The sequence below is a fragment of the Alligator mississippiensis genome, chromosome 1 (genome assembly GCF_030867095.1).
Source record: "Alligator mississippiensis isolate rAllMis1 chromosome 1, rAllMis1, whole genome shotgun sequence".
Lineage (NCBI taxonomy): Eukaryota > Metazoa > Chordata > Crocodylia > Alligatoridae > Alligator > Alligator mississippiensis.
This window is the reverse complement of record NC_081824.1, coordinates 35,687,369-35,831,547: the sequence shown is the minus strand read 5'-3', so window position 1 is coordinate 35,831,547 and position 144,179 is coordinate 35,687,369. Positions and strand designations below refer to the sequence as shown.

The 144,179-nt window shown below is 44.9% G+C and overlaps 1 long non-coding RNA gene across 3 annotated transcripts; it reads left to right on the top strand.

Annotated features, from left to right (window-relative positions):
• Positions 1-51,784: 51,784 nt before the first annotated feature.
• LOC106738870 (uncharacterized) lies at positions 51,785-129,552 on the top strand. 3 transcript variants are annotated; one of them, XR_002091850.2, is made up of 7 exons: positions 51,785-52,954; positions 62,026-62,153; positions 66,425-66,524; positions 85,783-85,914; positions 117,002-117,072; positions 124,242-124,340; positions 125,337-129,552. It is a non-coding gene; the product is annotated as an uncharacterized LOC106738870 (long non-coding RNA). The 3 variants fall into 3 exon arrangements; XR_009463030.1 differs by having other exon boundaries at positions 117,002-124,340; XR_009463031.1 differs by lacking the exon at positions 85,783-85,914 and having other exon boundaries at positions 117,002-124,340.
• Positions 129,553-144,179: the final 14,627 nt, after the last annotated feature.

Sequence of the window (144,179 nt, the reverse complement as noted above, 5' to 3'; positions counted from 1 at the left end):
TACTTATGTGAACAATGACTTTATGATCCATGCAGTTCAGAACTCCAGTAACTATCTGATCTAATATACTAGAAATATATATTATCTAGATACCTAAGATGTGCTCCATGACTTTCCTCCCTTAAACTATGGCTTGGATAAAATGATTCTTATTCCTAGTATTTTGAAACAGCTCCTAACAGATGAGGGAAGCCCTGATCTCAGAGAAGACCTTTGTGTGCTACTGTTAATACTAGCCAATTGCCCATCAAGAATGATGGGGGCAGGGAGGAGGGGGCTGGGATGGAGTGCTGCCACCTAACGCCCCGTGCTGCCGCTGTTCTGCCTCTTGCAGGGAGCGGGGCAGGGGAGAGGAGACCAGCGCTGCTGGCCTCAGCTCCCCCACCCTCTGTCTTGTCCTCTGGCTTTAGAATCATGGCAGCGCTCTCCCATGCTTGGAGCACTCTGATTGGCTGTTTCCGTCAGCCCATCAGAGTGGGAATAAAGCATTACAGACAGACAGATAGACATAGGCATATATAATATTAGAATATAATAATACTTCATGACTTTTATCTAGGTGTTGTTTTTAGTGTTACCCAGACCCACACTTACAATTTCTCATTATGAGGCAATACATAAAATAATTTCATTCCTTTTTCCGCAGTGGTACCTGCCTTGATGAGACTCTGAGCTGTACACATTCTTCAAAGGTATCACAAGTTCCCTTGATCAGCAGAATTTTGCTTTGGGCCTAAACATAATTAGTGACATAATCTACCATTTAAATAAATTCATTGCAGAACCTCTTGAAGCCAATCTACTCAGTACTGGTTGTGTCTAATGCACAGTAAAATAGGCTACTGCCCATTAAGCGTCACTTTAAAAACATGCACTTTTGGTACTGTGCATTAGGGCAGCCTAATGTGCATTTATTTAGTACCTCATATTGGAGGTACTAAATTTAATGCACATTAGGAAACATGCTTTAATGCACATGTGGAGCACCCTCTGTGTTTAATTTCATTTGGGCTTTAACTTCACCCTCTGTTTCCTTAAGTCCCGCAGAGGCATCCAGCTACATCTGATTTCCATTGGACAAACAGAAATTCTAGGAAGGTAGGAACTACAATGTTGGGTCAGACTAGAGTTCCAGTATCCTATTTCCAACAGCGGTTAGTGCAAGAAAATTTTCGAGGCAGTTTCTTGCCTGTTTGTCATTGGTTAGTTTATGTTCTGAAGCATGAGGTCTTACCTTTATTTTATCTGATATAACTGTAGATCCTTTTAAACATCTAATCCTTTTATGAATATCTCTAGTATATTGGATGTATCACTGTATCCCACAGGCAAATAATGTCTTGTGTGAAACAATACCTTTACTACTTACAAGTTTCTTGTCTTTCAGTGTCATTGATTTCCCTTTAGTCTTGTATTATGAAGCCTTGATTTATTTCTCTAAACTATTCATTATGTATTCCTCTCTATATTCCCTTCTTATTCATCTCCTATTTAATCTACACGTTTCTGGATCCTGATTTTTCCACTAACTTTCACCTTGGGCAATAATTTACACCTGTGCATAATGTGTGTGAAGTGTTGCTATTCTGATTTGATAGCATTTCACAGTTACTGTGAGCATGGTTAAGTGCTGCTTTTATAAAGACTCCTCCTATGGAAGTTTTGGCTTCTGTAATAATTTTTGTTGTCCATCTCGACCCTATTTCTGCTATATCTAATGAAATGATATGACCAGAACGGAACACATTATTCAAGGTGAGGAAGTACAATCAATTTGTATAATAGCACTGTGATATCTAATTTCATTAGCTGCATATTCAGCATGATAAAAGTCCCATTCTATGAATTTTGTCATGTGGTTAGCTTAATAATATCAGATAGAGAGAAACCTGAGGGAAATGATAGAACAGTACTATGGATTATAAATTATACATAACAGTATTTTTATTAGGGGCCCAACCGTTTTGTGGTGTTTTTCCATTTTGTTTTTCCAAATTCTTCAAAGGCTAAAACTAGTGTGGGCTCAGCTCTATTAAGCCTCCTATTTGAGACTGATTTTAAGGATGCTTTTAAAAAGATTCTTTTCATGTGATAAAGGTTTCATTATTGCAATTTCAGTGAGGCAATGTATCTCACTCCTACATTTTCTCTTGTTTTTGTCCTCTCAGATGGAGTTTTATGGCATGGCATGCTCTGTTATACATTGAGGAAATGCAATTAACAGCATCAAGTAGGAATGCAGTGCCTATAAGCAAACTCTAAGAACTGGCTAAAGAAGAAAGGGCAAATGGCTGAGGAAAGAATATTAATGGGAAAAGGTAGTTTTCTGTAAGAAAATATACAAATGAAAAGGCTAATCTGTGCTGAGTTAAGTGTTTTATATAGCAGGTATTATAATAAAACCCCATTAAACAAAACAGCCAACAAACAAACTAATTATTATGGGGAGGAATGGCAGAGGCAATTCCCTTGTACTTACTGTCCGCTTATGATGAGTATTGTTTACCATTGGACATTGATTTAAATTGCCAGATTTAAATTGATGCTTTAATTTGAAGAATTTTAAATCGAGAGATGGAGCCAAGCCCACAGTTTGATTCTAGATCTGAGTTTTCCCAGAGAGGAGGGGTAGGGCGCTGGAATGAGGGGAGTCTGGAGTTTTATTTAAGTCAGTCTGTGGGTGAAGCACTATCAAAGGACTTACATTTTTATTATTTTGATGGACTATGCAAACTATTGTAAAATTTAAATATGTTTACATATTTTAAGATACTTTGAGGATGTATTGGGTGTATTGTACAACCAGGGAAAAACTTGAGAGGTTAACTGATACAGCCACTGGATGTCACTATTTCTCCATAGACACACTGCTAAAAAGAACATTCACCTGTATACAAAGTGTAGCTTATATATCTGTCTCATATCAAGCAAGTCCTCTTATCATTTAACCAATAAGAAAAGACTAAATATGATAAGTTACTTGCAGAACCTTTTTTTTTTTTAATTTGGAAGCATGCAGGAGATTTAGATCTTTTGCTGGACAGTGCCACCACAATTTAAATTTGAAACAGAAAATGATTCAGGATTTCATTTTTTCTTTAAAATGTAAAACAGTTCATAAAGCCAGGACATCTGTTTGCACAGTATTATGCCATAATATGCCATCAAAATTTGTTAACCTCTGTACAGATGTTTGGTTAATTTAAACTTTCTTACGTTAGAAGAGATGAGAAATGAGATGAAGTTCATAGTTTATCTGTAAGTGCAGCAGATCTTGATAAAAGAAATTGAAGATTGCAGCATCAAATTTCAAGCAGTCAGTCAAAGGTAAACTTATATTGCTTATAACAGCCCATTTCAGCCATGGTTATAAACTCACTGAAGAAATTCACTCTGACAAGACATAGATGTTAACTCTTCTCCCAACTGGTTCTAAATTTTCTGCAGTGAATGAGAAAAACATTATTACAACTACTAAGTTTAACTCAAGAAAGCTACTCTTCACATGATTTCCCAGAAGGTTAGGGCTATTGCTTCCCAAAGATTGATTAATGCAGCAAATGTGTATCACCTGGAAAAACAAAGCTTCCAATCCCTCATGAGGTATGCTGCATTTTATAGCATTTATCTTATGGGGCAGGGAAGTTGTGGGCAGGGAAAGTGGAGGCAGAGGCCACCACTGAATTGCAGGGTATGGAGCCCCACTCGGGATGCCTCTCAATTGCGGCAGCTGCTTTAACCACTCTGGCTCCTTGAGACAACACAGTGGCTCAAGCATCTGTGGCCAGGTGCTGAGGTGGGCCCAGTTCAGCCTAGAAGGTGCTCTATGGCCTGGATCTGGTGCAGGGGGCAAATGATTTTGACACCCCTACTATAAGAATATGTTTATGCTTATGGTAGCAGAGTACTGTGCCAGGCCTGTGGTCACCTATAGCTTCATGTTTGTCACTGTGCTGAACACTATAGTTGCTTGAAAAGTCACAGTGACCATGATTTTCAGATGTCCAACTCCACAGTTGATGAGGTTGAGATTCGGTCCAGTGGAGATAAATGGCATTTATGGACCAGCCTGTTAACAGTACTGAATGGAAGGGAGGGTCACAATTCAGAGTGTGTATCTATGAAAATGGAGAGCTGAAATTGGAAAAATCCATACGGTCCATTTCAGAGTGAGAATTCTGGCAGAATCTTATTACTGTGTTTGTAGCCTTTTATATTGTAGTTCCACTGCCAACGACAGTTTTGCATGCTTTATACTGGTCACCATAAAGAAATATTCATCCGACTATTGCATAATGGGCATGGAAATCAATTGTGTAACTAAGGCTGGATGAATAGGGAACCATCTCTGGATGCTGATTTAAAGGGGGTGCCAGAATGGTACCCCTATGGGAGCCTGCACCACTGCAGCCAGAGCCAGGCAGGAAACATGGAGCTTATCCCAGCAGCAGCCACTGCCACCACTGCTAGGGTTAGGTAAGACCCTCCAGCACTTGCCACAACACCTGGCCTCTCCCTTCGTTGCCCAGGGTTGCCTCTGGTAGCTGAAGTCTGTAGTACTGAAACTTAAGCATGGTGCCTAGGTTACTATCATAGATTTGAGAACACATTTCAAATTTGGAGCAAAAGGATTAGAGTAAAACAAAATGTTGTAAACGTTTTTATTTTAATAATATTTTCAGGTTTCAAATTTAATTAAGGTTTCCCAAATTATTGTAAGTGCCAAAGACAGCATCACTGATCAATTCATAAACACTTTTCTCATAATAGGATATTGTAAAACAAAAAAAAATCTTTAAAATCCAAGTTAAAATGATAAATAAATACCAGTAAGAAGGTGAATTTTACAGGAATATTGTAGTGCTTAAATCTGTACCAAAACTCAAATACTGGTGAGTCTGGGAAATCTAAATTAAGGTTAAGCTATTAAGAATATTCTCTAAAGTATTTCCCTCCCTGACCTTACTTTTTCTCCTGTAGGGCAGATACCACAGCTCTCCACATTGGAGTCATCTTCATGTGGCTTTTCTCTTACAGTCTATTTTAGAAGCCTTATTGATTTTTCTCACTTATTATTTGCTCTATTATTTTACTAGAAATAGAATTTAGACTCAAGGGATAGGAATTGCCAGGAACATCCTCTCTTCCTTTTTTAGAAACTTGGTACTAGAATCACATTTTTCCAGTCTTCTTTTCCCCTTTTGATATTGGAGTTCATCATTAACAAATTCCTTTCATGCTTCATTCATCCAGAATGGTCAGTCTGTACATATCCAACTTCTTGGACGCAGACAGAAGTGACAATTTTTGCCTGATCTAGCCACAGAAAGTGGTCTATAGCTGTGACCAGACACAAGTGCATGACAGCAGACAGCTTAAAAAATGGCTAATTGGGTGAGACTTTGACCCCTCATTGCATGATATGTCATCCCAGTTGCATAAAGTGCTATTTATAACCATTCCATGTTTACAGAGTGTTAACTGGTTTTGCTAGTTAGGTATTGCCTGATTTCATTTCAGTCAAATTTCTTCAACATATCTTGTGTGGCTCTGAGCTGAGTGCTTTGCTGCGGTTGCAACCCCAACATAATATTTTTATTGCAAGTCCTTTCAGCCTCAGATATAATAATTGTAATTTTAAAGGCTATTGGCTTTCTCTGGTGTCATTATATTAAAGGTATTTAATCTCTATAATGCTATTTTCGCCAAAGATCCCTGTGATGTGGGGTAAGGGCATTTTAGGTAAAGGGTTACCAGGTTCCTGCTAATCACATGGCACATCTGGATAGCATATATAAAGACTGAGGAAAGTGCAGGGAAAGAAGCTGTCATAGGGGAAGTATGTGGCCTCCCTTTTCTTAAGTAGCCATTGAAGGTCTCAGGTGGTTAGTACCCAGTTTTCTGAGTTGATTTGTGTTTCCTGGTTTTTGAGTTTGCAACTTCAGTAAAGTGTTTGAAAAGTGCTGTGCTTGGGATTTTATTTTCCTATCCCCAGTGGATGGGTCTGTGTACTTCCTTACTAATGTGATCTTGTAATAAATGTTCCTACTTTCTTTAAGTTTAACTTCCTTCACTGGGCCTATGTAGGTTTTGGGTCTACCCTGCTGGATCTCACTGGTGAAAAATATTTTCACCAATATTTTTTCTGTTATTTGAACTGAAATAATAGGTTTGCTATATATTAATCAAACCCAAAGGAGCCAAATTGCACACAGCTGGATACAATTGTTAACAATTAATATGACATGGGTTAGTTACCTCTGAAGCCCAGGTGAGAGAGATCAGGAGTGGGGCTTTGAAGATACTACACTGGCTTTGTACCATGCTGATGACCCATATGGAGATCCTTATTTCCAAGAGATGCAGTGGATTTACCACAGTCTGAAATCTGTAAAGTAAAACTAGATGCTTTTCTGAAAGGGATTTTAACTCCAGTTTTTAAGCTTGAATCCTGGTTGACACTCTATGACCTGAGTTATCAGGAGGTTGAAATAGTCATGAGCTGATTTTGGCCTCAATCCTAAGAATAAGCCTTCTGTTCCAAAACTCGGAAGTACAGAGCCAGATCAACAGGCTGCAATGTTCTACAGCACAAAATCCTTCTCTCATCCCTTTCAGTATTCCTGGTTGCCAAGTCTAGATGCCTTGTCTAGAGGGCGAGGCACGCTTTGAGGAAGTGGACCCTTGTCTGGTCCAGAGCTCCCAGGCCCCATCCCACTTTTACTTTAGCTGAGTCCTCTAGCTCGGGGCCCAATGTCCAGGGTTGCTAGGTCATGGCTAAGCTTTGGTCATGCTTCATGACCCCAGGCTCCAGTATTCATAATATTGACCACGTTGACTACTAGTGGTCCCAGAACTCTGTCTGCTTGGCTTAGCTTCAAGTTCAGGGTGTCCTCCAGCCTTCTCCTTCTGTGGTCCCACCTCTCCTTCACTCACAATGTGGTCCTCTGGGGAACAAAATGAAGAGCACACTATGCCAGCACCTGCTCCAGTATGCAGCAATATACTGAAGGGGTTCAACCTTGGTTGGTGAGCTCCATGTTGGGGAAAAAAAAACCAAACCAAAACAAAACATGCACTGGGTACTTGGTTCACTTTCAGTGCAGGTCCACAGACACCCTTCACTCAGAGCATCTTTCTAAGTCCTCCTGCTGCAGTCAAGGCTTCGGTCTTTGCATTTCTGAGGATGGGTTCCACCCCAGGTGGCTCCCCCAGTCCTCTCCCTCCTTTGGTTTCTGGTATGGCTTATACAGCCTGCTCTGGATCACCTAACCCTTCACTTCCAGCTCTTGGATCATCAGGCTCTTGTCTTCACCTGGACCTGCTGGCCATCTTGTTTACAGCCCCAGCCTGTGCACAAACCATGGCAACACCCAGAAGCCAATTAACCCAAACCATGCGATAAAGGAAAAGGAAAGGAGCAGGTATATAGGGGGAGAGTGTGGAGGGGGTGGGGAAGAAAGGAGGATGAGAGGGTACTGCTCTAGGGAACCAAATTGGAAAGGCTGTTTCTGCATCAGCCAGAGTGAATGTGGAAAGAGAAAGTAAAAGGGGAGAATGGGGTAGTAGTGAGACCAAACCCTAAACCCTCCCAACCTTCCTAGTAATGGAATAGGGGCCCTGTTACATGTACTTGCCTATACTCCCTTACAACCACTGTTACTGATACACTTGGCGGTTACACCACTGTCTGTGTCATCCCTGAAGCTGGTTCATAGGCTTTAGTTTATAATGCCTTTCTTTCTTCTGTCTCTGTTCAGTTGTGTAACTATTGTTACCTTACCCAGCAGTATGCTAAACTTGCATTGAAGGTTTTAAAGTGAGGGCAAATCCTTAGCCAGAAGGCCCATGTGCTGACTGGCACACTAAAGATACATATACAAAATCCTTCTATCTCAAAGTAGAATTTGTGCATATACTTTCCAGATCTTATATTGAAACCTTGCTCTAGAAAACTTACATGCCTACTTTTTAGGTCAGTGTTTGTGCAGGAAACTTAAAGGCAAGTTAATTTATCAAAATAAATATATATTAATTTTCTGTCCAGTTTCTCTGATCCTAGTTGCAGCTTCCTTCCAGAAAACAGGTTTACAGTACTCTCTTATACCTTGCACTGTAGTGAATTATTTAGTTGTATTTCAAATAATTTGGGGGGAAGCTGAAAGGATTAATAGAGGAATCAGTTTTTCCTAGTTCATGGAGAAACATGTAGCCAGATGCCTGTAAGGCAGCCTGTCTTCAGTTGCTGTGTGTGAAAAGTGAAACATTGTAAAGATGCTGTTAAATAAGAGATGTTGGAAGTAGATATGGATTTCATTGTGTGCAGCCAAAGTTAGAAAGGGGTCAAGATTGTATCATCCAGCTGTTTCCTGTTACATAGCTACTGGGAAACCAACATATCCTGTGCAGGCAGCTCCTTACTTCTCTAGGTATAGACATTCCCAAAAAGGAAGGTGTGAAAGCTAAAATAATCAAAACAACTGCTGCTCCATTAGTCTGCATGCTATTCATTTTGCATAACAGACTGCATGATTATGCAGTGCAAATCTAAGCTTTGTACTGTATTAGCCACATAGGGCCCAATTGTCTGTTTGTGATCTGAGCAAGGGAAGCATGGCATTCTGCCTGTTGTGGAAGAAGAACTTGTGAAAGGCCACACTGTGCTTCCTGATATGCTGATTTAAGCTATGTTGTTGGATGTGTTTGGGGTGGCCAGTTCCAATGCCTGCTCCTTGCTGAAGCACAGGATAGTTTAAGACTTGGCCCTTGCATAAGAAGTAATAGTACCTAAGCTTGCTCACTTTATTCTATCAAACTCTAGGAAATGAGTCCTGACAGAGACTGAACATCTGGGACTTGATCCCATTGGGAGCCTTTAACCTGAATCCTATTGCTCACAGGTTCAATGACTGCAAGCATTAATACAAAGATTCACACAAATGGCCAACTTGTTGCAAGAAGTCAGCAACTCTTAGGATGGAGATCAGAGGAAGCTTTGTTCCAGGTACAGCTGAGTAATGGCTTCAAGAATTAACAGCTCAATGCTACAGTGGGGCAGATTCCTTCCAGAGAGGTTTTCAGCACCCTCAGCTACCCATTGTCCTTGACATTGTAGAGGACTTGGTAGCTCTGATGATCAGGTCATCCAAAGATAAATGCAAAACAGCAGCTAGTCACTACCCTATACTTTTCCTGCTTTGGTAATGACAAATAGGTTGCTATTAAAGCTCATCTGATCTCTACAGAATGTATGGCATCCTTTTATAAGATACCCTTGACTAGGCAAATATTGCCAACAATATCTTGGAATTTCTTAAGAGACAGAGTGGCAACTGTAATAGAGTTTAGGAATCATATCATAGCATTAAATTTACATCTTATTTATGCGTGGATGATTGTAGGTTTCATTGTTATAGCATGTGACTGGTTCAACAGAAAAAAATCAATTTTCAAGTACCCATGTCCCTCAGTTCTTTCAGGTTCAACTGTGAGTGGCAATGCTGTAAACTTTTTTCTTTTTAACTAAATCTGCAAAAACTATCCTCATTCATAGATCATTGATACTAAACTAGGAAATGCAACTTTGGAAGACTGCCAGAAGAAAAAATACTAAAGGAAAAATCAAAACCAGAAAACAAACGAGGATAAAGAGATTATGTATTCAATTTTTTTTGTTTGTCTTAGCAAATTAAAACTTGGATAACTTCAGATGTTGGCAGAAAGAGTTATTTAGAGATATTTTAGGGTTTGAGTGTTATTGTAGACATGCTAGTCCAGGAAATACATGAAAAGTAAGTGGGTTTTTTTGTTTGGTAATCTCTTCAACTGGACTGACTGTATACTTAGGAGAGATGTTAAGATGAGCTTTCAGGCACAGAATGCCCTTCCTCAGATTACTTGCCCAGGCAAGTGCTGAATAAAAGCTGAATACCAGCTGTATAACCTTGCTTAGAGATGTTTGCACTCAGTCATTCCTCAGGAAAGAAGCAGCTTATCCACTGGCACCAGGGTCACAGTCTTAATTTGTCTATTAATTAATTGCTCACTGTTTTTTGTCTTCCCCCTGTTTACTCAAGAGTGAGAGAGCAGATATACTATTGTAAAGAGACAAATTGCAGACTCAGCTACAGTGTTGCTAGGAACATATTTCTGAAGGGGAACTTAATACCCCTGGGTTCATTTACGTGTGTTTACTGAGTAGACTAATTAGCTTCGCAGTACAGTGTCACCGCCCACACATGCACCTAGATTAAAGTGCAGTAAATTAATTAACTCTGTTATAAAATAGTAATTCTGCTGAAATGCATATGTAGATGATGACGGGCTGGCTGGGGCATGATGGTGCTAAAGTGTGGGGGCTGCCTGCTGCCTAGCCTACAGCTGTGCACTGTAGCACCCTTCTGCCCCAGTCAACTCCTCTGCCACTTAATACCACTACCTGGAACCTGGGGCTGACCCCCATACTGGGGCTGCTCTGCCCTGGCTCAATTGCTGTTGTCTCAGGCACACATGTTGCTGTGCCTGGAAGCAGCTGACTCTGGCTCCAACAGCTCTGCAGTTTGTTGCATTGCCTTAATTGCATGTGTAGATGCACCCCTGACTAGTAGTCTGATTTCCTGTTTTTTAATCTCCTTTTCAGGTTCTATGTTACAGTTGCCTGTCTTTTGGTGAACTATTGGGTACAACTCCCTCGGAGCCCATTTCTCATGGGATTGACATAAGAAATGTCTTTGTTGACCCAAATGATAATTTTTCTGCCTTTGTAGCATGCTTGTATCTTGCTGGGCAATGCAGGTGGCTCAGAACTTTAAATTAGGCTTTAGTTTTTTACATAGCAATACGAACACTACTCTTGGCTACTGCATGTAGGCACATGACTGCATCCTTTAATATGGTCTGAGGTAGTCAGGGCTTCATCTTCATTACACTGTCTGCCATGATAAAGAAACCATTTGAATGTAACAAAATGGTTGTTCCTGTAGTGCAGATACGTTCACTAGATAAAAAGCCTGTTTCAAAACTGTGCTAAAAGTGCTTCCTAGTGGATAATGTGTTAGGCTAGTATCTCAGCTAATGCAAAGAGCTGCAGCTTGATGGCATCTCTTTACACCCACAGAGATGACACAAAGTGTAGATGGGGCTTTGGAGTAAAGATACATTTATTCGCAAGGAAAGAGGGATGTCTACGCTGCCTCTTCTCATGTAAATGGTGTGCAGTTTTATTGGAACTGATTCACTGAAGCTTTCTCTTGGAAAATAAATGAATAATCTGGACACAGATGAGACCTTTGACTGCAATCACAGTAAATACCTGTGGTTTCTGCCCCTGGAGCTATAACCAGCCACATCTGCTATTTGCAGATGAGACTGCAGGAGCAATTATGCACTAGCCGTCCATGTAATGCTCAATCTAATGACCACTCACAGGGAACATTACGACTTTACCCTGTGACACTACATTTCAAAATGGGGCAGGAAACATTCACTTTATGTTTGCTGTTATGTTTAATGATTTGTGAAATCAACAGCCACAGAAATCACCCCTTTTTGCCAGGTATCAAGTTAAGATTATTCCTTTTTATATGTATTGCTTGCCCTTTTATCTGCTCCATTTGAGACTTTTCAGAAATGCACTTGGGTCTAATACCCTAACACTCTTAAAGAAAACGGCTTTAACCAATGCTCATGGCAGAGCTGGGGAGCCTTTTAGAGCTCTAAATGCCATAAAGCAACAACACACAGACTTTAGTTCAAAGGTGGTGGGGGGGGCAGCCTCAGAGAACTCCTGTTGGCAGTCATTTAGCTTTTGGTTAATATGTATTAGGGACAGGGTGGCAGTGCTCATGTTATTGGTCAGTAGAGTCCTATTCCAAATGCAAATAGGGACCTGCAAAGCTTGGATCTGGATTTTGATCCAGGCTCCTCTTCTATAGTTCAGGAACATTCAGATCCACAGTAGTCTCTGTCCTAAACCAAGCAGGGTTCTCAAGTAACGAGACACAAGGATATTTCAGATGATCATGTCATAACTTGGCCCAATATTAAGCTCTAAAAGACTTTTTTGTTTGTTTGCTTCCTCCCCCGCATTAATTAAAAATGCTTAGCTATTATGTAGGAGTTTCATCCTTCTACCTCTCAACAGTTTACAAAGTAGGTAAGCATCAGAACTCCTATGTGCTTCAGTTGACCCATCGGTATAATTGGGATAATGTGCTTTGTTTGAGGTTATATAGTAGATCAAACCTTGTTTGAGGTTATATAGTAGTGGCAGAGTTGGAAAAAGGATGCCTATACACATGTGGGGTGCTTTAATTACAGCGTGTCAGAGCAGACGTGATGAATGCTTTCTGAAAAAGGCATTAATTGAATCTGCTGGAGCATACTAATAAATGTACTTCAGCTAGCTTCTATGTCTCATGCATCATTGTCTCCGCACTTCAAAGTGGTGGCAGGGGTGCTTTAACTAAATCTAATTTGATGAGCTTTAGTTATAGCACACCCACCACCATTTTGAAAAGTGGGAACACTGATACACGAGATGCTGCAGGCGCTTTAATTAGAGTAGCTCTTGGAGACGCTCTAATTAAAGAACCCCACCAGCAGAGCATGTGTAGCACCCAAAGTTTAAGCCTTTTGATGCCTTACTTGGTACTGTATCTTCCTTTCTATTTTTATCACTAGGATTGGCTTTGTGTGGTGCTTTGCGATCATATGGCATGTACTATTTTTGGCTCTCAGGTTCTGTTGTAATGGGGTATAATTGCTGATGCTTTTTTTATCTGTCTAATGCACTTCCTTTCTTCTTGCAACTTAACTCCTTGCTGATGCCAGACTTCTGTCTTTTCAGAAAGCATTATATAGAATTCAACCTCAGAGCTGTCATACATACATACCTGATAAAAAAGTCTTAGTATTCCTGGTCCACTTTAAAGAAATGACCATAGAATTTCTTAGGGAAACATCAAATACATCATACACAGGAAATGTTGCAAATAATATAAAACATTGTAGATGGTATTTGAGGTACTATGAATAACTTTGTTGCTGTTACCTATATTTAAATATAGCATTCCAACATAATAATTGCACTTCTTTTATACTTATTTGACCAGGCTTAGTCAAATACACATTCTCTTTTGATCTTTTTTTCAGAAATGATTTCTTAGGGTGTGACAGACAAACAATTACATACCACTTTAAGTGCTTCCTGCCCTTATTGTCCAGGACTTTGAGTTACAAAAGCTGAACTGTAATAGCTACTTTCTTTGTCTACTCTTATTCCTCAGTAAGTGAAGATAAGCCACAATAATTTGCCTCTGAATCCAGCAAGTGGTAAGTTTATTATAATTTAGCTTAAATTTATTATAGGTTTAAGTAGATAGATGGAACAGTTACAGTGAATTTAACTGAACCATGGCTAGTTAGTCCTGCACCCCATTTAAAGCTGTAGAACTGTTTTGTCTGTACATACCCAAAAGGATGGTAGTGTAGTTTTTGTCACCTGGGCTTTGCAGAGTTTGAGAAGAGCATCATCTTCTCAAGGTATTGGGACTCAGCACTCACAGCCAAACATCTGGCCAGTTAGTCCCTGAGTCCAAGTCTCATTTCCTTAGTTCTCAGATGGTGATAATTAGGCAAGACTTCTTTATCACAAGTAAACTTTCCTGTTCAGCTTAAGAAATGTGTCTAATCATTGATGTGTTTCATCCCGGGAGGCTACTAGGCCTTTCTAGCTGAGCTGTCCTGCTCTGATCTCTGTGTGGGTGCAGAGTATTCTAGCTAAACTCCTCTCCCTTCCACCCACTCTTCTTTCTTGGGTCAAAGAAAAGTCCTGTAGTGGATTATCCTATGGTCCTGTGCTTAACCTAGGACAAGTGTCCTCTCTTTACCTTTTTCTTTTGTCCATGTCCTTTGTATTTATATAGGGGAAGGAGTGCTCTCAGAAATGCCCAGTAGAGCCCAGATAACAGATTTTGCCTCAGATAGTGGGATAAGTGTTTTGGGAGAACACCACTTCAGTCTTTATTTGATTAAACACTCCTCTGGGCTTGTTATGTTGAACCAGAAACTGCACAGGCAATTCTTGCTGGGTTGGAGGTTGGATTCTGAGTGTACAGGAGATCTACAACTGCACATGTATGAACTATCCTTTCCTTCCTTCCTGGAATCCCTGCATGGAATTGTATTTGATGGAAAGTGGCCAGGAATGTGGACTCTCATGTGACTTGTATAGATTCATAGACACCAGGGCTGGAAGGGACCTTGGAAGACTGAGTCCAGCCCCCTCCCCAGGGGCATGAAGTCAGCAGGGATCATAGGATCCCAGCAAGATAAACATCCAAATGTCTCTTGAAGGTGTTCAAAGTAGGTGCTTGAACCACTCTGGCAGCAGTCTATTCCAAACCTTGGGGGCTCGGACAGTAAAGAAGTTCTTTCTTATGGCCAGCCTGAAACGGTCATGGAGGAGTTCATGACGGTTTGACCTTGTCATCCCTTGGGGTGCTCTGGTGAACAGACGTTCCCACTGATCCTGGTGAGCACCCCTGATAAACTTATAGGTGGTCACCAGATCACCCCTGAGCCTGTGCTTTTCCATGCTGAAGAGTCCCATAGCTTTCAGCCTCTCATTGTAAGGTCTGTTTTCCTGACTTCTGATCATGCACATGGCTCTCCTCTGCACTCTCTCAAGCTTCTCCACGTCCTTTTTGAAGTGTGGAGCCCAAAACTGGACACAGTACTCCAGCTGCGGCCTCACTGAGTGCAATGGGACAATGACATTCTGGGATTTGCTTGAGAAGCATCTGTGGATGTGAGCCAGCATTTTGTTCACTTTACTAGCTGCAGCATCACATTGAAGGCTCATGTTCATCTTGTGGTCAATCATGACCCCAAAGTCCCTTTTGTCCATAGTGCTAGCCAGCATAGCACTGCCAAGCCTATAAGCATGCTGCAGGTTTTTCCTCCCAAGGTGAAGAACCTTGCATTTTTCGGTGTTAAACACCAGGTTCTCGTCCGCCCATTTCCTGAGCCTGTCAAGATCTGCCTGGATCACCCCCCGGTCCTCAGGTATGGAAGCTTTACCCCAGAGTTTGGTGTCATTGGTGAACTTGGCCAGTCAGCTTCTGACACCAATGTCTACATTATTAATGAAGATGCTAAATAGTATAGGCCCTAGGACAGAGCCTTGAGGGACTCCACTGGTCACAGGGCACCCTGACAATTGACTTCTGTCAACCCCCACCCTCTGGGTCCTACTGTGGAGCCAATTCCCTAGCTAATGGATCATGGTGAGGCCATGGCTGCAGTTAGCCAGTTTTGCTAAGAGGTGATCATGGGATACTAGTTCAAAGGCTTTTTTGAAGTCAAGATATATGACATCACTCTCTTTTCCCTTGTCCAGGTGATAGGTCACCTGGTCGTAAAAGGAAATAAGATTGGTCAAGCAAGACTGACCAACAACAAACCCGTGCTGGCTATCCCTCAGGATGTTGCCATCAGCCAGTCTGTTGAGAATGGCCTCTTTGATGATCTTTTCTAAGACCTTCCCTGGGATAGAGGTCAGGCTGATGGGCCTGTAGCTTGCCAGATCCACTTTCCTCCCTTTCTTGAAGGCACCACATTGGCCTTCTTCCAATCTCTGGGCACTTCACCAGAGCACCAGGAGTTCTTGAAGATCCATGCCAGGGGCTGAGCTATGATGCTAGCCAGCTCCTTGAGTACCCTGGGGTGTAAACTGTCAGGGCCGGCTGACTTGAAGGTATCCAGTCTCTCAAGGTGTTCCTTCATGAGGTCAGCATTGATGGAGGGTAAGAAATCTCCCTCACCTGGGCCTCCCTGTCCCATAATGAGCAGGGGTATCCCATGGGACTGGTGAAAAACTGATGCAAAGTACCCATTTAGCAAGTTGGCTTTTTCCTGGGCGTTGGTTCTCAGGTGTCGCATCTGGTTCAGCAGGGGTCCAGTGTTGCTCTTGCTTTTCCTCTGGCTCCCCACATATCTAAAAAAGGACTATTATTGTCCTTGATATTTGTAGCTAGCTACAGTTCCATTGCAGCCTTGGCTTTCCTGGCTCGCTCCCTGCAGGTCTGGACCAGTGCAGAGTATTCCTCCTTGGAGGTGGATCCAGTCCTTTGTAGGTCTTTCTTTTTAGATGCAGGAGGTCCATTAGTTCCTTGGAGAGCCAAGGGGGCTGCTGTGCCCCTTTGCTGCCTTTCCTCTGAGACAGGATAGACTTTGTTTGCATATCCAGGATTGCTCCCTTGAGGAGCAACCACTTGTCCTGAGTTCCCCTCCTCTTTGGGTTGTGGCCCTTTAGGGCCTCACTGACAAGCCTCCTGAGCTTGTCAAAGTCAGCTTTCCTGAAGTTGAGGACTTATGTGTTGCTGACTGACTTGCCAGCTTTACAGCAGATGGTGAAGGTGATCAGCTTGTGGTCACTGTCACCCAGCTTCCCTTAGATCGTTAGGTCACTGATTAGGTCATTCCCCATTGCCAGTACCAGGTTGAGCAGCACTTTACCTCTTATTGGCCTGTAGACTTCTTGCATCATATAGAGCTCGTGCATGCATGAGAGAGAGCTTTGTGACCGCTTGGATTTGGCCAAGCGCTCTTCCCATGAGATGTCTGGGTAGTTGAAGTCTCCCATGACAACCATGCACCGGGAGCATGCAGCCTCAGCCAATTCCCTGGAGAACTCCTGGTCAAGCTCTTGATCCTGGGCAGGGGGTCTGTAGTAGACTCCCACCACTGTGTCCCCTGTACCGTGTTCCCCATAGATTTTAACCCAAAGGGTCTCCAGTCATCCACCCTGGGTGCCAATGTCAGCTTGAAGGGACGTGTAGCTTTCCTTGACATAGAGAGCTACACCCCTACCCCTTTTGTCCACTCGATCTCTCCTGTACAGCGTATACCCATCTATACCTGTAGCCCAGTCATGAGTGGAGTTCCACCAGGTCTCCATTATCTCTATGACATTGTAATTATTTGTGTTTAGCAGGTTGACAAGTTCTTCCTGTTTATTCCTCAAACTCCTGGCATTTGTGTACAGGCACGCAAGTGTCCCTTTGGGGGCCCTTGCCTTGCCTACAGATTGTTCCAGGGCTGGGGCAGGGGTGGGATCCCTTAAGTGCCTTGGCTTGCTGGCTTTGCAAGGGTTGCTCAGTGGGCAAGCGGTGGCAGTAGTCCCCCCATTCCCTAGCAGGCTTAGTTTAAAGCCTGGTGGAGCAGGTCAGCCAGTCTGGCTGAGAAGAGCCTCTTCCCCAGCGGAGAGAGGTGGAGGCCATCCCTTCCCAGCAGTTCATTGCCTTTCTCACCAAAGAGAGGACTTTGGTCATGGAAGCCAAAGCCTTCCCTATGACACCAGCGCCTCAGTCTTTGGTTCACTACCTTGATCCTCCTCTCCCTCCTCAGCCCATAGCCTGAAACTGGGAGGATCAATGAAAACACCTCCTGCACCCCCAACCTCTTAAGCCCCACTCCCAAATCCCTGTAGCACTTCATGATCCAGCTGGGAGTGCTCCAAGCCATGCCATTTTTGCTCACATGGATAAGGAGTATAGGGTAGTGGTCAGTGGGCTGGAGGAGCTCAGGGATCTTCTCTGCAATGTCTCGGATTCAGGCTCCCAGGAAGCAGCAGACTTCCTGGGCTAAGGGGTCGGGGCAGCAGATTGCCCCCTCAGTCCCCCTCAGGATGGAGTCTCCCATGACAAACACTTTGCGTTTTGTCTTAGGGAGAGCGGGGGCAGCAGCTACCGTTGAATCTGTGTTGCCTGCAGGAGCTGGCAGGTTGGCAGGCTCTGCTGGGGCTGCAACAGGTTCATACCTGTTGCAAAGCTTCAGTGGGGCAGGGAACTTGGTGCAGCGGGCCTTGGGACCCTTGACTACCTTGGTCCAACCCCTTAGCTGGACAGGATTCATAGATTCATAGATGTTAGGGTCGGAAGGGACCTCAATAGATCATCAAGTCCGACCCCCTGCATAAGCAGGAAAGAGTGCTGGGTCTAGATGACCCCAGCTAGATACTCGTCTAACCTCCTCTTGAAGACCCCCAGGGTAGGGGAGAGAACCACCTCCCTTGGGAGCCCGTTCCAGAACTTGGCCACTCGAACTGTGAAGAAGTTCTTCCTAATGTCCAGTCTAAATCTGCTCTCTGCTAGCTTGTGGCCATTGTTTCTTGTAACCCCCGGGGGTGCCTTGGTAAATAAATCCTCACCAATTCCCTTCTGTGCCCCCGTGATGAACTTATAGGCAGCCACAAGGTCGCCTCTCAACCTTCTCTTGCGGAGGCTGAAAAGGTCCAGTTTCTCTAGTCTCTCCTCGTAGGGCTTGGTCTGCAGGCCCTTGACCATACGAGTGGCCCTTCTCTGTACCCTCTCCAGGTTATCCACATCCTTCCTGAAGTGTGGCGCCCAGAATTGCACGCAGTACTCCAACTGCAGTCTGACCAGCGCCCTATAGAGGGGCTGGGATGGGAGGTCCTCGAGTCCTCCCTTGTCCTGGAAGGTGTCTGTGGTCTACCCTCCACCTCCAGGGGGAGAAGGGCCTGGCAGTAGGAGTCTATCTCCTGCTCACCATCCCTGATGGCACAGTCTCTGGACTGTGACCTGCAGCTCCTCCAGCTGGCACGCCAGAGACTCTAAAAGGGAGCAGGACCTCACAAGGGGAGGTGGCCATACTTCCGGACCCCAGAGCCTGAGAAAGTGTCAGGCAGCCCCCACAGCTGAGAGCCAGATGCTCCATCTCTGTGGAGCCTGGAACCATCGGCTCCGTCTGGGTGGTGGTCTCTGAGGTGCCAGAGGGGGAGGTTGCCTACCCTGAGGGGACCCTCAGGGTGTGGCGCATGCACATCCACATCATGCCGCTGGTAAGCTGGCTGTAGCTAGGACGGTCTACCCTAGGAGGCTCACAGGCAGGGCCATGGGCCCTGCCGCTCACCCTCCTGTGCAAACTCCAGTGCTAACTCAAGTGCTGGGCCCTGGAGCATGCCTGTTTGCGCAGCCTGTTTTCAAGCCTCCAGTCATGTGTCTCCTTGGGTGGCTGGGTAAAGTAGCAACTGAGGAAGGGCGTGACCTTCATCGCCCCACTTAGCCACCTCCCAGCTGCCTACGTCCCTCCACCACGGGCCCCTGCTTACCTGCGGGCAAGCTGGGGATTGTTGGGGGCCCTGGGGTCTCTCTTGGGGGCCCTGGGCTCACGGGGGAGCAGTGGACTTTCACCCATGCATCTCTCTCCAGAGCTGAGACCCAAATGCAGCTTCTGCCATTGCTGGGCCCTTTTTAAAGTGCGCGCATGTGCAGAAGGGCCGGCTGGTGCCAAGCTGCTCTCGGGGGGGGGGGCTAAAGGGAGTCCCTCCCCCCCCACTGAAGGAGGGAACAGGTACATACCTCCCCCCAACCTGGCTCATGTGCCGGCAGTCGAGTCGCATAGCTTCCTGGGGGGCTGGGCCAAGTAGGAGCTGGGGGGCGTGACCCTCCTCGGCCCACTCAGCCACCTCCCAGCTGTCTACATGTCTGCCACCATGGCCCCCTGCTTACCTGTGGGTAGTCCAGGGCTTGTTGGGGGTCCTGGGGTCTCTTCTGGTGTCCCTGTGCTTGTGGGGGTGCAGCGGGCTTTCACCCGTGCATCTCTCTCCAGAGCTGGGACCCATATGATTGGTGAGAATGGATGTTAGTGTCAATATGATTTCAAGAATTAGATCTGGGATAAAAAGTATTTCAAGATCTCCAGGAACAAGTAAATAAGCCTTTGTTTATTCACTACACAATAGGGCAGGGAAGAGAAATTACTTTTAGGGAAGTGGTGGGAAAAGTTGGCAGCAAAATTAACAGTACCCCAAAACCAGTACAACAGAACACAAGTGAATGTAAGTACCTTGGCAGAAGACCAGAAGCAAAATCCTGACCTCATGATCTTCTCATTAAACAAATTAAAGCATAAGACATTGTCTCCCTAGAAGTGAAATTATAGAGAACCTTAGCTACTGGTGAAAAAATGAGAAGGGGAGGAGGAATAGGGTCAGTCTGTGAGGCATTTAGTAGATCTTCTGTGAGAAGAGCACCTGTTTCTCCATACTGCTGCTCAGAAAGGTTGGCAGAGATCATTCTGTGGTAGACCAGAAAAGTTCTATAAACCTTGAAGCCAGTTGATGGTTGATTTCAGTGGAGCTTCACTGATTTACACCAGCTGAGAAACTGGTTTATTGTTTTGTATACAGACTTAAACTCCTCACAGACCTTCAGTTAATTCTTGACCAGTCATTAATAGAGATTGTCAATCCATGTACAGTTAGAGAGAACTATATCCCTCATGTTATGAAACATAACTGCTTACATGCTTCCCTGACTGGTCTGCCATTTGAACATGCTTGCTTCGTCTGTCATGCTGTGTGGCATCTGGAGCCTACAAGGAACTGTCTCTCCCCCTCTTGGTCAGCTGCAGGAGACTGTTACATCTTACAGATGGAAAAGTTCTGTTATAAGTCATCTTTTCTACCCCATCCCTCATGTAGAGATGTTTCATATAATATGTTCTATACAGATTTTGGCAGTCCTATCTTAGTTAACTTGACACGTGGGGCTCCCGTCTCACCCTCCAGAGATCACTCAGTAATCTGGTAGGACTTTTCCTGACCTTTGGTCTGAAATGTTACTTTTCTTTAATTTGGTCCTCATTGGGCATGTCTACACATGCATTTGATCCAAACTAAGTTTACTCTGGTATAAGCCCTTTTCAGGCAGGCATCTATACATGCGGGGATTGGGGAGCAGATTTGCTGTTCTTTGCACCAAGTTTCCGGCACCTGAAAATGTTATAAGATGTTATCAGAAATGGGCATATTTGTTCATAGGTTTAAATTATATTATGTTGTGACTGATTTTATTTTGGGAGGGAAGTGAGCTGAAAACCATGACTGAGACTGGTTCTGTATGAGAGAAAGTACTGTAATATACGTGTGAGTAAAAATACCTGTTATGCATAGATAAAACCCCCTGCTACATGTAGATAAATGCTTGGAAATGGCCATTCCGAAAAAATTTCAGCATTCCAAAACTCCAGAGAACTGGCACAGGTCACTATTCATGTTCTTATATTTAACTGTTTCTTCCAGGCAGTATTAATAACACTATTATTGTACTGTGCCTAGGCAAAGTACATTACCCTTTGTGGTTTTCTATGTCTATACTGTATCCCCCATGCTCTGAGTGAGGACTGCTGCTGAGTGTGTCCCGCTCACATTTGCCAAAGCCAGAGATGGAGAACTTGAAAACAGCAGTGGAAGGTGTTCCCAGAGCACCTTCACTGCCTCATTACTGGGTATGACAGGTGTGGAACAGGAGCAGGTGGGTGTGGTGGGGTTCCAAGTGATTTAATAAATTTTCTCCCTGGGGCCTCTCCTGCCATGCCTTGACTTGGTGGACTAAAGAGAAAGTAAATTCCCCAATGAGATATAGGTTAGTCAATCACCCCACACAGAAAGTAAAAGCAAATTGGTTTATTGTGGTGCTTCCTATAGCTAGCTGCCACTAGAAATTTAACCAACCAGCCGACATCCATGCTCCCTCCCTGTTCCTTTAGGCTCCCTGCTGGTAGGTTGGCTCCTTACTAGCTTTCTTTTCTCCACCAATCATCCTGATTGTTGGCCTCTATGAAGGTAAGTATCTCTTCTTTCCTCACTTCTTTGTGAGTGGGTCTCCAAGTAGTTTTATCCTCACCTGCTGAGCCTGACTCTGGCCTGGCATTTTTCAGTTCTGTGGTTTGTCTGGTGTCTCTTTTCTCTGCACCAGCTCACCTCACCATTCCTCTCTATTTCTCATGGTGCCCTGGGGAGTGAGGAACTGTTTCCCTCCTAGTCCTTTTATTTGTCACCAACCGCCAGATTGATTATGAAGTCCTAATCATTTCCTGATGTGCTACCACCTCAGCTGAATCTTGTGAGTGTGATGGGCTAGCTGGCAGTGACCTAGCCCAGGGGTTTTGAAAGGGCAAAAGATGATTGGAAGACTTGGAATTCCCTTTCCTTACCAATCAGGCCCAGAGATTGGCCCCTCATGTCCCCTGATTGGCCCCTTGGGTCACCTGGAGGGGGATAAAAGGGGCAGCACGGCTGACTCAAAAGAAGACCAGTGACGGACTATGAGGAAGGAGCTTTGAAGAGCTGGCAAGAGCTGAGCCAGCGGCGTGGAAACAGTTGCCCCAGAAGAGCCTGAAGGAGCAGGACCTGCAGGCAGCAGTGGGACCGTCAGCAGCACGGTGTGTGGCTGGCAAGAGAGGCATCCTGCTGGGCTCCAGGATCCCCTACAAGAGGCTGTGGCCAGCAGGAGGATCTGAGCAGCGACCTGAGGGGTCCCAGCTTGGCTTCCAGCTCCTCCAATCAAAGGCCAGGCAGCTCAACATGAGGCCGGGGCTCCAGGATGGTCAAGACTCCTAGGAGTTTGGAGTAGTACCAGCAGTGGTGCCTGTGAGGCAGTGTTCTTGCCTACCATGTGGGAGATCTGAGTTCAAGTCCTAGCTTTGGTGACTTGGGGTGAGTGAGCTAGCAATGAAAAATTCCTCTTGCAGTAGACAGGAGCCATTGTGTTTTCCCCCTTTTCTCCCCCTCCAGTGACCCAGGCCCTATTTTTCTTTGTCCTTTGACATTTTGTATTTTGTGCCTTTTTATATTTCCCCAACCAGTATTGTTTGCTCTGTTGTTTGTGTTTTGTGTTTTATATTTTGTTAACCCTGTCTTTTGCCAATGATTGTAAGTGTCTAACCTTTGTTGAATCCTGCCCCTTGGGGCATTGTGGTGTCCACCATACCCCCCTGATTATGCCTGTTATGTTCCCTCATTAAAAGGTATATGGTTAAGTCCCCAGTGGTGGTCTGGCTGTGCTCTGTAGGGGGAGGAGAATCCCTACACCCCCCACAGCGCTTGTGCACCTGCTCTGATCCCTTCAATTGGAGAGGGGGTACATCTTGGAGTACCGCCCAGGTTACATGAGTAATTGTCCTTGGCCTGTCTTTGATCTTTGACTCCTGTTCTCTTTACTGCTCGTCTGATGAGCCCCTTCAACCTTCCCTTAGGAACAGGGTTAATCTTCCCCTATTACAGTGGGAGTAAAGGGAGTAAGGGATGTGGTGTGGCTATTAATCACAAAGACAAGATCCCTGTTCTGAAGAGCTTGGATAGATGATTGGCCTGATGGATACCTGAGGCCATGAGCTATTCTAGGACTGAGGTGAGGGTTACAAGGATGTGATTGAAGGATCACTAATTTTAAGCATGCAGTTTTTCTTAGGAGCTCTACTATGAAGATATCTGGAAAAAAAAAACCAAAAAAACAAACCTCCCAAATTTCCATTAAAGTCACATGGTTGTTTTTCTCTTCCTTTCTTTTTCAGTGCTAAAAAAGAGGGGGATAGATCAGGAAGTGGGGCAACAACAGCAACCTTGTGTTTCTTTCTGTACAAATATGAAAAAATAAAGGAAACATTTCCTACTGTTGTGAATACAAGGTCATTTTCCTGTTATAGACATTTATGGAAAATCTTTGTTTAGTTTGTTGGGCTTTATGTTAATTAAAAATGTATCTTATTTTCAATTCATGTTTGTTAAGGCTAGTTATCCCAAGCAGAAGGGCCCGAAGCTTTTATTATCTATATGTGGTAACTTAGGTAGTGGAAAATGAAGCAAAATCCTCAGGAAGCCCAGTATTTATTATGGATTGACTATTTCTAATTGATCCTGGAGCAAGGCTGTATGAATATTCTGCTTGTAGCATGGAATTTCTCTATGGGGTTTCCTCACTGAGGGTTGCTCTCTATTGGCAACCTTCCTGTTGCATTTGTAGGAGTGGGAGAATAGCAGTGTGCTCAGCAGGGATGTAGGAGGTGTTTATAATCAAAACCAACACTCTGAGATTGGGTGGGAGAACAACATATTTAGCAAAGAGAAATTCAAATTGTAGCTTTACCAAGGAGCATATTAATGCTGCTGTGCAATGTAAAGCCAGATGTGCTGTCAACAAAAGAAAGAAAATGAACAGAATGCTTGGGAGTTAAAACAGTGCAGAGACTTAATGGGCACCTCCACACATGCCTGATGCCTGCTCTGACGTATGCTAATTAGCATGCATCAGGACAGCCTCAGTTAATGGAGTCTTTTGGAGCATGCTAATTGGCACACTCCAGCAGCCTTGGTGTCACATGTATCTAGCATTCACGTGCTTCAAAATGGCAGTGAGGGCACTTTAACTAAAGTTCCTGAGAGCTGCTCTAATTAAAATGCCACCTCCCTACACCCTGGAGCACACGTAAAGACACTAAATAATGAGGGGCATAAGGCCCAAAGAAGGAATTAGCTGGATCTTCTAAGGATCTACTTTCCTGTGAGCCTTTTGCATGACCTTGGATAAACAGTTTATGCCCAGATCCTCCAAGGTGCTTACAGGTGTGTGTACATGAAATGAGGGGCATTTGTGCATGACACTTTAAAGTGGGTTAAATGCTTTTGCACCACTTTAATGGTGTTGGTGTTTGCACGTCAGTGCATTAATTCCGGCTGCTGTAGCACATTCGGTGGCGTAATGTGCCTTAAATGACTTTGGGGCACAGCAAACTAAAACACCTCTGAGGAGTTTTAGTTTGCTGCCTTACAGCTGTGAAGCAAAGCACCAGGGTCTGTGTGGCTCAGGTGCTGTACAGGCAGCCCATACAGGCAGCCTGGCAGCAGCCTGGGAAGGCAGGCTTCACTGAAGAAAAAAAAAAAAGTGGCGAGCCTAATTTCCCCTCCCCCCGAGCCTGCCTGCCTGCATGAACTACGCAAGGACCCAGTCCTTCCCTCCATGGTTGTGATGCCCCCTGGGATCACCCGAGCTGGGTGCCTGTGAGTGGGTGCCACCTGCGGGGGCCGCCACTGCTGTGAAGGGAAGGACTAGCCCCCTTGCCTCCCCCTGCAGCCCAGGAACCACTCTGTCTGCCAGCAGCAAGCTTTCTTCTCCCTGCTGCTGGAAAGGCAGGTAAGACATGGGTGTACACGACATGGGGGTTTACTTTGCCCTAAACTGAAGCAGTGTTTTTAAAAACCCACTGCTTCAATTTAGGGCCCCCATTTCATCTACACACACCCTTGGTTCCTAAGTCTTTTTGAAGTTAGTAGAAATTAGGGTGTAAGTAGCTTTGAGGATCAGATACTCAGTTTATCTTTAAAATGGAGATAATAGCACTTCCCTATCTCATGGGGATGCTGAGGTGCTTAGCTACCACAGTAATAGGACCACCTACTTCACAAGGTGCTGTGAAAATAATTACATTACATTCTGAGGTCCTTAAATATCACAATAACAGGGCCAAAAAGGTACTTTAGAAACATAAGTGCCACTGCAGTAGTATAGACTTACTATACGTTGTTCAGAGCAAGGAGCTATCTTAGAAAATGCCTAGAACAACATTTTGGATAATATAAATAGTAATGAATAATCCGAGATCAAAGAAATAAGGGAGGCAATGGAGCCCATTTAGTCTTAACCATATGTAATGAAATGCGAATAAAGAAGACCCAGATTGTTTTGGTACATTTCAATGAATTCCCAATCAGTTTATAGTCCAGGGTTTTTCCATCCAGACAAACAGGTTCTGTTGCTAGAAGCAGCATAGATTTTCATTATTTTACCTGAAGGTACTTCATATCTCTCTCCTTAACCAGAATCTTAGCTTCCTGTATGGCTTTGTAGTATAATGGGGGTAACAATGCTGAACCCATAGCAGTGTTTGAAGGATATATACATTCATTGCTGTGAGGCACTGAGAGCTACAAAAAAGTGTAAAGCATAAAAAAACGGCCCAGGATTGGGATGTACAGTTTTGTTAGTGTTTTTGCCTGCGTGTTGGGACTAGTTTCACAAACCTTTAAAACCTGAGGACATTAAAATTAAGCATCTCTGTGAAAAATTGGCCTGAAGATCAGAGGCATAATATATTTGAAGAATGAATTGACATTTACTATTTTAATCATGTTATCACACAAGTGGTAAAACAAACAAGAGTATAAAATTATAATCCTGATTGTTCAGGTCTCCAGCCTTCTATAAAAACCACAGGAAATATGCTGCTGTGGTAATGGCTTTAGAATGCCAAGCGACATTCACAGGGAGACAGCAAGAGAAGGCTCTATTAAATGTCAGTTTTATCGGAAGGAAAAAGAATGATAATTATTTCTATATATTCATAAAAAAACAGATCCAAAAACCTTTAATTAAGCACAGATATAACATAAATTACCTCCTCTCCACAAACAATTACCGTATTCTATTTTCTCTGAGAACACTTTTCTAAAATTCACATTAAATTCTGATTTCAAGGAAAAAATACAGGGCCACAAATAGAGCTTGAATTTATTTATACATTCTTTTCTAGTCTTCTCCTGCAAATGTCAACCCCTGTACATATATATTTATACACACAAACATGCATATACTATTTATTGTAGCTCAGTACCTAAACAATTTGGTCATTGATGTTGTAGTCTTAAGTGTTTGTAAGATTTGAACCAGCAAAGTGCTGAGCATTCCTTTCAAGGCAGTGCGAGTACAGGGAGTTCAGCATCTTTAAAACTGAGCCATAATAAAAAAAATCCTGAGATAAAAATAAAGGTATGTCCCTCCTTGAATTCTTATCCATATAATATCCAATTCATAATGCATATCCAATATAAATTTTGTACTGAACTACTCCAATATGTATGCGACATAAATGATGTTACAGGCCCATTTATCAAGGGGAAAAAAGATTCTTAAATATCAATTAACAAAATACTAAGTTACACAAACTTCTCTTTTAAGTAAAAAGGACTAATTGATTTTTGCCTCAGCATTTCTTTTAAAATAAACATTTTAAGATAGACATATCTTGATCTGACATAGGTTGAAAAATGCTTTGTACAGAACATGGTTCTAAAATAAATGTTGTATCCTTAGGGCCATTTCCTGACCAAATAATTAAAGGGTAAATACTCCGTATATTGTATACTGATTTAATTTGTTTGATTTAAAGAAAAACCACAGGTCATAGAGACTGCAACGTTTAAAGAAAAAAAAAATCATGAAAATAGAATAAGAAAACAGCTTACAGTTCACCCCAGCAATGTAACAGAAAAGGCAGCATAGTTTCCTTTGGAAATTAGTTCCAAGTATGGCTTCACCATCTAAAATGTATAAGGATTTTTATGTTTAGAAAAAATCTATTGACTAGTTTTCCAGAAAACTTACAGCTTCCTAAGAACTATACTGATGCAGATAACATGACATCTGCTGTAGATTGCTGCATTTGGCTGCCATAGCTTACTATAAAGTCTCTTTGATTTTAAAGTCATTTGTTCCTCTCAATGGTGGTAAATTTTAAAGTGTTTCTTTCTTTTTGAGAGGAATATTTCATGATGCCATCCTTCCCTGTAATGCATCAGTTCAGAATGCTGTTCAGATGGTTAGGTGCCCACAATCAGCTAAATGTGGCTGCTGCTCTTGAGAGCATTGCAGACTAGATGCTTATGATTTTATAAGACTTGTGCTGTATATGTTTATGTGTATATCACAATTCTGGCCTTCCTTTCTGGCAGTGAGGCACTGCCAAGTCAGCATAACCAAAGTGCTGCTGTTCCATTTAGGTACATCCAGGGTGTTACATGACACAGTGAGTCAATATAGTTTCACCACTTGAGGTGGGAGGCAACATTTTGACTTGAATCATAGGCTAAAATGAAAACTGGTCTCAGACTCCTTTGTGCATATTGCATCACACACAGGAAAGGAAATTAGTTAGCTGTTCAAAAATGGAGCTGGAGAATAGGAATAACATAAGTGGCAAAGATGTGGCACAGTTCTGTGTGTGGTGGGGGTCTACTTAGTCAAAGTGCATGATGCTTTTCATAAGCTGTTTACTTCCATAAGCATGGAGCATCAAGACCAAATCCTGCAGCCTGCAGGGTGCAGGGTGCAAATGGACTGGTGAGCCTTGAAAAGGAACCTCCCGCTACTAAGGGCTCCAAGTGTTGCATGTCCTTTGCTTTAACATTTATGCTTCCTTTGACTTAGGCTGTGTACAGAAGTGCTCCATGCAGGTGATAAAGCATTTTAATTTAGAGCACTTTTTATAGCATTATAAAGTTACAGACAGAAATCCAGTGTTTGGGGGGGCAGGGGGAGGGGCAGGAAGGGAACCCTGCACTTTCCAGGTTAGGGGGTAGGGCATGTTCTGCAGCCTCCTGGGGCTTCTCCACTGGTCAGAAATTTGACCAGTTTACAGAAGTTATTTAAGGTGCTGTAGGCTGCTAAAGTGCTATAAAATATAGTGCTTCAAATTTAATACCTCATTTAACAAGAGTTAATTTAAAGCACTTGTACCCATTTTTGAAGTGCTGTAAAGCCATGCACTTCTGTTAAGTCATGGCAATAAAGTACTTTAAATAGCAAAAAAGCAACATTTATGACTCAAGCCCTCAACGCTCACATTGTTTCCTAAACACTGAATTCTCATTACTGTGGTTTAGGTTCAGTTTGAGGTCCTGTCTGGGGCACTTGTATGAAATATCAAAAAGTCAACTCTATTATAAAACATTTCAGCACAGTTCTCAAGATGGATCAACAGTATGTTAAAAAGACTAGGTCACTTGGCCCGTCTGGCAGTTGGTTTTGGTGCAAGTCATGATAGAGCATTCCCGGGAATCTGTGCTGTGCATAATTAAAATGTACTCATGGGGCTGACTAAAATTTCCAGTATTATCATATCATCACTATTACTTTTCCAGGGGCACAGTCCATATGGTTCCAGGCATCAAGGTATCGTCTTTCACCACTGTATTCACTCATCTTCAGAGCAGGATCAAGCTTGTTGTAAACCAGTCACCATATAAAAATACAATGCAATTAACTCTTATATACCTTAGCAGCTCTCATATAAAGTGCTTTCATACCTTCCATATATTTTAAAAATCCCACAAACCTTATGTCAGATAAAACACGGTATAATTTTATGGGAAGAAAGCAGTAAAGACCTGTGGTAGTTTTTAGAGGATTACAGTACTGAATTTATGAGCAGGTGATTTATAAGGCTTTATCACATTTGAGTTAGTAATTATGTTTGCCAATAAATTTCCCAGCCGAGAACCATTTTTTTTTATTTTAATTTTCATTTTATAACAAGTGTTTTCATAAATGGGTAAAAAAAGAGATAGGCTTATCAAGATAATCTAATGTAACGTAAAATGCAAACCACCCCCATGAGAGAATTTCCACTCAGATGACACACAAAAAAAGTCATTCTGGCTTTTGTCAAGGTTGGCAGGTACAGAAAGTTAGTTTGTCTTTAAATGTCAGGAGCCAGCAAGGCCTTGTTACTGCTAGTGTTTCCGAGGCTTTCAGGGGGATTATTAACATAACATAAATATTTCTTCCTCGTGTCCTTTTTTATGATGATTTGGCTATTGTGAAATTAAAAGGAGGGAGAATTTGGAATTTCTGTACTTCTTGGCAGGATTCAAACTATATAACCAGTCTGCCAACATAATCTCAACCATGAAAATTGATTAGATATTATATTTCAGGAGAGTTTTAATTTTTTACTTCCCTATTTGAATGCTGCAAGCGCCTGTGTCTAAAGAACAGTTGCATCTGACAGAGGAAGGACTAGAAAAGTAATAGGTGGGCCAGAAGCTCAAAAATAAAGCATCTTTTAAGCACACGGTACACACTTTCCTTGTTACAGTGCTGTGTTTGGGTTGAAGCCAAGCCTTAGGGATACTATACCAAAGGGAACAATAAGTTTATTGGAAGCCAAAGTAGCCTGTTATCAGAGAGTTTTATAATAAGAGGAGACCTTATTGTAAATGTTTATAGGAGATGCACCTTTTTAAAGAAAGCTTTATTGAGAGATATATAAGAATAATAGTATCTGCAGTGGGTTTAGTCAATATAAACTTATGAGGGCTACTAATCCTTATGCTTAAAGGCATAAGCTGGGTCAAAAAGGATTTTCACTTCACAGGGTTATAGCTCCTATTGCATATTTTACAGTGTGCTAAAGAATTTCTTACTTCTTTAACAAGTGAGATTGACAGATGTCTAAGAGCCAGATAATCAGGCTAGATACCTGTGCACGGGCCCTTCGTTCTCCACCTATCTATTGTAAATACGGAAGGGGTGAGGACAGTATTTGTGGCACTATTTGTGTACAGGATGTGAGGATGAGGCTCTCAGGCTTGCGGTATGATGAGGTAGAGGGGTTGGTCTGCGAGTGAGGAAAATGGTGGCTTCACTTACTGTCAGCACTGTAACCTCGCCGCACTTAAGTTCACATTCAGCCAGCAGCTGGAACCAGGACTAACTATCCTGTTTCTGAGGTGGTTGTCAAGTGCTAGGAGATGTAAAATCTTAATTAGTAAAGTAAGTATTATGAGAAGGAAATACAGGGAACAGGCATTTGAATAAGGTGATGCTATTCTTACATCATCTCCCTGTCAAAGGACAACTGTACTTTAAAGCTTGATGAATTTTCGTTCTGAAGGATGTGTGGCCTGAGAACCTGAATCTGGCCGCCACACAAATGTTCTTGGTCTCTTGTGAGCCACGTGTTTAATAATATGAGAGGGGAAGTGTTTTCCATTTCTCAGTTAGTGAATGGAGCACAAGCAGCACCAACTCCCAGGAATGATTTAAGGAATAGTCCATGGCAGTACAATGCCTTCCTCTGGGTATTTTTGTAGAAGGTGTGATAAGACCCTGAAAGCAGACCAAGACATTGGCCCATGGAGCTATGTTCAGGTTTAGAATCTGGTCTTTGATTTACCCCTGGGATATTTAAGTACTTTAGCTTACTGCAGCAGCATGTCATGGTAACTAAAGCTATGTTGTTTTAGCCTTCTATCTCAAATGTCTGTTTTTTTTAAATTTTGCTCTAGGATAAAAGATGACATTAGAAAGGGGATTCGTCCATTCTCATAATAAAGTGTAATAAAGAATTCTTTAGTTACATATCAAGAAGATTTTTCTTTAAAAAAAAAAAGTTTTCTGCCTTATTTGTTTATATTTTGACAATTGGTGCTGCAAATGGGCAGTACTCCACTGAAATCAGTTCTCAAGAGCATAAAATTAGGCTCCCCTTTCTCTGAGGAAATTAAAACTGTCAGGCTACATTATGAACTGAACTGAAATTGTTTGAAAACTGAACTTTACAAGTGGGCCCCTTCTGCCTCCATAGTACATTTTTTCCATAATATATTTTAGAAGATATTTACACCCTAATGTCATTACACATTGTAATTATGTAATTGTACATCATGATTACACGTTCTGATTACATGATCACACATGTTACAATAATTAAGCAATTAGACCTAATTACAGCAATTGTGTAAATACATAGCAATGGCATAAAAGGGCCTGAACAAACAGGAAAAGTTTAAATAAGACTTGAGTTATGAATGTTTAATTTTGCTTGGTGACATAAGCTCTCAAAACCAAAACTTTCAAAACCATAGACCCTGTGAAATGCCTCAGTACTGCCTTGTGAAATGCTGAGTACTCAGGACCCCCCAGAATTTCATAGTTTCATAGTAGCTAGGGTCAGGAGGGACGTGAACAGATCATCTAGCCTGACCCCCTGCCACAGGCAGGAATGAATGCTGGGTTCACAAGACCCCAGACAGGTGATCATTCAACCTCCTCTTGAATTTGCCCAAGGTAGGGGTGAAGACCACTTCCCTGGGAAGTTGGTTCCAGATTTTGGCCACCCTACCTGTAAAATAATGCCTTCTGATCTCTAACCTAAACCTATTCTTCATCAGCTTATTACCATTGTTCCTCATCACCCCAGGTGGTGCTGGGGAGAAAAGGGCTGTGCCTATTTGCTGTTGATCTCCCCTGATGAGTTTGTAGGCAGCCACCAGGTCCCCCCTCAGCCTCCTCTTGCTGAGGCTGAACAGGTTCAGGTCCCTCAGTCTCCCCTTATAGGGCCTGTCCTGCTACCCTCTCACCAAGCGGGTGGCCCTTCTCTGAACCCTCTCCAGGCTGGCCACATCCCTTTTGAAGTGTGGCGCCCAGTACTGGACGCAGTACTCCAATGGCGGCCTGACCAAAGTCACATAGAGGGGGAGTATCATCTCTCTGGACCGGCTTGAGATGCATCTTTGGATGAATGACAAGGTATGGCTGGCCTAGCTGGCTGTGGTCTTGGAATTGGCGGCTCATGTTCATCTTGGAGTCAATAATGACTCCAAGATCCCTTTCTGCCTCTGTGCTTTCAAGAAGGGAACTCCCCAGTCTGTATGTATGCTGTGGATTCCTTCTCCCAAGGTGCAGAACCCTGCATTTGTTTACGTTGAACCCCATCCTATTCTCGTCTGCCCACTTATGTAGTCTGTCTAAATCTAGTTGCAGCCTCTCTCTCCCTTCAAGTGTGTCCACCTCGCCCCACATCTTAGTGTCATCAGCAAACTTGGACAGCGTGCTTTCCACCCCCTTGCCCAAGTCACTGATGAAGATGTTAAACAGTGCGGGCCCGAGGACTGAGCCCTGGGGTTACCCCACTGCTCACATCTCACCAGGTTGAGTACAACCCATTCACCACTATTCTCTGGGCGCGCCCCATCAGCCAATTTTTTATCCATCCAACTGTGTAGGCATCAATGCCACAGTCACTTAATTTATTGATGAGGATGGGGTGAGAGACAGTGTCAAAGGCCTTCTTAGAGTCTAGAAAGACTACGTCCATGGCGACACCATCATCCAAGGATTAGTTACTTGGTCATAAAAGGCAATCAGGTTGGTCAGGCAGGACCTGCCTTTGATGAACCCATGCTGATTGCCCCTGAGCATGATCTCCCCTGCAGGCTCCCCATAGATGTGCTCCTTGATTATTCTCTCCAAGATCTTCCCGAGCACTGAGGTGAGGCTTACAGGCCTTTCTTGAAAATTGGGTCACATTAGCCAGTTTCCAATCCCCCGGCACCTGGCCAGATGACCACGAATGCTCATACAGCCGGGCCAAGGGCTCTGCGATGACCCCTGCCAGCTCCCTCAACACCCTTGGGTGGAGGGCATCTGGACCTGTGGATTTAAAAATGTCTAGCCCTTCCAGAAGATCCCTAACTACATCTGCACTGACTGAAGGCCTGACAGAGCTGTCCCTGAGATTGTCCCTACCTCTGGTAGGTGGTATGTCTCGGTTCCTGTTCAAGAAAACAGAGGCAAAGAAACTGTTAAAAATATCAGCTTTCTTGTCTGGCATAGCCACAGGATTACCGTTTGCATCTTGCAGGGGCCCTACATTGCCTGGTGCCCTCTTCTTGCTCCCAATGTACTTGAAAAAGGACTTTTTGTTGTCCTTAATCCTGGACGCTAGCCTGAGCTCCATCTCTGCCTTGGCCTTCCTAATAGCCCTCCTACACTCCCGGGCCGAGGAGGAGTACTCCTCTTTGGTGATAGCTTCTCCCTTCCACTGGTTGTATGCCTCCCTGTTAGTCCTCCAATTTGACCTTCCATAACTGGAATCTCCCTGGGAAGAAGATGATTTCAGGGCTGATACTTCTTCCCCAACCTCTAGGAAGAAGCTATGTAAGGCTTGCCCCTGCTCTGTTTATTTGTGAGGGTCTAGTATCTCCCAGTCTCAGATGCAATGAGGTCCTTCTATGGACTATGACTGCCTGATACTGTACACTGCCTTACACCCAGGTGTTGGAGATTCTTACAGATTATCTTGGTTTCATACATATTGAGCCCAGGAAGGGTGGCTGTGCCTTAAGGAAATGATCCTTCGGGCACAGAGGAAGACTATCCCGATGTGAGAAAAAAGAGGGAAAGGGGCCAGAAAGCTTCCCTGGCTGACCAGAGAAATCCAGAGCAGCCTACAGGCTAAAAGGGGAGCATATAAAAAGTGGAAACAGGGAGAGATTACCAAAGAGGAGTATACCTCCTCTGCTCGCACTTGTAGGGAGGCAGTTAGATGGGCCAAAGCTACCATGGAGATGAGGATGGCATCCCAAGTTAAGGATAACAAGAAATTGTTTTTTAGATATATAGGGAGTAAGAGGAAGGCCCAGGGTGGAATAGGACCCCTACTAAATGGGCAGAAGCATTTGGTGACGGACGGGGGGACAAGGCTGAACTCCTCAATGAGTTCTTTGCCTCAGTGTTCCTAAGTGAGGGGCAAGACAAGTCTCTCACTGGGATTGTAGAGAGGCAGCAGCAGGGCGCCAGACTACCATGCGTAGACGATGGTGCAGAGTCACTTGGAGGAACTGGATGCGTTTAAGTCGGCAGGCCCAGATGAGCTCCATCCGAGGGTACTGAAAGCACTGGCCGATGTCATTGCACAGTCACTGGCGGGAATATTTGAACACTCATGGCGCATGGGCCAGGTCCTGGAGGACTGGAAAAGGGCCAATGTGGTCTCCATTTTCAAGAAGGGGAGGAAGGAGGACCCGGGCAACTATAGGCCTGTCAGTCTCACCTTCATCCTTGGCAAAATCTTTGAAAAATTATCAAGGCTCACATTTGCGAGAGCTTGGCAGGAAAAATTATGCTGAGGTGAAACCAGCACGGGTTTGTAGCGCATAGATCATGCCTGACTAATCTAGTCTCTTTTTATGACCAGGTTACAAAACACCTGGACTCAGGAGTAGGGGTTGACATCGTTTACTTAGACTTCAGGAAGGCCTTCGATACGGTATCCCATCCCATACTGGTGAACAAGTTAAGAGGCTGTGACTTGGATGACTAAACAGTCCAGTGGGTGGCGAATTGGCTAGAGGGTCGCACCCAGAGAGTTGTAGTGGATGGGTCGGTATTGACCTGGAAAGGTGTGGGCAGTGGGGTCCCGCAGGGCTCGGTCCTTGGACCGATACTGTTCAATGTCTTCATCAGCGACTTGGACGAGGGAGTGAAGTGTATTCTGTCCAAGTTTGCAGATGACACAAAGCTGTGGGGAGAAGTGGACACGCCGGAGGGCAGGGAACAACTACAAGCAGACCTGGACAGGTTGGACAAGTGGGCAGAAAACAACAGAATGCAGTTCAACAAGGAGAAATGCAAAGTGCTGCACCTAGGGAGGAAAAATGTCCAGCATACCTACTGCCTAGGATATGACCTGCTTGGTGGCACGGAAGTGGAAAGGGATCTCGGAGTCCTAGTGGACTCCAAGATGAACATGAGTCGTCAGTGTGACGAAGTCATCAGAAAAGCTAATGGCACTTTATCGTGCATCAGCAGATGCATGACAAACAGAACCAAAGAGGTGATACTTCCCCTGTATTGGGCGCTGGTCAGACCGCAGTTGGAATACTGCGTACAATTTTGGGTGCCGCACTTCAAGAGGGATGTGGATAACCTGGAGAGGATCCAGAGAAGGGCCACTCGTATGGTTAAGGGCTTGCAGGCCAAGCCCTATGAGGAGAGACTGGGGCACCTGGACCTTTTCAGCCTCCGCAAGAGAAGGTTGAGAGGTGACCTTGTGGCTGCCTATAAGTTCATCACGGGGGCACAGAAGGGAATTGGTGAGGTTTTATTCACCAAGGCGCCCCCGGGGGTTACAAGAAATAATGGCCACAAGCTAGCAGAGAACAGATTTAGATTGGACATTAGGAAGAACTTCTTCACAGTTCGAGTGGCCAAGGTCTGGAACAGGCTCCCAAGGGAGGTGGTGCTCTCCCCTACCCTGGGGGTCTTCGAGAGGAGGTTAGATAGGCATCTAGCTGGGGTCATCTAGACCCAGCACTCTTTCCTGCCTATGCAGGGGGTCGGACTCGATGATCTATTGAGGTCCCTTCCAACCCTAACATCTATGAATCTATGAATATTCTTCATCAAGCTCCTTTGAATGTTTTTGATGTGTGAATATATATTATTGTGTGTTTTTTGTCTGCACCCAATCATGTCAGAGATGATAGGATTGGGCCCTTGAAAAAGATTCTAGCCCAGGGGTGGGCAAAATGGTGGATAGTGCAAGGCTGGGGTTGCCATGGTGACCAGACCTATCTGTGTTGGCAGGGCACACAGCAGGGCAGAACAGGGTGCTGCTCCAGAGCTGCTGGGATCTCACAGCAGGGACAGCTCAGTCCGGGGCCAGGGCAGAGCTGCAATTCACTTCCTGCAGCCCCCTGCCTGGAGCATGCAGACTGCAGATTGAAGCTTTGTCTTGGCCCCAGACCAAGCTGCCCCCCCTGCAAGACCCCAGCAGCTCTGGAGCTGCCCTGCCCTGCCCTGCTGCGTGCCCTGTCAGCGCAGATGGGGCCAGTCTCCATGGCTACCCCTGTGTTGTGGTATCACTGTGCAGCTGTGGCTGGGGTCTCCATGGAGACTGGCTCCAGCCATGCAGACAGGGGCTGCTGGGAAATGAAGTCCACTTGTGGCTGGACCTAGCCCATGGGCGGGACTTTGCTCACCCCTGTTTTAGCCCCACACACGTCCCTAAAAAACAGATAACGGCTTGTGCTGTGGAGCCTTATTCCTGTGGCTTGAGCTAAACCAGACTAGTATGATTCTTGCCATGTAGCAGGGTGGCAATTTAAAAGCTAGCAGCAACCCTGGTCCCAGCCTCTGGCTTTTAAATTGCTGCCCCGCTGCTCAGCTGAGCAGTGGGACAGCTAAGGAAAGCTGGTGGGAACTGTGTCAAAACCAGGGACTTCCCAGTTTGAGAAAGAAGCAGAGAACAGTGGCTGCTGTTCCCCTTACCACCTGGTCTGTGGGATGGGGGAGCAGATGCCCCCACACATGTGTTCTTAAGAGTGGGGTGACTGCAGTCTTAGGAAGGTGGGGAGCCTTTCCTCTGACTCCACTCCTCTTGGTCCACAGGAGAAGTTACGCCAGGGGAAAGTGTACAGGTGTTCAGCTTCTTGGGAGCAAATTAACCCGAGTTGTTCCTGGGTTGTTTCTTTTCCCAGTGGCCATTTCTACTCCAGGAGAAAAAGCCTGAACATCTATATACTTTTGGTTTCTATCAGGAGATCAGTGATTTTCCTGGTAGAAGCTGAATGTCTGTTTCCTAGACTAATTCTAAAATATGTGCAAAGAACTTAATTTTAGGGCATTTCCTTAAAAATGTGAATCAATAAATTGTAATAGCTTGTCTAGTCCCTCTACATGGAACCTGGTTCAACTTGTTTTCTTCTGGGAGCCAGGCTTGCAGTATCAGAATTGGGGTGGCTTTTAACAAAAACTTAATTGTAATTGTATCGTCTGTTGGAGATTCATTGAAATGATCTTTTCAATTTCTTGCAAGAGCATATCCCAGCCTTTCCTAACACAGTGGAGAATATTTTATCTGAAAGAGTTAGATTCATTTTCCTTTTTTGTTTGCAACATAAACTTTACATTGGGTAAGAAATTAAGACAGAAAAATTTACCATGGAAGGAATTCATTCTCCTTCCTCATTGAGGTTACTCAGAAAATCCTTGATTACTTCAGTCTATCATTTGTTCACCTAAACATATACAGTATTGAAAAATACTAACAAAGGGGAAACGTAATCTTTGCTGGGTCCATTATTATGCTTCTACTGCACTTTGCTTCTTTTCTCCTTTCTCTGTAATTGCAAGAATATGGGTGTATAGCTCTAGCTTTTCTGTACAGAGAAGGGAAGGAGGAGTGTAGTGTACCAAAATACATCCCTAGTGTAATCCCATTGGAGATAATGGAGTTATACTGGGTTTGAATGTAACCCATAACATATAACCTGTAACATCATTTTCAGCTGGGTAGGAGTTGAAGGTCTCTGTGCCTTTATTTAGAAGCTGCAGCTTCCATTAAATTTAATTACTTCTCCCTGTGGCTGTAAATAGAAGGTGGTTCTTTTTAAATTTAATTCCTTTCCCTGGCAGCTTGCATGATAAAGGTGTGGCTATTAAATGAGGGTTTCTTCTAAAAGGAAGCAGATTCAATCCAGGATATATTGTAGAGGAGAGATTTTCAAGTTTATGTAGAAACTGATAAACTCCACAGAGACACAAAAAAGAGTTATTGTAAAACATACCAAGACTCCTTGGTTTAAAAGAAAAAAAATGCATTGTTATTTTTGAAAACTAAACAATAAAGGTAGACAAGCCAAGCACAGGGTTATACTTTAGCAACAGATGTACTTGGGATTAAATAAAAATCATTGTGTCTAAGGAGTGTAGAATCAGGCCATTGTCTAGTTGACTGATGTTTATGATGATACTCAAAGGAAAGGAAAAAAATATATATAACCTTGATATGTTTTATAAAGTTTATGGCCAAAATAACTTAAGATAGCTATAATCTCAGCTCACTAAATACCTATGCATCTCTTGGGGTACTAACAGTGCACAATGCATATAGCACACAACCCAACATTCTCCACATTGCCTTTTTATATTCTTTCCTACTCTAGATATTTCCTAACATCCCAGTGTTTAAAACTGACCCTCAAAGTACTTGATGCTTTGGCTTCCAATGATTTCAGCGTAAGTTCCACCAAGCCCTAAAAGGAGTTTTTATGTGATGCTTTAAACCTGTAAAATACTTACCTATGTAGTCAATAATCATCCTGTTGGAATATAGGTGTTGCTCTTCTGAAAATGTTAACCATTTTATCCTACAGCACCACCAGTAGTGTTTATGAAGTGCTCATCACCATGGTATCCAAGTGCACTTCAGTTTGAGAGGGATCATATGATGTGGTTATCTGTGACAGCAGGAAATTGGACTTGATGACACTAGAGATCCCTTTTAGTCCTGTATTCCTGGGTTCATATAGATTGGATTAATACCATTAAACATTTTTCCTAAAGATGGGGCATACTTATGAGGTCATCATAAGTCGAGAATTAAAAAAAACAAACACTTGTGTTGCATAATACATCATGAAATATTCAAGTACTCTGAATTCTGGCTCCCAGGCTTGATCTGCCCTGCCTGGATTGGAAAAACTTGACCTGAGGCCAAGAAGCAGATCAAAGAAAGGCTTATATTTGTCCCTCCTCCTGTGCCTCTTTGCTTCTTGATTCCTAGCTCTTTCAGACTTGGTTCAGGTAACTACAAAGATGGGGAACTGAAGGGCAGGAGGACGACCACTTTGCAGAGAGACTTTCTCTCCAGCCTCTTTGAGGGGCCAGAGCCAGGGTTTTGCACTGACTCAGTGGATCCTTGAATCACTCATTGTATTTTTGAGGCCTAACAGTAACAAGAGTATTTAGAACATAAAAATATAAGAACTACGATTTACTGGGTCAGACTATAGGTTCAGCATCTTGCCCAATATCCTGTGTCACACAGGGATAGAAAGTGGATGCTGGAAGGGAGAGTGAACAAATATGACCAAGGTTTTTTCCATTGTTTCTCTCCCAGCGTCCAGGATTTAAGATCTAGAAAGTTCTGAACCAGAGGCTGTACCCTTAACTCCCATGTTGGTGTGTAATGTGCTTACTGTGTTATGAATATGAAATGAGAATGAGAAAACATTTTATATCCATGAAGCACTCAGTCTTGAGGAAATATTTTGTAGCTATAATACGCTCAAAGGAATGCTGAAATATTAAATCAGATACCCTATAAAGAATTCCCTTGATGCTGGGATATAACATGAAACATGATGTCTGTTCCAGTAAAGGGGGAAATATGGTCATATAGTACATTTATACACATGCTCTGGGTGGTGGTGGGGGGTGCTTTGCAAGCTGCTCTAATTAAAGTGCCTGGAGCATCACGTGTATCAGCGTCCTCATTATGGGTGACTAGTGCCTTCTGAGTCTGGGGGCACAATTTGTGGGTGGGCGGGCCAAAAGCCCCATGTCCACTCATATATTTTTGTGACAATAAATTGAGTAACAGCAACATATCAAAGCATTCACGTAAGTCATTCTAGCTGCATGGAGCAAAGATTTGTGTGTTGGGTCAGGTGAACACAAGTGTTCCTCTGGCTCTCCCTGACCACTTTACTGTTGCTGCTAGGGGTGGGCCGTGGGTCCACTAACAGGAATCCTGGCCCTCCAGGCAGCTGGACCGCAGGGTCCTGGCTATGCTTGTAGAGTCACACTCACAAACCAAATTCAAACAAAATAAAGAGCGTGTACTTAGCTTTGTGCCCTGGGAAGCTCTGCTGAGACCTTCATTTTCACTACATCTGGTGGGCAAATTACCTAGGAATCACAAGGGAAATAAAACATACAAAAAAATCACAGATATGTTCAGGAACATCCCACAAGCAAACCAAATAAAGAATGTGTACTTAGCTTTGTGCTCTGGGAAGCTCTGTTGAGACCTCCTTTCTTTTCTTCATGTTCTTCATCTGCATCACTGCAGGGGTGGTCAATATACCTAGGAATCATAAGGAAAACAGAGAAATAATCTGAGGCAGCAGCATGGTCTTTGCCACCCAGCAGCTGCTTTGACTGGCTGGTTCCACTGACCTGATGAGGAACCAAAGCATGTACAGGCTGCCATGCAACTGCCAACTGTGTCTTAAATTGGCAGGACACCTAGCACTCCTGTCACAGACCCTGCCCCACCCCCCTTACACTTCCCATACTTAAGGAGCCAGCCCCCTGTTACTTACTTTGTTAGAAGAATTGTATGTGTCGGTCCTTTCTGCTGGCAAACTGTGCAATCGTGTCAGGTATGTTGATGATGAGGAATGTATCAGGAGCTCGGTGAACAACAGTTCACTAGGGCACCCCTGGGGAAGACCAGGACCAATGGATACAAACTCTTAGAAGCTGCTTCAGGCTTAACACCAGGAAAAACTTCTTCGCAGTCAGGGTGACCAGACTGTGGAATAAACTCCCTCCAGAGGTGGTGCATTCACCTACCCTGGAGGTTTTCAAGAGGAGACTAGACAGTCACCTCGCTGGAGTCATTTAACCTTAGTTATCTTCCTGCTAGGGGGGCTGGACCTGATGATCTGCAAGGTCCCTTCCAGCCCCTAACCATCTATGAATGTTGATAGCTTGCTTTTCAATCTGTAGTATTTCCAGATTAGAAAGATGAGCATCTGTCGTTGTAGTCCTCAAGTAAGTTTTCAGCTGCTTCAGTGAAGAAAAGCTTCTCTCTGCTGATGCTGTAGTACCTGGGATAGTTAGGTAAAGTATGAAGAGGTTTCCCAGATTTGGAAGGGTATCATGCAGTGACATTTAATTAAATAACTTCCTCTTCTTTCAAGCTGGGGGCACTCTGCTTCACTACTCATGCCAGCACTGCCATGAATTTCAAACAGTCTGGAAAGTATGTTGATTTCAGACCTCAGATCCTCTTGAGCAATCCTGCAAGTTTTGGAAATAGTGCCTATGCTTTGCTTTGATGGGATCTCAGAAGAGAGAACATCTTCCAGGGACTTGAAAATGTTTAGGCCATTCTCAGTGAAGCGGTCTTTGATGTCACTAATAAGGGTGTCTAAAGTTCTGTATAGTATTTCTGTCCTGTAATACTCCTCTGGCTTCTCAAAGGAGGACATTTTTCCCTCTTCCCAGTTTTAGGGGAGCAACCCTTTTATGAGGGACACAAGGTCCAGGATACCTATTTTTCTGGCACAGTTCATTAGTGTTGTTGAATACTTGGGTTTCAAACTCCTCACTTCTCAGTCCTTGCAGTACAGACACTGTGGATTTAGCCATCACTCTTGCTTTACGAAATTAAAGTCTTTTGATTTAAGAAGGTTGGATAGGTGGCTGGTTTACATAAGTAAACCATACTCTCCTCATAAACAGCATGCGGTACAGGAAGCTGAAGTCTTGCAGGCATTGAAGAAGTACACAATCTTCAAGTCTAGCTTTTGAAGCTCCATGTTCAATTTAATCCAGAGCTTCAACTACTTCATCAAAATTTTCTAAAACAGCTTTGATATCCTTGGCTTGACAGTTCCATCAAGTGTCACTGAGCAGTTTAAGAGTTACTGGTCCACCAGAAAAAGAAGCAGTTTTTGATTGTCTTCTTTCTTATGCTATTTTTTTCAAAGAAAGCATGTCTCCTTGTGCCTCCTTCAGTGAAAGTCCATAGTTCGTGGAGAAGTGTGAAGGCATTCTGGACAGAGGGAATGCAAGATACTACATCCGCTATGCACAGATTTAATATATGAGCATAACAGTGAACATAATAAGCTAAAGGATTCTCACTAAGTATCTGTAAAGCCACACCTTCATAGGGTCCTCTCATGCTTGCAGCTTCATCATAGCACTGACCTCTTAGAACCAAAATATCAAGTCCCAAATCTGACAAAGCAGTCTTAATCAGTGTGGTAAGTGAAGCACCATCTGTCTGCAGCATCCTATAGAAGCTAATAAATTGTTCTTGTATTTCAAAGGACCGGTTTACATATTGCAGTATGAGAGCAACTTGTTCATGCCTGGAGAGATCCATTGTTTCATCTGATATGATGGCAAACACTCCAACTTCCTTTACTTCTTTTACTATTGAATTCTGGACTGGTGAAGCCATAATCTCAAGTATTTCGTTTTGACAGGAGCTGCGTAGGTAGGTGAAGAAATTCTCTTGGTTAATCATAAACCGCTGAATCACGTTGTTGTCTTCACTATGCAGTTTCATCAATTCCCCCAAGTTTCCTTTATTTGTGGAATCTGCTCCCTCATCATGTCCTCTCAAAGGTATGCCTTGGCAAGCTCAAAACAACACAGTCTTTATTACAGTTTGGAAGTATGCTCAGTTTTCATCCACTGTTTTTTTCCTCTGGCTGTCAAGTTGTGATGTAACACTCCTCCTTTTCCTGGACTGCAGCCAACCCTGCCATTTAGCCTGATGTGCTTCAGACCTTGAATGCTCACAAAATCTTTCATTGGCTCTCCTCCATGATTTAAAACCCACAATTTGGAATGCTTGGTCACCTATATGGGACCTGCCAAATGCTCAGCAGCAAAAACGGAAAGCTGTGTCCTGACAGACACTGTATTCAAGCCATTTGTGATCACTGTACCATTCTTTTCTGAATGTTCTTATTTTATTGCTAGCTGGAGTGCCTGGAAACACAATTATGGGATGATATGGCCCTTCCTCAATATATAGCAAAGCTGCATCTGGCCCAAAGCAAGGGTCTTGCTACTGGAAACTGTACTAATATATCTGTATGAGTGCTTGTGCATGATGTGGCATCCCAATCTGGAGTGTCACTCTCACTGTGGCTGCTTCTGGTACCGTAATGCAGAACTGTACTGCTTGTGCTGGGGACTGGACTCTCAGGGGAAGCCAGAGTCTTGGCCTTCTTTGAGCAGAAAAAGTCCAAATTCAACTGTCTCTTTGCCATTCTGCAAAGCTAATGAAAAGGTACATTATTAGTACCTGCCAACAGTGAAACATGGACTTAGGGTGTGTGTGAAGGGACCTGAGCTACAGATTTTATGTTCTCTTGGCAGGAGAAGCACAAGAGGCAAAACAATGCACAGTTGCAAGCAGTCTTTAGTTTTAGTTGCTTCGAATAGTTAAATGAGATACAAACTGCTCCCTTTTCAATCAAGCACAAAGCATAGGAGAACTGAAGTTTAGAATCCAAATGGTGTTAAAGTGAACATTCCCAGTGAGTGCTCGAATTGCTTTTTCTGTTCTCCATGTTCTGTGAGCTTCCTGCTTACAAGCTGAATGCTCACTGATTTCCTTTTTGTCTTAATACCCCCTCCAGAAGAATCAGCAAATCAGAAATGTCAAAAACCATTAGAATTGAAGCATCACTATTTCTGTGAGCGGCCCAAGTTCCTATGCAATAAAAGCCGAACTCAAGCCTGCCACATGCAGTACTGCTTCAGTCTTTTGCAGCTTACCTAGCTTCTGAAAGCTGTGGCTTTTTGTACATCTGTTCATCTCCCTCTCTCAAATCAACTAGAAAGCAACATTTTATTTTCTTTAGACAGAACATGGTCTAATACAGTGGTTCTCAAACTTTTCCACTTTATAACCACTCAAAAAAACTCAAGTGGAGCTGGGGCCACTCTGGCTGCATTCTTGGGCAAGTTTTGCTTTCAGACAAAATGACTGCCACTCTGCCTGAAAACAGAGGCCATTTGCTGCCAGTAGGGGCAACACATTGGGGCCCAGTACTGCCCCCTTATGGGCCCAAAAGGTCCCTTGGGGCCCAACCCCACACACTATGGCCTAGTGCCCCTCCCACACATGTGGCCACAGCCTTGGCCCTGCCAGCGCCCCCACCCACTGCTGGCCCATGCAACCCAAAATCTCCCTTCAGGGCTGGAGGGGCCCGGCCCCATACACCACTGCCCAGTGCCCCCCCACCAACATGCTGCTGGCCCATGCAACCTAAACTCTCCCTCTGGGGTGGAGGGGCCCAGCACACCACTACCCATCCCTGGGCTGCCCGGCAAGAGCCCCAGGCTTACCTTTCTCCCAGTCCCAGCAGAAGGAACACTATCAGTGGAAGCAAGGAGCTATCACCAAGGAGGATTACACCTCCATTGCTCATGATTGCAAGGAGGCAGTTGGGAAGGCCAAGGCAGAGATGGAACTAGAGCTGGTGACCAGAATTAAGGATAACAAAAAGTCCTTTTTCAAATACATAGGGAGTAAGAAGAAGGCACCAGGTAAAGTGGGGCCCCTGCAGGAAAAGGCTTGGCAATCTGGTGATTGCAGCAAAGGAAAAAGCTGATCTCTTCAATGAGTTCTTTGCCTCCATATTTCTGAGCAGGGACTGGGACAACTCCCCCATTATGAACACGCTCAGGGGACACGACGCCATGCCTAGGGTCAGGGATGATCTAGTTAGGGAACTCTTGGAGGGGCTGGATGTGTTTAAATCAGCAGGTCCGGATGCTTTTCATCCAATGGTATTGAGGGAATTGGTGGAGGTCATAGTAGGGCCCCTGGCAAAACTGTATGAGCACTCATGGTGCTCAGGTCAGGTCCCAGAGGACTGGAAAAGGCCCAATGTGGTCCCCATTTACAAGAAGGGGAGAAAAGAGGACCTGGGTAACTATAGACCAGTTAGTCTCGCCTCGGTCCTTGGGAAGACCTTTGAGAAAATTATCAAGGAGCACATGTATGGGGGCCCAGCAGGGGAGGTAATGCTCAGGGGCAACCAACACGGGTTCATTGTGGGCAGATCCTGCCTGACTAACCTTGTTTCCTTTTACAACCAGGTCACAAAGTCCTTGGATGCGAGTGTTGAGGTGGATGTCATCTACCTGGACTTCAAGAAGGCCTTTGACACCGTTTCTCACCCCGTTCTCACAAAAAAAACTAGGCAACTGTGGCATTGATGCCTATACAGTCAGATGGGTGGCAAGTTGGCTCAATGGTCGCATCCAGAGAGTAGTGGTGGATGGGTCATTTTTGACCTGGAGGGATGTGGGCAGTGGAGTTCCCCAGGGCTCGGTCCTCGGGCCTGTGCTATTCAACATCTTTATCAGCGACTTGGAGGTGGGCGTGGAAAGCATGCTGTCCAAATTCGCTGATGACGCAAAGACATGAGGAGAAGTGGGCACACTAGAGGGGAGGGACAGAATCCAGCTAGATCTAGACAGGTTACAGAGGTGGGCGGATGAGAATAGGATGGAATTCAATGCAGACAAGTACAAGGTACTAAATCTAGGGAGAAGGAACCTGCAACACACCTATAGGCTGGGGAGCACCCGTCTCAACAACAGAATGGCTGAAAGGGATCTTGGAATCAGTGTTGACTCAAGGATGGACATGAGCTGCCAATGCAAGGAAGCAGTCAGTAAGGCTAGCCACACCTTGTCATGCATCTACAGATGCATCACAAGCAGGTCCAGGGAAGTGATCCTTCCCCTCTATGTGGCACTGGTCAGACTGCAGTTGGAGTACTGCATCCAGTTATGGGTGCCACACTTCCAAGAGGGATGTGGCTAACCTTGAGAGGGTCCAGAGGAGGGCCACTCACATAGTCAGGGTGCAGCAGGCCAGGCCCTATGAAGATAGACTAAAGGGCCTGAATCTATTCAGCCTCCACAAGAGAAGACCAAGAGGGGACCTGGTGGCTGTCTATAAATTCACCAGGGGGGACCAGCGGAAAATAGGTGAGGCTCTGTTTCCCTGGGCACCACCTGGGATAACAAGGAATGATGGCCACAAATAGATTGTGAGTAGGTTCAGGCTTGATGTCAGGAGGTTTATGGTTAGGGCTGCCAGGTTCTGGAATGGGCTCCCAAGGGAGCTGGTGCTCTTCCCTTCAAGAAGGTTGGATAGATATCTGGCTGGGGTATTATGATACCAGCACTGCCCAGGGCATGTTCCTGCCTGGGGCATGGGGTTGAATTTGATGATCTGTTCAGGTCCCTTCTGACCCTAGAAACTGTGAAACTATGAAACAGCACCCTTGCTGGGGAGAATGTGTTGGAGATTGGAACAGGCTCTTTAGGTAGGGTGGGGGAGGGAGGGGCCACACAGGGGAGGGAGGTAGGGCAGCACTCTGGTTGGCTGGAGCGCTCACTCTTGGGGAGGGCACCAGCACTCTCAGGGGGGGGGGTGCACATGCACCCCTGTGCACCTCCTACCAGTCGCCACTGGTCCCCATGCTAAGAAATGGCAGCGGCAGGCACTTTAACTAAAGCTCGTTGAATAAGCTTTAGTTAAAGTGCCCCCACCACCATTTTTCAGCATGGGGACACTGATACACATGATGCTGGAGTCTGCTGGAGCGTGGTTATTACCATGCTCCAGGAGACACAATTAATCAAGTCTGCTCCAATGTGCTGTAATTACAGTGCATTGGGATAGCCTCAGTGTATATGTATAGGTACCCATTGAACCCTACATTCCTTATATCATTTATTATATTAGGAACATAAGGCTGGAAGGGGCCTCTAGAGCCATCAAGTCCAGTCCTTGATTTTCAGGCTATCCCTGTGAGCAAACAGGGACAGCAAACAGGGCAGTTTTGCAAGCAGTTTGCAAGAGGAGGAAGAGGAGCCAGGTACCAAGCACCAGATCCTGCTCCTGGAAGGTAAGTGAGCCACGGCTGTCTGTGTGTTTTGCTTGATGAGTGTTTGTTGGTTGGCTCTGTGCTTGCCTGTGTGCTCTGAGCAGCTGGGAGTGCTGCTACCTGAGTGATTGCTGCATGATTTCTGCCTGTCTGACAAAAGCCCTAACTAGCAGGTTGAGCCAGTACAGGCTCAGAAGGAGCCAGGGACAGCAAACAGGGCAGTTTGCAAGCAGTTCACAGGGCAGTTCACTGCTCCACTCTTTGAAAGGAGCTTTAAGGTAAGTTCTTTATTTATTTAAGAGTAACTAACTTCAATATTTTGCATAAGTAGCTAAAACTCAGTATTTAGATCAATACTTAAGTCCCTTGTTTAACTAGAAATCAGAGGGAGTGGGGAGTTCACTAGGGAATTTACCCAGAAACTCTCCCTCTCACCTTTCTTCACTATAAGCTTGGTGAAAGGGAGCAGATTAGCAGGGAAAAGGGAACCTTTCAGGACCAAGCAGCAGCAAACAGGCCAGCTTACAAGGAAGTTTGCTAGGGAAGATCTGCTTGGAGAGGGGGACAGAAAGAGGTAGGTGGTGAATTGAAGATACTCAGAGAGATGGCTGGAGGACGTTGTAATACTAGAGCCACTGGCACTGCTAGCTCTCCCTCTGCTTGCATCTGTGAGGTGTCTGTCCAGGCAGGGCCACTCACCATCAGGGCTTCTACCTAGGTTGTGTTTTTACTGAGGGGGACTGCAACTTGCAGGGTCCTTCCAGTGATGGCCAAGTGAGGTAGTGCCTGTGATGTGAGGGGTACCTCCTGGTAGTGTCCCTCATGGAACAGGTAAGAGAGCTACAGGAGGTGGCAGGGCTTAGAATCATCCTCAGCCTTGAGGACTTCAGTTTGATGCTGGAAGGGACCTTTAGAACTGCACAAGAATGACTGCCAAAGGCAGCACTGGAGAAGGAAGAGGACATGGACTTCCAGGAAGGTGGAAGCTGGAATCTTGTGACTTCTGGCAGCAAACAAAAGTCTTCATCCCCACCTGCAGCAGTTTGCCTGGAGCAGGGTTTTTCAACCTTTTTGGATTAGTGTATCCCCAGTGGCCGGATGCAGGGCAGTGTACCCCTTGCAGCTGGATCCAGAGTAAGGGGGTGGGTGTAGGGGGAGTGGCATGTAGCCAAATGCAGAGCGGTGGCAGCTGCCGTGTGCGAGCTTCCCCTGCCCCCCGCATCTGGCTGGGTGGGCAGCGCCTGCACAGCAGTGCAGGATGGTGCATGGTGGTACTCTGTCCCTGCTGTACCGCATGTATCCCCTAGGGCCTTCTCAAGTACCCCCGGGGGCATGTGTATCCCCAGTTGGCAACCCCTGGCCTGGAGAATAGATATGAAGCCCTAGCAACAGAGGCAAGGAGCATGTTCCATCAGCTGAAGAGTCCAGGCCAGGCCTCCCCAAGGTTGGAGAGACAGAGACCACTGCCATCAAGAAGTGATGGGTGGTTGTAGAAGGAGACTCCCTTTTGAGGAGGATGGAGACATCCCTCTGCTGGCCTGAATTGTTATCTTGGGAGGTCTGCTGCTTGCCTGGAGCCTGGATCTGAGATATCATGTAGGGATTACTGAGACTCATTTGGCATTCCTACTACTACCCCATGCTGCTCATTGGTGTAGGCACCAGTGATATTGCCAGGGGAGACCCTGAGCAGATCAAAAGTGACTACAGGGCTCTGAATGCAAGGGTGAAGGTGATGGGGGTTCAGATAGTGTTGTCTTTGATCCTTCTGGTCAGGAGGGAGGGCCCCAGGCAGGTGCTGATGCATCCTGCAGATCTGCATGTGCATGGTTGTACACATGGTGTCACCAGCAGAGATTTGGCTTCTTTGACCAGCAGGGTTAAAGAAGGGATCCCACCAGCAGGGATTTGGCTTCTTTGATGTTCCAAGAAGAAAGATTGCTAGGAAGAGACGGGATCCACCTGACAAAGAGAGGGAAGGGTATATTCACAGACAGGCTCACTAACCCAGTGCGTGTGTGTGTGGAGGGGGGGGGGGGGGGGTTACATTTGGTTTGCTGGGGGATGGAGACCACAGCCCTAAGGTAAATGGAGAAATGGGTGTCCTGGAGGAAGCACAAGCAGCAGGGGGCAACAGGGGAGGCCTTCTAATTTTTCCTGAGAAAGTAGGGCAATAGGCTAGTCACCTCCGGTGTCTGTTTATGAATGCACAGAGCCTAGGAAACAAGCAGAAAGAATTGGAAGTCCTTGCACAGTCTCAGAACTATGAAGTGATTGGAATAACAGACATGGTGGGATAGCTCATATGACTGGAGTACTGTCAAGGATGGGTACAAACTGTTCAGGAAGGACAGGCAGGGAAAGATTTGCTTTTTTGTAAAAGAGCTGTATGATTGCTCAGAGAAACCAGACAGATCTGCTGAAAGTCTCTAGGTTAGGGTCGGAGGGAAGAGCAACAAGGATGATGTTGTGATGGGTGTCTGCTATAGATTACCAGACCAAGAGGATGAGGTGGATGAGGCTTTTTTCAAACAGGTAGCAGACGTTTCCTGATCACAAGCCCTGGTTCTCATGGGGGACTTTAAACACTCTGACATCTGCTGGGAGGGCAATAGAGCAGTGCACAGCAATCCAGAAAGTTTTTGGAGAGTGTTGGGGACAAACTTTGGTGCAAGTGCTGGAGGGGCCAATTTGGGGCTGTGCCCTTCTTGACTTGCTGCTCACAAACAGGGAAGAATTGGTGGGGAATGTAGTAGTGGATGGCAACTTGGTCAGCAGTGACAATGAGATGATTAAGTTCAGGATCCTGAGGAAAGGAAAGAAGGAGAGCAGCAGAGTAACTGGACTTCAGAAAAGCAGACTTTGATTCATTCAGGGCAGGATCCTTTGGGAGGCCAGTCTGAGGTGGAAAGGAGTCCAGGAGAGCTGGTTGTAATTAAAATAAACCTTACTGAGGGCACATGAATGAACCATCCCAATACACAGGAAGACTAGCAAGTATGGCAGAAGACCAACTTGGCATAGCAGGGAACTCTTCAGTGAGCTAAAACACAAAAAGAAAGCTTACAAGTGGAAACTTGGACAGATGACTAGAGTGGAGTATAAGAGTATTGCAGAGATGAAATCAGGAAGGCCAAAGCACAATTGGAGCTGCAGCTAGCAAGGGATGTGTGATGGGTAACAGGAAGGGTTTCTACAAGTATGTCAGCAATAAGAGTAAGAGTGGGAATCTTACTGAATGTGGGAGCCAACCTAGTGACAGACGAAGAGGAAAAGGCTGAAGTACTCAATGCCTTTTTTACCTCAGTTTTCACAGGCAAGGTCAGCTCCCAGACTACTGCACCTGGAAGCACAGTCTGGGGAGGAGGCAAGCAGCCAACAGTGGTGAAAGAACAGGTTAGGGACTATTTATAAAAGCTGGACATATACAAGCCCAGAAGTTGGACATGATACAACTGAGGGTGCTGAGAAACTTGGCTGATGTGATTGCAGAGCTGCTGGGCATTATCTTTGAACACTCATGGCAATTGGGGGAGGTCCCAATGAGTTTGAAAAGGGCAAATACAGTGCCTGTCTTTAAGAAATGATGGAGGAGGATCTGGGGAAGTACAGACCCACCTCAGTCCCTGGTTATATTGTGGAACAGGCCCTCAAGAAATCTATTTCTAAGCACTTGAGAGAGAAGAAGGTGATCAGGAACAGTCAGCATGGATTCACCAAGGGCAAGTCATGCCTGACCAACCTGATTGCTTTCTAAGATGAGATGACTGGTTTTGCATTGAACACCTTCCTAAATTCAAGATATCGCACATGTATTGCTCTCCCTACATCCACAGACTCCCACAACATTCTTGCAAGCAAGCTAAGGAAGTATGGGTTGGATGAATGGACTGTAAGGTGGATAGAAAATTGGATGGATTGTAATGGTCAAAAGGTAGTAATCACTCAGTGGCTTACTGTCTAGCTGGTATCCAATATCAAGTGGAGTGCCCCAGGGCGACCCCTGGGGCTGTTTTTGTTCAATATCTTCATCAGCAACCTAGAAGATGGGATGGAGTGCACCCTCAGCTAGTTTGCATATGCAACCACACTGGGTGGACTAGTAGATGTGCTGGATTCAGAGACCTCAACAAATTGGAGGATCAGGCAAAAAGAAATCTCATGGAAGTCCAATAAAACAAGTGCAAAGTCCTGCACTTTGGATGGAGCAATCTCATGCACTGATGTAAACTGGGGACCAATTGTCTAAGCAGTAGCTCTGTAGAAAAGGACCTGGGGGTTACAGTGGACAATAAGCTAAATATGAGCCAACAGCATGCCCTTGTTGTGAAGAAGGCTAACAGCATCCTGGCCTGCATTGGTAGGATTGTTGCCAGCAGATTGGGGAAGTGATTATTCAGCACTGGTGAAGCCACACATGGAGTACTGTGTCCAGTTTTGCCCCCCCCCTTCCCCCCCCCCCCCACTACAGAAAGGATGTGGACAAATTGGAGAGAATCCAGAGGAGGGCAACAAGTATGGTTAGAGGGCTGGGGCATATGATTTATGAGGAGGGGCTCAGGGAACCGGGCTTATTTAGACTGCAGAAGGGAAGACTGAGATGGGGATTTAATAGCAGCCTTCAACTACCTGAAGGGGGATTCCAAAGATGATGGAGCTAAACTGTTCTTAGTGGTGACAGATGACAGAACAAGGCATAATGGTCTCAAGTTGCAGCAAGGGAAGTTTAGGTTAGATATTAAGGAAAATCTTCCTCACTGGGAGGCTAGTAAAGTCCTGGAATAGGTTACCCAGAGAGGTTGCGGAATCTCCATTCTTAGAAGTTTTTAAGACCCGGCTAGACAAAGCCTTGGCTGGATGATATGGATGGGGGGGGAGGGGGGGTCCTGTTTTGAGCAAGGGGTTGGTCTAGAAGATGTCCTGTCCCTTTCAACCCTAATTTTGTATGATTAATCAAAGGAATCCCCAAAATTGCAATTTTGGGTTCTTACCCAGAATAACTAATAATATTTGGAACATCAGGAACATGTAACATGCGGCAAGTTAAAGCCAGTGATCTGAGGGCATTGTCAACACTGTCTCTGCAGTAACAAGGAAGTCATTAATATATGCTCAGAACATTACAGGAAGAGGACCATGCCCCACACTGCAAAGGAAGGCAACCTTCTAACCCAGTTATGCCAATATGATGTAGGGGAAAATGTCCTTTCTTAGTCAATATTAGTGATCACTATCAGGAAAAGAGCAAGATCTTCTAGCCAGGAACCTTGGAGTCTCTAGTACTGGCAGGAGCATCAGCACATCTCATTCAAATTCCCCAGTCTAAGCTGTTATTTAGCTGTTACTCAGTGTCCACAGAGGAAGACAGAACCCCCCTCCCTGTAGAAACCACTCTCATTCATGAGGAAAAAACAATCCTTCCTGGCCTCTTATGTGTGACCAGTAAATCCCTGGATATGGGATTCTTTCACGTTACAGAGCTATCTTTGTACCCTACTCTGAGGGCTACAATTACATGATTTCATGCCCTGCACACCGGGTGTGTCCACACAAGATGCTAAGTCACTGTAGTGACAAGCTAGCGATGTAGCATTGGTGGGTACAAAGTGTGATGCTGCTGGTACTGCCCAGTAGCTTGCTGCTGCACAGTAGGGTCGGAAACGACCTGTGTGGCACCGGGACTGTGCAATACCAGCAGTTTCTGTGCAGTCAGGTGCTCATGCAGATGTGTCTACTGATTGGTGAGCCACAGTTCCCTGCCATATTATATGGATTCTCTTCCATAAACTTACCGAGTTCAGTTTAAAGAGATTCAGATTCCTTGTTCTTACCACTTTGTTTGGAAGGCTGTTCCAAAACTCATCTGATAGAAATTTTCTAATTTCCAAGCTAAAATTGTTTGTAGCCATTGTATATTATGCCAGTGTTGTTTTTATGGCCTAAAATGCACTTTCCTTCACAGTCACCCTGCATATGTACTTCTATACAGTGATGGTATTCTCTCTGTCTCCATTTTTAAGCCAAACAAGACAAGATTCTTTAATCTTCTTTCATGAGAAAAGGTCTCCATTTCCTTAACCAGAGGTAAGCTATGTAGGGCCTACAGGCCAGATACAGTTGATGGAGCTGCTGGTTCTGGCCCTCAGGGCTTTGCTTGTGTCCATGCCTATGCCCATGCCCATGCCGGGGCTGAGCATTAAGGAACTGTGCATGGGGACAGGGAGGTGGAACAATGATAGGCATTTTTCAGAATAGGAAACAGCCCTGCCCCCCCAAATTTAGTGTTTCTCTAAGTAAAATGAATGGTAGGAGGAGGATATAATACAAAAGCAGAGTAAGCCAGCATAGGTCATGTTGGTGTCATTGCTTTTTATTTTTTTCTTCTTTGGATGAAGATTAGCTAATTGGAAAGAGTAGGGAAGGAAGGAGAGAGCAATACCAGATAGGAGTGGAATGAGTCTGAGGTGAAGAGTCTCTGGGAGAAGGAGAGAAGGGATTGGTGCAAGCAGTCAGGAATGATGGGGAGAATATGCACAATGCAAAGGTATAGGAAGCAGTATGATGAAATAAACTATGTATGTACTCTCCGCAACAACCAACTGAAATTCTCTGAAAAGACCATTCTATTTAAAACTTATGCTATACTATATGCAGCTGAAGAGTTGCATTGAAGCTCTCTGAAATATTTTTCATCCACGGGAGAGGTGTATAGAAAGTAACTACCAGTGAGTCTGTTGGACTGAATTTGTAATTCATTCTTTGGGAGTTTTTTTGGAATGGTTCAGAAGAAAAATGTGGTCAGGTGTCTCCAAAGGTTAAAGGGTATTCAGTGATCAAGTTAGCCTGGAAGTGTGCATTAAAATTAATTTTTTACCCTGTAGTTTATCCATTTGCATTCCTGGCCCAGATAACTAAGAGATTTTATAGAGGGTTTATTTTTTTTTGTAAAGTAGGCAATAGTACTTGAATTATAGTTCTGCTGATCCAAGCAAAATTTCATTTTTCCAAGTTAATTTTAAATAGTAAATCATCATAAATATTCTAGAAAAAGGATACTGTCTGCTGCAATACAAGGGTATAATCATTATTTAAATATTTTAATGTTCTTGGTGACGCAGTATAATCAGACTGACATACTTTAAATAATTGTTATAATCTGTTCTTATGCTGGAATACACTTATAGACATTACAGATAAATAAGACTTAATATGCAGATTTTCAAAGCCATCCTTTGACTTGGCACTAGTGTGTTCTGTGTGTACAAGTACTAGCGGACACACCTCACATTTGCATGTGCATAACTTGTACTAGTGCATAGCAGCAGTTTTGGTGCAGCCAGAAGGCAAACAGATCCTCTTTTCTAAGATCCCTTAGGGTTATTTATTTTAAGCAAGGCTGTTGTAGTAACAGTTTCAGGTCCTGGTTCTGAGTTGCCTTGTGTAGTCCATGTTAAAGTTGATACTACACTGAGATGGGTACCTAAACTGTCTGAAATGAAGCCAATTTGAAATAGTCCAAGGGTGTGGTGCACAGCAAGTAATTAAGGTGTCCTGCTATAGCTCTAAGGCATAAGATTAAGACCTGCTATGGATTATTCCAAAGCCTGCCATTATTTTACTCAACTACAAATAGAAACTTGCTCATTCTGGCTGGGGAGCAGGGTTCCTTACTGTGTATAAATTTATAAACAGTAAGTAAAAAAAAACAGGCTAAAAATGCCTATCTCTAAAAATCCATACAAAATGGAGCTGCCTGTAAAAATATTAAATAACCAGACCTTGAGTGAAGCTCTGTGGTGAGAAAGAAGTTGGAGGCAAGGTGATGGAAAGACAAAGTACAGCTGTGCCTCTTGGTGTCTGAATGGGACTACTGCATCCTGCAGGGAGCTTTCTCTCTGGGCTTTATAGATCTCTCCTTCCCAGCCATGTGCCGCTGCTGCTGAGTCCTATCAGCTACTTGTCATACTACTGGATCTTCTTTGGGGGTCTGTATTGGGACAGGTGGGAGTGGAGACAGCAGGGAAAAGGGCAGGGGAGACTGCATGGTGCAGAGTATGGTTGGAGGGCATCATGGTATTGGAGTGAGTAGGGGACCCCTGGCATTGAGGCAGTATGGTATAAAACCATTGCCACAGCCAAGCAGGGGTGCCAACCCAAGAAACTCTTTCATTAAGATAGGTGTTAAACTTCTAACTTGGGCCTAATAGCAGGGCTAGACCTGACAAAAGAGTTACATTTACATTTCAGAGGGCCTTTTAATTTCAGTAGAATGATATATCCCAATGAAATGTGTTTCCATCAAAGTTTCTTTGATCAGTAATTTTTTAATTAATGTAGACTTCATTTAATAAACTGTTATGAAATGCATCTAAAATAGCAGTAATACTTTAAACCTGCTTTAAAATTTTAGACCAGGCTGTAGTCCTATTGAGAATAATTTGGTAACAAGAAAACATTCTGCCTAACTAGGCAGTGACAGAATATTGTCCTATGTAAATGGATTTTCAATGCACGCTATTCTAAAATATATATTGAAAAGTCTTTGTATTTGTAATTAGTCACAACTCATACACCATACTTTTTCACCAAAAGTAGAAATCTTTCTTTAATTTTTTGATAAAAACTACATTGCAACAGATGTAAGTCTGAGAATAATGGTTATGAGGAATTTAGAGCAAGAAAAATCATAGAAATATTATAAATATCTTGAAAATATGCTGCCTAGGAAATTTAAATAAAAAATTAAATGAAATCAAGACATGTTATAGTAGGGAAATGCCCAGGTTAGGGTCCCAGACAGCTGAGGTAAGTTTATAGAGGGCATACAGAAAAACGAGTTCTGACTATCCAGTTACAGGGTGTGATGTGTGGAGTTATGCTTCCTGTGCCCAGTTTTCAGAGCAAAATGAAGGGTGTTTGGCTTTTTCTCATGCTTCTGGGCTTCTGTAGCTGCCACATGGTGCCAGGAAGGATTTTTTTTTAATCTTTTGTTGCTACAAGTATCAGGGTTTTTTTTTAATTTTTGCCTTCCTCAAGCATTGGGTGTTGGCTGCAGTCAAGGTTTAGGATTTTGTCTGGGGTATGCCAGTGTTCCTGCTGAGATTAAAAACCAGAGGCTCCTGGCTAGAGGGTCTTGCCCTTCACTTAGGTTCAGACCAATCACCACATTTGGGGTCAGGAAGGAATTTTACCCAATGGTCAGATTTGCTACAGACTTGTGGGGGGTTTGTCTTCCTTTGTAGGGAGCATGACCCTCTCCCTTGGATCTCTAAAGTTCATTTTAACAATTGTTGCAGTGGCAGGGCATTGACAGCCCTCATCCCCCTGCTTTACCTATGGCAGGTTAGAGTATTTTATGGTGTCTTTTGGTAGTATGCCTTGTAGTTATGTGACAGGGTTGACTAGGTGGTTTTTTTCTTCTTTCCCATGTAACACACCCTGAATATAACATGCCCCCAATTTTGAGAAGACCCTAAGAAAGAAAAAGATCTTGCCTTAGAGAATCTGAGGTCAGGGTCTCTGGCACTGAGGGGCTACTCATGAGGGCTGGGGTATGCATGTTGGACCTGATCTGGCTAGTGCTGGGGTCAGAGCCATGCAAAGGGCCCAATCCGGCTAGCGCTGGAGCTGTGTAGCTGGGTCTGACCCAGCTGTGCTAGGGCTGGCTCCTGAGCTGTGTATCAGGTGCAACCGTGCGCACAACCCCAGAGCCAGTGCATGGTATCAGACTCAGTACATTGGGCCCAACCTAGGACATGGCTCTGGAGCTAGCGTGTGGCATCAGACTTGGTGTGATGGACCCAGATTAGAAAAGGATTTCTCTGGGATAGTTTGGATAGGGATTGTGGCGGGCCAGTAGGGGGCGCTCCTGCGTTGAGCCGCCCACCTCCCCGCGCCTGACCACCTTCCAGGCTCCGAGTGCCTCCCTTAGGGTGCCTCCTGTCCGGCCGACCCCTTCCCTGGAGCACACCCGCTAGCCTGGGGTCCCGCTGCCACCATCCAAGGCTCTGGACTCACTTCTGGCTCTGCGCACCTTGGAAAACACAGGCCTGATTGTCCAATGGGTTCTAGACCCAATACAAGCACTTGGGGCACTTCCCCAAGTCAGGGGCTTATTAGGAAAGTCTCCCTTAGTCCACAGACCTAAGGGGCTTCCTTGGCATAATTTAGACCCACCCCTCAATAAGTCTCCCACACCGGTCACAAAGGAGAACTTTATTGATTACAGGGGGTAGGGTGAAAACAGGGTAAAAGGTAGAGCAGTATCATAGAAATCTTACAGGAATATCAAAGGAATCCCATAGAGCAAACCAGGGTGGCTGAGGTAGCCGTTTAAATGCATCTGAGTTACTGAAGCTAAATATCTAATCGGATCTTTAGTAGCTTACTCACTCTCATCGTCCAGAGGTAGTTGTTGTTTCCTCTGAAGGCAGTGCACTCATGGAGCATGCGGTGATGAGGAGAGAGCCAGGCTCAGATTCACCTGGATGACCGCATGGCTAATGGCTAATGGCTGACTCCCTTCTTCTTGGACCGAGCCCTTAAATAACCTCTCTGACCTCAGCAGCCCGGTCCAATCGAAGCTGCCAATACTGGCCACAAGCCGACCAATCTCCCCAGCATCCCTGGCTACCTGGGCCCGCGCAGGGCTGGGTCTTTCCCCCCTGCCCAGGTGACTAGAGCATCCGCCTCCCAGGCGCCAGGCTTTTGTCATGTAGACCAGGTGGGAGATCCCCACCCTGAGGAATGAAACACCAGCCTCCCAGGCTGGCTGAGACAGGTCTCTGGAGAGGGGCACCAATGGTGGCATTTCTGCCACAGGGATGATCCTTCTTCAAGCAGGGGTTGGACTCTAGATGACCTCTGGAGGTCCCTTCCAACACTGTTTTTTTGTGATTCTATCACACAAGCATAACTCTGATCAGTAATGAGACTGTGAATAGCCATAACCTTATGAGTAATACAGAGTAGTGTTTAGGGTCCTAAAGTAGAAAAAATATTCCATTTTCTGCTATTTTCCCCATGTGGGAGCCTTTTTTTCAAACTCTGGCCTAGAGGGTTAACAAGGTTCCTGGACCACCTATGTACCTGTACAAAGGAAAACCTTTGAAGAGTATAACATCTAGCTTCTAGCCCTACAGTCAACAAGAACATCATATATATTCTAATATAATAAAGGGCTTAGTTCATTTGTCTGTCTGTCTGTAACGTTCTTGGAGCCCTCTGGTTACTGAAACAACCAATCATAGATTTCATAGACATTGAGGCTGGAAGGGACCTCAGGAGATCATCAAGTCCAACCCCTTGTGCCAGGGGCAGGAAGTCAACTGGGGTCAAAGGATCCCAGGAAGATAAATGTCCAAATATCTCTTAAGGGAGTCCAGAACATGTGCTTGCACCACCTCTGGCAGCAGCCTGTTCCAGGCCTTCGCGGTTTGGACAGTAAAAAAGTTCTTCCTTATGTCCAGCCTGAAATGGTCTTGGAGGAGTTTGTGACCGTTTGACCTTGTCATCACTTGGGTGCTCTGGTGAACAGGTGTTCCCCCAGATCCTGATGTACATGCCTTACATACAAGCAATCCTTGCACTTACAGCAGGTTATGTTCCTGGAAAAGTCGAAACGATGTAAGTTGAATCTGATTTTCCCATAGAAACAATGTTATGATCGGGGGTTATGTTCCTTGGTAAGGAACGTAACCCAACTTTTTATAGAAATCAAGGAACATAACCCCCGTTCATAACGTTGTTTCTATGGGAAAATCAGATTCAACTTACTGCATTACACTTTAGAAAGCTTTTAAATCAACTATTTAATCAACTACAAATGATAAATGCTGATCAATGATATACACTGTACAAAGCTTTCCAAAGTGCAATGCAGTAACTAAGGGAGGCACCGGGGCTGGCATGGGACACTTACCGAAGGTCAGCTCTCAGTTTTCATGTGGAGCAGGCAGTGACTCCTCCCTGAGGTGAGGTAAGGCAAAGGTGGAGACGGTGGCTGGGGCTGGTGGCTCCACTGGCTCCGGGGAACTGCTCCGCTCCCCAGCCCCAATGCCATGTCCCTCCTCACTCCCAGAGGGGATGCAGGGGTGTGGAGCAGTTTTCCGGAGCCAGCGGAGCCCAAGGAGCAGTTCTCCAGAGCCGACAGAGCTTGTGCCAGCCCCCGTCCCCACCTCACCTCACCTTGGGATGTGGGGAGGCACATGGCCTTGCGGTGGGGGAGCAGAGCAATTCCCTGGCACCAGCCCCCAGCCCTAGCTCCTGCCTTGCCTCTGAGAGCAAGGAGGGCACATGGCTTTGGGGAGGAGCTGCTGCCTGAGCTTACCTCTGGTAAGTGTCCTATGCCATCCCCAGTGCCTCCGCCATTACCTGCCGTGAGTGCGAGGATCAGCGGCATAAGTAATAACAGGGGTGTAAAATGTGGAGTGTCGCAAGTGCAGATCACTGCAAGTTGAGCTGCTGCAAGTCGAGGACTGCCTGTACTTATAGGCAGCCACCAGGTCCACCCTGAGCCTGTGCTTTTTCAGGCTGAGAAACTCCCTTAAAAGCTGGGAAACTCCCTTCTTGAGAGCATGGTGGTAGAAAGAGATCTTGGAGTCATTATTGACTTCAAGATGAACATGGGCTGACAATGCGAGGTGATGGTCAGTAGGGTTAACCGTACCTGGATCACCATCCTATCCTTGGGTGTGAACGCTTTACCCCAAAGTTTGGTGTCATCGGCGAACTTGCCCAGTCCACTTCTGATACCAATGTCTACATCATTAATAAAGATGTTAAAGAGTATAGGCCCTAGGACAGAGCCTTGAGGGATCCCACTGATCATGGCGCACCACGATGATTTACTTCCATCTGTTACCACTCTCTGGGTCTGACCTCAGAGCCAATTCCCCAGCCATTGGACTGTAATGTAGCTGAGGCCACAGTTGGCCAATTTTTCCATGAGGAGATCATGGGACACCAGATGGAAGGCTTTTTTAAAGTAAAGATATATGATGTCAATCTTTTCTCCCTTGTCCAGGTGATATGTCAGTTGGTCATAGAAGGAGATGAGATTGGTCAGGCAAGACCTACCCACAACAAACCCATGCTGGCTGTCCCTCAGGATGTTGCCATCAGCCAGTTTGTCAAGAATGGTCTCTTTGATAATTCTTTTCAAGATCTTCCCCAGGTTAGATGTCAGGCTGATAGGCCTGTAGTTCCCCAGATCTACTTTCCTCCCTTTCTTGAAGATAGGAACCACATTGGCCTTCTTCCAGTCTTCAGGCATTTCGGCTGAGGGCCACATGTTCTCAAGGATCCATGCCTTTGGCTGAGCTATGATGCTTGCCAGCTCCTTAAGTACCCTGGGGTGTAAACTGTCTGGGCCAGCTGACTTGAAACTGTCCAGCCTCTCAAGGTGTTCCTTCACATGGTCTACATTGATGAAGGGTAACAATTCTCCCTCACCCTGGCCATCCTGTACCATATTGAGCAGGGCTGTCCCTTGGGGCTGGTGAAAAATCAGCGCAAAATACCCATCTGAGTGCTTCAAGAGCATTACGGACAGGAGGTGGTGTCGTGGCGGAGCGCCACCATGACAGCGGGGATGGAACAGGGTGTGATTTCAGTGCCACTGACTTGCCCCCCACCTGGCCCTGCTCCTTGGAGGTGGCAGAGTAGGGATGGAGCAGGAGGGTGAAACCAGCAGCTTTTTTTTTTTTTTGTTATTCAAAATTCATCTGTCATTCTTGATGGACATTTTGCTAGTGTGTGTGTTTGTGTGTGTGTATGTATATATATATATATATATATATATATATATATGTGTGTGTGTGTGTTCCTTTTTGGTTTTTGTTATCCATTTCCAAATGTATACTTTTGCCAAGGTTGCCAAGGAAAACCTTCTTTTGTTGTTGTTGTTGTTGTTGTGTGCCTCCATTTCTGTCCCTTCATTTCTTGAGCCATCTAAATTTAAACTGGCCAAATGCCAAGAAGAATTCAAGAAATCTAATCATTTAGGACTTTTTGGTTGTTGCATTACATACAGTAAACTCTCTGGTAACTGGCACCTTACAAGCCGGCATGCTCTGTTAATTGGCATGCTGGCTTGTAAGGAAAAGTGAAACCAGAGGTGCCCACTGTGGCACTTACAGTTTCTCCGAGTCCCCATGGCCTGGGGCAAAGCAGCCTGTGCTGCCGAGCATCCATGGCCCAGGGGTAAAACAGGCCTCATGGGGCTGTGTGGGACCCGCTTCCTTGACTTGCGGGGCCTGTGGGCCCCATGGGAGAGGTGGCAATGTGGCAGAATGGGTGGCAATGCAGCAAGAGGGGTGGAGGGATGCCCCAGATGTGGCTGGAGAAGCGGTGGCCCGGGATTGCTCAATTAACCGGCATATTTTGTTATTCGGCATCCCTCATTCCTGGGGGATGCTGGATAACAGAGCTTTTACTGTACAATGTTATGATTCAGAAATGCAGTGACACCAGGTGTAGACCTATAGGTGCTGACTTATATTTGTGCTGGGGGAAGGGGGTGGGGAGTGCTAAGATGATGGACATGTGGAAAGTTTTATGCATCAGAGGTATGTATGTTCTGTTCACTACCGATCTAAACTGTGCTTCTAAAAGAAAACTGCATAACTTAGATTGATTCCACCTCGGGTTTTTTGAATGTCTGTACCTAGTTTAAGGGCCCATTTAGAAGACTGGATGTGTAATAATCCTTAATGTGTGCACAAATTACATTATTCCCACCTTTAGGCCCCTTTACACAGCCAGAGCCTATGTAAAGGGTGCTTATTGCAAAAGGGAATCTGGCTCAAATATTTATTGTTTGAGCCACGAATGTGGGCAGTAATTGCTTTGGTTGTTAATTTGTTAAACCATTATGGGTATAGTATGTTCACTAGTTTACTGACAGATGGACATCCATTTGAAGCCAAGCTGCTAAATATTTTTACCATTTTAGTTTGGATGGAAACCAGCTTTTTACCTTATGTTGTACTTTTTTATTTATTAGATAGGAGAAATGAGAGTTACCTCCAAAATGATGCTTTCAAAAATATTAATTTCTGTAACCCACACATTGGTTCTTCCCTAGCTTAGCCCTTGCTTCTGAAATATGTTCTGGCTGGGACTACATCTGAATCTGACCCCAGGCCTTCTTTTAGGCTTTGATTCTTCATGTGGGAGGAAACTTACACGTCCATGGAGTCCCACTGAAGCTGATGGCATTTCCTGGAGGCACAGGGGACTGTAGATGGACTCCAATGGCAAAATCAAGGCTTTAAAATGTTCGGTAAGACAGTGTGCAAACAATTCATAATTTATGAATTCTGGCTTCTGCCGCATTTAGTCTGTGACCATTTCTGTTCTTTATCACCATATAGATTTGGGGTATATCTCTCATCTGTTTGTGGTTACCTTTAATAGTTGCCAGTATGAATCATGTAGTGTTCTTCCAAGCACCATTCTTATAGGCACCCTCTAAATATAAATTAAAAATGGTTGAAAAGCACTCAGTTTACATTGCTCAGGAGATAATAGTATATTAAAATAGATGGATATTTTCATTTTTTTAGCTAATCAAAGAGAGATAAGTATGTACTGTGCAACATTTTTTCTTTTTTCACCTAGGGAGACTGAGAATGTGTAGTTTCCCTAGGTAATCTGTTTCAGTGTTTAATTATCCTCATGGTTAAAAAGTTTTTGTTACTGTGCAACCTAAATCTTCATTTTTGCAATTTAAGCGCAGTATTATTTGCACTATCCCTAGAGAACATGGAGAATAGTTTATAACATTCCTCCTTGCAGAGACTGTTAAGTCTCTCTCAGTTTTCTATTTTAAAGACTAATAAACATAGCTCTTTCCTCATAGGTTCTGTCTCTAGACCACTGATATTTTTGTTGTTCCCCTTTGGACTCTCCCTAATTGTACTACATCTTTCTTGAAATGTGGTGTCCAGAACTGGAGACAGTATTTGAACTGAAGCCTTTTGAGTGTTGAGTCTAGTGGAAAGATTGATTTGTGTTTGTTATGAAAAGTGAGTGATTGCATCATTTTTCTCAGCACAGGTAAGGCATCATTAGGTGAACTGCCAGAATAGCCCTTGTCACAAAACCTGGAGTTTACTTCATCATCATCATCATCATCGTCATCATCATCTGTTAGGAAAAACATAGCTAATAAACAGTGATTTACATATGCAAAGAGTGTTTGATGTTCATGCTTCTCTGTCCATATTACAAGTCTGGGGCTGCAATTTGATTTAACTGAAACTGGACAGAACATTATATATAACATTCTAATATTATAAAAGTCTAAGTCTGTCTGTCTGTAATGCTTTGTTTGCACTCTGATTGACAGTCTTGGCAGCCAGAGTGCCCTACATGGACAGGGACAGACAGCAGAGTGCTGCCATGACAGTGAGGACTGAGGGGCCAGAGGGGAGGGGGGTGAGGCCAGCAGACCTGGCCTTGCTCCCCTCCCTTACTCCTTGGAGGCAGAGGGGGATGACAGGGACTGGAACTCCACCATAACACAGGTGATGCAGTGGGGGGGTGAGGCCAGAAGTGCTGGCCTCGCCCTGCAGGTTTGCTCCTTGGAACCAGGGGCTGGCACCCGCCAATAACAGCAGGCAGGGGGGGAGGTGGCGGGGAACAGGGGAGGTAGGGAAAAAGGAAGGGGAGGGGGTGTTCCTGGTGGCTGTGCCCCACTGCCATCACGAATGCCGCTGTGGTCATGGGCCCTGGCCCTGCCCGAAGTGGTGGTGGGGGAGGGCTGGAATGGCCCTCACTATGTTCCTGGCCCCAGCCTGAAGAAATGGAGGGGGAGGAGGGGAACAGCCCTGGCCCTGGTCTCAGCTCTGACCCCAACCCAAAATGAAGGCGGGGAGGGGAAAGGGGGGAACAGCTCCAGCCCCAACCCAAAGTGGTGTGGGGGGGAAAGGGGAGGAATGGCCCTGGCCCTGGCCCCGGCCCCAACCCAAAGTGGTGGAGGGGAGGGGAGGAATGGCCCCAGCCCCCTCCCCCTCCCCCCCATCATTCTTGATGGGTAATTGGCTAGTTATAGATAATAATCTCTGAGTTGGAATGCCAGATAATCTTTAATGAGATCACAAGTGGTTAGCACCTTGATTTAAAGTTTTATACAAAAGATGGTGCCTTCAAGGGTAAAGTGTTCTCTAACACCATGCTATAGCTTTGTTATATGACTGACTGTAATGGGGAATGTCGTACATTCCAGGGTTCAACAACTCTGCAGGCTGGATCCAGCCCACAAGCAGAACGGATCTGGCTCAGGAAGGTCTGATCTGGCTGCGGGGTGGCACAGGGGATTGAGGAGAATGCAGCGGAGCTAAGCCACCTCTGTAGCATTCTCTTTCAAAGCCTTCCCTGCTGTTCTCTCATGCCTCTGCTTACCTTCACTGCAGAGGGTATCTGCAAGCACAGGTGGCTTGAGCTCTCTGTGGGTGGGGGAAGTAGACAGATTTGTAGCCTACATCAGGGGGTCGAGATACAAACTCTGACCCATGGTGGCAAAAGGTTGTCAACCTCATGTGTTTAATCTGCAGATTGAGGTTTTTCACCCAGTCACATAGTTTAGGAGTGGAGATGATACCATAGGCAGAAGAGACATTGCTGCTGGTAAAATTCTTTAGGAAATAACAAGAACATCTGGGGAGAGATTTACTGGGGTGATTAATGACTTGAGGGTTTAAAATTGCTTTCTGAATACTCAGACTAATTGACTGTCAGATGTGACACACAGTTTATTTGATTTCATGGTTGAAATTATTGAACTAAAAAAAGTGAGAAAAACAGGGGGATGGTCCTTCTCAGTTTTATTGTGGTTGTACAGGTGAGACAAACAGACTTGACTCTTTCAGTCTGGTAAAAATCTTTCTCTGTGTCCAAAACCTATAAAATCCAGCATTTTCCTATACTCCTATAACTGAGTTAAATAAACAACTTCAGAAAACAGACATGTTGATGAGGCCTTAAACTGTTTGTGGGCATATGCTGATATAATAAACAACATTCATTAATTTATAAAGGCATAGATGATTTTAGACAACTGAGAGAGTGTCTAATTTACTGCAGCCCTATGGTGGTAATAAACTTACATAGTGACAAATTATGTGGATTTTTGTGTATTTGTTAGACAAGCCATTAAATAGTAATTGTTCACACTATTATTTAAAATACTAATAATTATTATTTAAAATAAAATAATTGTACACACAGTTATTTAAAAGCACTATTGTCTGCATCACCACTTTACAGTCTGATGAATACATCTTAATAGATTATATACGTTCTCTTTGGTTAATTGTAGTATTGAATTTGAAAATCCTAGTAGGAAGTACATTTCATTAAACTAAAACCAGAATTAGTTTTAGCATACAAATAATGACTGAATAAAATCAAAACTAAGGTCTACAACATTAATAATCTGAAGCACTATCACTTATGTGAGACACTCTGTGCCAATTATGACAGCAATGCAAAGTAAGTAAGAATAAAGGACATTATGCTTAACACCTAAGTACATGATTTCTAGGTGAAGTAGGTGATCTCACAGTCAGTGAACTGTTCCAAGGGCAGCAAATACATATACATATAAATACATTATAGTATGTAATTCTATTGTGACTCTCTCTAAGCACCATCATTTTCACTGGAATTTCTTGGTAGTTCCAATTGGGAGATGGTACCTGAGTTAGGGAGCAGCTAGTTAGAAAATTAGAAAGACAAAGGGTCTGCAGAGGTTGCCTACAGTAATTAAGCTTTGTTGTTTAGTTTTCATTCATTGCAAGCCTGTATTTATTGAAAACAAGAATCACTACACATCCATTTTCAGGATTCTAGTAAATTCACTTTCAAAACTAAGTTCAATTTTCAGAAGATTCTCCAGGTGTTGAACAGCTTTCAACAAGAGAGGTTACTAAGTGTGAAACATTAGAGAGAAAATTTAAATGGACTATAATAAAATGTCCAATCCATTGATCTAATGTGAAATCCACCTGAAAACAATACAATATTTCTTTAAATTGCTCAATATGTGTGAGATTTAAATATGAAATAATGAGCGAAACCTTGGATCATGCCTACTTTTCCCACCTAGACATGGTTTAATTGAATGATTGGAGGGAGGACATTATGTAACTATAGGTATATAAGGGACACAGGCAGAGAGATCTGTCCTATACAACTATTATTTCAAACCATTTTCTAAATAAACTAATTAAAAAAAAAAGAGTCTATCCACTAGAGATTGGTGAAATTCATCTGACATAGAATTCAGTGTTTAATTTTGGCAAGTTCCCAAGGTTCAGATATCTTCCTAAAACTTCTGGGACTGATTTTCTACTTCCTTGTATGTGCTTTAATCCATGATGCCAACTATGGTATCATTTACATTTACTTTACATTGATAAACACACACACAGTGTTCAAGACAGCAGCAACTCTCAAGCCCCTTCTGTCTTTAAAATTATACCAGATTCTTTAAGCAAATTCTGCTCCCAGCTGGGGTAGTTTTACCAATGACTTGTTTCTGTGTTTCAGCATTTCCAGCTTTTGCCTGTAAGCAGGTGCCTGTGTGAAGATGGGGGAAGAAAAACATCCAAACAGTTCACGCTTTAAGATGGTGCAATCTGAGAATCAGGTAAAAATTCATTCTGGGTTTCTGATCTAAGTTCTCAAAAGTGATGCATTTTTTTGACTGCCACCATTTGTAGGTGCCCAAAATGAGGCAGTGTCGTTTTCAGTGTGGGTGTTCATCTCTTTTGGAAAATTAACCCCCCTTTAAATGCCTTATCTAGGGTATTCAGCAACTAAGAAAACTAGAAGTAACTTTGGAAAACAAAGGCCCTTATGTTTTTGCTCAATGAATTTGCCATTATCCACTCACAGATAAATGGGCAGAGAACTTTTAAAGTCAAGGACTAGCCAAATTATCCAGAAAGCAATCTTTTTCCTTATAGCCAACTATACAGTCCTTGTTAAGAAGTGCAGCTGCTGCTACCTGAATCTTCATCGGTAGATGAAAAAATATAGGCAGGGAAGTACACTTGAGGCATCTTGCTTTATCATCTGGTTTATAAACGTGATGGTGAGCACCACTTATTTAAAAACCTTTAAAAATATTTCTCAATGTTACCACCTAATAACTTTTCCACAATTCTATAGAAACTAACTGTATGTTTCCTTTAGGAGGCAGGAAGCATAAAAAGATAGGTGGGTAAGTCACTCATTTTTGTAACTCAGGAGCAGGCAATTATTTTGGGCAGAGGGCTGCTTACTGAGTTTTGGCAAGCCATCACAGGCCACATGGATAGCCCTGCCCCTTGACAGGTGCCCCACGCCCTGGCCGCCATCTTGGGATCGGAAGTCCCACCCCTTAACCCCTGACCTTTGTCACCAGAAGTCCCTCCTCTTGCCCCCCAGAATTACTCCTTTCAGCAAGGGGTTTTGCCATCTCAGAACCAGAAATATGCCAGATTATATTCTAAAAATAAAACGTACTACAACATTAATTGATTTGATTAAAAAAAATATTTTTGTCCTGATTTACATATGTTTGTGTAGTGTGCATAGAGGTGATAGCATAAAATGAAGTCTTACTCTTGTATGTTGTGGGAGGGTGTGGGTGGGAGGGAGGGTATAGGTTTGTGGGTATGTGGCATGTAGGGGAGGGTGTGTGTGTTTGGGATTTGTGGGGGAGTGGATAGGTGTGGGGGCGTGGGGTGTGGATGGGTATGGGTGTTGTGGGGGGCTGTGATGTGTGGGGGGAGGGTGGCTGGGCAAGGTTGTGGCTTGCATGGCGGGGGAGGGTTTGCCCACAGCCCCGCCCCGCCCCCCCCATGGCAGGCCATGCCCCCACCAGCACTCCTGCAAGCCCAGGCTCTGCACTCCTGCCACTCAAATATATAATATTGGTTGCTTATTTAGAACCAAAATTACCTTGGAGTGATAGGCTTTCTTCACAGCCATCTGGATACACTAATTTGGGTTTCACTGGGCTACAGTGGCAGACCCTATAATCCTGTTATCAGAGCATTCACTTGGTCTGTAGGAGAGCCAAGTTTGAGTTTCTGCTCCAAGAAATATTTTTTGTAATGTAATTTATCCAGAGGAGCTGGGTCTTCCACAGCTCAGGTGCATGAGCATCCTACTCCTGAGCTATAAACTGTTGTGGGGATATTGATTTTGTGTGTGCAGTTCCTTATGGAGTGCTGCACAATTTTGTCTGTCAAGCTATTGGATATTCTAGGGTGGGTCAATCTCAGTATTTTTTGAAGAAATCTTTGAAAGATCTTCGTTTCACACAGATATAAACACGGAAAATGTTTCGAATCTTAAGCATTTTTATGGAATGGGAAAAGTGTTTCCAGACACACCATTACTTTTACTGAGAGTTAAAAAGTTTACAGATCTTTAGGAAAACCAACAAATAAGATGCCCTTACTCCTAACTACCTTGGAAGTTATAGGGGCTTGTCTGTTTTCAGGAGCACAGGGTTTTCTTCTACTTCATCAGGCTCATGGTATAGACAGCTCCTCCTCAGCTCCTGTCCAATCCCTTTGTCAGGTGTTTCCATGATCCATTTACATCTGATGACTTTGTTGCCAGATAATTTCCTCCTGATGAATGAATTGTCTTCAGGAGTAGCTATCTTATAGTCCAGGGTAATTACATTTCAATTGTACTGTGTTTGAATCAGTAATGCTCTGTGTTAGATCTTTGCCAACACTCCTTAGTACTCTTTCAAATGGAGGATAAAAAGACACCATGCAATAAAAGACCAGCCTTGCAATCCAGCTGCAGTTTGCAGTCCAACACAGCCATATACAGAGTTCATAATGTCACAGATTATTCATAAATTGTTACAGACAGGTTCTCCAAATTGTCACAGTTACTTGTTAATTAGGAAGAATTAGAGTCTTTTGCTGAACGGTGGACAGATGCATGCAATTATAATCTAGGCTACATTATTTTCAATAAAGGAATACTGATCAACAGAAAGGAGAACAGGTGCATAGGTGTCATGGGCCATTAACACTTCTCTCAGGTGCATTATGAACCATGTGGCAAAGTTGAATGAGTTCATTCACCGATAGCTACAATCATAGCTCATTATTGTATGCCTTAGCACATGTCAATATCCTTACAAAACATGGAACAACTGCAGCCCCACAGGCAGTATTTGTACCAGTGGGACATGTGCCAGGTTTTCACTGGTAATGCCAGAATCTTTATTTCCCAGTCTTTCAGACAACAAAGCAAAGGTCAGAATATGTCTTGGTGCTGGCATCCCTACATTTATTTACATATAAAAAACCTGGTAACTGGTGGGCTTTGGTGATATCTGCGATTAGCCAAAGGGCAGATCTTGCCTCTGTGAGCTCAGTATAGGCCTTACCTATTCACACATAAACCAGTTTAAGTGATCAGAAACTGGCTTAAACCAGTAACAGAATAAATGTTCAGTGCACATACACCAGTTTGAAAATGGCTGAAACCTGTTTGAGATAAACCTGATTGAATGTAGTAGCAGACTTAATTGATTTGGCTCAAATCAGTTTATGCAATGTCTGTCCTAGACCCCTTGCTGATTTAAGATAAATCACACTCCCCCAGCATCCCAGCATGCTTTCTGGTCTGGGCAGGGCTCTCTGCTTCACAGCAGGGCTGACCCCTCCCCTCTGCTCCCTGGCTGCGGCTCCAGAGACTGGGGGCTGCTTCTCTCCTCGCCCTTACCACTCCCTGCTAAGCAGGAATTCCCCCCTCCCCTCTGCCTTGCAGACATGTGTCTGTGTATTAGATAGCAGACCACATGCTGGCTATGGTCTGTACTGAATCAACAGGTAGAATCAACAGGCAGAATGAACAAGTAGCTGGTAATGTCCCTCATTGTTTTCTTAATGGGGTGATAAACACTGAGTTAGGGGTGAAAAACACTGTATCAATTCCCTGCTGGGCTAATCAGAGTGTCCTGCGGGACCTGGCCATATCCCCTTCAAGTCAGTGCTATGGAAGGAAGGGAGGGCTGCTCTAGCACCCCCAATCTTTTAGCTTGAGCCACTGCAGGCATGTGCCTGCATTTCTGCGATGTCAGTTCAGTTACAAAGTGATTTAGCCTAGCCAGGTTAGATTAACCTACAAATATTGAATCAATTCAGGCTCAGGCTTTTTGAATGTCTGTCCCTAGACCATAGTACAATCCCCCTTCCCCCCCCCCCCCCCCGGGCTTCTGTTGAGAGCATGCTTCAGAGTTCAGAACTGTTCAGAGAGGGAGGATGGGTTGTGGCTGCCCCTGTTTTTTGGAGAAAAAGCTGAGGGAGGAGGAGATAAGTACATCCCACAAAGTTTTACTATGTCAGAGGGCCCGGAGTTTCATTGGTGATGCATAGGAGGTGCAAGAGGGTGCACGTGCACCCCCTGAGATTGGTGGTGGCACCTGCGGGCGGTTACTACTTGCCAACCCTCCCCCCCTTGCCACCGACACTGCCAGCGGCATCTGTGGGTGGTTGCCGACTGCTGGTCAGTGCTCACCTCCCCTGCTGCCTACACCACCGCTGCTGCCTGGGGTAGTCACCTACCCCCCCCCCCCAGCCTTTGGGAGTGCATGTTGTTCATGCAGAGTTTAATAGTAATAGTAACACCTATTTGCATTCTGGCAGCTTTCATAGTAATTCAGGTTGTGGAAACACTATGCAAATACATAAACCCTGCCCTAAAGAACATACACCCCAAATGATCCCCCCAATTATATGTGGATCCAGGAAATTACAAACCTTAGTATTTTATTACTCTTTCTATAGGCTAAATGGACATAGGACTGTAAGAGACAAAGGAGCCATAATTGCTTACTCTGACTCAGGCTGGAATTAATGCAACCCAGCACTAGTTAAGAGTGGAACCAGGGTCCCACCAGGACACTACACTAGTTAACACAGTGCTAGTCCAGAGTGGAACCAGGGTTGCACCAGAAAGCCGGTACAAATATTTTCTATATCCCTAATATAACTGAAGAAACGTTTTTATGGTTCTTGTTTTGACCTCCATTACTGGACGTAAAGTTTACTCCTTTATTTCTTATTAATATCTCTTATCTTATTAGTATCTCACTGCCCCAAAATAGGAAGGCAAGAAATGATTAGATTTTTCTTTCCCACAGAAAACAAAATAAAACAAAAATCACCTGAAAACTGAAAACTTTGACTAACAAATGCCAACATGTTGCCTCTTGAGAATTGTAGTTTTGGTGTTGTTGTACTTTTGTTCTCTTTTCTGGCCCAGACTCCTTCTCTGAACTATATCTCCCAGGATACACCACAATCTCTCTTGTTGCTAAGCTTCATGATGCATGGTAAGAAATATAGACTGGGCAGGGAACATGTGATAGTCCACAGGGAAGAGTGTTCATAAAGTAGCTGAAATATAGCTACAATAAGGTTTGGTGGCAGCATTCCTGAAGAGAAATATTTCAGGTTTTGGGTCTACTATTTTTTTAACGAATGCTGACATTTTCCATAGAAAATGGATATTTCCCTTTCCCTCCTGCCCAAATTGTATAAATGCAAATACAATTTCCACCCAAAAAACAGAATCAGTGGGAATGCTGCTTACCAGTCCTACTTGTTTCTTTTGTCAGCAATGCCTGAATATTGTTTATGCTATGCGTTAATTTAGAAAAGCTAGGTCAGAAAGGAGGGGTAGAAGGGGGGAAAGGGGAGGTTGTAACTTGCCATGAATGCAGTGAGGTTTGCAGTCATTCCTTAGCCTTTTCTGCAAGTGAATTCCAGATTCCTGAATGTTTTGCTTCTTGTATATACAAGTTGCTCTCTTGAGTTTGACATGTGTATTGTTCCAGCTGGAATGTAGCTGTCATAAAAGGTCATGATTATGCAGGATTATAGCTTTAGTTAATTGCGTTAAACTTCTTCAGGTCACTAGAGATCATGATCATGCAGATGATTTCAGAAGACTTTGCAAATTAGGACCAAATCTTTGAATCCAAATTCAAGAGAAGTCTAGAGAACAAATGGAAAACTGCAGTGATATATTCTTGCTGGCCTGTGTTGCTGAGCAGATGGACTGTTGTGCTGTGAATCAGATACAGGTTTTTAATTGTTTATGAGTTTTTAAGGATAGTGGTTTCATACCCTAGGTAGAGAGTTGTCAAGCCTTGATGTCACCACAGTGACGAACAGTGAAGTTTGATTTCAACAAAATGGGGCAGAAAATGGGAATTTTTTGTGACGGTGGCTAGGTAGTATTCCGAAGTCCGCTGTTCAGTCCACTGCTGCAATCTGCTTTAATGATCAGAGAACAGACGCCTTACTGGAGAGTGATTTTATGATGGTGATGACTTCTTTGAAGTGCTTCTCTCTCTTCACTGGTATCACTTCAGTCTTCTTTGCAGGATTCTGCTTCAGCCAGCTACTTTTCATCCATATTCAGACACAGAGAGCTCTGTATTGTCCTGTGCTGAAAAATCAATGCTGTGAATACTGTGTGTGCTGAGCCTATTTGATCTCCATGGTTGTCATGGCTACACTTCAAGGTATTGATTCATCCACAGGGATTTCAGGGTTGGATGGTGCCTGCATTGAGGCTGGAATCTTTTGTCCCACAAAATCTAAGCAAATTCTACAATGAACCCATTTTCACATGCACGCAAGGCAGCGTGTGAGATTTTTGGAGCATTTTCTCCAATGCCTTCTGCTAAAAGCAGCAAGCCCTGCTGCCAAAGGTGTCACAGAGACATGTGAAAATTTATTGTGAAATTAGAATGACAAAATAAAATGCACTCAGACTGCTGCAGGCTTGCCCCAGACACATAGTCCAGGCATAAATTCTGTTGAAGTTCACTGGATCATTTTATTTATGTATTAGATCTGGTAGGATCACCTATAAAAAGGAAGTAATTTGAAAAGAGTGTTGGTTGTATCCCAGCTGTATCTTAGTTTTAAGTTTCCTAATTTTTTTTAGCTTACTATTTTTCAAGTGTGGCATATATTAAAAATAACAGAACGTTGCCTAAATTGCACACAGATTCCTTCACTCAGCCTGGATGCAATTTTTATACTAATCCTAAAGAACTGGACAGACAGCACATTAGTGCTGCTATAAAAATCTAGGGGAGAGATGCCAGAAATGTCTAAACCAGGATAATGTCTCTCTTTCTATTGGAGAATTATCCTGGAAAGAAGCAGGAGTATAATTGTACCATTGTAAGGTATAGTAGTTTAGGTCTGTCAGCATTCACCCCAAGGTCACTGCATTTGCTCTTTGTTCCCCTTCTACCTAGTGATGAGGCAGAGGAATAAGCAATTGGTCAGTCTTGGCAAATTGAGCATCCATCTCTTTCGAATTTTAGTGTATTTATATTTGCATACAAAATTTATGTAAATTATACCAAGGCATATTTTGTCTCTGCATAGCAATTTGAGAGATGAAATTAGTTCTCTGTCTATTTAGATGTAGCCTTCATCATAGAATCCTTTACAACCCCCTCTGCTCTGAGGTAGTAATATTTTAGTCCCATTGTACATGTGAATTGATTTAGGCCAGACAGAATTGTCTGTGCATAGATTTGAAAGTAAACCCTAGTTTCTTGAGGCTAAACCCAGTGCCTTGTCCACCTGGTCCTCCCCTGAGATTAACCATGACTGAAAATGTGATAAAAATAAAGGAATGTTAAGCAAGTGAACAGCAGTTCAGTCATGCTGATACTACAGTATTTCAACAGGCATTGTCTGGAAGTGCTGACGTTTCTGCAAATAGAAGACTGTATATGTACTGTGAGCAAATGCTTTGGCGGAGCACTTTCTGTGGGGTATAACTGCAGGCTACAAATTGCAGAACAGGTGCTTCAGAACCTGTTTTATGTACTGAACACAACAGTATTTCCCTTAGCAGTACTTCAAGTGGATGCCTTCCAAGCAGTTCTTTCAATATAGGTGAAAGAAAATCCAGTGAAATTCTCCAGCCCATAGAAACCTGTTTCCTAACATTCAATAACTTCCTACAGAAGGATTTATTTTCTCGTACCTTCATTTATTTTTTTCCCTAGATTTCCATTATTGCTTGCTAATTATATTAAGAAGGTCACTATTTACCTTTCTTTTCAGTTTTTGCTCTCTGGGTTATTCACACATTGGTTACTTTCCATGGCATAGGAATTGAAAGAGATGAGGCACTTTCAGAGAAGAGATGAAAGCTCAGTATTTGTTATTAAAAGATAATTTGGTTACTAAAAGAGTACAAGTGATTTCTTCTCACCACAAATTTAATCTTACCGCATGTTGCAATATAAGATTAGTGTATAAAACTTAGTTAATTTATATGTAGGGCATCATAGACACATTCAGCTGAAGTCAAGAGGACTGAGTTAAACTGAGTGTAAATGAGAGAACTGAATTAAATGCATTAATCTGCATACCATTCACACAGCTTTCCCCCAGTAATCACTTGTCCAAAATTGGGATGTGTGTTTAATTAGGGAAAATGATTTTTTTGCCTGGAACAGAAGCATGGAGATGCTGCAAGATGGCTTCTGCTTCTATTGTATTTGCAAATTTGAAGCAGAAGGCAGGGTAGAGATGTACTGTATAGACCAACTGAATTAGCTGACAAATGTGGAGACCAGAAAACTTTGAGACTCTTGTGAGATAAATATGACTGTGAAACCCTGCCCTTATTAAAGTTGGAGGGGATTTTGTCACTTGTGAAGCCAGGATTTCATCCTAACTTTGTGAGTAAAGGATTACTAGATTAAATCATAAAATATGTTTCAAATGTGAACTTGTCTGAATACTGACATTGTCAATCATGCTATGTCAGTATTCAGACAATACGGAGCATATATTTTCAAGTCAGTATTATATAGGAATGTAGAAATATAGTACAGAAGCACACACTTACAAACAGAGCACATACCAGGTTTAACTGGTAGCTGAACAAATTAAGATCTCATTAACAGCTCTGTAAAATGTTTACGTTTTTACATTTTAGGGAAAAAAATTATTTGTGTACATCTCGTAATAACCCAGTGAAAACTCAAACTTTAGGCAATATGCTGAACAGAATGGTTTTGGTTTCATCATGATCTGGTTACCTGGAGTGAACGAAGCAGGAAGAAGGCCAGTTTTTGTTTCATTTCAGTGTATCAAAGGTTCCCTAGCTCTGCCAGAAAGAATAGCTCCTATTGTGGTTGTGCACCCTGAGCTTTACAAGCTGCATGCGTGAAGTAAATTCCAGTTACAAACTTGTCTCTATTGTATTTTTCTTTCTCCTTTCTTGATTGCTTGTTCAAGATTTTTTGGCCACTATAGACTGTTGCATCTACTGATGAAAAGTGCCATATAAGAACTGGATGTTGTGTAGAGAGTGATTTTTCAGCACTGTAGTGAAGAGTTAAGACAATGTTGGGTGGTTTTGGAAAACAACAACAACAAAAACTTTCCCTTTAGTGTTTTTTGTTGTTGTTGTTTATAAAAATAAGCACGTGCTGACTCTGGATCTGAAGGTTATCATCCAGCCAGGTCTTCAGCTCTCAGAAAAAGAACTGGATTTTTACCTTTGTCCAGAAACTACTTTCTCTGTGACACCCATGAACTGTGCTTTGGGAGTACAGACTAAGTTTGGCAAGCTAGTCAATTGACTGTTCAGATAATGTCAACTGACTGGTCAGTTTACTGCCTGTTACTGCACCATAGTTAAAATTTGTCAAATGTTTCATGAAGCCAGTACCGTGGCAAGGGAGTTTGGCACCAGGGGAAGAGCTTGCAGTGGCAGCCCACCCTGTCCCCATGCACAGATCCAGGGGGCATGTGCCCCACCACACTTGCCCGGGAGTGCACAAAGTGGCAGGAGCTGCCCTCTGCTCCACCAAACGAAACAAACGCGGCTCCGTCTTGTACTACCTCCCAGGTGGGCAGTGCCTGTTGGTGCCCTTTCGCTTCAGTGCCCGGGGTGGTTGCCCTGCTCGCGCCCCACCCCTCCCTTGCTACAGCATTGCACAAAGCCATGAATGCCCTTGTGTAGATGGCAGCCTACCTTTCTGATTGTACCTGTGTCATGATAGCAAAGGCAGGACTCACACACACACATCTACACACCATTTAGGAGTAGGCTCCCCTGAGCTCTTCCAGACTTCCTTTCCTTTTCCCCTCCCATTAAGCCGCATGGGTATGTAGAAACTACTCTGTGCTGAGGAAAGAACCTAAGCTAGAAACATAGAAGAGCATCTTCTATTGGACATTTGCTGTGACTGCGGGTAGATCCAAATGCAAACAGCTAAAGGCTTGAAGTTGGCTAGCTGCCTACTTAGCATAACTACTTTTTAAAAACTGTCTTTTCTTTCTTTCTTTCCTGCTGGGCCAGGCCAAGATGGCCACCCTGAAGAGCCGGCGAAACCGGCTCGCCGGGACCGGGATGGTCGACGCCCTGCAGCTCTTCTGCCTGCTGGTGCGGGCCTGCCTCTCGCTCGAGTTTGAGCACGCGGTCCTGCGGTGGACGGTGCCCACCTTCGAGGAATGCTGGGCCCTCAAGGGGGCACTCTGCCGAGTCAAGGCGGAGCGCCTGCTCCTCACCCTGTAACACCCCCGGCTGCTCAAGCTGCGGCAATGCGTCCAGCGGGCCGAGGCCTTGGACTTTGCTTCACATGGGTCGAGCCCTGAGGCCCCCCATGTGTGTCCCCACTGGCAGAAATGTAAATATGCAAATAGACCTTTGGCTCGCTATGGTTTTTTAGTCTAGAGTGTACAGGCAGGCCTTGCAGGCCGTGAGCCCAGGACCATGTCCATGAGGCCCAGGTGTTCGGACCAACCTGTACATAATCTTTACTGGCCCCGATTTGTCACCCTCCCTGGAATAAACGCCTCTTAAAAGTCAAAGTCTAACCTACTTAGTACTATAGTCTCTTGTTACTGTTAAATATAAGAACAGCATAAGAACATAAGAACTGCCATTTACTGGGTCAGATCAGAGGTCCATCTTGCCTAGTCTCCTATGTCACATAGCAGCAGAGAGTGAATGCTGAAAGAGAGATTGAACAGGGTGTGACCATAGTATGACCATAAATAATAAATTTATGCTGAACATATTTGACTGACTAATTTGACCAAGTATTTTTTTACTGGTCAAATACCCATCCCTAGTTCAGATTCTCAAAGCAACCTTTCCCAGTAGGGTCTCCAAGTGCTTTCTTCTTTCAACTCATGAAAGACAATTGTAATTCTGGTTGTCATTTGGTACTGGACCATTGTAGGCTGCATTCTGTCCCTTCTAGCTGATATCTATCTAGCTAGTATAGTCCCCTTCTTGATTTTTTTTTGTCCTGAGGAAGAAGTACATTCATTTGGGCTTGTAGAAGGACTGGTGTGAAATCCTCTGAATTTTACCCTTTGTGGAGTCAAAGGGTAAGATTTACCATTGGTATACATGAGTACAACTTTCTTAATCCGTATTGTTGCACCTAGTTATTCCAGTGGCAAATTTAGCCCAGATCCTATTTTTTTGGATAGAATAGCTGTTGAACAGTATTAATATTAATATTAGCATTAATATCATATAGGTGTATGTATATATAGGATATTAATACTGTTATTTTTAATATATATTATTTATATATATTAATACTTATATATATATCAAGCCTGATTTCTCAATGTCTTGAGAACCCTTGCTCCCATTATTCTGTAGGAGAGATGGAATTAGACTATTGATCATTGCTATATTTAAGGATTAAGGATCCTTAGACTACTTCAGCATCAAAAATAATCACCCTTGGAAACAATAAGGAGTCTTTCTTTCCCCTGTGCGTAATTTGATCAGCCACATATAGGGTTTGCTTATTTATTCATTTACTTATCCCTGTGACATCAAATAGTGGCCTCTATAAAAGGGACTACTTAGTGGACTAATGTTCTGGTATAGGGATGTCCAACTGACAGCTCACAGGCCACACGCGCCCCCTGAGTGTTTAATGTGTGACCCCCAGGCTTCTGGTCCAGGCATCACTTCCTCTGCTTTCCTGCTGCTGCCAGAGTCCTTGGGTTCACCCACCTCCTCCAGCTTCTGCTGTTTGCCCTGCCTCTGGGGGTGGGGCAGCATGGCATGGCTCACAGGGCTGAGGGACCCTATGGCTGGAGGGCCTCAGGGGAACCTGGGGATCCTGTGCAGCATGGAGGTGCAGTGCAGTGCAACATAGCAGGAGTCACCTTCCTCACAGCTTGGGGGAGGGAGGGAGGGAGGGAGGGGAGCTGCATGGCACATCTGCACAGGGGAAAATTATAGGTCAGAGGGCTTGCACAGTATGTCAGCAAGCCATGCGATGTGGCTGGGGGTGGAGGTTGCATGGTTCAGTGCATGGGTCACAGGGCATGTGACTAGGGGGCCTGTGGCCCCCAGCCACTCAGAAGCTGGATAGCCCTAGTCTGATACAGGATGGCAAAATCTTCTGTTTCTCTTCCATAAAATCTCCAAGATTTATTTTTTTAATAAAATGTTATGATTCTTACAACCAGCAGCAGGAGCAAGGGGAAGGTGAGGAAGATATAGGAATGGAAATGAGGCTCTATAGTCTAGGTCATCCTAACTAATTTTGTTAACTGCAAAGAGAGCTCTTACAGTACAGTTTAAACAATGTACTAATCAAATATTTTCTTTGTAATAAACATTTCCTTATGGGCAGCTAAGTAATAGAGGGTCTGTCAAATTGTTTTAAATAACTGCATCACTTAATCAGAATAAGTTCTTGAGTGAAGTTGTTAAAGTTTCATTTTGGAGGGTTTCAGCATCTGCATCTGCTGAATGATTTATCACCCTGACATTAACTGAGTATTATGGGGGAAAACACAGTTTGACCTCAGGCGAGCTGGCTTGAGACATAAGACTGTTCCAGGTTGAATTTTCCTTCTTAAATTTTTCATGAAATTCTCTCAGCAGGGCCACTGTTCAGCTCTGAAAAGATTTTGAACCTAATAACCATAACTGCTCCAGCCCAGCCATCCAAAAGAAAAAAGAAAAAAAAGAAAAAAGATTATTCCATCAATGCTTTCCACCCCTCCCCCCCCCACTTTTAAATGCAGCATAATAATACTGAATAGGTTTAAGGGCCATCAATTGTAAAATTATCATTTTTCAACAAAGCAATATTATATTAAACACTTAATTATTCATTACTAATGCTTGTCATGGTGAAATATTGGCCCCTGTAATTTTTAAAGCACCAGGCCTAGCTTCTCTTCCTTGAAGGTTAATGGCTGAGCCCTCAGTTTCATTAGCCTTCCTAAACATAGCACACCTCATATGTCACAGCTTAGCTTTTCTCTCTCTCATTTTCTTAGTAACTGAAGACCACACATTGCAAAATGATTTTTAAGATCTATTGCCTGGCATCATTTTGGTGTTTGCACCGGGGTGAATGGTTTATAGTGGTATAAAAATGTGTAGTAATGCAGGGAAGGTTGGGGGCAGTCTCAGGTACAGTTATTCTTGGCTAAACTGAATCATTTCTGCACAGGCATTTTTAAAATGGTAGTACTTAGCTTTAAATGGGACAAGAAGCACTGAGATTATGAGGAAATTATGCAACTTGCAGAAAGCTATTTAGTCATCTGAAATTGTATGCATGAAATATTGATGGTGCATTAGTTACATGATGGGGATGACTGTTGACTGCATACATCCTTACTGCATACAGGGCCCAGGACTACAGCCTTAAGGTTTTTGCTCTTTAAACCTCTAACAGAACACCATTATTTAGCTTTTATGTTAAAGTAGTATATTTTGGAGTCCACATTCAATATTTACTACCTGTGTAGGGGCATAAACTGTGGAGTATTTAAAGCACCATACTTATGTGGAATATTAAAACATTTTAGCAGCAGCAAAAATCACATTTTAATAGGGAGTCTCTTCATTTAATTGTGGTAGAGTACAGGTAACTTTGCTATGTTTCATAAAAATCTTCAAACATTATTTCCATTACTAAATTTCTTGTGTACTCAAAACATTTCCCACAAAATTTGGGAGGAGTTTTTAGTGCAGTATTAGACTCACTGGGCACGTAACCAAAATTACTGCATAGTACGGGCATGTGTCTACACGTGCATGCTCGTACTGTGAAGTAAATATGGTGATTTACGCTGATTTGAGCATAAATTTGATACTTGTATCATGCAGGAATCAAATTTATTCTTGATTAGTTACTGCACAGTAACGTACCTGTAGATGCCTTACTGAGCAGTAACACTGTGTGTGTGGACTGACTTTGGTCCCAAGTCAGTCCACACACAGCATTAATGTGCCTTAGTGCCTTGACGTGTAAATGCTGACCCATTCCTGTTTACTGCACAGTAATTTATTGCACAGGAAATTTAAGCCAGCATAAATGGATGTGTAGACACACCCACTATATTTTACATGTGCCTCTTTTGGAGAATATTGGATAAGTGAAGAACAACTGGTAAATAAAAACCCCAAACACATCAAAGCCTACCATTTTTATTTGGTAAACTTCTTTTCTTTCACCCATTCTAATGGCATTTATTTTATGAACCTGTTGGCTTGGAGAATTATTTAGCTAGTTTCTGAATTTCTCTGAGCTTTTCCATGTATGTTTTTCATTTTAAGCCCATCTCATTGTAGGTAAATGGGTATTGTTATGAACTGTGCTAATTAATTACTGAATTTTTCCTATATATAAAGCTGGCATCATATAACTAACAATTTTTGATCCTATCTGCATATGTGCCAGTGTCCTGTAAATATAAACATGATAATTTTCAGCAGAGCTATTTTATACACTGAACAGCAGATAATTCATAGGAATTCCAGTTAGTTGTTGAAACAATTTCAAGACATTTCTAACAGAAGTCTTTACTGGCTAGTAGTCAGACAGATGAATGAAGAAGGAATGAACTGAAAAATGTATGTGGTACAGGTTAATTTATTGCACCCAGCTGCCATGGACATTAATGGAAGCTGGACCTTATGGAAGGGAGGTGGCCTTAGGCTTGTAATCTACTTGTCTACTGGTAGAAAAGTAGATCTTGTCTACTCTTTATATTTCACTCATCTTGGATTGTTTATTTTCACTTTTTGAATATTTTGCACTGTGGCCAAATTCTTGGACTCCCCCACCCTCCATGCTGTCTTGACTTACAGTAAAAACTTTGAAGTGTTTTTAAGAGGAGGCAAATGCCCTCATTGAAACCCTTCCTGTGGAGGTCCCTTGGGAGGGCTGTATTTGAACTGTGCTACTAGGGATTCTTCCTGGAAGGTCTCATCTGAAAGGATGATAGAGCTCTCAGCTCTGCTTTTTTTACCATGTGAGTCTCAGTGAGGGCACAAAGGGAGTGCTCTCTCTTTCCTTCAATTCCTCAGCAGACTGACAATTTCTGATGTCTTCTAGTCACAAAACCTGCCTCCACAGCACCTGGAGACTCGCATTTACTTAAAAGGATTCAGGAGTTATAGTTCTTAGAGAAACAGTCAAAATAAGTATCTGTTTTAGGTAACTTATTATTACTATTGAGAAATACATAAATAAAAAAAAAGATAGTTTTGATATATTTCATTGAAATGGTTGTACTCTTTTACACCTCATTTCCTGTACCTTTGACTCTGTCTCTAAACTGTCTGTTTCCCTGATAAAATGTGAAAACTTAAAATGAAAAGGCACCTTTTATATTTTGGGCATTTCCAAAAGATGGGTGTCACGGCGGGGTCTATAGGAGGGCCGTGAGCTCCCTGAGGTCCCTTGCACTGCGTCAAGGCCGGCCCAAAGCACCCTCTCATTCTCGCTCGCCACGTCTTGCTGGTAAATATAATAGGGAGGCTACCTTACTCCTCCTTTGGCACGGCTACTAGGGACCTCTGTCCCCGCAGTTTTTCCTGGACTCTTGTGGTCACCCCATATGATGGGTGCTACTCCGGCACCCCAGCCTTCTGGGCTACGCGTGGCTCCTACCAACCCCTAATACCACACCCCAAGCCTCGCAGATGGGATAGACGTTGTCCGGTCAAAATACACACCCACTTTCTCGGGTCCTCCTCTGTAATCTAGCCCACTCTAGGGCCTTCCCTGTAGGTCTCTATGCTAGCGCCCCTTCCTGGGCTCTTGCTGTGCCCACTCCAGGCTCTCTGTAATACAGTGCCCCGCACTGGGACTCTTAGTAACACCGCCCCTCTCTTTGGGACTCTTGAGGCCCACTCTGGGCCTTCTCTAAAATAATCTAGTCCACTTTGGGACGTCCTCTCGAGCCACCGGTCTTTTAGGCCCACCGCACTGCTAACCTCTCGTTTGCTGGGTGCACTGTGCTGCTATCCCCTTTTCCTGGGGACCACCGCAGCACTGCCCTTCTCTGGGGCGCTGTGCTGCTAACCCCTTTGGTCTGGGTCCACCGTAGCACCCTGCCCCTGCCCTGGGTTTTCCGTAGTGCTAGCCTGTTACCGGGCTCACTACATCCGTCCTGGGCTTCTCAATCTTGCCCCCCCTTGGGCCTCTCACATATTGCCCCCTTGGGCCTCTCAAACATTGCCCCTCTTGGGCCTCGCAATGGTCCCCCTTCTCTGGGACTTGCTGTGCCCACACTGGGCTCTTTAAATGCCCCTCTCTGGGCTGGGGTCTACACACCCCGCAAGTTGCGCCCTTACTGGCGTCGGGGTCCTCACACTCCTGTGAGCCCCCCCCATGAGTACTGCGCCCTCACTGGCGCTAGGGCCCCCACACCACTGTGGGTCCCTTTATGAGGATCATGCGCCCTCTTGGCGCTAGGGCCCCACCTCTCTGGGGTCCCTATGAGGCCTCCTCCAACCCCTTATAGCCTCACCCAAACCACCGGTGTAATATCACAAACACAACTTCAAGCCTCCTGGCTATAACTCAAACACAACCCAAAGCCGCCTGGCTATAACTTAACATCATTGCTTAACTCCGCTCGAGCGGTACTTGTTGTTAGGCTTCTCTCCGCACCCTAACTCCAGGAGCTCCTGCCCCTCTGGCTGCTAGCAGGGAACTGCTAGCCTGGCCTTGGCTCTCAGGTTTATAGGGGCCAGGCCCTGCCCCCTCAGGATCATAACAGGTTGTAGAAGCCACTGCCACGGTCAGACTGTGCATGTTTCCCTTCTTCCCATTTTAATGTTATGAAGAGAGTTTTACCTCCCTTATAAAAGATATCACATCTATTCAAAGAACCTTGCCTGCCTATTTTAAGTTCTGATAAGTTATTTTATTTGGACTTCTAAGGAAGGAATCAAGTTACCATCATTGGGCACTTTGGTGCACATATACCAGGGGACACAGGTTTGGTGACGTTCGGTATGTCTAAGTTTAACTTCCAGGAACTCAGCTCTTGGAGTTCTTTTATTAGACCAACTAAATAGTAGCAAAAAAAAAATCCTTTCTTTGCAAGCTTTTGGGCAAGTACATCCTTCTGCCAGGCTGCAGAGAAATCAAAGATTGTAAAAATCCTCCTAGGTAGAAAATAAACTCCATTTTGCACAGGGGAGGTAGAGGCTAAAAGTGTATTCCCCTGGGGATCTGAGAGTCCTTTTGTGAGAGTGTTGCTCTGTGCTGTGCAGATGAGGCTGTCTTCTTCCCTGGAGGTGGCCGATGTCAGAGGTGGCCAGAGAGGTGAAAAAAATCCTTCTTTCTTGTTTAGGAGGACTTAAAACCTGGCTTATTCTTTTCTTTTAAAATGACAGTGGTTGTAGCATATACATTGTCCACCTTTAACAGGTAGCCAAAGGCTTTTGGTTCAGAACAGGAGAGTACTAATGCTGCTGGAGCTGGCCCAGAGCCAGGCAGTAGGGCAAACTGATTCATGAGGAGTAAAGAAACACAGCTGTGCCAAAGTGACAGGTCACCTGATTATAAGGAGCCGCATGCCTGGATGCTCAAATACCTTGCCCTCCAGGAGGGAGAGGGGGAGCTCCCAGAGAAAGAAGGAAGTACCAAGAAAGAACCCAAGCAGCAGTGGGCTCCTAGCACAGAGAACGATGAGATCCCCAAGATGTGGATGTGCTGCAGTATGTTAGTTACTCTGACTGGGGGCTAAGGTGGTGGCATGCCTTTTTTTTTTTCTCTTTGGTTTTGATTCATCACAAGAAAGGCAGATTTTTGGTTAAAGCGATGCGTTTCAATACGGACAAGTGCAGGGTGCTGCATTTGGGCAGTAGTAACTGGCAACACACTTATAAGATGGGAAACTCCCTTCTTGAGAGCACAGAGGCAGAAAGGGATCTTGGAGTCATCGTTGACTCCAAGATGAACATGGGCCAACAATGCGAGGTCACGGTCGGCAGGGCTAACCGGACCTTATCGTGCATCCACAGGTGCATCTCAAGTAGGTCCAAGGAGGTGATCCTCCCCCTCTACATGACACTGGTCAGGCCGCAGCTGGAGTACTGTGTCCAGTTCTGGGCGCCCCACTTCAAGAGGGATGTGGACAACATTGAGAGGGTCCAGAGGAGGGCCACCCGCATGATCTGGGGACAGCAGGGCAGACCCTACAATGAGAGGCTACGGGACCTGAACCTGTTCAGCCTTCACAAGAGAAGGCTGAGGGGGGACCTGGTGACCATCTATAAACTCACTGGGGGGACCAGAAGGGTTTGAGGGAGACCTTGTTTCCCCCAGCGCCCCCTGAGATAACAAGGAATAATGGCCACAAGTTGTTGGAGAGTAGGTTCAGATTAGACATCTGTAGGAACTACTTCACAGTTAGGGCGGCTAGGATCTGGAACCAACTTCCAAGGGAAGTGGTGCTGGCTCCTACCCTGGGGGTCTTTAAGAAGCGGCTTGATGCCTACATGGCTGGGGTCACTTGAGCCCAGTTTCTCTCCTGCCCAGGCAAGGGGTCGGACTTGAAGATCTACAAGGTCCCTTCTGACCCTACTTCTATGATTCTATGATTCTTTCTTTCAGGTTCTTGGATGTCTAATTGGGGTTTGTGGATTTCATTTCTGGAGCTGGGCACCTAAAAGTCAGGCTAAGCATTGCCATACTGGGGTCCCTTTGTGGATGCTGGTCTTAGTCTTCCTTAATAATCACTGTTTGCTTGCAATACATGTAATGTCTGTTATCAGATTAATTCATGCTATATCTTCTTGCTAGGGCTTATGTCTTCAACTAACAGAGGAGCAGGCCTTTCCTTGCTGTAGCATTTATGATTACAAGAATTAATTGCTTATATTGTATTCCAAATGTTAAGTTAACATAAACTATCCTTTTTTTCCCCACCTGGCCTGGGAAGGCAAAGTAGAAGAAAACATCCTTCAGAGCAGCTGACAAAAGAAAAGAGAAATCACATGGAAGCAGCCATCTGTTAAAGTCCATAATTTATAAATACATTTGAAGGGTAAATTAACAGGAAAAGGAGGTGGAGAAAATAATTATCACTGCATATCTCATAGGGTGTTATTTATTTAACCGCAATTAATGATAATACAATTATGCAGCATTCTGTACTTAACTTCTTAACTGCAAAGAAACACTAGAAAGGGAAGAGGGAAACAAATGCTGATTAGTAGTATTGCTTGTGCCATCTGCTGCAGCAGAATGCAGTAGCTCTTTGCTGGCCCATCCATTGTTCCAGGCTGAAGATTGCTCAGAACTGTTTTCTTTTGCTAGCGGCACTTATACTTAAATTCTTATTATTCAGATTGCAACAGCTAGGCAGTTGCCAAACACAGAGGGGAAACTCAGTTCCTCCTCTGAAACAGTCTAATAGGTAAACATACAAACACTTTTTCAGGGATTCAGACCTTGCTCTAGTGCAGGGGTGTCCAACCTCTTTATCATCCAGTGGGCCGGCGAACCATATTCAAAGACCTCACAGGAAGCGGTATCACATAACCCCCCCCCGAAATGAAAGTACAGTGTATACTTTCTTTTCCTGTTGCAGCACATCGGGCCTCAGAAAACAGCTTGGAGGGCCGCATGTTGGACAAGCCTGAAGTCTGAGGAATGCTGCTAACGGTCTGCTCAGGAGTTTCAGAATTACACACAAAGTAATGCTGTAGAAGTCAGTGGAATGGTAATGCCAATACTTTTGTTAACAGTTTTTTATGAACTGGTTACCAGAGAATGGTGTAACTACAGGGATGCTAGCTCCAAAGTTTAGATAAGATCTAATTTAAACAGTGTCTAAGACAGCAACAAGGGTATGCTCTCTTTTGTCCCTGAGCACTGCTCCACTCAGGAAAGATTGTCTGAGACATGGAAGAGACATCAGGCCACAGTCTTGAAGCCAGGACCTTGGCCTGCTCAGATCAGGCCTGCTCATCTGAGTCTGCCACCTCTCATGCTGACTGCTTAGATTGGAAACAGGTGGCTGAAAACCTCCATCTGGGCCCAGTTATCTGCCCACTCCCTGCTGTATAAGTTCCTGACCTGGAAAAGGAAGCATCTGGGTAATAGGGCTCAATTTTAACCCAGACTATCTTGCTGTTCCTCATAGCTAGTTCTTCTACTGGCTCTCTGCCTGTTCTCTTAACTAACCAATCCAGCTCTTGCTCTGCCTGACTCTTCCACTTCCAAACCCGTGGTGACGTGTAGGGGGTGTACAGGGTTGCACGGGCACCCCCTGAAAGCACTGATGAACCTCCTGACAGGCCGCGCTCTCTGCTTAGGTGATGGGTGGGGGCAGGTGGGAGTGCTGGTATCCCCTGAGAGTGCCAGCCAAGGAGTGGGAGCACTGGATGAAGCTCCACGGCCACTTCTGGGAGTGCTGGGCTGCTTCTCAGTTGGCGTGATCAGCCGTGGGGGGGACCCCCCCCAGTCAGTAAGATTGGTTGTGGAGGGAACCCCCCCAGTTGCTGACTGGTGGCTGGGGGGGCACATGCCCTCCTTGACTAAGGTGGCACCAGTTGCCCATGTTCCAAACTCATCCTTTCACTCACCCTGACTCCTGGGTTGATCACCTGGGTACCCAGTCTGGCTTGCTGCCTGACTCTGCACTCTGCCTGACCTTTTGGCTTTCTGAATTGGCTTCTTGGATTGACTTCCTAGCTTCCGGCTTCCTGCAACTTGATGGATTCTACATGCTCCTCCTGATCCTAGTTAGCCCTTCAGGCCTGGCTGCCCATGACCTGATGTGACAACAGGTTACAGCTTCCTGCTTGTGATGGCTAGATTGAACTCAGTGCCAATGCTGTCTGGCAGTGTTTCTAAATTAGCTCCTGCTAGTTTAGATTAGGATTAAGTGGCTGCTCCCCCATGAGTGGGAATGTGTACTTTGCAGCACCTCAAAGGTTTCTGAGGTGCCACAAAACACACATGGCACATGTGAATAGGTTTGCTGTGCTACATATTTGCAGTGAGGAAGCAAAATTAGATACTGGCAACTCCTGGTATAAAAAAAAAAAAAAAAAAGGGACCAAGAAAGGGGGGTGGTGCATGTGGGTACAGCATGTGCCACTCAAAACTGGAGCCTGAAGCCAGAGCTATGCTCCAGCTGTTGGCAAAGGCTTGCACACCCATATCAACACTGCTGCAGCCCTGGGAGGCCCCCCAGGACCACAGATCAGGCTTCTGGGAATAGCCCAGGTGTTGGTCCCAGCCTCCTCTACCCTACCCAGGGCAATTTACTGTATGCCAGAGTGTGTGGGCAGGGGTGTTCCCTGGAGACAACTAGCAGTTGTCTCCAGGGAAATGCACATGCACACTCATGGGTATGTGCCCAGTAGGTCTAGAGAAGCTGAGCTTTACCATGCTCCTTCCTGTCCATAACATGGCTCTGTACTATAAGGGGCGAATGTTACTGGTGGACCTAGGTGTTAGCAAAATTATTTCAAAGGGGGAATTTTCTACTGGAAATATGTGACCTGAGTAGTGCAAAGTGTACAGAACTCCTAAGAGAATCTGGACTAAGGGCAAACAGAGAGCTAACTGTGGTGTGCCCCAAGTACAAGTAGGGTTGGCCCCATGGGCAGGGTCATGGGCTTGTAGAGGCACACATAGCAGTGGCACAAATTTTTACCAGTGCTTTATGCATCATTGCATGCCCTTGCATGTGTGCTTTGGCACCCAGCAAATTGTCCCAGGTAAGGGTATGGGAGACTGGGGCCAGTACCTGTGCTGGCCTGAGTAATATTGCCTTGTGTCCTGGGCTAGGGACAGACATTAAAAAATCTTGAGCCTGAATTGATTCAATCTTTGCAGGTTAGTCTAAGCTGGCTAGGCTAAATCAGTAATTGGACAGACATCCCAGAAATGCATGCACATGTCTGCAGTGGCTCAGGCTAGAAGCTGAGGGGCGCTAGAGCAGCCCTCCCTTCCTTCAACAGCATGGAGCTGAGGGGGATGGGATCAGGTTCTGGCAGGAGCTCCGATTAGCCCAGCAGGCAATTGATGACAGTGTTTATCACCCAATTAAGAAATCAAGAGAGGGACATTACCAGCTACTTGTTGATTCTACCTGTTGATTCAGCATGGACAGTAGCCAGAATGTGGTCTGCTAGCTAATACATAGACACCTCTCCACAAGGCAGAGGGGAAGTGGGAATTCCTTCTTAGCAGGGAGTGGTGAGGGGAGGGGGGAAGCAGCCCCCAGTCTCTGGAGCTGAAGCCAGGGAGCAGAGGGGAGGGGCCAGCCATGCTGTGGAGCAGAGAGCCCCTCCTAGCCCAGAGAGCATGCAAGGATGCTGTGGGAGTCTTGTTTAACTTAAACCAGCAAGGGGTCTGGGACAGACATTGCATAAACTGGTTTGAGCCAAATCATTCAAGTCTGATACTATATTCAGTCAGGTTTATCTCGAATCAGTTTCAGCCATTCTCATACTGGTTTATGTCAACTGAACATCTGTTCTGTTACAGGCTTAAACCAGTATCTGGTCACTTAAACCAGTTTATGTGTAATGTCTTTCCCTAGCCCTGATACAGTTGGGGAGCAGGTCTGGCATCATGGAGCCTGGCCGGCAACCAGCCCTCTGGTCAGCCAGTCCTCTGTTTTTTCTGGTGCATGCTACTGACACATACTCTGCGCCACTTTTTTCCCCAGGAGTTGTTTTTTGTTGCTAGTAGGATTTCCTGGTGCCAAATTTTGCCACCTCACTGCAAATTTGCACCACGGTGCACATTTTCACATTTCCCGCATGCAGTTTGTGGTGCCACAAACCTCGTAACTCTGTACATGGGGACCTGCCTGCAGGGACAACTTTGATTAACTTAGTACAAATCCCAGCTTGTCATTTTCTGTACCTAGGTGTCAGCTTATTGGAGCTAACTGCAGGAGCAATTGATGTATGAATTGGGGCTCTTCCAAAGGTAGGCAAGGCCTAAAAATAGTAGAGATCAAGCCCAAGTTGGTTAAATGAATCTTGCAAACCAGGTCCAGTGATCCCAAATACTATTGCTTGATTTTTCCAGTGACAGAATTTGTACCAGTTCTTCAAGGTAGAAACAAAGTAATGAAAAATTGCTTTTTCCCTGTAATACAGTCTTTCACAACGCAAAGGAGGAAATGAATTGGCCTTGGAGTAGGTGATAGAAAGATGGAAGATATGCTTCATTAATAGCAACTCAAAATGGCTGACCATTTCCACTAGGCTCATGTGTACTTCAGTGAGGTTCAGCAGCACCAGCAACATGTCAGGTTAATTCAGACCATGGTACTTTTCCCATATTCATCACCCATCCCTTACTCTTCAACTTCCCATTCCATAGGTGATCCATTTCTGATCAGTGTGGCTTAAGCCTGTCCCTGTTTTCACATGTTTGATCAAATTGTATATTGCATATAATTCCTAATCTCCAGCCTTGCTAAATATCATATTCTGAAAATTTAATTATTCTTGGATTATAATGTAATTACCCATTTGTTTCATAAATACTTTTCATTATGAGTTCCAAATAGATGAGTAAATAGCATTAATACACACTAAACACAATTCTCCTCTTAGTGGAGCTTTGTACTGTGGGAACTGAGAACATAGGTTCATCTTTATGTATTATGCATCATTCACAGTTTCTTTTCAGGTGTAGCAAAGATATCCAGAGATAGGCATATAGGCTGCCAACAGACACTGTGTTTATCCTTGGATAAACCAAATTATCCTGGGACAAAGAGCATCTGTACAGACACCCATGTCCATTGTCCCAGGATAATCCTAGGAAAGTTTCCCAGATATGTAGTAGTAACAGTTTATCCTGGGATATGGAAAAGTACATCTGTACGGTTATCCTGAGATTACATTATTGAATCAATGGCAGAAAAGTGGCACTACATTTAGTTGCTCACTAAACCCTGATTAGAAGGATGATGTATGTACACACCAATTCCAGGGTATTTTTGTTCTGCAACAAATACAAGCACAAATTATCCATGGACGAATGCAGCATCTGTTCCTACCCATAATACATTATGTTGTGAAGAATGAGGGAAGCATATTATATATACCTCAGTTTATCTATGATATGCCCCATAAATGCAAAATTAACTCGAATGACTCTGTAAGACAGGGAAAGGAAAGCTAATAAAAACTGGAGCACTGCCAGTGTAAAGGTATCAGGTGTCCTAGCACAAAGGATGGGGAAACTATGAAGTGGAAAATATCCCCCAGTTCAGTGCCCACTAGGTAGACAAAGTTTCTTTTTCCCAAAGAGATAAAATGAGGTGGTATGCAGCATGCAACATGCAGGCTCCAGTGATGACCCAAGGGATGTTGTCTTCAGAGAACTCGAGGCAGACAGTGAGGGTGCACCACCGTCCCTTGAGGTAGACAAAGGCGCCCTCCACCAACACATGAGTCTGAACTCCTGATCCGCCCAGTCCTGTGCCTCCTCATGCTTGTCCCATCCATCCTTATGGATCATGTCCTCTGCCCACCACCTGTCCTTCTGGGCAACGTTCTGTGCCTGCCATGTCTGTGTGTTTGCCTGCCAGTCTTCCACAACCATCACCAGCTGGTCCAGGAAGAGGATCCAATCCTGGGTCCTCCTTCTGTGGAGCTGGTGCATCTTTAGGGCCCCCACTGTGGGTGGCAGAGACCCTGAGGCTGCATCCCAGCTGCCAACTTTGGCCTTGCCTCCATGTACAGCTACAGGGCCTGCAGAGCCATGAGAAAGAAGCTGTTAATGAAAGATTGCAACATTTCTGAGATATGATGCTTTGTACCAGGGGCTCTGCCATTATTTTAGCCTCAGATTGGGGGTTGGGCATGCACAGGTGCCCAGGGACCATGGTAAGTCAGCTGGGCAGACCTGGTCTAGGTGGCCACCAGCTGAACCCCCGCCCTGCTCACTCTCCAGGGGCCCATCCCAGCCTGGGGGCAGGAGAGGCTTTCAACTCTGGGGCCCTGGGGTTGAGCTCAGGCTGGCCCCCTAGTGGCAGGGCTGACCAGGAGCAAATTTGGCATCTATACATGCCTTACTATGCAGTAAGTCCTCATGAGTAAATTTGCTATTTGCATTTGCAGGTAGCAAATTTACTTATGAGTAGTGAAGTTTACTGTGTGGTAAGTATGTGCACATGTAAATGCACATGGTTACTGTGCAGTAAACTATGCTATTACACAGTAAAGTGTCTCGTGTAGACACACCAGAGAGTTGCATAGGACCCAGTGTTGCCTGCAGGTACTTGATTCTAAGACAAGGCTTCATTTCCCCCCATGATGAATGGGGAAAAAAAACCAACCTCATCTTGGAACCAAGTACAGGTTTCCCTTGCTTTATGTGGGTTCTATATATGCAAATTTGCTCTTATGCAATGACCCTTTTTATACCCAAAATGTGTTATATGCGAGGTAAACCCATGCGATTAGCATAGGTGTGCTCCCCCTTCCCCCAAGCAGGTAAGTCTGTGGGGGGAGGGGAAGGCTAGGGCCTCACTCACCCCAGCCCCTGCTGCAGTGGCCCTGTGAGCAGCCGATGTCAGCTGCCTGCAGCTGTTGGGCTTTGTCATGCCCCAAAACCCGCAGGGCTCCGCTTGTCCCCACTCACCCTGGCCACTGGGCTGTACCATGGCATGGTGCGGGCAGCTGGCATCAGCTGCTCCCAGGGCTACTGCAGCAGGGGTTGGGGTAAGTGGGGACAAGCAGAGGAATGGGGGGGCATACGGCACAGCACAGCTTGTCCCTGCTCACCCCACCCTCTGCTGCAGCATCCCCATGAATGGCTGATGCCAGCTGCTTGCAGCTGCTTGGCTGTGCCATGCCCTGAACCCCCCGGGCCTCTGCTTGACCGCACTCATCCCAGCCCCTGCTGAAACAGCCCTGGGAATGGCCAACGCCAGCTGTGGAGGGAACTGTCAGTGTGTGCGGGGTGGTGGGGGGTGGCAGCACGGCTCTTTCTGCTACACGCACCCCAAGAGGCCTGTGAGGCTGTGCTGGGCTCTTCCCAGGGGGTGTGTGCCCTCTGATCTGTGTGCAGGAGGACAGCAGGCTGCTGTCCACCACCAAGAAAAGCCTAGTGCTGCTGCCAGCCCCAGCCTGCAGTGGGAGCCTGCTATCCTCCTGCATGCAGATCTGGGGACACATGACCCCTGGGAAGAGCCCAGCACAGCCCCTCAGCCCTCCCAGGTTGCATGCAGCAGCAGGAGCCACATTACCCCCAACCCTGCACCCACTGACAGTTCCCTCTACTTTGCTCACTGCTGCAGCCCCGGGAGCAGCTGACACCACCTGCCTGCAGCCCTTGGGCTGCACTGTGCCCCTCCCCGCGCCCCTTCCAAAGTCCTAGCTTCAATCCCTCCCTCTCTCACTGCCATGGGGATCTATCCCTATATGTTACGTTATAAACTGGTTCCCTTTATGTGAATTCAATTTATACACAGTTTTCTGGGAACGCACGTATCGCATAAAGCATGGGGAACCTGTAAATATGGTAAATTTTTAAAGAAAATTAATGGAGCTGCTATTTCTATTGATAGTTCACCTGGACCACTTGGCAGGGTAGAGTTGCACCTTATAGATATACTGAATCAGAGATGCATAAGCTCTGTGAGTAAAAGCTTACTTCATGAAAGGTTATACAAGGACATGCAGAGAGCAAGCTATCACATGGTGTGTACGTCTACATGTGTACATTAATATGCAGCAACAAACTCCAGTGCATATCACACTGAAGTTCATTGCTCCCAGGTACTGCATTTACACGTGCACCCAGGACTGCAGCATGTTGAGCAGGGTCAGAGCAGCCCTGGCTGGCAGGGGATCAGAGTGGGGTGGAGGTGGGGTGGGTCAGCCTGCCAGTCCTGTGCTACTCCAACCTGGCTCGATGTGCTGTAGAGGGGCTGGCCTGCTCCAGTCCAGGGTTAGCCAGCAGGTGTGCCTTAGCCACCTGGGTCAGCATCTATTCATATGTTGCTTTGCATGAAAAAACTCTGCAGCAGGCTAGTGCTTGTATTTACAAATACTAGCCTGCTATTTTGTTATTAGTTTACCTCAGCCTAATAGAGCCACACATGTAGACACTGAGACATTTATTGTGGAGCTAATTAGTTAACTCCTCAGTAAACATCTCATGTAGACATGCCCAGAGAGAGTGATCTGAATGTAAAAGACAGGGAAGGAAGGGGACAGTGTGGGATGGAAGAAGAGAGGGCACTGCTTACACAGGCAAAGGGTAGTGACAGGTAGGCCAGGGCCCAGGCCAGAGCTGGGATCCATTGCCTGCACACCTCAGAAATGGGCATGGGTTTAGTGGGAAGGGGTGTGTGGGGAGCAGATCATGGCTCTGCCCTGGGGTCTGGCCCCATGCTGTCACAGCCCCAAGATTCTGGCCCTGGCCCTAGCCCCAGCCCTGGACATAGGTCCTTTCCCACCCATGGCTCCATCCCCGTGCACCTGGCTGTGTGTGTGGCTCCCAGTTAGTCTCCATGGAGACCCTGGGATTTCAGGACGGTGACAGCACAGGGCTGGGGCAGAACCACGATCTGTTCCTTGCACATCCCTGCTTGTAGAAGAAGGGCCCTGCCCCGATCTGGCCCTGGCTCCACAGCAACCTCCTCCTGAATCTGCAAATAACAATCTTAGTAATGCAGTATCAGGATGGTCGAAAACCATCAGTCAGTTCATGCAGGTGATGAATTCTGGCCCTCTGCCTACTCTGACTTGTATGTTTATATTGTCACTTCTTCAAAGTAGGGACTGCCTTTTAATGTTACTCTGTTGTGGGACCCTGTTATTGTTTGGCCTACAGAAAGTAAAACAATCCATGCAATTCTATTTTTAGCATTTTTTTTCTATATAGAGTCAAATACTGCCCTCATATGTCTTGGTATAGCCCAATTATAGCTGTGTCTGAAAGAGCAGAATTTGGATGTTCATGCGTAATATAAAAATGCTGTTAAATATGATCGAATATATCTTATTATATTGAAAAATATGTCCCGGTATATTGAGCTAATAAGTATGAAGGACATTAGCTTTGAATGCTATACACCCATTCTAGATGAGAATATGTAAACTACTGTTAAAGCAAAAGGACTTTGGGCTCTTAAGTTTTACAGCTTTTAAACCTTTATTCTTTAATTGGTTTTTGTATGTGGTATTTAGTTTATTTTTTTAACAATGTAGAGGTGACTCATTTTTTGCCTTAGGATATCCTTGGAAATGAGCTGTATCATTTCAATGAGTTTATCCTGATGACACATTTTAAAATAAATAATCTCTGTTGCAGTTTTATGACTTGCCAGCTGTGCTAAAGAAAATCCTTTGAAAAAATATTTAATTCAATGGGCACTAGCTACTTTTAAAGCTTCAGAACACAATACAACTATAGCACAGCCTTCTCAACCTTAACTGTAGTGTTGCTCTGGAGCAATCATGTTGCATATGCCAGCAGTTCCTATGCTATCGTACCTCACATATTGACTTAATTCTCTTCCCTTAGGAATAATTCTAGTATCTCCAATTCAATGATATTTATTAATATTGGATTCTTGTTAGTGAACAGTGTCAAAGTCACTGTATTATTTACATTTTATAATATATCTGTATTTGGGACTAGGGTTTGGCTTACTCTTTTATGTGGGCTTTGATTCATCATGTACATTTGTGTTGGTATACAGAATGGACTATGCTGGATTGCTTAGAGTACACACTTCTGGGGAAAGGGACCATCTTTTGTCCTTTTGAACTTACAGTGGTGGAGTCCTGTACATGCCTGGGTTTGCACTAGTGTCATAATATATAATTCATAAATATCATTTATGAATTTTGATAGGATAATTACTGCCAATACTAATACAAATAATTTTCACACCAAAAATATGTTTAGAGAATATTGAGGCTGCAAAGTTAAATATTCATAAGTCAGGAAATGCCAACGTTAAGAATGCAAGGAAATCCTTAATTCTCTCTTCTTGAATGTTCAGGTGGTCTTTAATGACATGAACAAAGATATAATAAGTTCTGTGGCTGTAAGTTTAAACACAATACATTTAGAGGATAAATAAGGTATGGAACTTTAATGAGGAAGGTTGTATTGGATCTTCCGATATTGAAAAATGGGAGCAGGTGGCTGCTGTGACTCTGACTAGCCCGGAGTCCAGGCTGGGCCAGAGTCAGACCCACAGCAGCCTCCTGTCCCTCGCTCCACTCCATATACAAATAGATGATGAGGGGCTTTTTTCCTCATGCTGATTGGTACGGAAAGCCTGGTTTTTTAGCCAAGTAAATACAATAATTCCTACTTCAAAACTTCCTTCCTGGTGTGATTCAAGACAGCCTTCCAATACTTAGATTCTATACCTGGAAAATTATAACAAATATATACATTTTCCATATATTGAATCTAATTGTTGGGCTGGGGGGGGTCTTTTATATTCAGGGTCATCTTATATTCAAGTAAATAAGGTAATTCAGGGAAATCTTCTGGCCTATGTTATTCAAGAGACCAAATGATATTTTTGGAATTGTCCATTCCCACCTTAAAATCTATGAATTGCCTACATAGATATGTACCTCATTCAGTGCACAGGATGAATAGTGAATAGCAGATTGGGTTGGATGGCCTATTTATTTTTGAACACCTTACCAAAGCAGAAATGAAACAGTAATCTGCTTGCAGTCCAGCACTATAAAAAAATAGAAATTGATTTGAATGAAAGTGATTACCTGTAATACTTAACATTAATATAAATTGTTTGTGGATATAGCATTTAATCCATTTTTATTATATCTTCATTTTGCCATGATAATGTTCCTTCCTTCAGTGCTGTTTGAGGTAAACAAGGCATATGCAAATATACATATTTAAATAATAGCATGTTTTTGTGTTATCTTCATTAGCTATGAACAGAACAGGCCCTATCTAATATGCACCGAAGAAACTAGAAAACCTCCCCATATATGTAAGCAGCACTATTTGTATTTGTGACATTGTGTAAATGGGAGAAGTGCATATATCTGTGGCAATAGGGGATGGGAAGTGTGTATATGCATGTATGCGTGTGTGTGTGTGTGTGTGTGTGTGTGTGTGTGGCACTAGGACTATTTGAGACTATGGATGGGGACAGCTGAGGTGTCTATGGGTATGTCTACGCTGTGTCCCCAGAACTCTCAGGAGGGATATGCCTGAGTATGTCCCACCTATCCACTCCTACTCTTATACCTCAAACCTCAAAATGCATTGATTAACCCACTTCAGGGGTGGCCTGTGTGGCTTCTCTCAAGTAGACCATGAATAGAACTAAGATCAGGCTGGGAATAAGTGGAAGTCAGGGAGGGTAAAGAGGGTGGAACACTAGCAAGCACAGTCCAGAAGGAAAGGTGCAAAGGTATAAAAAAGAACAGGTGGGCTAGGGATAGACATTACACATAAACCAGTTTAAATGATCAGAAACTGGTTTAAACCTGTACCAGAACAGATGTGCAGTTCACATAAACCAGTTTGAAAAATGGCCAAATCCAGTTTGAGATAAACCTGGTTGAATGTAGTATCAGACTTAACTCATTTGGCTCAAGCCAATTTATGCACTGTCTGTCCCAGACCCCTTGCTGGTTTAAGTTAAACCAGGCTCCCCTAGCATCCTGGCATGCTCTTGGGGCTGGGTGGAGCTCTGCTCTCTGCTCCAGTGAGCTGGGTGCCCCCTCCCCTCTGCTCTCTAGTCAGAGCAGGGGCAGGGTGTGGCCAGACGCTGGCCTTCCATGGCGTTGGAGGCAAATTCCTTCCTCTGTCTCTCCTCTCCCACCCCTCCCCTGACAAACCCTGGGGACTGTAGCTGGGGTTTGCCAGCCCCAGCCACACCTCCATGGATTGCCTGCAGCAAGGCAGGGACAGAGTTAATTCCTTCCTCTGTCCCCACTCTTCCCTGGACCCCCCAGGGGTTTGGCTGCAGTCTCTGTGGCTTGCCTGCAGCTGGGCAGGGAGGGGATTATTTCTACAGCATGTCCCAGAATGGGGGGGAGGCGGAGGGGAGAGAGAAGCTAGTTCCTTCCCCTGTGTGCAGCTCCAAGCCCTGCACCTGTGAGCCCAGAGCTAAGACCTGCAGGACCAGACTGAGAGATGGGAAGTGTTGGCAAATACCTGACAATTACCACATCTGCTGGAGATATAGTTGACGGAAGTTGCAGACAGCTTCACCAAAGAATGCAAAGAACTACATTTACATTATAAAGCAGAATGTGTACAAGGTGGGAATACCTAAACAGAGCCTTTCTGAATGCCTGGCTGTAAAGAGACACTCTACCCTCAGGATTAGTAAAACTAATTCTTGTCTTCCTGGTTTACATTTTAAATTAGACTAAATTGTGTATGCTGTTTTACTGGGCTGTATCTTAGCTTAGGCAAAGATTCTTGGTAGTGCCCTGTTGCATGCTTTGCAAATTGCTATGTTTAATACATGCTTGCTTCAGGGAAAGGACTTTTTCCCCATCCTCACTCCTCAGTCTGGTAGCAGCTGCACTCCCCCTCCACCCCCCGCCCTCCTCCAAGCTGGTGGCTGGCATGCCATGTGTTGTTCTAGCCCTGGCTGGTGCCTGGCCATGCCCTCTCCACTCCAGTAGGGAGGGGTGAGAGCCTTGAAGGGCATCTCTCTTCCCTCCCCTTTGGCAGTGGCTGGCAGGCATGCTCTAGTGCCCTGCAGCTTCTGGCTTGAGCCACTGCAGCATGTGGCTGCATTTCCTGATTTAACAGAGAATGTCTGTCCAGTTATTAATCAGTTTAAGCTATGCAGCTTAGACTAACCTGTGTTGCCCTGTGGGGTCAGACCAACTCTCAAGATCACAATATTGCGCAGTTAGACAGGAGAGTGTGACACAATTGCACATATACAAACGCACAAATCAATTAGGTGTATACAAACACACACTACCAGCTCAGGCACATACACATCCAAACCAGCCTAGGCACATGCATACCCATTACCAATTTAAGCACATACACTATACACCCCAAAAGTTAGACACAGATCACTAATTTGTATATCATGCATGCAATGCCATATATATATATATACACACACACACACATCAGTTCACACGCACACAACCCACCTACACATACACATAGGTAAGTTCCTAACTTGAATGGTACAGTGTGTATGTGTGTGCTTGGGGTATCTGGGATACTTGGGGGAAGGTTCAGGTGAGAGAGAGAGAGTTAAAGTGCAGGGAGTGAAAGCTGCAAGAACCAGGATTAGAACTGGTGGACTATAGAGAAGCTGGCTGAGGAACTGAGGCTTGAGTTTACTTAAGGTAGACTGGAGCTGGAAACTGAGGCAGACAGCTGAGATATTAGGGGCGGGGGCAGATAAGTGGTGGCAAGTAGGAGACAGCCAGGAAAGAAACTGAGGCAGAAACCTGGTTGCTCATGGGGAAAAGGAAAAGGCAGTGGGGATAAGACAGTGGCAAAGAAACAGGGGGTTTTGAGGCAGAGAGGAGCTCAGGACAGGTGTTGGAGGTGAGCCAGAAGCAGGAGAGGGAGAAATGAGACAGAAGTTAGAGGAGCAGAGATCGGAGCAGGGCCAAACCATAGTAAAGTAAAACCCAACTTAGGGGTCCAAATAACAGTTTTATTAAACAGACAACACACTACACAGCCTCATGAAGTTAATGATTCTCTCTCTCTCTCTCTCTCTCTCTCTCTCTCTCACACACACACACACACACACACACACACACACACACACACACACACACAAAAGCATTCACAATGGCAGCAGGAGAAAGAGACTCAGTGGAAGGGTTGGAGTCCGGGTGGGGAAGAGAAGCAGAGTCCAAGTCCTTGGTTGAAGAGGGGGTGGGGGGTGATAGCTACCTATCCAGGCTGGAAAGGGGTCCTTGTCCAGTAGGTGTTGTCCAGAGGGGGGTTGCCGGCAGGGCCTCTGGGTGAATTGAAGGTGTGGCATGGTACTGGTCCAGATGGAGAGGGTGTCCCACTGGGTCTGTCTTCACTGCCCCTTTTTATAGGGGCAGACCTTGTGTGACCCTAGTGACAGGAGGCATGCTCAGGCAAGGGTCAGCTCCTGGCATACTGAGCATGTGTGCTCCATGCAGGGATGTGCAGTTTCGGGTGTCTGTATTGGTGGGGTACAATGGTAGAGTTGCTGGTTCTGCAGGGTCTTTTGTCTTTCAAATCCTGGGTTCTTGTCTCTGTTCCTGGGTGAGGTCCGTGGTTCCTGGATGAATCAATGTGAGGTGATGGCCTGGTTATTACAGGCCATTCAGTAGAGGCCTGCTACCATTGTATTTCAATCATTCCCAATCACTTTCATTCATCCAGGAACCAATTAACAAGGGAGGGGTACATGAATAATACAGTTGCAACACAGGGGATGCCCGAGCAGAGGACACAAGATGGAGGCTTGACATACAAAATGGAAACTTGACATGACTTACGCTAACTTACATATATAGGCCTAAAACAGTAATCACACAATATAAAATCAGTAGAAACATAATAATTATCACTTGTAATCATCATTATAAAACAGTGGATATCAATATCAAAATAGCAGGGAACTTATTTGCAAAGAAGGAAGAGAAAAATAAAACTTACTACCTAAAATAAAAAGTTAAAGTTTATCCTACATCTTAGCTTACTTATACTTATCTATAGGGAATAGAGAGGGAAAGAAAAAGTCAAAAGTGGTTGGGGAAGGGGTGGGAATGCATTTTAAAATAAATAAAAAAAGAAGAACTGGTGGTTTTGCTACACCTGGAAAGAGTGAATCAATTCAGGCTCAGGCTTTTTGAATGTCTGTCCCTAGCCGTGAAGTGAAAGAAACCGTAAGACCAGTAAATTTTTGTAACAGCCTTCCAGTAGAAGTTGTGGCACAAAAACCTTGATTACTTTTCATGTGGACGTTGGTGAGGTTATGAAGTAGATTATTCAATGTGGTTGGTACAGTAGCATGGGAGTGGACTTGACCTGTGGGGTTCCTTTCACTGCTATGGCATTAGATTCCTATGTTGGAAGGAAAAGGAAAAGGGAAACTAAAGCAGGGACAATGTAGCCAAATACATGTTTTATTAGTAGCTATGAATCCCTGAAAAGAATGGCATTTAACAGACAGTAAGATGCAGATCTATGCCCCCCCAAGACAGGAGACTGTGTGCATACACAATATTAATTCAATATCAGATCAGGAACATACAGAAATTCCCAAGTAAATGAATCTACAGCAAGCCTGATATCTCTGACATTTAAAACTATGAGCCCCCCCTCCACGAGAGTAGTTGTCTGGGATGGCTGTGTTCGCAGTATTGACATGCAGGCCCTCAAATGTTAAATCTTAAATCGAAGTTCCATCTCTCTAAAATGCAAGATAAATACTGTGAAATGATAAAGCAATAAAACCAGCACAGATTAAACTCTATATCTTGCAAACTGATTTATATACAATGTGTTAAATAACTGACATAAGAACAAAACGATTAGCATGCATTTTTCATGCGCCAAAGCTATCTGCTTAACAGCCTCATAGAATATATAGTACTTCTGGCTGAGTAGAAATGAAATGCTTTATTCATTTGGTTATTGATATTTGGAGGAGTGTTGAGGAATTTTAAACATTTTGCTGGATATTGTCCTCATTGCTGTCTGAGAAACTGTCTCTATCTTGAGGCATCACATCTAATTGATCTATCAGGCTTGCTTCTGTTTGGCTTGGCTTTCCCTATCTTGCATTAAGCTAAAGGGCTCAGCTGAGAAGGGAAGAAATCTGAAACTGTTCTCAAAAGAAACTCCGGATAACATAGGACTAGAAAAGAACCTTCAAGGCGTACTCTAGTCAGCATGTTTTGATTTAATGATAGCAAATATCCTAGCTATTTGCTTGGAGAATTTATTCCTGGCACCCAACACACTTAGAACAGTTTATAAAATTAAGAGGATGGTAACTATAACAGTGCCTTCCATTTTGTCTACTATTCCTGTCAACATTACAGTCCATGGTAACTCTTCTATAGCTCACTTTGAGGAGGAAACACCAAGTAGGTCCTTCAGAAAGCACTAGCTACTCATCCCTGCTTCTCTGCAGTTGGAGTTCCTCTTTTTCCTAAGCACTCATCAGCTTGTGCCACAGCTAACTGTTTCAAGCCCCTCTTAGCTAAGATTGTCTTACAAAAAGCTTATTACTGGAACATTATGAATATATGGGGGGGAGGGTGGGAACCACAAATACAGATGGAGACAGATATGTTTTTAGGTTTAAGTAATTATAAATGTAACTTAATTAGTATCAACATTTAGCTATGGAGCACTGAAAAGTTACCTGTGAAAAAGTTACAACAATTCCTAGTCTGATGTTCTCAGTTCCCAAGAATGAGATGTTACATAGGTCTGTGCTGGGTCCAGTATTATTTAATAGCTTCTATATTACTTTGAGTGATGGGGCTGTTAATGCTTCACATATTTGCAGATTACACTAACCCGGGTGGAACTGCAGATACTTTGGAGAGTAAAGGTAGGGTCCAGATTGACTTAAATAAACTAGAGAAATGATCCAAAATTAAGCAGATGAAATTCAACAAGAACAAATTACTTGGGATGGAATAACTGCATGTATAGATACAGACTGATGAATGCCTGGTGAAGATGCAGTACTTCAGAGAACAACTTGGGAATTAGAAGCTGATGATGAGCCAACAGTGTGCTGTTCTTGAAAAAAGAAAGAAAGAACGAACGAAAGAAAGAAAAACAACAGCATACTGAGTGTGTCTACACATGCATTTGATGTGGGACCAGTTTACTTGTGAGTATACTACTTGTAAGTAAATGCTTCCTGGCAGATATCTACATATGCAGGGATGTGGGAGAAGATTTTCTGCTCATGGCAGCAAACTGCTCCCACTTCCTGGGGTCCTGCAATGGGCCCCTTCTGCCACCAGGGGGAGCTGGAGGCTCAGGATGGAGCAGCCTGTGGCCAGAGGCCATCTTTAAAAACCAGCCCTGCTCTCTGGCCAGAAACAATGTGCACAGCGTGGGGGCAGCATGCAGCAGCACTTGCATTGCAGCTTCTGCCAGCCTGCACCTTGGCTGCTCCAGCCCCTGTCCAGGCCGTCATTGACCATCACAGAGCCTTTGTGAATGTGAGCACTGGCTGGGTGGGCAGTGCCCATGACACCAGAGAAGCTGTTTCACACCAGGGATGCCAGACCTGCACCTGGGCGTTATGGTGATCCCACTCTTCCTCATCAGGGACCCTGCCTACGTGCTCCTCCCCTGGTTCACGTGGTCCTACACTGGCCAGCTGGACCCCCACCAGGCACACTTCAACCACTACCTGGGCCAGGCCCGTGCACTGGTGGAGTGTGCTTTTGGCTGCCTCACGAGATGTTGGCACACCCTCACTGCCTGCCTCAAGTTTGCCAAGGACAACATCCCCTGGGTCATTGTTGCAGCCTGTGTGAGGCCCAAGGAGAGCCCAGGGAGGAGGCTCTCTGTGAGGCCCAGGGAGAGCTCTTTTGTGAGGCCTGGGCATAGGAGGCATGGTGGTAAGAGGATGCCTGGCAGCAGGAGGATCACCTGCGGTGGCAGCAACAGCAGCAGCCCCCTCACTGCTGAGGCTCTGGGCAAGCTGCACAACTGCCTTCAGGGGCAAGGGTATCGGGTGCAAGACGTGCTAGATGACCTCCTCTTCCACGCCCCACTGTAGCCCACATGGACAGCCGCCTATGGACTCCTGCCCCACTGGCCACCCCCAGCACCATGAGCACAACAGACAGTTCTCAGGAAAACGTTTTATTGCCCTCACAAAAACAGCACCCCCCACATCTGCCCTCCCAAATACTAGAGCCTATCCTCCCTCCCTCCCCAAAAACAGAGCCCCTCCACCACCCATCCCACCCACCAATAATAAAACAGCCTCTCCCCCATGCAAAATATTCACAATGTAGTTTGCGTGAGTGTGCCCTTCTGGGGTGGAGGGCTATGGGGTGGGGGCACCTAGGGGGCAGAGCCTGGGGACAAGCAGCTAGCACTCTGGCCTCTGGCTGTTCCTCCACAGGTGTGCACACCGTGGCAAGTCTGACAGGTGTGGGCCTCACCCACGGGCAACAGTGGCTGCTGATCCCCTAGTGGGGCAGCTTCCCTATGGTGGCTGTTGGCCAGGGCCAGCCAGGCCAATGCACAGTACTAGCCCTGCTGCAGGTTGCTTCTGCTCCACATCCATGTGGAACCAAGGCAAGTGATGGGGCTCGGCCCAAGTGTGTGTGTGTGGGGGGCAGGGGCTGGGGCAGGGGCTCCTGACTGGTGGAGATGGCATTGGACTTCCATCCAGGCCCATGAGGGGGCTTGCTTTTGGGTGGCGGGAGGCTGCCAGAGGGAAGGCAGGGCTAGGGTTGGGGGCAGGGCAGCAAGTGGCACAAAGGTGACTGCCAGGGCCAGGATGGAGTCCAGCACATAGCAGTCATCCTTCATGGCCTGCACTGCCCTAGCCACAACTGTGCCCTGCTCCTGCAGAGCCTTCATGAACTCATGCTACAGGGCTAGGAACTGTGCCCTGAACTCCCAGTCTGCCCAGTCCCATGCCTCCTGATGCTGGTCCTACGCCTCCTTGCACCAGTCCCATGTGTCCTCATAATGTCCTCTGCTCATCACCTGACATGCTGGGCAATGTTCTTCACCTGCCATGTCTGTGTGGCTGCCTAACTGTCGCTGCGGCCATCACCAACTAGTCCAGGAGGAGGGCCCAATCCTGGGTCCTCCTCCTTCAGATCTGGCACATTTCCAGAACCCTGGCTGTGGGTGGTGGTGACCCTGAGCCCACATCCCGGCTGCCAGCTGTGGCCTCTTCCCTGCATGCAGCTGCAGAGCCATGAGAAAGCTGTTTGTGAGAGTTTCAACATTTCTGAGATAAGATGCTCTCTATGAAGGGCCCTGTGCTGCTTGGCCTCACATTAAGGGTAAGGAATGCACATGTGCCCAGGGACCATAACTTGGCTGGGCAGGCCAGGGCCTAGGTGGCTAATGGTTGAGCCCCTATTCCCACTCACTCCCCTGGGGCTGGTGGGCCACTGCTGGCTGTTGGCAGCATGCCTCCCCCACTCCATTCCCAAGCCAGGACAGGCTAGGGTCCTGGCAGTACCTGCTGCCATGGCCCCAGGCCCTGCTGCCCCTCTTCTCCTCCTGCAGGCCAGCCTCCCTCCTGTGCTGCCACCTACTTAGCCCATGGTGCCTGGGCCTGGGAAGCATGGGGCTCCTGGACAACTGGGACAAGGAGTTACCTGCACCTGAACCCTCCCCACAGGGGGCCTCTCTCTGGAGACACGCTGGGGCCAGTCCCCACCTTAGCAGTGCTGTGCCCTGAGTATTTATCCTGCTGTTCATGTCCCAGGCACTGCATGAGGAGCTGTTTGTGCAGACTGAGGGGTGCCTGACCCTTTACACCCTGCTACTGTTGATTGCCATGGTGCCCCGTGTGACCTGCACACCTGGCATGAGACCCTGAGCTTCAATGGTGTAAGGGGCAAGCCTGGGGTGCCCTGAAACCTCTGCTACTGCCTGGAGGGATATCTGTGGCTGCACTACATGTCCTTGCTCCATGGAGCCAAAGAGGACATAATCACTGGCATCAATAATTTCCATGGCATGTGAGAGGCCCATGTGGGGCCTTAGCTGTGGGGGCACAGGCTGTTCTGTCTCCTGCCTCCCTGCATGCTGTGGTGAGGGTGGCTGGCCTGGGCAGGTAGTTGGGGCTGTCAGGGAGGGCATTCCCCCCATGCAGGGCTTACCATGTGGGTGGGACTGACATGCCTGGTGACTCTGGTCACTTCCAGCTAGCAGCAGTGGTGTGCAGCTCCCAGTGATGTCCTTGGGTGGTGGGGAGTGGTGTGTTGGTGCCTGGCCAGGGCCCCTGTCACCTGGGGAGAAGCTGGCACTGCTGGCAGCCAGTAGTGACATCGCCAGCTGCACCTCATGGCTGGGGCTGAGGTTGTGGAGCTGGCAGAGCAGGTGCTTATCTGGACTCCCAGAGCTGCTGGTGGAGGATTGGGGGAGCTCAGTGGGACAGGCTGCTGGTGATCTGAGAGGCCCTCACATGGTGGGGGGGTTCAGGCAGGCCACCTCTGCTGCTGTATACAGCATGGCTGTGGCCTGGGTCCTGGGGCACAGGGATCTCAGTCAGCTGCTGCATAAAGGGCATGGTCTTGCAGGCACTTCCACAACCAATGGTTCTGGTTGGTGATGGTGACCCACTGTGCCCAGAAGGCCTTGAGCTTTATGCAGCACTACCACGCTGACCAGTCATGCCTACACTCCCACGTCTGGCCTGACAGCCCTTCATATACATGGGCATTGGAGCGCCCACCCCTCACGAACTGCTGCTGCACCTCTGCCTCAATCCACAGTCCCACAAGATCACCAGCCTCCTCCTGTTACTAGTCAGGGCCCTGAATGGTGGTGTATGGTTTTGGCAATGACACCATCAGGGCTGCAGGAGCACAGCACAGGACTAGGCACCTCAGGGTGAGGCAATGTCCTGCAGTGCCTGCAGGGTCTGGGCAGGCTGCTGGGGGTTGGCTGTGGGCAGCTGGCACTGGCCCCAGGAGCTGGCTGCAGCTGGGACTGGGGGCTGGCAGGTCTGGCAGGAGCTGCAGCAGTCTGCAGGGCTGGATGGCATGGGCCTGGGAGCCATGTGGCACTGTGGTGCCAGACAGAGGCATAGGGTGCAGGCAGGTGGCACAGGTAGCCTTTGGCCATTGCAGGGGCAGCAGAGGCCAAGAGTCCCTCCAGGCTCCTTGCCGTTGTGCCCTAGGCCTCAAAATACCTGCAGGCTTTTGAGGGCCACAGAGGCAGCCCAGCTCAGAGGTGTGAGAGGCTCCTAGCCCTGAGGCTGAGCTCTGGCTGACCCCCTAGTGGCAGGGCTGACTGGGAGCAAATCTGCCATAAGTATTCACAAATAAATTTGCTATTTGCATTGGCAGGTAGTAAATTTACTCACGAGTAGCAAAGTTTACAACACGGTAAACATGTGTAGGAAACTATGCTTCTGCGCAGTAAAGCATCTTGTGTAGATGCACCCACTGAGTTGTACTAATGGGAGTGTTACTTGCAAATCAAGTGAAGTGATTCTTTCGCTCTGGCACTGGTGAGCCCTCACCTGCAGTACTGGATCCAGTTTTGGGACCCACAGTTTAAGAAGGATGTGGACTGAGTGGAAAGACTCCAATATAGAACAACAAACAAGAAGGCAAGATTTACAAGGGAAGGCTGAAAGAACTAGGGTTATTTAGTCTAGAGAAGAAAGACTGGAGGTAGGATCCAACAACAGTCTTCAAATACCTGAAGAGACATTGTAAAGAGGATGGAGATGGGCTTTTTTCTGTGGCCGTAAAGGACACAGCTAGGAGCAATGACCTCAAAATACAGTACAGGAGATTTGCTCTTCCCTGAGTCCACTGTTGTGTCAAAAGTGAAGGTGTATTTTCCATTATCAACAGCCATTGTTGTTTTGGTCCCTTAGCATAGCCCCTTTTAATCATAGCCCCTGGCTCTTACATCTAAGTACTGCTACTTTTAAATTACTGCTTTGTAGTCTTTTTTTATTCTGGCTGTCATATACACATGCAGCTAAACAAAAACATCGAACTCATCCATGACAGTTCATGATAACAGTCCCAGGAAATATATTGGGCTTACTGAAATAACCACTAGAATGGTTTGTTACAACTACATTGTCATCAAGTTGTCTTTAATTAGTAAAATTCCACCATCAGCTCCAGCTATGCAGCACCATTTAGGCCAGATACAGCCATTACACTTTTACTGGTATAAGTGATCAGAAACAGGTCTAAACCCATAACAGAGCAGAACTTTAGCACACGTAGACTGGTTTAAAAATGGTGGAACTGGGTCTAAGCAGTCTGTGTGCCCCCCACCCTGTCCTTTCACCAAAAAGCAAATGTGTATTCTGTTTGCTACTGATCAAAACTATGCTGCTTACAGAAAACCACATAACTTAGATCAATTCTACCTTGTGTTTTTCGAATGTCTGTACCTTGCCGTAAGGGCAGGAAGAATACATAAGCATATTGGATTTAGATTGGACATTAGGAAGAACTTCTTCACAGTTCGAGTGGCCAAGGTCTGGAACGGGCTCCCAAGGGAGGTGGTGCTCTCCCCTACCCTGGGGGTCTTCAAGAGGGGGTTAGATAGGCATCTAGCTGGGGTCAACTAGACCCAGCACTCTTTCCTGCCTATGCAGGGGGTCGGACTCGATGATCTATTGAGGTCCCTTCTGACCCTAACATCTGTGAATCTATGAATCTATGGTAGGAAAGTTTTGCCATTGGCCTAAGTGGGGTGCAGCCCTGTTTTTAATTTGTCCAGTCTGACATATTTCCTGGGAACAGGTTTTCTGTCTGCAGTTACCTCTTCTTATCTATCATCAAATCCTGCACCTGGAGAAGTTGTTCAGAGACTTGTACCAGTATGATGATGTGCATCTCTTAAAGTTCTATGGTGAATTTGGGCAATTTCAGATTCTCAGCTAAAGTTAGAAGCAATAAACATCGAAAAAATAAGAACTGTTTTTACATTGTGCCTTGTGAAAGCATGATTTTAAAAGGTCTGGAAAACGTGCATTCACATCTTTGGGCAGCTAAAGGAACCATAACATTGTAGAGTAGCTTAAGCAAGTTCCTATATGGAGTCACTTTGAATTTTGTCTAGTATTAATAACTTATTTTATATTAGCTGCATGCAAGTTGGGGCTGTCATCAGTTTATCATGCAGATGTTGAAAAGATTTGGAGCCTGAATTTGCTGATTAATTTGTTTAGCTTTATGACAAAATACTATTCTCAGATCAACTTCCTAGGAAGTGAAAGATAATCTGGCATACAATCTATTTTTTGAAATGTTGACATAAATAGCTTTCAATTTACCTGACTCTTCCTGTCAGGCTGTGAAGGTGAATGCTCTTTTTCTCAAATTGGCTCTGATCAAAATCAAGCTGAGGTCAACCATGGGACTAGAGATTGAATGGGTTATCACTAATGTCAATTGAGAGTGATTTGAGTCAGTCACTGCATTTCAGAGGCTTAGTTGGTGATTCTGCAACATCAAAGAGGAAGGAAGTTCTCTGTGAATCACCAGTTCTTGTTTCCTTGTGAATCAAAATACTCTACTTTAAAAAATAGCCTATATATTAGAAACTGTGTAACAATTGTTATGATGATGATGGTGATGGTGATAATGATGATGACAAGGACAAGCCCTAGGCCAGTGAGGTTTGCCTAAGTGTTGAATAAATGAGGAAGGGCCTCAGGATTTGGTCCATGTTGCTGATGATGAGATGCTAGTTAAAATAATATATTAAGTGATGTAAAGTTACACGGGTGTAGTGTGGTGATTTCCTTCCTGAGTTTGTCTCTTTGGAGTAGATTAGGTGAAGAAGATGATTTCTAATTTTCTCTTACATAGTTGTGAAGCATATTTGGAGTTGTGTGTAGTAGTCAGAGGACTGTAGATGATTAGTCCTCTGGGAACGATGTTGTGTTTCTTGCATAGGCTTAGAAAATATGTCACTGCTGAGTTTGGCTTCTTTCTTCTTCATGCTGCTATCTGGGGCCTGCTTTTAAAGACTGAAGTAGGTAAAGCCTGGTTCTTGCAGCCTTAGGGGATTGATTGCCCTGATTGCTTAATTGGGATCGGCTTGGCTCTGGGCCCTGATCTGAGCTCAATACAATATGCTTATGGTCTATAAGAGCAAAAATGATTAACTGGCAGGGCACAGTGTTTGATGGATAAAAGTTGTTTAAAATATAATAAGGTTTGTGTCACTAAGCAGTTCAGAAAGATCACAATGCTGAAGAGATTTTAATTGTCACATGATGTGTGTGGGAAGGTATCATATAATACTTTGTATCAAAGATGATAGTTCTGTAATAACAAGCACACCTTTCTCTGTAATTAGTTTAAAAAAAAATTAATAGGTGTGGCTGGATGGAGGTAGAATCCCAAGGAAGAGTGGAGTCAATGGCACATGGAAGATGTATCACTTCCTGCTGAGCTGTGTTTGAGGCTGGACCCTCACCCAAGATAATTGTCCACGCAACTATTGCACATGCTCAGTAGATTATGCACTGGCTGGGTCAATGTACAGCTACCTATTTATGTACTTGGGCACAAGTGTAGAGGAAGAGGGGCCTCTTACGTTTTCGCCCCAGTATTTGAGTGGTTGGGGTACGTCCCCAAAAAGCAAGAGACCTGGGTTTTAACCCTCACTCCTAATTTTGTTCAAGGGTAGGGGTTGTCTGTCTGGCCAGTGTGCAGCCTACTGAGCATGTGCATATAGCCATGTGGATGTTTATGTATCTACTACATGGGTAACAGAATCACAAGCTATGCTTATATGCCAGAAATGCCACTTTTGTGCCAACTATGCAAATAGCATTTAGATACAGAAATGTCAATACAATTTGGTCTGTCTTCTTCAATATAGACTATTCCTGTTTGGACCTACCCCCCTGTTGGCCCCTTCAAGATAAAAGCACTCCCCAGCCCCCAGAAAGATGAGAAGAAAGAAGGGCTTACACTCTGTGACCCCTCTTCTGGTCTCCAGAAAAGCAGCTGAAACTATCCCAGCCATAATCCTCTCTGTTGGCCACCTTCAGAAGAAGAAATAAAACCTACCCATCCAATGGGTAGAGGAAAGAAAGCCACTTGCAGTTGTCCTTTAATATTCTAAGGCTAAGATGCTTCTGAGTGCTACAGGCCATAAAAAAACCTCATCCCACCAGACTTGATTACAAATATAATCCAAATAATGACTGTTTATCTGTCCCGGCCTACTGCTCCATCACTCTTTATCACACTCATTAGTCTTTCTGGGGGAAACATTTTAAAATGCTTATTGAAAATGTATCTGTATTCTCTTTTTTAAAAAGTTTCTTTCATGTATCAAGGCAAAGAACTCTAAGCAGGTTAGCTCAGCATGAATTCATTCCCCGGTCAGATTCCCAAACCATTGCATTTTTCTAGCACCACATCTCTTAAAATATTATCTAAGACTATGTTTCTCCATAACTATTTTTAACATGAACTGCATTCTTCAGTTGCCTAGACTATCTCTTTACTCTTTTTAAAATAAGGGAGTTAGGCTTTCCACACTTCAATTTTTCCTGAAGCTACTGAACTTTTATAAAATATAATTTAGAGGTTCACCAGTTTCCTGCCTTCTTTCTATAACATTTATTGATGCATATTATCTGGCCTTGAAGCTTTGTCTACTTTAAATGGGTCTAATACTTTATAGCCAACTCTTTTCTATGTATATTCCTTTTCTATTATCCCTAGGGGTATGATCATCAATAGATTTGTTCTCCAGTATCTTCTGCTATAAAGGCAGGGACAAAGTAAATGTTTGACCGTAGTGTTCAGTTTGGCATGGAAATGAGCCTACATTATTTCTTGGTCAGAGGTATATTTTTCCTTTGAAATTAGTTGATATATCAGTATATATGTGTGTATATGTATATGTATATATATATATATGTATATGTGTAGATGAGACTTTATAAATGTGTTAATATAGAGGTGTGGTAGGCTGCAATCTGATGTTATTAAAGGCCTATTTTATATTTGCCCCCCTCTAGTTTTAGCTTGAAAAATATATTTGGCCTGAAAGTTGCCAGATTAATTCTGAAGGTAACAGAATTTTGGGTAAAATTGTTAAGATAGTCAACATTTTTTTAGTTACAGGCCATTAACATTTACCCTGCAGACTAACATAGTTAACTACCTCCCCAATATGACCTTTCACCTTTGTCTAATCTGTCTCAGAAATTTATTATTACTCCTTCAAAGTTTATGTAGAATTGATATAAACATTTTATAAGTACTGGTAGAGAAATTACTACTGGCTGATGCTGGCTCTTAAAACAGTTAGTTTTCAAGATCAGGAATAGTAAATATTTATGAAAATACTAGTATTTGAAAACTAGACAAAATTCCCTATTAGAAAGAAAAGGAAAAAAAGGAAAAATAGGTGGAGCATATTCAGAGTTGTTATCACAAATTCTTTCAACGGTTAAAGCAAAATACCAGGGTAATGTATTGCTGAAGGTAACAATGACAGCAACAGTGAGTTTTAATTGACAAATTCTTTTCACAAGACTTACAAATATATTGGGGTATGCGTTTCTATTAGACTATATCTTTTTCCTAACAAATTCTTTCTGCATCTGTTTCAGACTGACTGGGAGAATGTGGATTTTAGTTCCCAATCATTAGCAGGGTCAGCTCTGCTCATTCCTTTAATTCAACAGGATGGTGACCCAGCCTACCCCTTTCATTTAATATTGAAACTATGGGAAAGATCCTCAGCTGGAGTTAATCAATGTAGCTCCAGTACAGCTGCTACTGCTAACAGCAGTTTAGAGGCTACCCTGATTCTTTCACTTGTTTTTGTGGAGAACATGGTAGAGTTCTGCTTGTTTTAAAGAAATATTATGCGTGACTCATTTTTAGGGACCTACCGAATTCATGATTAGTGGATTTCATGAAATCTGGCATTACCTGGAAAATCCATGGAATCCATGAAAACCAAAGAATAAAAACCTTACTAAACACTGTGGCAGCTCGCTAGGGTGGGGAAAGGGGGTGCTGCTGGCTCAAAGGGATGCCAGAAAGATGGCTACTACCCCCCACCCTTCACTGCTCATTGCTTGCGAGGGCTACCTACCTTGTGGCCCTGCTGCTCTCCATCAGTTGGCGAAGGGCATGGCTGCATGATCCACAGCCCTTGCAGCCAATCAGCCTAGAGGGGTGGGACTACATAACAGGCAGCCCACACAGCCAATCAGCAGTGAGGGGCAGGGCCTCCAGGCCCCTCAGTCATTCAGAGACATGGGGGGGGGGACATTGTGATCCACCCAAAACATGGCTGCTTGGGCCTGCATTCTGCTTGTGAAATCAGGGGGCAGCCCCTGCATATTAGGTAGGTCCCTACTCATTTTCCATGTTAACCATGTTTTGCTTGTTACCTGACAAGGGGTTAACTTTCTTCCAGTGAGACTTGCTAAGAGAGGGGAGTAGTTAATCAGTGGACTATTGTGTATAACATGTAATTCCTAGGACAGGGACAGTGGATGGTCATTAGGGTTGGATGGCTTCCATTCAACTGGAAATGCCTTCCAGAAAGGGAATCAGATTTTTCTCAAACTTCTTGGCAGGGGCTGTGCTCTAGAGGTCTAGAACTTCTTCAGGGACAGTACAAAAACAGCCATTGGTGAAGTCTCTCACAACCACCAAGGCTGAGAAGTTGGAGAAGGAACTCATGGACACAGAGAGGCTGGGCAGAAGAGAGGAACATGTTTCCATGTTTAGATTTTGGATCAGCATAGGGAAAAGGAAATTGCATAGGAGAGAAGGAAAGAAACTCTGTAACGTGGAGGACAAGCCATGTGGGGTGGCAGGAAGGGGAGAGAATTTCTGGACTCCTGTTACATGTCTGACATATACCCCAAAAATGCTCAAGAGTAAGTAGGTAAAGGTAACGAAATACAGAGGGATGTGTTTATTACTTTATCTAACTTTGTATTTCACATGCTTGCTAAAGTAATAAGACGTTGTAATAGGAACCTTACAAGGTTTTTAGGTCTGTTTGCTTTTTTAACAGTAAACAATGAGCTTTCATTGATAAGTTCTTTTCACAAGACTTACAAATGTCTTGGGGTGATGTATGTCTACTAGACTGTACATTTTCCCATGTGTCTCTGAAAAGTGAATTGTAAATTGCAACCACAGAGTTGGTGGGCACAATATATTTTAAAAAAAGAAAATCTGGGAAAAGTCTAAAACCAAGACAGTTAAAGAAAAGAAATGAATAGTTATCAAAGTCTGTATACTATTGGCATAATAACCAGCAACAGAGTAGACAGTGTAAAAATACGTATTTCATATATGGGTGGAGTAAGATTTTCCTGCATGAGTATTATACTAATGGGCCCCAATATGTGGTACATGATCAATACAATTAATGATTTGCTTTCTTGCTTTGAACATACAATTTTTTTCATGAACTGATAAATAAATGTGTGTGTGTGATTGTTGTTACCTTTAACAATTAATGTACCAACTTAATTGTTTTTAACACTTAAAAAAACTCTGATACGGGTATCAGAGGAGGGAGGCATTAGTTTGCCTTGAACATCTGTGGTCTATCACTTGAGATAGTTTGCTGCATGCTAACACTTCTGATGAGCTGAGCCTTTCATAGTTTATTTAATCTTGCCTTTTTTGGGGGTTCATGGAATGATTAATAGGTTCTGTGAAACACGCATCTACCCTCTGCCCAAGTATCTCCTGTTTGATGTGTTCTCCATTATTAACTCAGGTTTCTGATAGGCAAGTCTTTCTGAACCCATTTTCTGCTGAACCTTATCAAGTCTTTTGTTGTTAAATTGTGTTATTTCTCTTTGCTGTCTTCTGAGGCAGGTGTTTTCTGAACTGGCAGGTTTGTATTTATAGGTTTCCTAAGTTAGCTGACCTCTTGTTTCTCATTCAGTGATGTCAGAATTCAAACATTGTTGCTGACAGCAGCAGGAATTTAGACTTGTAGTTCATTTTTCTCATAGGCAATTTGTGCACATTGGAGCTGTGGGTAAAATTCTGTCTAGTGACCACCGCATGCATCCTTTCAGAAAATGTCATGTTCAGAGGCTCCTATCTCCATGGACTTGCCTTGGCCACAGCAGAAACAAACCAAGAAAAAATAGGTGTAAGCAATTCAACAAGACAAACAGCAAAGCAATTAAGGCCTCAGAGAGTACAGTCTGCTTATGTAACAACTTTCTCCTCAAATTCAAGGATTCAAGTACAAGGTTGCATAAATAGTAATCTTCTTTGACAATACAAAAAGGGATCATGAAACTATTGCAAACTGCTTTTCACAAGCACTGGAACTGAATACACTACCAAATAAATTCCTATATATGTACTATCCAAAAATACTTATGCTTCAATATCTAAAGGTCCAGTTTGTTCTGCATGACCTAATGCTATTTCCACTCACAGTCACAAGAAAAGCCTGCATATTGGGAGGAGCCTTTATGGTCTAGGACGTTCTAGATTTCATGTGAGTGATGAGGCCCTGTGGAGAGGCAGGCTGGAAGGTCGGTGGAAGTCCCAGGTGAATTAAAAATGGAAGATTCTACTGAATCAAATAGACAAATAAATTATGTACCTGAAACAATATTCCCTATCTTATTTTTTGGATAATAAAATCATTTTATTTTACTCTTCTAAATGTTTAGTCTTCAGTGGGAGCATCTAAACATTCATTAATGTGTTTCAGGTAATGCGTATTAAATTCAGTACCTCCATTGTGAGGTACTAGAAGAAGTCTCATTAGCCTATTTGAATGTGCATTAGCTAAAGAACCCTTTTTTTGTGATGCCTTAATGCACATTCAAATAGGTTAATGCACATTAAAGTGCACACGTAGATGTGCCCGGTGTGTGGCAGTCTTTTGTATTGATGCACAACTATATTTTAGATGTTTCTAGATATAAACATGAAGTTTTAAAAGTAACACATGCATTGTTGGGTTAATGGTTGTGCTAATGGGATCTACCAGTGTTCAAGTCTGTGTCTAAGCCTTGTTATGTACTAGATCAGATCCCTCATTGGTATGCTTATACTAGGTCCCCCATCACCACTTCTGGGTCCCTTGTTGCATGCTGGATCCCTCATCAGCATGCATGTTTTGGGTCCTTTTTCACTTCTGCCAGGCCCATCACTGTGACATGTTGGGTGCCTCACCTCATGATAGCTCCCTTGCTGCCACTGCTTGGAGCCTTGCCACATAATAGATCCCTTGCTGCTGCTCCTAGCAGCCTCACTGCATGCTGGAACCCTCCCTACTATTGGTTGGAGCCTCCCCATGCATTGGGTCCCTTGCCACATGCTGCATCTCTTGCTGAGTGCTGGGTCCCTTGTCACTGCAGTTGGGTCCCTCCCTGTAGCATGCAGGGTTCCTAGCTGACTCCTGAGGGTCCCTCCTCCCTGAGTGCTGGTCAACCCTTGTGGGGTCCTTTCCTGTTGTGTGCTGGCTGGGGTATCTCATCCCTGGGCACTGGCCGGCCCTTGCTGTCCCTCCCAGCTGCATGCCTGGCCAGCCCCTCCCCAAAGCATCTGGCTACCTGGAAGGCAAGTGATCAGATCACTCCCGGCTACTGCCTAGTTGGCAGGTACTGAGGCAACTCAGCATGTGCCGGCCAGGCTCCTTGCACACACCTTGAAGTGACCTGGCAGGCACCAGTCAAGCACCGTCCCCCTCAGTATGCAGTGTTTCTGGCCAGCATTTTCTGAGTTGCTTTGAACTGATGCTCAAGCAGTGGCTGCTGGAGGAACTTGGCACACAGAAAGGGACCCACTTAAGCTGCCAGCATGTGCTGGATTACTCCAGCACCCATCGCTGGAGCAGCAGCTCAGAGCAACTCAGCATGTGCTGGACAGAAACCCCGCACGCTATGGGGACAGTGCCTGGCTGGTACCTGCCAGGTTACTTTGAACTGCATTGTGGGGTTTCCAGCCAGAGAGTGCCAATGCATTCTCTGGTTTCAGGTAAGTTGTATGTGATCATAAGATGAGGCTTGATTTTCCACGTGTTGAATGGGGAGAAAATCTCATCGTATAATCGAGCAAATATGGTATTACGTTTCCTTTTTTCTTTTTTCATATTTGTGATAAACAGTTTGATTTGATCTCCTTGTCAAGAGGTTAGATGTTGGTCACTGTTCTATCAATATAAGTCTCTAGCAACCCATTTTCATTTAATTGGGAACATCTGGATTCAAAGAAGTATAACCAAAAGTAGAATTTGACCATGATGAACAAAACCAACACAAAACTTTCTTCCTATTTATCTGTATTGCTTAAATTGCCAGCCTCTATAGTTATTTGTAATATATCTACCTGGCTTTCTCTTTCTAAATATCTGACATGCCATGGTTTAATTTTATTTAGAAAATCAAATGCTAGCATTAAAATACCTATAGGCTATGACATGTAGCAAGTGTTCCTTAAAGCATTTAATATGTAATTTGTTTGGTTGGGCACCCAAGTCATTTCTTATATTTTTTGTTTCCTGTCTGTATGACCTAATCTTTACCAAAAAAGGAAGCATTGGTAATAAGGACATTCACTTTATACTAATCATAATGAGATAATCAGGCATAGGAAATTGTAGGATACTTGATACAATTTTTGATCCTACTTTGCAGTAGAAAGTATTAGGTTTATAAAAACCACAAAACAATTATGAATAAGAAATAAATCCATTAAGATCATGATTGGTTCATGGACAATTCATTAACAAACAAAGTGCCAAATACAACCAATAATTTGTTTTTAGCACATAATTTGATTAGCTGTAGTGCCAGTTTACATTATGTGTTTGAGTGCTAATGTGTCCATGGGGACCTCTGCAAAAATAATCTATGAATCCTGCAAACTCCTTAGCTCAATAAGAAGATACTACTGAGAAGCAAGAAGCATGAAAATCTAACTGAGGCATAACAACCAGGATCTGTGCCCTGAGTGATAAAGACAGCAGGGGCTGGGCTGGCAGCATGGGGGTGGGCTGATCATGGCAGTGGTTACTATTCTTACATTTCTAAGTAGATACCTGAGGCTGGTGCCCCATTCACCCATACCTCATCATGTTTCTAAACAGAATGGACTGTTGCTGTTCACCAAAAATGATCAGGTGAATTAATTTTTAATATTTTTCAGGTGTATGAATTCTTTTATATTACAGTGCCAGGATGGAATAGGATGAGATGGCAATCACCTCACGCAAAGAGGTAAGGCGCTGTTCTCAGCCAGGATGGCTGATCGGCTGGACAGGGCTTTAAACTGACTTTGCTGTGGGACAAGGAAACTCCAAGTGGAGCATGCCTGGGGACTGGCACACAAGAAAGCTCCCTTGTGGAGGACACTAGCACAACTGTTTCTAAAAATGCTAACCAAACAGTTTTCCCAAAGCATCTCAGGAAAACAAGGGTGTCAGTTGAGGGCCTCAGCTGCCTGTACACCAATTCCAGGAGCATGGGGAATAAGTAGGAGGAGCTAGCCCTCCTGCTCTCTAGTGGGCAATATGATCTGGTAGAAATCATGGAGACCTGTTGGGACTCTTTGCATGACTGGAGGATAGCCATAGCGTGCTACAGCCTGCACAGAAGGGACAGAGTAGGGAGAAAAGGCAGAGGGGTAGCTCCCTATGCGAGACAGCTGTACACCTCTCTGGAGGCGGACACTGGAGGACTCTCTGGAGGCTCTAAAGATAAGTAGGTTGAAACCCTCTAGGTCAAGCTGGGGGGAGGGGGGGGAAGAGGCGAGAGAGACCTAACTGTGGACATTTACTACACCTAACTGTGGACATTCACTACAGGCCACTGAACCAAGGGGAGGAGCTGGATCTGGAGTTCTCTTGAGAACTGCAAGTGCAAGGGACTTGGTAGTCATGGGTGACTTCAATTACCCAGACTGGGAGGAACACTTGGCAAGGTCAGATCATTCACACAGTTTTCTGACTGCAATCAAGAAGCTCTTTCTGACCCAGGAAGTGCAAGGGCCAACTAGCTGCAGCTTTCTCTTGGTCCTGGGAGATGATCTGGTGTGTGGCTTGAACATTGAGGGTAACCTGGGTGACAGCGACCATGAAGTTATCAGGTCCACCATCCACTGCAAGGTCAACAAATCAACCAGCAGGACTGAAGTTCTGGACTTCAAGAATGGTGACTTTGACAGGTTCAGAACATAAGTAGGGGAGGTGATGAGGGACTAGGAAGAGAGGGCAAATGGGGTGCATGAAGAGTGGTCTTTGCTCAAGGACATGATCCTCAAAGCACAAAAGAACACCAGTCCTGCAAAGAAGAAAGGTAGCAGGGGGGCTGGGAAGCCCTCCTGGCTTAATAGGGGCATTGTGGTCCTCTTAAAAAGAGAAAAAAGAGGTATATACACAGTGGAAGCTAGGGATGGTCCTGAAGGAGGACTATAATTTAGTGGCCATCACTTGTAGGGAAATGATCAGGAAAGCCAAGGCAGTGACTGAGTTTAGGTTAGCCATGGGAGACAAGGACAATAAAAAGTCCTTCTTTAGGAATGGAGGCAGTAGAAGGAAAACAAATGGAGGTGTGGGACCCCTGCTTAACACCTTGGGACAGCTGGTAACTGACATTTAAGAAAAACTGAACTCCTGAATGCCCGCTTTGCTTTGGTATTTCACCGGAGCATGGGGAAAGTCAAGTGAGACAAGGCTCATAGGGGGGCCTTGTTGAGGGTGTTGTCCAGAGGGGGATCACCGGCAGGGCCTCTGGGGGGATAGGTGGTGTGGCATGGTGCTGGTCCAGAAGGAGAGGGCATCCCACTGGGTCTGTCTTCACTGCCCCTTTTTATAGGGGCAGACCTTGTGTGACCCTAGTGACAGGAGGCTTGCCCAGGCAAGGATCAGCCCCTGGCATACTGAGCATGTGTGCTCCATGCAGGGATGTGCAGTTTCGGGTGTTTGTAATGGTGGGGTACAATGGTAGACTTGCTGGTTCTGCAAGGTCTTTTGTCTTTCAAATGCTGGGTTCTTGTCTCTGTTCCTAGGTGAGGTCCGTGATTCCTGGATGAATCAATGTGAGGTAATGGCTCAGTCATTACAGGCCATTCAGTAGAGGCCTGCTACCATTGTATTTCAATCATTCCCAATCATTCTCATTCATCCAGGAACCAATTTACATGGGAGGGGTACCTGACCCATACAGTTGCAACATGGGATGCCCAGGCAGAGGACTGAAGATGGAGGCTTGACATATAAAATGGAAACTTGACATGACTTTGGTTCACTTACAGACACTGGCCTAAACCATACAATATCCATATGAAACAATAAAAATCAATACGAAAATGATAATAATATAATATACAACAGTGGATATCCAAAACCAAAAACTTGCTACCAAAATAAAAATGTTAAAGCTTATCCTAAGTCTGATCTCACTTATACTTATCTATAGGGAATAGAGAGGGAGAGAAAAAGTCAGAAATGGTTGGGGAAGGGGAGGGACTGCATTTTGAAAGAAAGAAAGAAAGAAAAACTGGGGGTTTTGCTACAGCATTAACATGAGCCAACAGTGCAATGTGGTGGTCAGCAGGGCAAACAACACACTGGCATGCATCAACCGATGCATCTCGTGTAAAACCTTGGAAGTGATACTCCTGCTGTATTCAGCATTCGTGAGACTGCAGCTGGAGTACTGCATCCAGTTCTGGGTGCTGCACTGTAATAAGGACATGGAAAAACTTGAGCGAGTCCAGAGAAGAGCCACCCGTATGATCAGGGACTCGCAAGACAAGCCATATAAGGAAAGGCTGAGGGACCTGGGCCTCTCTAGCCTAAAGAAGAAAAGGTTGAGAGGGGACTTGATAGTGGCTTACTGCTATATCAGAGGAGTGCATCAGGAGCTTAGTGAACAACTGTTCACTAGGGTACTCCTGGGGAAGACCAGGACCAATGGATATATAAATTCCTGGAAGGCTGCTTCAGGCTTAATACCAGGAAAAACTCCTTCACAGTCAGGGTGACCAGACTGTGGAATAAACTCCCTCCAGAGGTGGTGCAGTCACTTACCCTGGAGGTTTTCAAGAGGAGACTGGACAGTCACCTCACTGGGGCCACTTGACCCCATTTGTCTTCCTGCCTAGAGTGGTGGGGGGAGGAAGGGCTGGACTCGATGATCTGCAAGGTCCCTTTCAGCCCCTAACAATGTATGAATCTATGAATTCATTTAGTACTACACAGGCCTGAAAATGTCCTCTTTTGAGAACTTTAAAACCCCAACTTAATAGAACTGTGCAAGACCAAAGTGGGCTGAAGTCAAGCCTGGAGTTCTGATGGGGAGCATTTTGGTGGGCTCACTGTGACAGTGAGGAACTGTGGTAGAACACAGAATATGAGATAAAACTGTGAGAGTCACTCCAAAGATTTACAGTATAAAATCCTTGGACATGTTTTAAATGTGAATGAAATGCCATTTTACAAAGTGGCATTGCAAACTTTTTAGGCCAGATAATACAGAGTAGTGGAAGTGGATATATAAATGAAAACAGATACTGTATGTGTGATGAATAAATGTCCTGGTGTATATATTCTGCTTAATTACACTTACACTGCTGCTGTTTTCCTTTTCATTTTATTCTATACTGATTACCTGTACATCAGCAAATTTCCTTTCCCCCTCAAAAGCTCGACATTAAGAAAAATCTTTCTTCTTAGACTCTAGACTACCACTCTGGCTAGCTCTTCCTTTTAAAAAATAGGAAAATTATATTATTTGCTTATGTTAGCATTATTTTAGGTGCAATGTTTTCATTTACAAAAAATGTCCTACATTTCTGTAAGTGTCTTGTGATGGTTGGATTGTTAAAGTAATCATCTTCTTTTCAAATGAATGGTAAGCTAATGACTAGAGATGTGTTCAGTAACCCACAAATAATTCCTGTACCTACTCTCTACTAAAAAGAAGAGGGCAACTTCTTCTGTGAATGACCCAGAAGTAATTGCTAGACCACAAATTCATGTAAGAAAGTGAAAAAGTTAATGTTGTCCTTGAATAGATCCAACCCAGGCACAAGCCTTCTTGGAATATGGAATGTATTCCCATCTCAGTGCGCAGGAAATTCATATAAAGCAGTAGTCACAATCTGAAAATAACTTTCTTAAACCCTATACTGAATTGTCTTTCACTTTTGGCTGAAACAGTTGTGTATTGTCATGCATACAGTTGTTTACTGTCATGCACACATAACTATGAGTTTCACCCCAAAGAAGAGAATTTTATTGGCATCTGCTGCAGTTTGTTTGTGTCTGTTGATATATGTAACATTTTGAAACTGCTATATTAATATAAGATGCTATCATTCTGTAGGGTGTTGTTACAGCTTACCTTTAAATCACTGTAAAGGCACTTGAAGGGCGCAGACAGAAGTGATAATTTTTGCCTGATCTGGCCACAGGAAGCAGGTTATAGCTATGACCGAACCCAAGTGCACGGCTGCAGACAGCGTCAAAGATGGCTGATTAGGTGACAATCTGACCCTTTATTGAATGACCCCTCATTGAATGAGGGGTCAGATGAAGATGTTTCAAAACAGTATCTTCTGTAACTTCTATCTGTGCTGCCTGCCAGCTGGTCATTGTTTTCACAATGAGAGGGAGGAAAGGGAATGGAGGGAGCTTGGTATCAGGGTTTTTCAGCCCCTGCTGGAGGGTGGGCAGGTGTACTGGAGCCCCCCTCCAGCGCCGGCTGGGAAACCCCTAGAATGAGCACCCTCTGGTCCCTTTCCCCCCTCCCATTCTGAAACAGGGACAGCCAGGGAGAGAGGAGGGGACATTGGTAGGGGAAACTGGCTGGAGGCTGGCAGCCAGCAGCTAGATTCCCCTCCCCACTGGAACCAGCAGTGAACTGTCGTTTGTTCCAAGAGATCATTGTAACTCAGAATGCGTCTTACAAAGTGTTCTCAATTACTGTGAGGAGCTGCACTTCTGTCTGCACCCATTATGGAAGCAGCCATGACTCAAAGGGTGATAAACTGTGCTCAGTACCCTCTAGCATCTTAGAGTTTTACCACTTTGGGTGAGGGTTATCTTTGAACCCTTTTGCCTAGCTTGAGCTATGGTATTATTAGTCTGCTCCACAGAGATAAAGCAACAAATTTGCAGTCTTTCAGCATTTCAGGATGCATGGCTTCCAGCTCCTTTTCCTCGACCAACTTTCCACCTTCCCAAACTCTTCTGGCCAGGGGCTGTGCTGGCTCCAAGTCAACATCCTTTCCTGCCCCCAGTGGGTTTGACCCCAGCCCCATGGTACCATGCTGCCAGCTGCAAGGATCCCAGGAGACCTGTTCTGGGCCCCTGGGCTGGGGGCCAGGCACATGGCCCTCTCTGAGAAGTGGGCCAGACGTATGGCCTTTGCCCCACCTTGGCAGCTGTCCTGTAACCAAGAGAATGGGATGAGGGGGAGGGGCTGGGGCATGGTCTCCCTCCCCAGCCTTCTGCACTTCTGGGCGGGGAGATGGGGAAAGGATTGCCAAGCACTGTGTGTGGCAAGAGCATAGAGCCTGGGTCCATGGTCCCAGGTCCATGCTGTCACCGCAGTTAATACCCGGTGGCTCTGCAGTTGGAGCAGAGACACTGGGTGGTAAGAGAATGGAGCCCAGGGTCGCCAGGGCTTCTAGTGACAAGTCACAGTTGTGCAGGTCCTAGATGGCATTAAGCCTTAACCTGCAACTGCTCTGAAACTGTTTTATCTTTAGCACAATGCAGTACTCCACAGATTTAGAATGGTTTAAAGGTAACCTGTAACAGCACCCTGAGAAGGAGGAATCTCCCGGGCCTCTGAACAGCACTATGCCTTTTCACCCGCCACAACTATAAGTCTAATTCCTGTAGTTTCCCCTACATTGAAATGAGACTACCTGTATCAAGAAGTGAATTAATTTTCCATTTTAATCATTGTTCTGAGTCTGTTTTCTATAGAGATATTTATATACTTTTTTTCTGAAAACAGAAGTGAATCTTATCCCTGAAGGTTAGGGAGACCCTGTGAGACCAAAACAGCAATTGCAGTGAGAATTTTCTATGTCTACCTCTTTTGGCATGAGGGGCTAGATCCCATTCAGGGGCAGGACCAGGGTGGTGGGGGGCTCAGAGTTTCATTCATACCATACTTACACTATGTAGTACAGTGTCCTGTCTCCCCTGGGCCAGTGGAGTCACTCAAGGTGGGGTGAAAGCAGCGTGTAGGGCCAGAAAAGGGGGACCTGCCTCCTGCTGTTGTCCTTGGCTGACCTAAGTGTGGGGGAGCCCCACAGCCACTTCTTGTGGCTGTGTGGGGTGCCAGGCTTGGCTGGGAACTGTGGTGGTGTTGGGTGGATTCTCTTTCCCTTTCCTTTTCCCTGCCTGCTCCCCCATCCCAGGTGTCCCCTGCTAGCTCAGAGGCTCCATCCACTCCTTGCCTTCTTTCCCCGCTTGATCTGAGCTGAGGTGTGGATCTGATCTGCTTCACCCCCTTTTCAAATTCCTAGATTCTCCTATGTATTTGATTAGATGTCTAAGAACAATCCTATTTTACCCTGCTCATATTCCTGTCAGGCATAGGATTGAATTTAGACACAGGTTTACCTCACATCTGGGTTTTCCCAGATGTGTCCTCTTTTTAGATCCTCCTATCTTGGTCTGGGCAGCTTTTTAAAATATGATCAAATGTCTGGGATTTTGTTCTGCTCCCGGCTTGCCCCAGCAAGGAGTTGCAACTGGAGGCAGGGAGCACACACATGTGGCTGGCATGTAGCCAGCAGGGGATGGGAGCAGCCGGGCAGCTGGATGCAGGTAAGTCTGTGGGAGGCAGTGGTTGTGTGTGTATGTGGTGGGGGGAGGTGGGTCTGGATCTGCGGCAAGGCGGGGTAGTGCATGCCCTGGATTCATGACCTTCCAGTCGGGGAAGGGGGAGGGGGAGAGGAAGAGACCAGGGAGGGAGCAGTAGGGAGCTGGGTGGCTGGCCCCGTGTCATTGTGGCCAGTGCCTGTGCTTGCAGGGGCAGGGCTGTGGGTTGGAAGAGAGGGGCACTGGCAGGGCTATGGGGAGCAGAGGGCTGTGGCTTCTGGGCGAGGGGCACCAGGCAGAGTGGGGAGCCTGTGGCTTGGGAGTAAGGAGCAACAGAATGGACAGGGGTAGGGCATTACCATATCACTGCCCCCACAGTCATATACCCCCCTCCTCCCCACTGGAACTAGAAATATGGTAACCCTACACATATTAGATGAGCCAGTGTTTCCATACAAACAAGCATGGGACTTGGTTGTCTTTTTTCACAGAAACAAAGCAATGTAGCCCTAATCCTGGCTGCATTTGCGAATGAATAGTGAAACATGGCAGGGAGGGTTCAAAGGTCACATTGACAGCCACTCTGACTTTGGTTCTTTACAGCTGTTCTCATTTTTGTTGTCTGCAAGTGGGCCTTCGGAGCTGATACAACAGCCAAGGTTTACCAGAAGGCAAATGAACTCCAGTGATGTACTTCATAAGGTACCATGAACCTTTATATCCATTGTATCATAGAGGATCAAAACAGTGAGTAGGCTGGGACAGGCGGGCAGGGTCCTGGAGGGGGGAAATGAGGCCAGGCATAGTGGGTATAATTTTATGATATTGCAAGCAATTGAATTCTGGTTCCACTCAGACGTAGCACCTGGAGTAGAGGAGAAAACAGTTCTTCACATCTGCCAATAAACCTCAGTTCTAACCTTTATCAGCCACTGGCCATGCCTCAACATTCATTTAGCTCCTGAATTAAATATGTACATGGACTCAATTGCCAGAGTAATAAAAAAAGTTACATTTCATTTCCATTGAACCTGGAATACAAATCAGGGACCTGTGTGGGTCCAATTTTAAAGGCCTGATTCTGGCCCACACCCAATATTATACATCTGGATCCAAACCTGCAACCTGCATTAGCAAGTCTTCTTACCTGTGGACTGACCTGATCTGCTTTAGGGCAAACCCACAACCCAACCCACACTGCTGACAGACATTAGTTTGACCCAGCTTAGCAGTGTCTGTATAGATTGGGTGCTTCAGCAGGACTCTTTGGCTCTGGTATTTTTGTCTAAAGCTGATTCAATCAGCTGTTAGATACAAGTGCCACTTTGCCACTCCCCCTCACCCCCCCAAGTGCTTAATCTATACAGACCTTGGGTGAACTGGATCAAACTAATATGCTGCTGCTTCTGGGCATGTGTTGGGCAGCTACTGACAGACATGAAAAAACCAAAAAAGTACTTTACCAGAAGAAGCAGCACGTTAGTGTTCAAAACGGCTACAAAGGAGCCGTATCAAGCAAAAGATAGGTTGGGGTGTGACTATGGACGATCTTGGTCTATCTTTTGCTTGATCTCCTTTGCAACCATTCTTCCTTCTCTATTTAATCTCATTTGTGCTGCTTGTGGTAAAGCTTGTTTTTTTCACATCTGTCTGTGGTGAGACTTACCTGACCTGAGTGTAACCACATTTTTTTTTCAGACCTGCACCTGACCTGCAAAATATGAAGCAATTCCCATTCCTACCTGAACCTAACCTGCTTTGCAGATCACCCGTGGGTACCTGACTCAATGGAGGATTCTAATAGAAATAATTTTGTTGTGAGTTTAATGTGCCAGTTTGGGTGCTTCATGCCAAAGTGATACTGATAGTCTTTAGGATATGTATAATTCTGGTTATTTTAAGATAGACTTTGGAGCTAGCAATAATAAGCTTTATTCAATATAGCTGACCAGAGCAAGTTCATTTTTATTAATCTGGAGGGAGAAGTGCTTATGAGGACTCATCTGTATGGAAGTCTAGAATGAATGACAAACTGTCAGGTGAAGTGGGCTGGTTAAACAGCCATCTATACACATTCATTTTATATGTTAATTTAATTCTCTGATGAAAGGAGAATTGTTTAAATTGGCTGGATCAGCCTTCTCACAAATCCTTGTTAGAAACTATCCTGTGGTCCCAATTTCCTGGTTCAGCAGGGATTGTTTGTGCATTGCCAGCTCGGCGGAGGAACTTGACAAAGAACATCAGAAACTGATTCACAGGTGGTTCTAATCACTCCAGTTAAAGGGAAGCACAAAGACAGTTGGGCATGTCTCAAATGTACCTTGTTTCTTCGAAGTCTTGGGCAAGATGCCTGAGTGTCTTGTAACTGAAAGTGCCAGCACTAGTGTTTGAGTTGCCAAGACAATAGAAATGCACTAGAGGGTACCTGTTTGCTTGTGGCAAATAGTCCTTTTTCCCCCCGCATCTAAACTGTATTGGCATTCACTCCTCATGGAGAAAAACCTAAATAGTCTCACAACGCTGACAGCAGTAGTTCTGCCATCAGCAGCTTAGTTTCCTCAGTAGCAGAAGACACTACATTTTGTCTGCCATAGATTTATTCTTGAGTTAACTGAAAACATTTTAAAGGACATGCATTAGAAATTAACATGTAAACGTGTACACCATAAACACTTGTAAACATGGGGACTTCTGCACTTTTAATATAAGTTTCTAATGCTCACAAGCAGTAGGGCACATTTGACAGAAGTGTATAGTTATCAGCAGAGTTCCCAGTAAATAGTCAAATACTGTGAGCATAAAGGGATCGGATTTTAACCTGCTGTATATCAGCGTCTGTGCATTGACTTAAATGGAACGTTGCTGATTTACACTAGTTGAAATTCTGACTCATTATTTTTACTTATTATGAATGACCTTTGCTGCTTAGTCATTATGGTGTTTTCCTTTGCTACTCATGGATTAATAAAGGCTCTCAATATGCTGTGGAGATAAAAACAGCCATAAACAGTGGAGTTAGCTGAGACTCAGAAATTCTATTCTGCAGGAAGTTCTGATAGTTGGAAAATAATTATGTAATGAATCACACCAAAAAGCTGATTCCTTCCCCCTCACCCCCCTGAAATTTTAAAAAGTTTTCCATTTGGAACCATCAACCTCCTTCATTAAACTGTGTTGAATTTTTTTTTAGATCAAATGTAAAAGAAAGTTTAAAATGTATCATTTAAATTGATATTGATTTTTCTATTACTATTAAATGAAATGGTAATATCATACAGGTGGAAATAACAGAAATGATATTCAAAATGAAATGTTTTGATGTTATCAAGATTAGAGTTTAAAAGGTTCATTTTTCTTTCTTGTTAAAATGTATGAAATATGATGTCTGAGAATGAAGAGTTCCAGTTTCCATTGGTTGAATTGTTGAAACTTCTGAGATTTTGAACCCAAATCTTCAGAAGCAACAGACAGAAACCTAGGCCACAAAGTCATTAGACAGTGAGCTAAAGGCTGATCCTAGCTCTGCCTACTCCTCTCTTTCCTTATTAAATTCTCAGTGAGGAACCAGTAAACCTTCCTGTTAGACCCCGACTCCATATGGTGCCCATTAACTAGGGAGACGACAATCCAATTGCCCATGGATCCTGTTACTCATTAGCCAGAGCAAGCAGGGAGCAAACACCAGCACACATTGCTCACAAGAGCTTTATTTAGAATGGAGACAGCTTTGGATTGGCTCCCAAAAAACCAACAAACCAGGGAGCCACCCTGAACAATAGTTCTTTTCACATTTTATACACTTTGGTTCATACTAATTAACATTCTCTTGCCTTCATCCCTCCTCCTGTTCCACTCATTTCTTCTCCCATTTCAAGCTCCTCCTCTGTTTACTGTTTAATTCATTAGCATAAAATTGCCTATGCATTTCATTCATTTACTTGCCTCTCTGCTAAGAGCACATGTGTAAGGCCATGAACTCGGGTACTCTTGGTCACTTGCTGGTTCTTTCTTGTTTTTTGCTGATTTCAGCACCATCTCCAAGGTCTGGCTTCTGTCTTATCTCCTGACAATAGTTGGTGGGCTGCATCTTGTTCTTCTTATACAAGGAGTCATGTATTCTGCACACTATTCCATTGTTAAAGAAACTACTTGCTTAAACATTTGCAAGGTTGGTCTTAATATATCATCCTGCCTTGTGACCAGAAGCTCTGCTGAGACACAGGTTAAAGCCTTGTTCCAGCTGCAGATTCAATGCTCCTCAATAATCCAAATTATTGTTAACCTAACATTTCCCACTTCCAGTTGTGCCTTGTCCAAGCAACAGCATTGTTAGGTGTTGCTGTCTTGGATTTTCCTGCTTATTCCTCATAGGCGGAGAAAGAAAAAATTTGGGGGGTTGGGGCTGAGTGTGCACATGGGAAAGTGCGGGGAGTGGGGAAAGGTACCAGACCGGAACAGGGCCAGCTTCAGCTGCACTACTGAGCTGGAGGGCTCTTTGCCTCCATACCTCCCTGCTCCCACTGCTTCAAAAGCAGCAGGCTCCACCATGTGCATCGCGCCACCGGGTGGGCTAGGTGCGAGGCACATGGCACCGCACTGTGCTGCTTTCAAAGGAGCAATGGCAAGGTACAGAGGCAATGAGCAGAGCACAGCTCTCAGCTGCAGCCCACCCTTGCCCAGTACAAAGATTAGGGGGCCACGTGCTCCCCACCTCCCCTTGGCTACCTGGTGCCACACCTCTGGAGGAGCTGCTGGGCTCCAATTGTCCCACAAACCAGCCCAGCCAGGGCCCCAATTCACTGTGAATGGGGCCCTGGCCGGGCTGGGTTGTGGGGCAATCAGAGCCTGGCGGCTCATCCAGGGGCACAGCATGCTGGAGCCAAGAGAGGGATGAAACTCTCCCTCCCTGCCTTGGCTCACCGCAGTGTGCACAGAGGTGGGAGCTGCCTGCCCACACCCCTGAACAAGTTGCCAGGCTCCAATTGTCCTATGACCCAGCCTGGCCAGGCCTCCATTCATGGCGAATGGGGCTCTGGCTGGGTTGGGTCATGGGACAATCCTCACAGTGCAACAGGGAGCAGAGCAGTGACAAGGGTGATTGATTCACCCTGCCCATACCCCACTGTCTCCTGCACTCTGTAGGTCTTGATCTGACCCTCTTCCTCCCTCCATCCCCCAAGCCCAGGGTGATAAAGAAAGAAGATTAAAAAAAACTTACCTGCCTGTGTGTGGCTGGGGTGGCTGCGAGTGCATAGGGTATCCGAGCGTGCCTGCCCCTTCCTCCCTGCTGCAGCAGCCCATGGCCAGGCTGCCCTAAGGTTATGCCCGCCGCTGCCCTCTTTTTGGGGTGACTGAGCCCTGTTTGTCCTCCCTTCCGCTGCCTATGTTGTTCCTGTTTTTCCTACTTATCTTGACCACAACTTCATCTCAACATTTGACTTGATAGGCGGACTAGATTGATACTTGACTTTGACCTTGGCTTTCAGGTAGGTAAACTTCCAGTAGTACAATCTACTCAGATTGGCCACCTACATGTCAGTTGACTCCAGTGTAATTTTTTTCAGTGGAAAACACCTCTGTTGAAAAACCTTTAATGAGTGATGTGGCTAGCCTTTGTATACAGAATTTTAGATTGAATGGAAATTACAACATCTTAAGGAAGAGTTGCATGGGCAGTAGGAAAAGAATGGAAACAGATTCCTCCAATAAAGGAAGCATAAACATTAACCACACAGAAGAACCCAACCAACCAGAAAAAAAACACCCTACTCTCCCCATTTATCTGTGTATTCATTTCTCATCAAAAATTGTTACTATATGGGAATATTGTGTGTTTTATAGTTAGCAAATGGGTTTTACTTACCAGGCTAATGACTTGAACTGAAATGTATTAAAAGATATGGAAACTTTACTTGTAATTTGGGTTTCATTGATGGGTTAATGGAGAATGAGAAACCCTTTCACATCTTTGCATGGACTGAGTCCCTACACAGGAGTAAGTTGTAGTGGCTGCATTTACATGAGCAGTGCACTGCACAGTTGTTACTAAACAGTCGCTTATGCATACACAAGTAATAAATAAGTTGTTACTGCACAGTCATTTAGTACTTGCTTATGCATAAGCAAGTTGTTACTGCACAGTCATTTAGTACTTGCTTATGCATAAGGAAGTACTAAATGACTGTGCCGTAACTGGCATTACTGCACAGTACCATCACATGTTTTTTTTCCCCCAATACTACTGTGCAGTAGCTTGTTATTACTGTGCAGTAGTGTTGTGTCATGGTTGGTGCCTGGCAATGCTACTATGTGGTAGCAATGAGCTGTGGCACAGTAGCTCATTGCTACTGCACTGTAGTGTCTCATGTCGAGACGCCCACTATGTACCCGCTACATTACACTCTAGGATAGTTAGACAGGCAATAAATAAGGAAAGACAGGATATAAGAGGAGTCTCTCGTTTCCCAACCTTGTCCCAGTACACCAGGGGCAGGCAAAATATGGCCCACAGGGCAGATCCAGCCTGCCAGTCCATTCTGGCCCATGAAGCCTCTAAAATGTTTAGAAAATTAATTTTATCTGCCCCTGGCTCTCTGTCAAAAATGACAGGCAGCCAGTAGCAGCAGGACCCAGTGGAAGCCTGTGGCTGAGCAGCAAGGCCAGCTTGGCTCCACCCTGCCCCCAGCCCCCTCCCCTACCTCCCATCCTCAGCTTCCAAACAGAAGCCTCTGTGGCTTCTGGCCTTGCAACTCTGGAGTTGTTCCCCTCCCCACCTCTGTCTGAGTGGAAAGTAAGGTAAGAGTGGATGGAGGGAGGTGGGGGAACCAGTGTGAACAGCCCAGCGGCCAGGAGCACTGTGCAGTGGGTCAGGAGCGGGTTGAGGAAAGTGGCTGCAGCAGGGGGTGGGGATTGAAGAGTGGTAGGGGCTTCAGGGAGTGGCGTGGTGGCAGGGGGGCCACAGGGAGCAGCACAGGAAGTGGCAGTAGCCATAGGGAGTGGCAGGAGCTGCAGGGAGCAGCACAGGGAGCCATGGGGACTGTGGGGAGGAGCACAGGAAGTGGCAGCGACAGAGTAAGCAGAGGGGGCTGTGGGGAACTGTGCAAGACATGGCAATGGCCAAGGGAAGTGGTGGGGGATGCAGCAAGTGGTGGGGACTGCAGGGAGCAGTGTGGGAAGTGATGGCCATGGGGAGCAGTGTGGAAAGCAGCGGGGGGTACAGGGAGCTGTGGGAGCCACAGGGAGTGGCACAGTAAGTGGTGCGGTGAGTGGCGGGGGCTGTGAGGAGTGGCGGGAACCATGGAGAGCAGCGCAGTGAGTGGCGGGGGCTGTGAGGAGTGGTGGGGACCATGGGGAGTGGCACAGGAAGTGGCAGGAGCCACAAGGAGCAGTGTGGTGAATGGTGGGGGCCGCAGGGAGTGGTGGGAATCATGAGGAGTAGTTGCAATGAGTGGCAGGGGCTGTGGGGAGTGGTGGGGAAAGGCGTGGCAGGGGCTGTGGGGAGTGGTGGGCAAGCATGTGGGAGGGAATGCAGGGAAACAGCAGTGGTGGGTGCGAGCATGGAGCCCGTGCATGTGCTCTGAGACTGACAGGGACCCAGAGGGGCAGCAGGAGCACAGAGCCTGGACACAGGGTCTGCCTGGTTGCATCACATGAGGTTTGTATGCAGTCTGCTAGAGCTGCACACAATGGAGTCAGCAGCCCAGCCCTGTCTCTCTCTCTCTCCCACCCACCCACCATAACTCCACACCCTCCCACAGCCCCCACACCAATCATATACTCCACACCCACTCACCATACCCACACACACACACACACACACACTTCCCAACTCATACACCCCCTTACTGCTGACACACGACATACAGTAGCATGGTATTTTGAGCTCTTATGCAGTCACCGCTAGATACATTTCATAAACACATAAATCAGTACAAAAATATTTAAAAATAAAATTAAACTACATTATAGTAGCTGTTTATTTTTTTGTAAATAATTTGGGGTTTTTTCTGGTTTCAAGATTGCAGCACCATTCCTTCAAAAAGGAGTACTTCCAGGGCAAGGGGAGGGACTTGCGGTGGCAAAGGTCAAGGGCTGGGGGAAGTACTTCCATTCCCAATATGGCGACTGGGGGTAGGGCAACCGTCAAGGGGTGAGGCTACCCATGCGGCCCTCAACAGCTCCCCAAAACTCGGTAAGCGGCCCTCTGCCCAAAATAATTGCCTGCCCCTGCAGTAGACTAAGAAACAGTGCTGAGGTGGTATAGGTGACATTAAAATGTGGTGCTGGTAAGGGATAGCAACAGATTACTAAATACAAACTGAACAAGGGGGAAGTGGGAGGGAATAGTATTAGAAGCAGTAATCTGGGGTAGGGAAAGTTGGGAACCGGTCAAAATGGCATCCCCATAGCAAAGCCACTCTGTGGCAACAGTTGCCTTCCCATGCCATAGATGACACTGCCAGGTACAGGGCCACTATGCTGCTGCCGTAGTTGCAGCAACAATTGGGTGTGGGCATATTGTACCAGGCAGCAGCCAGGGACAGGACAGGTAAGACTGACCCCCCCGGCTCCCTATGAACACACACACCTACTCCCTACTCTGCTGTCCAGCAGGGTTTTGCCCAGGGCACAAAAGTTGCCAGTTAAGACCTTAGGTTTGAAGGGTGTGTTAGAGAGACAATATTTCATAATGATTCTTTCCTGCAAAGTTTATCTTTGGCCTGATCTCAGCTTAGAAGATGTCAGGGAGAATTATCTCAGTTGGGAATGTGAGAAAAATTGTACCAGCTCATTGACATTGGTTCATTGGCAATATAGATTGTTGTATTTCCTTCTCCCGTTTTTCTCATTGTTCTCTGAAACTAAATACAGCAGTCATCTTCCAGTCACTCAGATGGTGGTGAGTACAGTGAGCCACTTGATTGCTGATTGGCTGAAGCAGACTTTTCCTTTACTGTTTTTGACCCTCTTTTCAAGTGTATGTTAATAAAACGTAGAGGCAATCCAGTTTCTTAATTTCACCAACCCATTTTAAAAATGACTTATAAGGTTTAGTACTTTGATGAGTCAATCAGGGTTTGAAGATTTCCCTGGTCATTTTGTAATACCTATGTGAAATCAGCCAAACTATCTTATTTCATTTCCTTGCTGATTATTGCATTTGAGGCAAATATGATTTGGGTTTATGACTGTGTTACATGGCTTGAAATAGCTCTTTCATGTTTTAATCAGCATCACAATGTATATTCTCTAGATTATTAGCAAAAAATGCTGCATATTTTGTTACCCAACTGGGATTTTCCTTTTTATTTAGTTCAGGATATATTTTTTTAATATATCATTGTTTCTTTTCTTTATGTCCTACTTCAGATACAATTAGAATTCTTCATTAGCAGCATTATTAGTACTATCTGCTTGGCAAACAAAATGGCCTATAAATTTGATCTATGGCTTTCTATTTGTAAAAAAAAATGTTGCACATAGAATTTTCCATGAATTTGCATTTAATTGTTTTCTCATACCTTTACCAACTATATTTGAAATATGAATCAAACAGTCCCAGAATAAAAGTTTACCTTTTTCAGGAATGAATTTTAAACCCATTTTGTGATTACGTTAATCTTTGATGGCATTTGAATGCTAAATTGAATTATGTAATTAAACATCTGCATTATTAAGTGATCTGTAATGACATAGCAAATGAATCCTTTGAATTTCACTCTCTGTACATTTAGTCTATAAGTTACTCAGAGTAGGTTCTTTATGATGGTCTAAATTTCAATAGCTTACTTTTACTAAATGTGTTAAATTCAGTAGGATTAAATTATATGAAGTATGCTTTATTTAAGCAGTTGTTAATTAATGACAAATAATTTAGGCACTTTCAGTACAGAAATTCAATTTCTTTGATATCCAATACCATTTATGTGAAAAATGCCTCCCAGAATTAAATAATATAATTATATACTGAAGATGAAATGCAAGAGAGAACCTAAGAGGCTAAAAAAGTAGTTTAATTGACACTTAATAACAGGTGGAAAGATGATAAGGAAGAGAAAAGCAGGAGGTTTATTTCTTAAACATGAAGAATGATACCATATTTGGAGGTGACAGAGAAAAAAACTGCTTCTAGATGAGTGATGAGGGAACAGATGAATGAAGAGAGATTATGCCCACAAGGTAGGCTGAAGCAGGTCCTTTTTAATTTAAAATAAGGAATCTAGTGGAGTAGGGAGAGTTGTTGTTAATGGTTTCATCAGGCACATTTCACATTTCTTTTTAAAAATATACAAAAAATGTTTAGTTTGTAACAAAAATACACATTTAAGTCTACATTTATGTCCCACTGAAAGCAAAGCCAAAGTTCTCATTGACTTCAGTCCTCAGGGTCTTAATCAAGAGTTATACTTTTTCTTATTCAAAAGAGAATATCAATGTGCTTCCATATTTTAAGTATTAGCTAGTCTGAATTATATGCAGACATCTGGTGCATAAATTTCAGGAGGCCATGTAGCAGGCCAGAGCTGCACACTAGTCTAATGGTGATGGGCTTTATCTGTCTAGGGGAGGGTTAGCTTGCCGTACAAAGCTAAAACAAAATCTTCACCTTTATCATGGGGCTTTTCAGGTCTTTTCCACCACTAGGTCTGCACAGCTGAATGGAAAAACTGTAGTCCCAAGTTTGGAATAAGTTTTGTATGTAGCTATATCCAAAAGATATGGAAATGGGATTTCAACTTGGAGATCCCTCTTTGTGATCACATCATAGATATCCCGATGGGGTTCCTGGGCCTCAGAGGGTCACATGCTGTTGATTTTATCATAAGCATCTTTGCCCACAGATGAAATAAACCAGTTTTGCATTTTAAAGCTCCTTTTTGTCAGAATTTCATGGGTGCATGGATTTTTTAGTGTCACAGGCTAGTGACATTTAGTGTCATTCAAAAAGTCCGAGCCTGAATTGATTCAATCTTTGCAGGTTAGTCTAACTTGCAGAGAGTGAACTGGTCCAGGGCATTAGGTGCTCACAGCTTTCTGTATTTCTGCACTCTGCAGATCAGCCCATGCCACTCCCCTCTCCCCCTCCTCCCCCCCCATTCTGGCACCAGTACTCCTCTCCTACTCCCTGGCCTTGACAGGTAACCAGTCCACCTCATGTTCTATGTAAATATATAAATACACACCTCCCTCCCCAGTATTTAATGGCTTATAAACAATAAGACAGTTTATAGAGATCTGCAGGTGATTTTTTAAGAAACACAGATCTGTCCCTGTCTGCTCCTGGGATGGTCTGATGTCCTGCTGGAATACGGTTTTACAGAACCTCCCAAGGGTCTGGACAAAGTGCCCACCATGGTGCCTGCAGAAGAACCCATTCATTCCCTCTGTGACAACCCAGCCCAAGAAAATCTCTGGACTTGGGGCTTACATGTAAGATGCCTGCCATGGACTTGGGAGCATCTGCAGCCCAAAACACAATCAGGCAGGTAGGATATTTGACAGTGGTAATGCCATACAGACTTGAATGATTGAGCTTTGCTCTGTTGAAATTTGGAACTTAATTCAGAACTGATTAGGCCCTAGAATTGAAATTAAAAAAAAAACACCACAGGGCCTGATGCCCAACTGCAGCACTACTGGGACCCCAGTACCTGCTATCTTGGGCAGAGTGTAGCAAAGCTGACAGTGAAAGTGTCCAGACAGGGGCTCACCATAGTTGCCTCGCTGTCTACACATGAATACCCAGGCAAGTGCAGAGAAGGTCTCTCCCCTTGAATTTTATATTTAGAAGCAAAAGTAGCAACTTCCCTCAAAAGATTTTTTGTCTTCCCTGTTTGACTTCAGAGACACCACCTGTTCAAGGCAGGCCATTGCAGAGAGGACATGGTGCTGGCACAAGTCCAGTGGGCCGCACACCTACAAAGTGCATGCAGCATGCCCATAGGAAACATTGAAGAAACAAGGAAGAGATGCTGCAGGCCTTGCTCACTTCCTCTGAGCTCCGGTCATGCACAGCTGACTCCTGGTGCCAGGAACTGTGGGGCAGGCATAAGGAGAGACTCAAGATTTGGAGGGGGGACATGGAGAGGTTAAGGGATGCCTATATCTGGGGTGCAAAGGTGCATGAATCAGGGTTGAGACAGCCACCTGCTATTTGGAGATGGCAACCTGTGCTGCTGAGTTGAGAGAGTTGTGAAATGAGGACAGGAGTTTAGGAACAGTGTCCTGGACCACCTGGTGTCCAACCATGGCACCCCTGACTGGGCCCACTCTGGCCTCCTGTGGAGAGTCTGTAGCCCTCATGGCCAGGAATGGCAGGAGAGGCTGCCTCCCAGTCCGCTATATCATGCTGTGCCCCAGTTCAGGGACTCTTCCCTGGGCAAACAGCACTGGAGGTCCTGTGGGAGGGACCCCAGGATGCCAGCCAGGGGGGAATGCTCCCTTCCACACCCTGCCTGGGAGCTCTGTAAGTGGGAGGAGGACCCAGGATGGGAGGGTTTTCACAAAGGAGCCAGTGACCCAGGGTCTAGGGAGGCAGACATTCACATGGAAGGCCTCACTCTGGCAGGCAGCAGTGGGCAAGGGGAGCGGGACAAAGCAGACTAGAGTCCAATGCCAGGGCCACCAGAGACACCACCCTCCTCCCAGAGTTGACCTGCTCCCCCCCAACATTTGCCCCTCAAACGGTTACAGGCAAGTCCTGAAGGGGTGTAGGAGCATTCAGAAAGTGGGTGGGGTGGTGGGGGGGAGGGACCATGGCCCACCAGCTGGCCAGGCCAGGCTTCCCCTAACAATGCATCTGGCAACAGAGCATGACAGTCCCAGCTCATCCACCCACAAGGCAAGGGACCCAGAGGGGAGCTCTTCTGTTCCCTGTGCCCCCTCTTCTGGCCCAGGTCCCACTTTGAGGGAGTGGTGCCACCTTGGTGGGGATATGCAGTGCCCAGACTCAGTCTCTCTGGGTTACCTGAGCCCCAGACATGGCCAAGGCTCACAGGTCCGGGGTCCCCAAAGAGGAAGATGTCTCCAGGAACAGGAGCCAAGAGGCAGGGGGTCCAATGACGGATAGCCAGGAATCTACAGAATCTACAGCTCACACTGTGATGATACATCGCAGTCCACAGCCTCTCCTTCCCCTGGCCCAGCAACTATCTCTTGCACATGCCTTGCAGCCCTCTGAGGCAGACCATGGGTCTGGGATCACACATCTGTCCAACTCCTATATGGATAAGTCCCTGGTCTTCACTCCATAGTCCAGGACTTAGTGTGCCAGGTGTATAGCCTCCTATCCCATACCTCCCCTCCAAGGTTCTGTGTTTCTTGCGTTGAGCCCCTGTAGTATTTCCCTAGAACCACCCCCCCACCCCCACCCCCACATTGTCCTAAACTCCCCTACATGTTCATTTGCCTCTCCCCTGTTCACCCCCACCTGTTTGCTTGTTTGTGTTATCTGGAAAAAGGGACCAAGTTCTATAATGAGTAATGTTTAACAGGTTTTCTTTATTAAACAAAAGAACGGTTTGGCATCTGCAACATTTGGACACAAGGCATGTTTTTTTCTTGTGCCGTATTGCCACCCACCCCAGTAGGTGCCCCTGGAGTTAGTAGGGAGGGAGGGAAAGGGGAATTGTCCAGAAACCCTTGGTTATGGGCAGCAATGCCCAGAATGCAGGGCCAGAGGAGCCAAGAGCAAAAGAGAACCATAGCTTGTTGCAAGAACATGGGCCCTGGCTTTGCTCATCTGAGGAGGGCTATTGGTCCTCTAGGGTTAGGAATTAGTCAGTCAGGCCTTCACAGATCTGGACTGCCTGCTGCTGTGCAGTGCCAGTGCCCCTGGCATCAGTGGGGTGTTCACCCTCTCCCCTATCCCTGTGCCGCATAAGCTCAAGCTGCAATATCTGGTCCATGTGCCATGCTTTCTCAGCCCAGGATTTGCTGAAGACTTCCCCCCTCATCTCACACGTTATGGAGGATGCATGCTGTGGCAATGAGTTGTGGCAGGTTCTCCTTATCTCCTCACACACTTTGGGTATGTGCTAAGAGCCCACCAGCGTGCTTCAAGGCAGCCAAAGGCACACTCCACCATCATGCAGCATTTACTCAAACAGTAGTTGAAGTGCTCATTGCGATGGCCCAACTGCCCCCCATAGGGATTCATCAGCCATGGAATCAGGGGGTAAGCTGGGTCCCCAATGATAAGGGGGGAATGATGATGTCATCAATGATGAAATTGGGGACCCTGGGAGCATAGTGTCTGTTCTCCATCAGTCCAGGCAGCGGTGAATTTTGGAACATGTGAGCATCATGGGCATTGCCTGTCCAGCTGGTGAAGATATGTGTGAAGGTGGCCCTGGTGATCAATGATGCCCTGCAGGATGATGGAAAAAAAAGCTTTTGCGGTTGATGAATGCCTGGCTGGCCTGGGTTGGGCAGAGGATAGGAATGTGGGTGCCATCCACAGCGCTGATACAGTTGGGGAAGCCCATGTGGCTGAATCCAGCAACCACCTTCTGCAGGTTGATAAGGAAGATAAAGCAGTTGGGTAGGACATCCTGGATGACCCCTCAGACTTTCTGTATGGCCTCTCTAGCCATGGACTTGCCCATGCCAAACTGGTTGTCAATGAAGCAGTAACTGTTGGGAGGAGCCAGCTTCATGATGGTGATGGCCATCCACTTCTCTGGACTGAGAGACGGCCACATGCTGATGTCCTGGTGTGTGATGTGAGGGGCCAGCTGGGCGACAATGTCCAGAGAGGTCACCCGACGCATACAGAAGATCTGGAGCCACTGTTCGTCATCCCATGTGCCCAAAACAATCTGTTCCCGCTAGTCAGCGCTGGTGGCATGGATCCAGAACTGGTTCTCGATGGTCTGAAGGTGGTGCCAGAGCACCCTGGCCTCCATGGTGTCCTGGATAGCTTCATCCTCATTGGCCATTTGAAAGTCAGTGGTACAGTCCAGAATGCTTGGTGAGCTCAGGGTGCAGTAGATGGCCCCACACTCGATGACCAGCTGCCAGGCTGGGGACATGAAGGTGTATGCCATGCTGAGAAGCTGCTGCATCTTGTCCAAGTGGATGTCCATGATGTCCTACAAGCTCTGGCAATGGTCTAGCATGGCAGGCAGAACATGCCGAATGTCCTGGGGCTCTGTTCTTGACTGCGGGTGGCAGGACGCCATGGCAGGAAGCAGGCAGTTCTGGACAGAGAAGCCAGTACAATTCACAAATGACAGCAATCTTTCTGTGTCTGCTGCAAGTCTCTGGCTCTGCATCAGGGACTTCCCAGATGAAAGGTCAGATGTTGGGGGCATACCTACCCATGCCATCAGTCAATAAAGAGGTCCAGGCAGTCAGCCTGCTCTCTAAGGCTCCTTCTCCCACTCCTCAAGCAGTATACCCAAAGCTAAGGATGGGGTTTGGGGAAAGTCTCAGAGAGTTTCCTTCCCCAAGACATCCCCTCCCCCCCAAGCAGACCAGGCTGGGGTCCTGTATGGGCCAGGGAGCAGGGGTTAAACCCCGCTTCTGCCAACTTAGTGCACTGGCCACTCCCCCAGCTCTCCCCTGGAGCAGAGAGAGAGGAGGGTACCTTGACAGAGGTTGCTCTGCCGTGACTAGGCATACCCCTGGCTGGGGGGGAGGGGCGAGAGGGATCAGAGAGAAGAATTAGCCCTCGCCCTACCCCTTTCAATTAAAGGGTGCCATGCTGGGACAGCATCTAGCCATGCTCCTGGAGCAGCAAGGAGAGGGTGGGGACAGGGCAGAGGCAGATTATGGTGTCCTGGGGCCCTGGACAAAGACAAAATTGGAAGCCCTCACCCCCCCACGGGAGCTGGGCTGTGGGGGGAAAGGGGCCCCTCTCCTCCTGGTGCTGGCAGGGGAGGCTGGATGGACCCTGCCGGGCTGGGGATAGGGGGGCACATGCCCACCTGTTCTCCTTGCTCCCCACACCTCTCCCCCACTATGGAGAAACATACACACACACAGAGGCATGCACACAGATGGGTGTGCACTCTACTTTTATTCACTTCACACAGATGCACACACACATGCAGATGCACACACACTCAGGATGGGGCCAGGTGTGGGGTGGATCCCTGCCAGCCCGATTGTATGGGTGGGGACTGCGCTTTGCTTCTCTACCCAGCCCCACTCTGGAGCCCAGCATCAGAGAGTGCTTTGGCAAACCAGAGCACTGCCCTGCCTCTCTCCCCTGCGTGGCCCCTCCCTCCCCCTCTGTACCTGTAAAGAGCATGCTCCAATCCCCCAGCAGAGGTGCTGTTCCTGCTGCTGGGAGAAAGGTAAGCCTGGGGCTCTTGTGGGGGGTGGGATAGTGGTGTGTTATGCCCTGGCCAGACGCAGGAGGCACCAGTCGCCCATGCTTTGCTGGGTAGGTCAGAGCAGCTCTTGCCAGTGTCCCTCCCCACCCCACTCCAGTGCAGGGGCAGGGGCACGGGCAGATGCCATCCCAGACCCCGTTAAGGGAAAGGGGTCAGAGAGGGGGTTAATTTCTCCCTCCATCCCCACTCCACCCCCCCCCCCCCAGCCATTTCCCTTCCTTCTCCTGGATGCATCTCCTTGGCTTGCCTGCAGCCAGGCTGCCTCTGTGCCCTCTCTCCCAGACCCAATGTGGAATTAACCCCCTCACTGCCTGGCTGTTACTTGACTGTATGTTTAAGATGCATTTGAAGTGGTTTTTTGGGCAACCATCCTTCTTTTTCTTCATTCCAAGTCATCATGTAGGAGCTGCTTGAGCATTTTTTCTCATCCATCGTTGCTGGTCTTCATTATCTATGCATTAGTGGACACGCAGTTAGCTTGCTGCCAGACTTTGCCACTGGTCAGCTTATTGAATCTCTTCCCTTAAAGAAGGACATGAAGGTGCCCCAGTGGAATTTCTCCAGTTGACAGATGCACCTTTTGTATAATGTCCAAGTCTCACACTTGTACAGCAGTGTGGTCAGTGCAACAGCTTTGTAGACCTTGATTTGATCCCATTCTGACTCTCTCCATTATGTAAGGCTGCCAAGAGCTGCAGTAGCTTTCTAGATGTGAAAGATCACAATGTTGTTATTTAAAATTGTTCATTCAAAACTCTTCCAAGGTATGCGAACTCATGAACCACTAGAAATTCTGTTCTGCCAGTGGATATGGATATTTATATACTTTGTTTCAGGGGCTGACCTCCCTTTTCTCCACATTGCTGACAGTCCAAAGCTGTGGCAGAGGCAGAAAAATGGTCTATCAATATGTGTAAAGATAAAAAATCAGCATTTCAAAAATATTGTCAACATTTAAAATATATATCTGTGGAATGAGAGACTAGTTGCACAGTCATCTGCAAACTAAATTTTGAGTGATATAGCAGTGATGGTCCAGAAATTATGCTAGAGGCAAGGATTTCATAAGGTGTTGCCTTTTATTGGACCAATAATGTAACTGGGATAGAATTAGACAAACTTTCAAATGCAAGACATTTTTTGTCTGGTCACTTCAAAAGCTTGTCTAACTCTATCCCAACTACACTGTTGATGCAATAAAATATATCACCCTAGAAAGCCTTGCCTCTTACCAAAGTTCAGCAATTTTAGTTGCAGTATACGTTCTGGAGAGGTTAAACAATTCTCTTGCAGTTAAGAAATGAATCCCAGTGCCCTTATTGAGTTTCTGGGTCACCTTGTCGAGTAAAGCTACATAGAACACTGAGAACAGGATTGGCTCTAAGACACATTTTTGTTTGACACTGATGATCACAGACAACTGAATGAATAGCCTTTACTCTGCCATAAGGCCATCTCCACATTGGCAGTATCTTTCTTGGACAGGCAAGTCTTTCCAAAGTCCAGGTCACTCAATGGGTCAAACGCTACTACTGAATCAACTTTGCCAAATAACAAAGATCATGTCAGTGCCTCTGTACTTTGCCTGAAACCTGAATTACTATAAACTGGAAGCTTTTTTCTACAAGGTGCAACAGCAGTCAGTAGAGGAGAATTGGAGAGAATCTATTGTTAATCACAGCCACTAGAGCAATCCCTCTCTACTTACGGCCGACAAATAAAGGCATGGGGGCGTTACTTTACTTGCTCTTGGTTTCTCAGGAAATCAGAGGCTGTCAAAGGACTGGATATCAGAATTCCATCTCTCAGTAGTAATCTAACCATTTACTACACTTGGTCTAAGAAAGAGTAGTTGCTACAAAGGGCGGGCACTGGAACTGTTATTACAATGACTTTTCTTTTTAAAAATGTCAGAAAACAGAGAAGGAAGGGTAGAAAAAGAGACCCTATAGTAAAAGAGATGATGTTTGTCATTTTGAGAGAGTTTACATTTTGACATATATGTTTACTTTTACCTACTTCCATTCATTTATTTTAGGCTTGTGAGCTAGATACATTTGGAAAGCTTTCTCACAAAAAAACCCTTGAAGGCATTTTCCAATGCTTGTTCAGCTTTGTATCATTTTTCCGTCCTTTGAGTATGAGATATCTGGACCCAATTAAAGCAGCAAAAGCATATGCTGAGAGAGGCTTCACCACCATGAGGCAGGAGCTAAAATATTAGCTGCCTCTTCCTTTACAGTAATTCATAGCAGATGTGTTACTACTTACCATCCATTCATCTGGAAGCCTAGAAAAAATGTACCTTAGCCCTTGAGTCATTCTTATATGTACAAATAGAAATCTCTCCCAGAATATCACCAATCGCAGGCTTCTGATTCCTGCTCTGCCTTGAGGAGGGCTTCAAACCACAAAATGGGGCATCAAGCTAATTCTCCAGTACTCTCTGCCTTCATTTGAAACATGCTGCTATGTAGATGCATTCATGGGAGCAAATTCTTTGTTTAGATTAAAGCATGTAAAGATTGTAAAAAATGGAGGGGGACAAATAAAGCTGGGGTTTATTCTGTACTTCACATGCAATGTAGAATCCTTGATATGTTTATATCTTTATTAATTAATTAAAATGTGTCATTAAAAAGACTGTGAAAATGGCACACCCACTCTTCCTATTGAATCTATGCGTAATATTATGTGTGTAAAAAATATGAAGCATTATTGTGTGGTGTATTAATTTACAGTGGAAAGCAGCATGCACATGATATTACTCTGAAGAAATAATAATGAAGCTTGCTGTAAAGAAATCCTTTCTACCTTAGGCCCAAGTGTGTATATTTTCTCTAGTAGTCATTATGGAAAATCAATCTTTATGCTTATTCAGTTTATAGATTCTAATTATGTGAACTAGATTTTGTTCTTGCATGGAAATTCTAGTAGTAGCAGATTTAAATCCTGTGATGCTTTTTTTAAATAACTTTTACATGGAAAAAGTTGTTTCCTGCTCTCCTTTGTGGATATTCATGTACAATTATTAAAGTGATAGAAATCCCAGTGAAGTCAATTAAAAGAATCCCTTCTAGTTTACTTAGCTTTAGAGAGAGCCCTAAGCTTTGTCATCTAAATATAGCTACATGTACTTTTTTTGTATCCATGTATGATATCTTTTTCTGTGACTGGCTTTCATAATATGCTGTTAGGATAATACATGAGAAATTGGCAGCAAAACTACGTGCAACTTTCTAAAATCTTGGCAATTGCATTTATGCTAGAAGTTAGTGACGAATTTGGTTATACTTAATATTATACATTGCTGCTGTTCAAATACTTACAGCATATCAAGCCAGCTGTGATATTATAGTTACATGTTCCCTAATTCTATTACAGGTTGCTGGGTTAAGTGATATTCTCTTGCCAGTGTCATGCAGGAGGTCAGAGTATAATGGTCCTTTCTGGCCTTAAATATATGAATCTAGGATCTATAGATGTTGCTCATCGTAGAAGCTATTAGACCTGCTGATACAAATTCACTCAGAAAGCCACTATCTGCATTGTTTGTAAAAGGCCCTGCTAACTGTACAGTTCCCCCATACTGGATTCCTCCTGGTTTATTAAAATACTTCCCTGAAATAAATCCTTCCCTGCTGCTTCTTATCTCAGTCTACCAAAATGATTTCCAAAACATTCCTGCCAGTCATTTGTCAATTCTGTGTCCATCTCTCCTGGAGTAACAGATTGCTGGACTGTCCATATGCCACTGTTGGAGAAGCTGCCAGTGACTAATCCATCGGGTTTTTCCATGGCCCCTCCCCACTTAGGCTTCTGTAAGGGAAAGAGATAAAAAATCACATCTCGCTTTTCTCCCCACCTTTATCTGCCTGCAAGTTCTTATTTTTTGAGCCTCCTACCCTGCTCCAACTGCTGAGATAGCACGTACCATGTGTGCCACCACTGTCCCACCAGTATCCTCTTCAGAAGCTGGATAAAGACAATAAAGATGATAGTTTTAAAGCAGCAGCTTATGAGCCTGGCAGTACAGATAATCTCAGATTCCTTAGATGCCAACTGTGCCACTCCCCTGATGGGGCTGTCTGCTTTCTTGGCTTCCTCTGTGTATCTCTCCTTCTGGCTGTCCCAGCGTCCCTGGGAATGCCATCCAGTAACACAACTTTTACCACCTCCAGGTCTGTTTCTTCTTCTA